At 42.2% G+C, this 144179-nt stretch overlaps 1 non-coding gene across 1 annotated transcript; it reads right to left on the bottom strand.

Annotated features, from left to right (window-relative positions):
* Positions 1 to 116527: 116527 nt before the first annotated feature.
* LOC114507160 lies at positions 116528 to 116609 on the bottom strand. The gene has a single exon (XR_003685431.1). It is a non-coding gene; the product is annotated as a small nucleolar RNA SNORA5 (small nucleolar RNA).
* Between the last annotated feature and the right edge of the window lie 27570 nt (positions 116610 to 144179).

Below are 144179 nucleotides of genomic sequence, written 5' to 3'. Positions count from 1 at the left end.
TGAGCGCAGAGGCGCAGAGTTTGTGGAAAGTCCCAGGCCATTGCCTCTGGACCAGCCTGTCCACTGAAGTGGAAATCCCACTATTAATGTCTCCTTTGCAATATTTAGTCCATGCCACAATCTGAATACTTTTCATAGGTGAGAAATTCTTAGGAACTGAGAAAGTTATTAGGCAGCACTGTGTGAGTTACAGCTTTGTATCCTTGAGCAATTGGAAAAGGAGATAGATGATAGATAGATAGATAGATATAGTCTGTACACAAACATAGCTAAAATAAGGCAGCAGAACGGGGTCATGTCCTGAATACATTTCGCTGACAGATGACTTGAGAAAGGCCCTCCCCCACCCCCATCTCCCACAGAACTCCCTTTCTCATTTAATCTCCATAATAACGAAGAAATCTTTTCACCTGTATTAATGTTAGAGAGACAGCAATTGCACAAATTGAGCACACTCGGGGACCAAGCAGGGAAACTTCAGAATTCTCGACCCGTACCTAACTCTGCGCAAGGGACTTGACCATGATGTTCGAGCACATTTCCTGGCTGCCCAGACTTCTACTCTGAACTCTCCTTAGTCCTTCCCTTCAATCTAATTCCATGTGCGTCAATTTCCAGTGCATATAGGAATTACTTATTCTGAATTTTAAAAACATTATAAACATAAAATTATGTATACTATACTTTATAGAAAGATATGAGATTTTCAAGGGCAATTTTGACCCTACGCATTTTGGGCCTTACGCCTTAGGCTTCGAACTCTCTGCCCTGGGGAAAACGCATCTCCGTCACCTGCGCAGGTGAAGCGGGGCGGGACACGGGGAGCACTGGTACGGACCCCTCAACAGACAAGTGCAAGTGTTCGCATTTTGTCTCTGATGTTGTGGGGAGGGGCTGGAAAGATTTCTGAGCAAGTAAATGACATGACAAAACATTTTTAAGAAAATTTATCTGCCTGGCTGGTGTAGGTCAGTGGATTGAGCGTGGGCTGCAAACCAAAGTGTCGCAGGTTCGATTCCCAGTCAGGGTACTTGCCTGGGTTGGAGGCCATGACCCCCAGCAACCGCACATTGATGTTTCTCTCTCTCTCTCTTTCTCCTTCCCTTCCCTCCCTAAAAATAAATAAATAAAATCTTTAAAAAAAAAAGAAAAGAAAATTTATCTGATGATCTTAAAAGGGGTATCATGGAAGGGTGAAGTCACGGGTGGAGTACAGGAAAGGGTACCAGTTTACAGATTAGTTCGATGGCCTTGACATGAGATAAAGAAGCCCTAAGCTAGGACAGTTGTAGAGACGTAAAGGAAGCAAGAGGCATGGCAAAGAAAGATCCTGATATCTGATGGAATACGAATGAAAATACCAATAATGTGAAAGTTATCAGAAGCGAAGGTTTTCTCTCCTGCAGATGTGGATTGACTCCCAGTTCCCGCCGTCCTCTAGCTGTGCGCTCACAAACATTTCCTTACCTCCTTGTGATGACTCATATCATGTGTCAGCTTGACTGGGCTCCCTGTGCGCTGCCCAGACCTCGGCCGCACATTATTCTGGGTGCGTCTGGATGACATGAATATTTGCATCTCTGGACTCAGGAAAGCAGATTAGCCTCCCGAATGTAAGTGGGCCTCAGCCAGTCAATTGAAGAACTGGAAAGAACAAAAAGGCTGAGTAAGAGTAAAATTCTCCTGCCTGGCTGCCTTGAGCTGTGATTTATTTATTTTTATATTTATTTTATTTTATTTTATTTTAGGCCTTCAGACTTGAATTGGAATATTGGTTCTTCTTGGTTCTTGACTCTGTCAGCTTCAGATCTGAACTTGCTCCATTGGCCGCCCTAGGTCTCCAGTTTGCTCACAGTAAATCTAGGGACCTCTCAGCCCCCATAACCATGACAGCCAATTCCTTACACTTCCCTGGTTCTGTTTCTCTAGAAAATGCTTACCACTACATTTCATAAGCTTTCTTTTCTTCATAGGCACAATGAATTCAATAAATTGACTCACAGTTTTAGTGTGAGGGTGAAAATGACATAATGTGAGCACGGGCTGCGAACCAAAGTGTCGCAGGTTCGATTCCCAGTCAGGGTACATGACTGGGTTGCAGGCCATGACCCCCAGCAACCACACATTGATGTTTCTCTCTCTGTCTCTTTCTCTCTCCCTTCCCTCTCTAAAAATAAATAAATAAAATCTTTAAAAAAAGAAAATGGCATAATGTATGTTTGTGTGGATTAAAACACATTAAAAATGAAAACAGAGGTTTTAAAGAATTAAGCTTAAGTGATGCAGAGTTACATTAACATACAAGTTTCTTATGTAAATAAACAACCTCTAAGAGTGTGTGAGATTTAAAGGGGGAAGGAGGAGCCACATGTGTGACAGGCATTTCCATGAACCCAGGAATGTGCCCTAAACTGAGCTTCAGGGTATTAAGGTCTTCAAAATATTTCCACAAGGACAGGAGGAATTGTGATCTTGCAGTTGCGCTAGAGAAACAGTCATAGATGGGTCCCACAGCTGCTGGACGCTGTGCCACAGCCTGCACATGACCTCAGTTCAGTGGAATGGCCAAGACGCCTTGTCTAGCTCCAAGTCCCTCCTTGTGGATGGACTTGATGTCAAAACACAAGCCCATTCCAGTCATGTATTTGTTCTCACTGGACCCTCCTCTTCTTTGTGGCAAAGCTCCAGCCTCAGAGACTCTGGGAAATCCCGCATGGGGAGAACAGAAAACTCTCACCGCTTCCCTCCCTTGGTCTTGAGGGAGACACCATGAACCGATTCCAACCCTCCATCCCTTCCCTCGGGGACTCCACCTTGCCTGTAGCCGTCTCCTCTCTGTTGTCACTCCATAATGACACTGGAGAGGTCTACCAATGTCTGCCAGACTTTAGACAAAGAAGTCTCCACTCCTCTTAGATTTTTGAAATATGTGTAGAGAATCCTCTCATCCACCTCCCCAGAGTCTGGGATGATGGTAGATTCAGGCTCCCTGCACCTGGGATACATAACCTCACCACCATCTCAACACTTTCAAAAATACATTCCATTCGTTTTCTATAAAATAATCACCATTCATATCAGCCAGGCTAGGCTGCTGCTGCAAAAACACCATTGCTGCTGCTATGGCAAAGAAGAGGAAGAGAGAGAGGAGAGGAATTCACCTTCGATCTCAAAGAGTTACATTTTTTTCAAGATCGTGTTACACGTCCACATGCCCACTGTTCTCACCACCATCTCACTCTCCTCCTCCCATGCACAGGGTCTGTATCAAGCCAATGGAGAGGAAAATCATTACTTTCATCGTTGTGTTTTCTTCCTAAAGCTGGTACACGTATGTCACAAATTTTGTGGGTAGATTCCTTTGGCACTTTGATACTCCAAACCAAGCTTTTGGAAATTCCAAAGCTTTCTTAAAACACCCAACTTGCACAAACCAGCACTCTGGACAGCTGCTTCTGCCTATAATATAAAAGTTGAACATTCCCTGGCCCCTCGCACTTTGCATTTTCTGTAACAATGTTCTGCTGAGGACAGAGGCCCTCTGTGCTACTTGACCAGAGTATGGATGAAACACCGAGAAGGAAAAGCACATGGTTTACTATCAAAATACTGCCCTGTCACAAATAAAACAGAGATGATGTTCGTCATTGGTGTCCCACCTACATCACCTTTGTTCTACTTGGGCCTCATCTTCTTTGCCCAAGGAGTACGACACACTCTCATAACCTGGCCTTGTACCAAAACCTTCTATGGAGCAAGATTCTGCTCCTCCGTTGACCCGTAAGTGCAAGTGGATGAAAAGGCTAGAGCGACTGGCCCTCCCACAGTGCTTGGCAAAAAATAAAACCCAAATCCGCTGTAATGGAATTTGAATTCCAGCCTAGGTCAGTCACTGAGGAGACATATTTTAGACCAAGGAGCCTTCCCAGAATTCTAAAAATTCCCCTGACAAGCAATTGTTTCTCCACCAGACATTCCAACAATGCATTAGAAGGAATCTTGCCTCCCTGGGCAGTTCCTTGTTTCAAATCCCTGCTTTAAGTGACATGTGGGGATGCACGTTGCATGTGATGGGCTCAGATGGGGACTGAAGTATGACTTAATACCAAAGTGAACTCCTAATCAAAATATTTGAAATTAAAGTACAATTGGGAATCGTAGAGTGTTAAACTGAAAGAAAGATGACCACCGAGACCCTGCTGAGGATCAGTTTTATGTAAAGACCCCTTCGGTGTACCACTGAAGCAGGCGGGCCTCTCCTAGCTGGGAAGGGTTTCAAAGAGCTACAAAGGATTGTTTGATAATATCACATCATGTTGATACACTGGAAAATCATCTGAAGTGAATACAGTATATGTCAAATCGGGTTGAAAGGATACAGAATACAGTGAAGATACAAAACGAACAAGCGTATGGAACGTTCGAGCGAAGTCACAGGCCCAGAGTTAATGATTCATTCAGGCTGCAATGAACATGGATCGACTGTGAATGCTGCCTTCCTCCTGCCCTTAAAGGGCAATGCCTTTGAGAAGTAGTACAAATAGAAATATTACAGGGTCCACAGACATAACAATTATTTTGAGGCTGTATACACTGTTTTCAAAACAATATCCAAGAAATTAAAAGAACACTAAGAATGGAAAACCATTCAGGATAGAGAGAAACACTTTTTTTATATGAATTGAAAACGTCTGAAGAAAGTTTAATAAGGGTTGCAAGAGTCTGCCAGTGAGAACAGTGATTGGGGACCAAGATAACGCTTTTTTTTATTTTATTTACCTATTTTTAGAGAGAGGGGAAGTCAGAGAGAAAGGGAGAGAAACATCAATGTGTGGTTTCCTCTCATGCGGCGCCACCCCGCCCCCCCACAGCCGGGACTTGGTCCACAACCCAGGCATGTGCCCTGACTGGGAATCAAACTGATGACCCTTTGGTTCACAGGCCGGTGCTCAATCCACTGAGCCACACCAGCCAGGACCCAATATAACTCTTTTAAAAATGCAAGTGACCTTCATGGAAAAAAAAAGAGATTAGGATTTAATGTGTCAGAATTTGGAAAAATATTTTCTTAAATAATGGGATTAGGTTATAAACTTAAATTTTAGATTAATGAAATTTTAAGCCAATGAATAATTTAATAACATAAGACCCCTTGAATGAGTAGAAAATATAAATAAAATTGATATTGTTATTCTAGTATAGAATAATCCTTTTGGGGATAGTTGGAACATAATAAAATATACTTTGTGTGGAAAAACACAGTTGCTAGTTAATTAGCATAAAGTTTCAGTTATGCAAGATGAATAAATACTAATGATCTGCTATACAACCTCGTTTGTGCCTATAGTTAATGATACCAGACTGTACACTAAAAAATAGAGGGTAAACCTCATTTTACATCTTCGCACCACAACAAAAAATGTTGCAATCATCATGACAATATAGAGGAATAAAACATGTAATTTTTAAACATGAATTCATTAATTCAGCTTAGCAAAATGTGGCCATTGCCAAACCACTCCCAGGGAAAGCAATAAAACATGAGAGAAATTACTTCCAAAGTTGACAAATGGTGTGTTTTGAAAATTACTGAGCACCCAACTCTAGAACGATCAGACCACTAAAACAATGTTAATGACAGAGTGTTACCTTACCTTTGTGGGTGCCTCACCATGGTCACATCGTTCATCTCGTCTTTCTCTAGGTGCCTCAAACCCTTAACTACCCACAGACTCTTTGTTCCCCTGAACTCTGACCTTGTGCTTCTTAGTATGGCACTTTGTGACCACACTGACCAATGAACTTAATCAGCACGGGTTGATTCCAGTGCACCCCACAAGCTCTGCCTGTAGTTTCGAGCATGTGCCTCACATCAAGCTGTGCGTCGACATGGCGAAAGGCTAATTATATTCCAAAGGGTGCTGCAAAGTTCTCAAAACAAAATTAATCTTAATTTTCAAAACTCATCTGTATGCTACTTCAGGCCTGCCTCGGCGAAGTGAGCCATGAAAAGGGGTGGCTGTACAAGGAACAGGTGGGAGGGCATCGGGAGCGCGTAACAACAGAGCATCACAGCTCTGCGGAGGAGCGCTTCCATCCAGGAGACATTTTAAATGGAACTTTTACAAAGACGAGCTCAGAACAGTTGGAGGTCTGTTATTTATTCATCGCTGACCTGGGTGCCATGGGGCTACCCGAACAGCCCTTTCCTTCCAGAAATACAATTCTAATTGGAAAGATAAAAATCACAAAAATTAAACGATCAAAGGTAGTGTATGTTTTAGTGTATGTTTTCGAACATCAGTACTTTAACAAGTGGGAGGAATGATCTGAATGGTGAAGACCAGCGAGAGGCCGTCCAGGTGAAGAGATCAGCATAAATCAAGTCACGTGTGCAGAGGCATGCAGACCACACAAGGTCTCCCATAGCAGGGAGTATCTGAACGGAGTGCATGCATCTTCAGAAAGCAGAGGGTGCCAGATCATGGAGGCTCATGAAAACCCCTGTTAGTTTAGGCCTAGTACAATGACAGCGTGAAACAATTGTAGGTTAGCAAATACGGGAATAACAAGATGAAAGCATCGATAAAACAGGCTAAGCCTCACAGAGGGCTTTTTTTAAAGCTCTGCATTCTCCTCTTGGTCTTGCCAGTGTCACTGTGCAAACTGGATAAACTTGTAACATTCTTAAGGCCTGGGTGTAGCCTGAGGGCCATGTAAGATTTTGGTGGGAAGAAGATATTGCTGGAACACCATCTTTAAAATTTTTTTACTTGTTGATTTTGAGATTTTTTACAACATCAATTTGTTGTTCCATTCATTTACACACTCATCAGTTGGTTCTTGTATGTGCCCAGACTGGACTCTCGTGCAACTGCGGCACATCCGGATGATGCTCTTACCAACTGAGCTACCTGGCCAGGGCCCAGAACATCATTAATCATAGAACATGTGCATTGGGATATTGTCAATACGGAGAGGCATATAAAGGACATCCAGGGAAAAGCAAATCTTCTTATGGTGTCACTCCCACCCAGGACTGCCCACTTCTGCCCTGATGCCTTGGGTCCAAATCTGCGGCTCTGCTCAGCTCAGATCTGCAGCTACAGCAATACTGTGAAGGGCTCTTCAACTTGGGGATTTAAGGAGACAGCAGGTGCCCAGCAGGTTGGGAACAACTAAACCCACACAATGAGAACTGCAAGTTGGGATGAAGTTAATTTACGTATGCTTGTATAAAATACACTAGAACTAACATGTAGTCATTTGTAACTCTTCACCGAAAAGAGGGAATACAGTATGCCTAAGGAAAGGAATTTTGTTCAGTCTTGATTACTCTTCATCCAGGTATTATCTTTAGGTTTCTCCATACTTTTCATTCCATGTGCTAGAGAAGTCACTGCGCGTGCACAAAGCCATCTCTAGACAGGATCTTGATTAACTTTATTGACAAGCAGACAGAATTTTCCTTCATAGTCACTATAAAAATGGCCGCCTCGAGTTTCTTCTTGGGAAGGGGCTTCTTTTTGGCTTTTTGTGTTTCTGCAGATCCTATTTTCGGATTGCAGTACTGCGTCTGCTAGTGAACCTGCCTCCCCGTTCTGCCCGAACGGCGGCAGTTAGGGCGTTCCTGAGCCTGCACACAGATCCCGTTGTTCCTTCCTGAAGATGCTCCATCAGACCCAGGTCTCTCTTCGCCAGCCAGACCTCCCCTTCTCCGCACATCTCCGCATTCATTGCTCGATTCACCCTGATCTGTTTCCTAACTTCCTCCTATTTTTCATGAAAAAGTAATTTCCTGATGGAAGTCCACACTTGAACAGCAATCCCCCACTAGAAGGAAACATGCCCAAAATTTTACTACATACATAATATTACAAAACATTTTCTCTGGTTGTAAGGATCAGGATTTTATTAGTCTTTAACCACTTCGCACCCAGTGTAACACAGCAAAACCGTTTTGCCCTGTCTTTTGAAGACACAAATCTGCAAAGTGCACAGAACACTTTGGAGTCACACATGCAGCCAATCACCGCTGTCCCCCTGGCAACAGACCCCTTTCTCCCACCAAACTGCCATATGGGCCAACAAGTGACCCGTAATATCTTTTTTAGGCACTGCATAAATTCTAAAAAAAAGAATGTCATTAAATCTATGCATTTTAACTGAAAAAAAATCGTCCATTTGCTTACAACTGCTTATTTATTCATTGGATGTTTATTTAACAACTACTATGTATTAAGCACTATGGCTAAAATTACCTCTAATAGACAATATATCCTAAGCTAAGGAAGGAAGAGAAACCCAGACTTATGGCCCCTGAAATCACATATCTCCCTGAACATATACTTAGAAAAAGAAAAGATGATTTAAAAAGAGTAAATGATACTTAGATGAAGCCCACTCAAAAGGGTGCACTCTAGTGAAAATGGAGGAAAAATGAAAGAATAGGAACTATACTGTTAGCTCTTAAAGTCACCCAAGGTGTACCACCACTTTAATCCTTAGAGCTAACATTCCTCCCAGTGATGGAGGACACAGTCTCACTAACTGAAACAGGTGTAAGTGACATCGAGGCAGTAGGTGCATGCATAAGAATTGAGTTGGAAGACAGGTAATGTCCTTATTCTCTGGGAAATGGAAATCTTGTAGCACATGTGAATTCCACGGGCTCCTCCACTGGACAACTCAGCCACTTAAAATTTATTATTTCACTTTAGGCATCATAAACAAGTCACTCTTGAAACCCTCGATTGTTAATTGGTCCACTTTAAAGTGAAGTTATGCTCCACCCTTCAGACTGGCTCTCTATTGAAAATGCATTAGTCTCCATTTTTAAATGTTGTGTCATATGCAATTTTATTTCCAACTCAATAATTTGGCCTGGAAAGTTTCTAGCTGATTAAAATGTCACATGCAAAAAAGATGGAATGTTTAATTAGTTAAGTGCCTTAAGTTTTCCCACATACTGGGCGGGCTTGGTGAGCGCTTGCCGTCAGAACTGGTTTCATTAAAAAGAGAAATGGAGACAGTCGGCCTCACTGAGCACATGGCTCTCCAGAGCCTATGCAAGCTTCATCCTTCCTCGGGTCTCCCAAGACTCCCTTCCTCCTGAGGGTCACTCTCAATCTGTTTGGCTTTCACTGACAATGTTTAAAGAACAACTAACACGCAAATAAGAAAACTGTGCAAGGAAGTGGGGGTGGGGTTAGAGGTAGTGAGCGTAACTCGAAATAGACACATTTTTACTCTTCTGGGTTATGTCCCCTCAATAACAAAAGTAGAAAATTGAATCAAATGATCTCTTAGATGTTTTTGGTTCATTCATTCCATGAATTCCTTTTGTGAGGTTGTTTTTTTATCTTTCTTCCTTCCTCCCTCCCTCCCTTCCTTCCTTTCTTTCTTCCTTCCTTCCTTCCTTCCAATGAAAAAAACTTCAGAGTGAGAAAATTACATCAACTGAATTTTTTTATTTCTTATAATAGCTTTTTGAGACATAGTCACATATCATACAATTCACTCACTCATCAATTGACTTTTAGCCATAGGTACTTTTTAAATCAACTATGAAAAAATTGTCCAGGCATTTGACATCGTGCTTTCAAAGAAGCTTATAATCCAGGAGGAAAAATGACAAAATAAGAAGCCATCTCTATGCCCATAAAAAAGGCAGCAAAATAGGGTGCTTTACTTAACCTAAAAGTATCCTGAATCTGTTTTTACAACTCAGAACCCTTTCCTCATAGCCAAACTCATATTTCTGCCTGATACTGAAAATTGCTATCTGGCTATTCAGAAACCCTAAACTCAATCTCTTAAAAACGTAACTCCAACGTCCTGTTAAAACTGGTTCCATTTCCTGCACCAACATCATCTCGGGTCACGGCACCTCTAGCCATCTAGTTCCCTGCAATGAAAGACTAGCAGTTACGCTTAAGGGGTGCCCCTCTTCTGACCCCCACCCTGAATCGGTCAATAACTGATTCAACCACTGTCTAAATACCCCTTCAGTCTCCATCCCCTCCCCCAAATTGTATTCATTATCTTGCATGAAGATATCTGTGTATATTTTACTCCTGTTAAATTGAAGTCCCTTAAAATCAAGGACTGTGTTTTCTTAAGTTTATGTCTTGAGCACCTTGCATAATACTTGACACATAATAGGTGCTTAATTAATTGAGTTCTGCTCTTAATAATTAAACAGTGATGAACTAATGTTTACTAACTTCCTCATAAATTGATGCTTCCTAAAATAAATTCTTTAAAGCTTCAAGGATAGAGGTTAAAATTCTAAACTAATGGGATTTTCACATTCACTCCATGTGTGACTTTCTACATTTGAATCATCTTCCCCTCACCAGCTACTCATCATTTAATTCAGTCTTCGTGACACTTTTCCTCTGTGCTTCACTTCCCATCCTTCTGAAACAAAGCTAGCCAAGGAACTAACGGACATCATCCCACATGAAAGAGTAGGTTTATACCAGCCAAAATCCCACAAAGGTGTGCTCTCCACTTGCCAGGAAAACAAGTTACATGTAAAGTTCCGAGGCTTCCTCTTCCGGCAGAATAGCAGCACCTAAAGGAGGTGACAGAATGCAGGAACACGACACATTGTGCCTGGAATGTTTCTCTGCCTAATTGGCCTGAATTTATGAGTACGTAATAACCCTCTCCATCCATTCTCAAACCCAGGCAGCATTATAAAATAGGCCGGAGTGATATGCGGGCTGCTTTGTTTTATGGAGATCTTTATGGCACCAACATGTTGTGCACGAACGCACGGGGTACGGCACAGATGTTCACATTCATTTATTCTTCTCCGGGCAGTGGCAACAATATGACTGCAGTTTGGATGGTACCATTAAGAACTATACTTGGAGTCACTTTGTTACGTTGAAGGAAATCCGGGTCTTCCCACTGCCAATTCATTGTAGAAGTCAAGAATTAAGCTGGCCCGTAGGTGGCTACTACCTCTCCCCTTCCAAGCCCTTTTTCTAAATTGTAATCGTATTTGTGTTTACATCCTGGTCTCTAGGTTCCTCTGCTGTTTTGTATTCTAAACGGCTGTTCAGCCCCAGGAACAGAACATCAGTCCCGTTCAGGACCTGCCGTTTCTTCCTTACTGCCTGGTTACTGGCATTAATGCTGTAATATTTTGGATGCCGTTACATTATGCTGGGACGATCATTCTCCTGCCGTGAGGGGCAGCAGAGCATACTTTGGGCGTAATCCTGTACTGCTTTCCTGCTTCGGTAAATCGGTAGTTTATTCCAGCGAGCACACTTGCATGTGACTTTCCTACTTTCCTATTAGGAAAATAAATGGAATACGATGCTCACCTGGTGCTTTGGAACTCTAACATGAGGTTTGTTTGGGATTCTAAAAGTCATTAAGTAAGGCAAGAAGGGAAAAATTCTGGGGAATAATGTAAGAGCCGCTGGTGACGTCTCAGCTAGGAAAGGGTTTGGTGACGCTGCTTTGTAACCCGGCGGGCTCCTCGTGGCAGATGCTGGAACTCACCAGCATTCTGTGTGAGCCAGGGAGAATCAGAGGCCCCCTGACGTGACACTTCTCACCTAGATAGATCCTTCCCAGGGGGAAGGAGTCCTAGAGGGCCCCTTTCTGCTCAGGTATCCCGTGTTTACCAACATTTTAAAATATGTCACTCTTCAGGGGACTCGGGAGTATCACAAAGTAAGATGAGTGCTACATTTTCTCTTCTAACACCCTATCGCAGTCACTCGTTGATCTAGTGATGTATTCAGCTGAAACTGCTCATCTGTTCTATTCGGTCACATTAACGGCTTTTTTAAAGTTGCTTTAAGCTGGAGTTTCTCCACCTCCCACTCCTGTGACTGGGGTGGATGTGCCCTTGCTGTGGGGGGAGAGAGCTGTCCCCGCACTGTAAGCTGTTCACAAGATCCTGGGCCTCTAAGCTCCAGAGGCCGGGAGCACCCGCCCCAAAGCCATGACACCGAATGTCCCCCTGGTGGACAAAGCCCACCCACTGGTTAGGAACCACTGCCTTAAACAGAACCAGCTCATTTTTAATGGAGCAAAGTGCTGGTGCCACGCAAATCCCACAAAGCCATTGTCATATAGTGGGGGCACAGGAGTGGGGCGAAACCAGGGGTTCAGAATCAGCCTGCTGAGAATTCACAGCTACCTCATCTGTAAAAAAGCAGACAATAAAACCTGTTTGGGCAGATATCTGAAAGGTAATATATGCAAAGTATTAGCAAACGATCTGGAGCATGTGAGGCATTTGAAAAGGAATAGCTGTTTTACTATCAGCAAATGAAATCTATTAAACAGTTAAACGTGAGTTTCAGCCACAAGATCATCTAGAGGGTCTATTTAAAAGTTTACTGTCATTGGGAAATAAAGATGGCACGGAATGATGGGCTGAGTTTATACACACCTGGTCTTCACATTCAGGTGAAGTGCAGACTAAGGCAACACCTGATGGGGTGGGGGAGGGTGGCGGAAGGCGCCACTGAGTAGCAAGCTCAGGGTTCTACTGAGATCATACCCGTGTGTGATCACTACACTGCACAAGTTAGACTCACAGCACAACAGAAGCTCCTTTATTCTTTTTCCTGGTGACCTTTCAAACCCAATCCACTGGGCTGTACTTCCCCTACCCCCGCGTGAAAACCTGAGCAAGCTCCACGCCTGGCGTGCAAACATCCTGATCATTCAACTCTGCCCTTTGCTTGGTTCCTAGAACAGTCACGGCTGAATAACACAAATTCTGGAGTAACGCTGTATCAAAACAAAACTCCAAATTCGATTTCAAACTTGTCTCAGGGCTACTCCTGCAGAAAGCAGTGGGAAGGGAGTCCGGACTCTTCCTAACTAACGTGTCTGAAATTTCTCTACAGGGATGGGGAGCAGAAGGTGAAGAGATAAGAGAATAGGAAACGTCTTTCCTCACTGGAATCACCGGACGTGCATCGGTCTGGCGGTGGCGTTAAAGCTGTCTCCCCCACGGTGACGCTGGGCTTCTCCGCAGGCCCTCATTGCTCTGACTGTCACCTGCCCTCCCCACCACGGCGGTGCAATGCCCCCCAGTCCTGCTTGCCACCATTTTCAGGCTTCTGGTTCCCTGCAGTCCTCCTCCTCCTCACAGACTTCTTTGGGGCTAGTTCCCCTCCTAGAGCCCTTTTGGAAAAGTCCCTGCAAATGACTCCAGACCCTGGCAGGCTGCTTCTCCATGGCCATCGCTGGTTCCAGGCAGCACCCCTTTGTAACCCGTGTTTGGTGGGAAGGCGGTGCGGTCCCGAACCCCAGGCTCTGCGCTGTGGCCGCACAGTCCACGGTGCCCTGTAGGTTCCCCAGGCAGGCGGCAGACCGCAGTCTACTGCCCGCTCCATGCAGAGGGTCCACAGAACTCTGTTCTCCTTGAAGCTCCTCGGGCGTGTCCTTGGGGCCGCTCTAATTAGTCTTGAGATGGGGCAGAGGCACACAGAGCTAAATTCTCCAGTCTTCAGCCACTCTGCCTCCGCAATGTGCACTGATTTATAGTCCTAAGTGGATGAGGAGACAAGGGTCACCTCCCACAGCGGGGACTCGAGCGTGTCACCTTGGAGTGTGCGGAGCACTCAGTCCTGGAACTCAGCCCAAACGGAGAGGAAATGTCCCCGCGTCCGCACGTCGCCTAACCCGAGAGGTAGAGTCAAGGTTGTTGGAAGCGGCAGGTGTGCACGAGGCTCCCAGCAGACTTCTTAGAGCTGCGCGTGGTGCGGCTGAGGTGTTCGGAGAAGGGGAAGGGGAAAGACAGCGGACCCTGTTCCAAGGCCAGCCTGCTTGCAGGAAAGGGTCCCTTGTCACCCACAGCTGAGCGTGTCCGCCAGCAGAAAAGTCACTGTGGCCGTCATAACCTATTTTTAAACCACAGAAGCATAAGCCGTGAGAATGCCAATATGTCACAGGTGCCGCTGGGCCCCTGGCAGGCAGGCTCTCAGCCCGTTTAAGGAAAGACCACCTAAGCGTTTCCTTCAGGTTTTCTACTTACAGTTAAGAAGGCTGGAGTCCCCTTCCACGGGTAGGCCAAGCAGTGGCCTCAGAGGGTCTCTAAAACTTGAGGAAAGCATTAAATCTTTTAAAGAGGACATTACAAGTTTGCTTCCAACAGAGAAGTAACACAATGAGCACTTGGCAGGTGTTGTTAAAAGGAAAGAGTACTCCGTTTGGAAATGCTGCTAGCTGAAACCCTCTCTGGAGGAAGGCTTTAAATCCAAACAAGCTAATAGAAGTTGGAGCAATGCCTTGAGAAACAAAAGGAAAAAGACAGTGAGATTTTTTTTTGTCTGGTGCTGTCAGACCTCAGCTGGAGTGGGAACGAACCAACCGTCCTTGCTATAACAGTGCAAATCCATTGTCCTGCAAGATGGTCACATCCCTGTTAGTAGGAGAAATGTTCTTTCAATAATATGGGATTACGCTCTAGAGCTTTTTGAAGAAAGTTAATATTTTTCACTGACATGGTTACTTGTCAGGGACCCTAGAAGGATAAACAACGTTTGAGGATCCAGTTGTACCCTCACTCCTGGAAGTGTTTAGAGGGCATCTCAGCACTCACTTATCTAATGAAAATCCAGGGCCGCACTTGACGTGGAAATTCGGAGGGAGCCTAGAAATTCCATCTATGCACTGACGGACACTTCCATAGAGAAGCAGCATTTGAGTGACTTGAGGAGGGCACGGGTGGAAAACGTGATTCAAGACGCTCATTCACCAGTGGAGGACGCATCTCCAAAGACCCTCTAGGAAAGCTTAAGTCTTGAAAAGCTTCACTTTCATCAAACAACAAAAAGCCCAGATTAACTGAAATTTCAGCCACCAGCTGTGTTAAATGATAAATGGCTGGCGCTGTAACAAGTTACACATCATAACATTTTTATCAACCTCTCCAAGTGTCTTCACCTCTTAAGTCCAAGCCCAGGAGCTGGTTCGCAGAAGGCTGCCTGGCTGCCGGAGGCAAAGGCCTGTCCTCCCCATCCCAGCTCCCTCGGAACCCCCCGGGGTGGGGGGGGCGGACAGGAAGTGCTCGTCTTTGTGAACAGGAATGCATTGTTCCTGGTGGCTCCTGGACCCATGACTTCCAGGGGGTGGGAAAGGGAAGGCATGAAGGTGAGAAAGACAAGAACAAGTATGATTACCCTGAAGATCAGCTAAAGCAACTTCTACAGCCCAAGAAACCTAAGCTGCCTTTGTTCAAACCCATGCACTTCTGATCACAATATGACATTTTCATAGATCCTTGATTTTGCCATAAATTACTATTCCTCCATTATATCAGTGCACTCATAGCTTCTATGGGCCATCACTCGTCACTCTGTTGGAAGGCAGCAATACCCTCTTTCCCTCTTGGAAACTGCAGACACAGGCCACACACTCTGAGAATACACACAGTCTCAGCAATGGCAGAAAAGACCACCTAGAAAGTAAAGAGGGTTGGGTGATTCCTAGGCAGTTTTGATGGTTCCATGCATTCACTTGGGCTCTGGTTAAAATTATTTGGGAATCCCAGAGAGTTCCCTTCTGTTTCCTACCGCTGGAGTCTCTAAAACTTACTCCCCAGCTCCTTCTCCCAATTCCAATTTTATCCCTCTGCTTTTATTCAAATAGCCATATGCTATAGTATAGTAGCAGCTTTTCTCAGATGAGATACTATTATTCTTTGAGGGTGACATACTCTGAGCCTGTGAGCACTGACTGCTAGCACAGCACAGATGGACAGGAGATTGCGTGCCTTCCACAGCACGCTGGGCACGTATTTTACTGGAAAGGATAAAGCACAGAGGACATGTTTGGGGCAAAGAAGTTTGGGCCTCTGGAAATCCAAAACTCTCCTAGCCCCTCACAGGATGACCGTGAGGTAATAAATCTCTATCCTCCAGTTTTGTTCCTCCAATAAAGGACATGAGACCATGTGTTTTATGTCCCTCAACTCACAATAAATTTGAAATCTTGCAAAGATAAATCTCCACCACAACCATATTCCCCTTGTCAAGCAGAAGAAAATTCTCAAAGAGAAGCCTCCGCCTCAGTTGTTAGAAGTAGATGTTTAGGACGTTCTCCTGGCATTTTCATAAATCCATGTGGAGCACAGCAACTCTTCTGTAATGCACGCCAGGTGGGGCAGAGAGTCCTGGTGCGGTGCTTCTGACAAGGGGTGCCAAACAGATGCAGTTTGTTATAGTTGTTATTTGTTTCCTTATCAAAACAGCCCGGGGCATGAGAATGGCATTTTTTCCCCTCAAATGCTCTCTATTGAAGGGTATTTTGTTGATGTACTAATCATAATATCCTGACCTCCCTTAGCTGTGTGTACTTGTGTGTGGGTTCAATAAGATCTGGTAATACTGGTCAGGGGCACTGTGGAGAATGGGGAATGGGGGGAAGGAATTAACTGGGAGTTTGAGCTTCAGTTTTATTAACTGCAACTATGAGCAAGTCATGTAATAGTTGTAGGTCTGTTTATTTATTAAAAATAATAATAGCAAAGGAATCTCTGCGTTCACTTTTATATTTCTTAAAGTATATTCAAGCTGCCTTAGAGAGAGCCAAAAATATGTTGATTTCAGTAAAATAGAAGTTTATATCTCCCTTCCAGAGATCGCCAGTCCAAGGCTAATAGGATGGTTCTGCCATCCTCAACAGATGGCTTCTACCCTGAGTCCAAGGGTCTGTATCTCAGCCAGATGAAAGGAGGGAAGGTCAAGGGCAGCGTATATCCCTTTATGACCATGGTAGGAAAGTCACTCTTTGGCTCACATCCCATTGGCCTGAACTTGATCACATGGCCATGAATAAGAAAGGAAATGCAACATCCACCAAGACGTTCAGCCAAACCTCAGGCGCTTTCATTAAAGAAAGAAAGGAGAATGTTTAATTCAGTAGAGCACTTAATTTATTGTACCAACCAGAATGCTAAGAATTCTGAAGGGTCTGAGATTTCATGCCATTTGCGAGGTAAGTGTACCTGGCGCAGTTCCACAGAGACCGGCAAAGGCATGAGACAGCTGGGCCAGGGACAAAGGTTTACTACTCCTGGCACTTCGAGGGGCGTGAGCATCCCCATGTTTGCACCAGCTACTGTGCCCTCCCAAGCCGCACAGAACACCTGCACACTTAGGCAGCTGCATTACAGAAGCCGAGCCTTCACTTTAGAGAACCCAAATCTTTTATAATGGCAGTAGCCTGCCTGCCTTTTTCTCTGAAGAGAGCCACATTCTCTATTTTCAAAAGCTACTCACCACACAAACATCTTTAAAAGGATAGTCCAGAACAAAGGACTTATCGCCTCACTCACAGGATGTACAGAAATGCAAGAGACCCATGAAGAACTGTCTCCCAACACAGGACACTATTAAGAAAGACACAGGATGCCATTACTAATTATGCTGGGACAACAAGCATGAGCCAGCACTTTTCCAGGGAAGCCAGGACATATGTTCATCTTAACATACTGGGTCCTTAGCAGTCCCTGCCATACATTCTAATTTTGCAATATCTACCATCTAAAGGAAAAATATATGGGCCACCAGTTCTTTAGGGACCAAGATGTGTGTAAAGAAACTAGTGCTCAGTGCAGACATTTGTTTGTTGTTGTTATCACAACTGGCTGTTTACATCTAATGCCTCTAGTGTTAGGATCTTAAACAGATTTCATGTGTGGTGATGAGAATGTTGCTCAGTGGGGTGTGAGGGCTCTATCGGTAGCACCAGGCAGCTGAGATGCAGGGCCACATTTCCTATTATTTTGATTTTCTGGTGTTGGATAGGTCCCTTAACATCTTTTAACCTCAATTTATGTATTCTGTATAATAAGTTGTTAACACTTTTTCTATCTCAAGCTTCACTTGAACTCAGCCACTGACCATGGTCTAGCACCCTGAGATGAATGTATAGGTCATTGCAAAGCCCCATTTGAAGTGTCTATAGTTCTATCAATGTGCCAAGCATTTCCTGCATCATCAAAAAGTGTTTCCTGCCCTGGCTGGCGTAGCTCAGTGGATTGAGCACGGGCTGCAAACCAAAGCATTGCAGGTTCAATTCCCAGTCAGGGCACATGCCTGGGTTGCAGGCCACATCCCCAGTGGGGGCCACGTGAGAGGCAACCACACATTGATGTTTCTCTCTCTCTCTTTCTCCCTCCCTTCTCCTCTCTAAAAATAAATAAATAAAATCTTTAAAAAAAGTGTTTCCTGTTTATGCCACCAAAAACAATGACATGTTTGTTCCCTTAAACCTGTTAAGTTTTGGTCCAATTTTAAAGTAAATTCAACAGAAGCTAAGGGATGTCATTACACCATTTCAGTTGGGCTCACCTAGGTCACAGCTCCCGCCTCACGTACCTGCTGCACCGGCTGGTCTAGAAAACTGCAGAGGAAGTTCCTCAAGCTGGTTTGTGTGGGCACACGAGGAGAAAGTGGTGGCACTTGGCCCAGGTATTTCCTTTCCTCATCTGAATTCTCCCCCTTTATTTGCCACTATTTTATCCATTCCCCTTCTTCTCACTGCTTCAAAAGGCAAAGAGTGAGAATCCTTTAGCCAAGTCTTCAATAAAGACCTAAGAAACACTTGACCTACTACCTCATCTTTTTATCCATGATCATCAGTTAGTTCCACTAATTCTATGGCGCTTACTTGCCTTCTACATCTTAACTATTTTTTAACATTGCTTCTGAAGTCATTTCAAAAGTCTTCATAAACTTTGGCAGTGGAAATAGAATGGGGAGGAGTCTGCCTATCATCCTCATTTCTGCCCTGCAACTTCACATTTAATTCCTCCTCATTTCATTTTTAAAAACCCTTTTTTCTTATAACTGTATTTTTGCAAATTAGCCCCATAGGATTTCAGTTCAAAAAACTTGTCTAGATCTAAGCCTCCAATGGTGGTATTTTTAAACACAGACTTCAGGCTTCCTATGTAATTTTTTTGCTGTTGTCACAAATATTCTTTTCAATATCTTCCTAATTAATGTCCCTATTTTATAAAAAATTTCCTATTTATAACTTAATTGTTCATTTAATTTTCTTTGTTTAGATTTTAAACAACAAACCATCAAACAAAGAGAAGGGCTTACAAAGAAAACCAACAATGCCCTTCGCTTTCCTCTCCATTCTGTCTTGTTGGTTCCCCAGAGGCAGACACTTTGAACTGCTTACTCTTCCTTTTCCTGGGGCTCCCCTCCAAGTGCTTAATTAGCGCATTTATACCATTGTTTCTTGGCTGTTGGCCCTCTGCTGTGACAGATGAGGATTTTGCTCACTTGCATCACTTCCCACTGCCTTAACTCTTTCTGTATACAGCTGTATCCCCACAGTGTCTCCTCTGGAGGGCGCTGCAATCACAACAACAACATTAGTCACAACTCAATTTCTTGCCCCACAAATTATTTAACAAATGCATCTTGCTTCTCCATTGTGTAAGGTGACAGTACACCAAGGTTCCCGCCCTTCTCCCTCCTTCCATCTCCCGTCTCCCAGCTCTATCTTGTGTAGTAATAGCAGGGTTGATGCTGTTTATGGTTCGTTCTACAATCTTAGGACAGTTTTCCATGAGGTGTCTATGGGCTGATTGTAAAAGATGAAAACCAATCATGATACTTCATTTACTGTGGCCACGTCAGCAATGTGCTGTGTAATAAGCTGTGATGCCCTTTCATCCTGGCTGGCATAGTTCAGTGGATTGAGCGCGGGCTGTGAACCAAAGTGTCGCAGGTTCGATTCCCAGTCAGGGTACATGCCTGGGTTGCAGGCCATGACCCCCAGCAACCACACATTGATGTTTCTCTCTCTCTCTCTTTCTCCCTCCCTTTCCTCTCTAAAAATAAATAAATAAAATCTTTATTAAAAAAAAGCTGTGATGCCCTTCCTTTTAGGGTCATGCTCCTCACTTAATCTAGAATGTACTTAGAATCCGTTCTATTGGACTCTCCTTTTTTTACACTTTCCCCATTTCATTTGGCATATTCTCAAACATTTCAGGATTCATAAACACATGAACTACCCTTTTACTTTTCCTCCCTTTCCATTTCATGGGGCTGTTTTGAAGTCTTCCTTCTCTTTTTATAAAACAGATTACTTGCTCCCTTGGCCTAAGGTACAGACTTCCCATTGTGGCAGCCTGGTTCGAATCCTCTGTTCTTTCATCCTGTGTCTGTTATCTAGATTTCCCTTTTATTTTTCTGGAGCATATCCTCAAGGAACTTTCTACGACAGAATAGGTGCATTTGAAAATGTTTTCATTCTACCATTACCTTTTATTTATTAGCTATCATCTTCGAGTGTACAGTGCTGCTGGTAAGAAGTGTAATCTCACTCCTTTGCGGGTAACTGTTATTTTAACCTCTCCATGATTCACTTTCTGGGATTGCCTTTTTATCTTCAGGGTTCTAAAATATCACAATTATCAATATGTTTCTAGGTGTGTCTTTACACATTCTTGGTGCTTAGTACCCTGAACCTTTTCAATCTGAATTTTGTGTTCTTTGTCTATTCTTGGAAATTATCTTCTGATTTCTTCTGTTCACAAAAATTGTTGAACCCCTGCCTCATTCTCTTCTTTAAATTTAAGTCTCAGTTATGCCCCTAATTATTTTTTTCTATCTGCAACTTCTCCTGTGGCCTAAAATTCACTCATATCCTAAAGACTTCTAAATGTAGCCTGATCTCCTTCCAGGCCTCCAGATCCTCTAGACTAAAGATCCAGTTGTCTATTTGACTCATGTGCTTGGATGTGTAACAGACATAAAGTTGAACAAAGCCTAGCTTGAAGTCTTGATACCACTTTTCACCCTTAATGTTTGTTCCAAATCTACTTAACTTCACAATAAAAAAAAATCTACAAGTTACCTGTAATTCCTTTTTTTCCTCTCTCACCAAACAGCAGATCCAAAAGTAAATCCCAAATGTATCCTGAATCTGACCCCTTCTCACCAGTTCCACTAATCACCAAAGTCATCTTTCCCAGTGAAGATAACAATTCTGGTTCAGGAAAATTACACCGTGAAATTTCCAGATTGTCAAAAACCAGCTAATGTGCTTCTCTCAAGCAGGGATGCATGCAGAGCTCTTAAAGAGAGCCACAAAATAGCAAAAAGAAAAAAGAAAAAATCCATGAGATACCACCACACATCCATCAGAGCGGACAAAATCCAAAGCACTGACATCAAATGCTGGTGAGTCTGCAGAGCAGACGCAAATCCCCTCGGTGTTGGTGCGAATACAAGTGGTACAGCCACTTTGGAAGACAGTTTGGTGGTTGCTTACAAAACTAAGTATAATTTTATCATAAATCCAGCAACCTCACTCCCTGGCATTTACTCAAAAGAACCGAAAATGTCTCTTCATGCAAAAACCTGCACACAGCTGTTTATAGCAGTCTGATTCACAATTGCCGAAACTTAGAAGCCAGATGTCCCTCAATAAGCAAATGAGCAAATAAACTGTGGTATATCAAGACTACGGAGTGTTATTACTCAGTGTTAAAAAGCAATGAGCAACCAAACAAGAAATAATAATAAAAGCAAAGGAAAAAGAGAGAGACACCAATCCATAAAAACACAAAGAGGAACCTGAAGGGCAAATTATTAAGTAGAGGAAGCCATTAAAAAGGACACATACCATGTGATCCCAATGATACGGCATTCTGTAAAAGGCAAAGTTATGGCACCACTAAAAGGATTAGAGCTTGCCAGGGTCTTGGGGGAGGGAGGGGTGAAGGAGTGGGGCACAGAAGCTCCACAAACATTATGATGCCACAGACATTCTTTAGGACAAGGAAGCCACTGTGTACAATGCTGTGATGGCAGATACGTGTCATTTATACACTTGTCTGAACCCACAGAGTGCACGGCACTGAGAGGGAAATCTACTGTAACCCATGGCTGTATGATAATAATGTCAATGGAGGTTCATCAATTGTAACAAATGTCCCGCTCTGGCGGGAGACGTTAATAATGGGGGAGGCTATGTGAGCTGGGGTCAGAGGGTATATGGGAAATCTCTATCCTCAATTGGCTATGAACCTAAAATTGCTCTTAAAAAATAGAGTCTATTAAAAACAAAACCATAAACAAAACAGGGAAATCCTGCTGGAAGCATTTTGAAACACACACACGAGAAGGAAAATACAGTGAAGCTCAGTTCAGCTAATAGCCACAGATATGTCAGTGTTCTGTTAAATCCCTCAGTGGATTTCAGGCTGGGTTTCTGAGACGCTAAGATAAAAATTCATGTGCAATAGATTTATTTTAAAGTATTCCCAGGACACGTGGAGAGAGTGGGACTGGAAGGGGGCGAGGATGGTGGTTTGGGGGTTAGAAGGTCAAACAAGGGCACAATATACCAAGTTCCACAAATGGTAACTTTCTCTCAAGTCCTCAGGGAAGCTGGAGACCGTATTAGCCCCTGCTCAGAGCCACCTGCGTTAGGGCAGGAAGTGGGAAACTCACACTCCTGCACCTGTCAGTCATTGGTTAAGAGCTGCTCCAGGGAGATGAAGATTCCCAGGCCCTTCCTACTGTAAGGACAAGCAGTCCTAACAGGCTCTGGCCATTGGGACAAGCCTGGACCACAGATACAGACGCTGGCTTTTGGGATTAAAGGAGCACAGAATGGTGAAGGAGTCTGAGGGAAGCAGGGCACTGGCATGGAACCCTGGAAATGAGCCCTGAGCAGCAAACTCGGCTGTAGAGTGTAAGGACCTCCGTGTCCAAACACGGCTGTCCACGCCTGCCTCTCCCCCACCTCCCTGTCTCACTGCACACCAGCCCTGCTACACTCCATCCTCCAGACTGGCCAGTTTCGCCCAGGCACCTTAGACTCGCTGATTCCCATGCAAGAGGGTAAGAATGTATTTTGAAGCATAAATATCACATCAACACAATGTTATATACAGTTAATATCCTGTGTGAAAAGTACTCATGGAAGACCTCCAGCTAAAATAAAAATAAGCCAGGACAGTGACAATACATCTGAAGGAGAGATGTGACAATCAGAAATTTAGTGTAAGCGAACTAGTAAGTGCTAAAATCCCAAATGATCTGAATAAAACCAGAAATTTAAGAATAAGGTTAGGTTGGGTGAACAAAGGAGGGAAAAGTGAAACAAAATAAAGCTAAAGGTTTTATCTCATTCTGAGAGAGTTGTGTAAAAACTGTAAAATTACCTCTAAGCCTTAAAAGCTGGTTTTTTAAAAAGAAAAAACTAAAGGCAGATAGGAACAGATGTAAAACTTCAAGACAACTAGAGACATAAAGGGAAACCAGATGTCAAAGCCTTATCAAGTTATAAAAGCAAATTTGTAATACTTGGTACATGTCTGGACTTCAAAAACCTCATACTAAATTCAAAAAGAGAGCTGTAAGAAAAACACACATTGTATGTATGATTCCACCTACGTGAAATGTCCCAGAAAGCGCGAATCCGCGGAGACACAGATCAGTGGCTGCCTGGAGCCGGAGGGGGAGCCGAGGCTGTCAGCAGAGGGTTTGAGGAATCTCTCTTAGGGGACGGAAACCTCTAAAACTGCACTGCGGTGACGGCTGTACAGTTAACCCTGTCAATTTACTAAAAACTCCTGAAATTCACTTTGTGAATTTCTTGGTATGCAAATTACCCTCCAGCCGCTTTCAAACAACACTGTCCATCAGTATAGTAATGGTGAGTGCGTGCACACACGGGTGTGTTTACATTTCCTCGAAGAACGCTGTGCCTCAGGACATGCCTGTGTTGTTCAAATATTTTTCAATAACAGGTATTTTTTGGACATTCAGAAAAATGTACAGGGATAAATATAAATATCCTCTTTGAAAGCTCATAGATTAGGGATGATATGGTCTCTCCATCCCCTCCCCGCCACACACACACAGCCTCAAAAAAAACACAAAAAATCTTGATTTCATATATTGTCTGCCAGACACGGCCGTCTGATATGTTTTGCCAAAGTAGAGTAAATAAAGAATACCAAGTCATTTGTGATGGCAGCATCACAGAACGGGATCCAGTAAAGGTAAACGCTGACACAACACTGCTCTAGGTAAGTGCTTGAAACACATTCACCTGTTTAATCCATGCAACCACCCCAATGTGGCCGTCCAACCATTCGGTCATCGGCAAAGACCGCAGAGCTGGAGGGTGCAGCTCGGGAATTCGAGTCCAGGCAGCCAAGGCCAAGGTCCAGGAGCCAGGGCTCCAAACACCGCCCCAGACTGCACGTGCCCGGGCAGCGGTCACATTCCACAAACAAATTACTCTCCGAATACACATTGGCTTCCACAAAACATGTTCTACCTTTTTATGTTGTTAGTAAGCTTTTAATTTTTATTATTATTATCTTCATATTTCCACATTGCCAATTCAAGTCAATGGAATATGCAAAATAGATACTTAAGGCTTCTTGTTGACACAAGTCTAAATAGCTAATACAGGAAACAGCACAAAAAATGATGTTTAATTATATTCAGCGGCATGGAAAATATTTGTTGGAATATATGGAATGCTTTCAGCAATGTTTCCCCCCCACAAATCCACATTGGCTGATAGTTTTGAAAACAACCTTTAAAAACAACAAAAAGGCATCAACGAACACATTGAAACTCTCCCCATTTCCTTCACGGTTTAAAACCTCGGGAAGTCTGATTCACTGGGATCACCCGGCAAAAGAACATCACACACAGCCCGACTCATTTCAATTATTTTTACAGCTGCACTGTCATGCCGTTAATCAATCAAGCTCCCAGAAACTGATCGTATATCAAATAGGCGTGCGGCGCCCTCCCAAACCTCCCCCAGACACTGGCAATGCAGCCTGTTAGCACTGAAAACGGGATATTAAAATCCATTTAGATTCTGACATCATTAGCTAAGGAAAATAAATCTGGCCACTAATGCTTAGCTATGATTTCCTTAAAATGATGCTGATCCTGCAGAAATCTCATATTTCTGCCGTTAAAGGCTACAAATGTTTATACCACAAAAAATAAAAACGAGCCTTAAAAACTCAAAGATTCCATTGGTCTTAGAATTTGACAATAATGGCCTCTTTTCTCATTAAGTGACCCATAAAGCCCAAATAAATGCAAATTCCAGTATATACTAGTGTTAAGGGCTCCCACCTGTGTACTGGGTTTTTGCTATTACCCCTCCACCATTTTTTGCCAAGCTGAGATAATAACAGTTCCCTGAAACAGCTGGCTTCACAACGCCATCAAACGGCCTCCCTTACATGTGGCCCCATTCATTAATTTTGAAATTAAGTTATATTAGCTCTTGCCATCTCAGTGTTATAGTCCTCAAATATACATGAAAAAGTTATTACCTTATTCTTCTGCAGTGTTTAAAAATTAATAATGGTGAAGGTTCAATTTTCACAGAACTAAAGTCAGTGAATTGCACAGATTTTAAGAAGTTCAGGCATCATTAGTAATTTTAAACCCCCCTTGAACTTATAACCAACACTCATATTCTGTCACTATCATATTAAAACTCTTTGCATTATAAAGCTAATTTTACCTAAAAAATTCTCATCACTAGTCAGATACCATATTGGGTAATATTTGCATGTTCAGTATTGAGATAACTGAATTCTAACTGAATTCCCGCTGAGAAACTGAACTTTGTTTAAAACATCTGCCAATCTCTGGAACACTGAGGTGAGCTTCTGTATTGTGGGTTCTGAGTTTAGTTTGTTTTTTTTTATTGCATTTCTGATTTTCATGTTGATGAGAGATCATGTCCTGTTAGCCAACGGAAGGATCATTGGCTCACATCTACAATACACGCCTACACACCTATTCACTTGAGGGAGGGGTCAAGAAAGCCAGCCTTGTGCCAAGGGGATGAGATCCCACGGGGTTTGCAGCAGCCACTTAGAAGGGAACTCACGGTTATACTGCCATGCGAACAAGGCAGTAATAAAGGCGGGCTCTGTGATTTTGATTCCCTCCTCCTGACAGGAAACATATCTGATTTTAGTTTGTGTCTAGCACAATTCCTAGCACATACTTGATAAGAAGGACAGAAGGGAAGAAAGGAGGATGAGGGGAGGGGAGGGAGGTTGGAGATAGTTTGCAAAAGTGTTTGAAAACTGGAAGTGTCATGCATATGTAAGAGCTCATTATTGCTGTTTTCATTAGCACCCAGGAAAGCGGCCGATCTCATTACGTGTCGGTTGCAGTTCCGCGATGCCCTCCTCCTCATGCTCACGTCTCTTGCTCTCTCTCAGTAGGACCGGATTTGCTGTGCCCTGTTAAGGTCTGACAACTCCTAAACCAAAGCAAATCCGTCTTCTTAGGCAAAAATAACAATTGTTGCTACCTAGGTTTGGTTGACAGGAGAATAAAAAGCTTTTTCCATTCTAACAAATGAAAGTAGTCTCCATTCTCTTTCAAATGTCTCACCTCACTCAGACTTGCAGATTCCCCCAGAGAAGAGTAAACAGGCATTGAGATAAATGTCACGACTCAAAAGCATTCTTTGTCTTTTATACAAATTTATATTACTTTTTTGATCCTCTCACAATGCCCTTTCCTAAATTTAGAAAGTACCTTAAAATTACGTTAAAAAAAAAACAGGACCTTCTGTGCAAGTCTGTCAAGATGTATAGGTTTCTCTCTAGTTATAATTGTCCAGTTTTACTTAAAAAACAATAAAACAATAACAGTGCTGAAATGTACGAAGAAGTTCAACATAAGTACTTGCAAGCAATACATATAATGTGATAAAAGGTGTGTGTGTTTGTGTGACAGAGAGGGAGGAGGAGAGAGATCTGACACTGGTTAAACCATATCAGAGATATTGGATTAATTCTAACTGTCCTGTGATGAGAGGAACAATAAAAACTGGGCTGTTCACAGGGAAAATGGGATGAATCTATGAGGGTTGTTAATGAGGACATTTGAGTGAAGTAGGTTGATTAAACCTGGATCCTAGAGAAACCTAGAGAAAAAGAGGTGTGTCTATTTTCTTTTTTTTTTAAGATTTTATTTATTTATTTTTTAGAGAGAGGGGAAGGGAAGGAGAAAGAGAGGGAGAGAAACATCAATGTGTGGTTGCTCCTCCTGTGCTCCCAACTGGGGACCTGGCCTACAACCCAGGCATGTGCCCTGACTGGGAATCGAACTGGCAACCCTTTGGTTTGCAGGCCCGCACTCAATCCAGTGAGCTATACCAGCCAGGGCTATTTTCTTTAAATATTTGAAGATCTCTCCTATGAATATGAAGGATGTATGTTTTGCATGACATTTCACCAAACTGGAACCAACAGAAAAACCTGAATACCATGTAAGATACTTAACTTCTCACATGGGGGAGAAATTCAAGAGCTTGGTTTGGGAAATGTAATTTGGGGATGCTTGATAGATATCCAAGTGGAGGTATCATTTAAATATTTGAAGTTCTGAAAAGAAGACATAAATTGAGACATAATGTTGGATGATATTTGCAATCTTGGGTTTGAATAAATTCACCTAGGAAGTCAGTTTAGTGAAGAAAAGTCCAAAAACTTAGCCCTTGGCTCTTCCAATGTTTACAAGTCTGAAAGATAAGAATCAAGAAAAAGTGACAGAGGAGTGTCTTAGTTTGAGTTTCTCCAGAAGTAGACCCTGAAGCAGTAATTTGAGTACAAGCAGTTTATTTGGGAAGTAACCCCAGGAAACACCAGTAACAGAATCAGAACACGAGATGGGAAGGAAGACAGCCAATACAAGCGTGTGTTATCAAGCAAGTTCATCATTGTTCACACCCGGAGCTTAATTCCCCTGGAGAACTCTGCAAACCAATGTAAAATGCATGCCTTACAGTCATTCCTCCAAAAAGAAAGGAAACTAGAGTATTTAGATCCCAGCTGGCATCAGTCTTCAGTGGGGAGATGCTCCAAGGAGGCATTCAACTCCTTGACAATAAGCCTCCCATGCTTGAGGGCTGATTGGTCTGCAGCAGCCAGAGGAGGCTCTCATGCAGACAGCTGGACGTGGGCTGGAGCACATGGCACTGATGAAGGACAGGCAGCCTCCATCACGGGATGGCATGCTCAGAAAGATGGGGAAGGCAGCAAAGACAGAGTGATACCCTGGAAGCCAAGTGAATTATGGGTTCATGCAAAATGGATCCCTGTATTACATTTGATATTAGGGCCAGGCTCTCTAATTGCCCTTTCAATGAGCATATTCTAATTTATTTACCAGGAGAAAAAATACAATAGCATTGGCATTGAGTCCCCAAAAGAACATTTTCCTTCTTCCACTTGTAGAATGAGTTCTGTACAAAAGGAGGAAAGTGGCTCATAAAGACGAGTTGAAAATGTGTTAATTAAAGGAATGGTGTCAACCGCATGGACATTTATGATCATTATGGCAAATAGAAAACTTAATTTTTACAGGGCATCACGGAGGGCTATTGTTTGTACAAAGGATATTAGAAGAGCGATCATCAAAAATGTTGACCACTGAGTGTAGTAAACATTTTGTAAAATTACAAGAATAGGCTTTTGGTTTCTACATCCTGTTTTAATTTCACTGGAATTTAATGACTTCCCAAATAAAATTCCCCATTTTGAAGGCCCCAAAGTCCCATAAATTATGTTCTGGTATGCATTTTACATGTTACTCTTAAAAATATTTTCTTCATTAACTGAAAAATAATTGTAAGTATTCTTTTTGATTCTGAAGCGAAAAGTAAACAGCAGGTACTCTTTTCCACTATAAAGTGAAAAGCAATTGTGGCCATTATTTTTAATTCTCAAGTTTATGAAAGAACCGGAAGAAAAAGCGAACGTATAAGAAAGGAAGTAAATGAGGTTCGTTCTTCAGCTCGCCTTCCTGTGAAAAGGTAACCTTTAGTGAGTTTCCTAACAAGGAAAAGCAGACTACGGGGAGATTTGCTGTGTAAATAGCAGCCTCTGGCATGACGAACAGCAAGCATAGCTCTGTGAAGCAACTCGTAAAAGGATATTCAGCATCTGCTCACTGCTCCTTTGAGCGTGGAGGACACTACTTCAGCACAACAGCGCACCCCCGAGAAGGCACTCATGGGAACTTGGATTTGGTCACATCGTGAAGATATGTATCCAGACAAATCACCATGCCTGATATTCTGGCGGTTTGGCAGTGCCTCCCCAGTTACTTGCCTTTAAGAACCACTTAAAGGATCAAAGAGAGAAAGAAAATGGAAAAGTAAATTAAATGTCACAAATGAAGGACTGTCACCTCAGATTTAATAAAGTCCCTGTTGAAAATGAAATAACAGGTAATCACTTACAGCGGGTGAACAGGTGTGGAAAACCTACTTCACAATTACGGAAACCCATAGGTAGCTTTCTCGGAGCTAAAAAGACTTTAACTTCACCTACAGAACTTTCTAAACAACGAATACCCTGCACAGAGCCCACCCTTAGATGCCCATCAGATCTGGCCAGTTAGAAGCTATGAGGATGGGATGTGGGTTGTTTTTACTCAAATGCAGTCTATTTGATTATTTCCTATGCTTTGTTTGCTTTTGGACCTTTCAGTGGATGTGACCAGTGTGTCCGTGGCGTACACCTAGTTACCTAGCAAAGCGGTTCCCTCCGCAGGCAAATCCCTTCTGATGATATGATGTTGTTGAACACGGAGAATAATTCAATCACGGTTGTCATGGGGATTGCTCAAGAATGCAGGGCGCACAGACTCATCCCTCACCTTGACTCTCCCACCCCTACTCGCACATACATCACTGGGATGATGACATTCAGGGCCGTATTTCACCAGCACATGTCTCTCTCCTGATGTATTGTGTTTCATATGATCGCTTCTAAAGCGACACAGAATACCTAGTGAGGGGAAACTCATAAATAATATTACAATTAAAAATAAAAGATGACTTAGAAGGTACCAAGTACATTTAGATGTGACTTTTAAATGGCAGGCGCGTGGCATTTTTCAAATCTCAGAAACATCTATTATGTGGTCCATGAGGGACCTGGGGAAATGATAATTTTTCAGACTTTCACACTTTCTCGGTCCTTTCTGAGATAAACACCCACCCCGAGAGATAAACTTCACTCCAGATTTTAGGGGTATTGAGGATAGACATGGGAACCTGCTCAACATTTATTTTTGTGAGATTGTAAATGCATCTTGGGGTATTAACCTTTTCAAAGTGCCAAAAATAGTACACTTACTGATTTTCTTTTTTATTATCTTTTCCACCCTTCTGCCTTCCTCATTTCTCTTCTGGTCAGTCTGGGCAAGGATAAATGGAAGTTGCAGACTAATTTAAGGGGGGAAAGAGGCAGTTCTCTCTCAGGCCCATCCTAAAGACCACTGTTGCAAACCCTGCTGAAGACGCCAAGCTAACATGGGAAGACCATTTAAAAAGCACCCATTACTGACATGTATTTATGTAAATAATCCAGGAACTAGCAGACCAGGAACTACTTACCTAACACCACAGCAACCAAATCAGGACCAAGGCCGCAAGTAGTTCTTTTGTTCAATTATTTAACAAATATGTTTATATGCCTGTTTATTATAAAAACACTTCATTTGTGGAGTTAAAGGTTGCAAGATATAAAAGGGTAAATGATAAAAAAGGTCAGTCTTCATCTCATCCTGAATCTCCAAGGCCATTCCTCAGACATAACTGATTTTAAGTTTCCTGTGTGTTGGTTACATCACTACTATTCAAGTTGAAAGGCCATGCCAGCCACTTATGCATTTTAACTGTTTTAGTAATAGCATTAAAAAATTAAAGAAACAGATGAAATTCGTATTAATAGTGTATCCCATTTAACCCAATATATCCAAAATTTTACATTTTAACATTTAACAAATATATTATTAATGAAGTATTTCTACAACAGCATGGATTTTATATTACTGGATGTTTCAGTGCAGACTAGCCACATTTTAGGGACTTAATGCTCAGATGCGGTTATTGGCTACTGTATTATATAGAGTAGTTGAGGGGTTTTCCCTGATTGGTTTTTATACATATGGGAATTGATTCTACACAGTTATGTAATCTACTTTTTTCAATCATTACAAAGATTTCGGTATCAGTAAATGAAGAAATAACTCAGTTTTTAAAAAGTTATTGTAGTTTATCCATTACCATTTAATCAGTCCCCTTACACCCCTCTCACGCCCCTGCAATCACCACACTGTTGCCCATGTCCATGAATCCTTTTTCCTTTCCGCTTAACCCCTCCACCCCCTCCCCTCCCCGCTCCTTAGCTGTCACCCTGCTCCCTATGAATAGAGGTGCTGGAGACGAACAGGAGGTGGGCTGGATGCAATGTGGACTCAGTAAGTATCTCACTATTCTCCATGCCTTATACCCTCCCTACCCTCCAGCCATAGTCAGCTACTCAGTATTTCCCGACAGAGCATGCTGGGTCCCCCATACCGTCATGACCGAGTGTTCCAGTGCCACTTCCTACCACAGGCGAAACAGTGACCATCATTCTTTGTGCTCCCACTATATCTCACGGGTATTTTTATTTGAGCACCCACTCCAGATGGATAAGCAGGTATGCATATGTGTTTTTCCCTCCTCCTTGCCTGTAGGTTCCTTAAAGCTGGGTCTGTGTTTCTTACGTTTTATTATAACCTCCCACTCTGGCAATCTGCCTAGCATATACCAAGAACAACGATTTATGTTTTTCTTACAATATTAATCTGCTTTTATTTTCTCTCTAATAAAATAAAACCTTTAAAAGAACCCCATGGAATTCTTGCTCTAAGTATGCTAAGTCATGCAGACATAGAGAACATTCTCATACTTCCTGCTATGTATTTATTTCCCCTGAAGGGGGAGCTGGAGGTACCATGTTTCAAAGGGCTCCCTGGCGGTATCAATCTCCGATGCAGTGGACGGTGCTGGATGGTGAGATTCTGCCTGGCTCTCTCCTGAGCCAGACGCTCCTTTCCCACAAGCAGACACTCGAACAATTAAAACATCAGTGGAACAGTGGCCAGAGACAGAGAACACAGGACATGAGTGGTCAGGGTGGGTTGGGGGATACTGCCAATTCAGGAGAGGGGAGATGTGAAGGAGGCAATGGCGGTGGCCGGGAGGCAGAGGAGGCTACAGGGATGAGCTGCAGAGTGAGACCAATCCATGGAGCAAACGAGGCCCTAGAGTAACAGACCACAGACCAGGGGCTCTGCACAGCTGATAAGAAGGGGCTGATCACCACGCCCACCCCACAGTCTCTCAGAGGGAGCCGTTGCCCAGGGAGAGAAATGGCATGAATGGCTTCCCTGCTTAAAGCAAGCGGGGGACGGTCTGTGTCCGGAGAATTAGTATGCATTTGACTTCTGTGTGCTCGCTAACAAGAACTGCGTGAAACACACTGTGAGTGACTCGCGGGTTTGTGTCTAGGATAACTAAATGAATGGTGGTATACCAACAAAATTTTTTTTAAAAAGAGGTCTTAGAGGTAAGATATACTTTGTTTGGCATTATACTGAGTTGAGGTGCTTCTGTATCAGGCACATAGAAAAATGTAGTGAACTACTAGATGTACAATCCTCAAGCTGGTGGAAGATGTCTATGCTGGAGATAAATATGTCATGGTATAGGTACGAAACCACACGAATGTTTAAGTTACCTAAGGACAAAAGCAGATGGGAATATACTAGTAGGTTGATGATAGAACCCTGAAGAATACCAACACTTAAAGAATGAGCAGTGGAATCAGAAGCAACATATAAGCCAGAGAAATAACAGGAATACATGAACAAGAAGAACCACTTAGTACAAAGTCACGGGGAATAAAGATTAATACAGATGTCATGGTTGGCAAGTGTGAGAAAGATGTATCTATTGCATTGGCAAACAAGGGGGACATGGATGGTCTAGAGAGAATCATTTCAGCACAGTGGTAAAGGCCGACACTGGGTGGTAGTAAATGGATGAACGTTAAGAGAAGAGAGTAAGTACAGAGCACTCTTTCAAGGACTTCACAAAAGATTAAATGGGGCAATTTTTAGTAGAGTGGTGGGCAATTAATGGGGACTATTGGAACTCAATGACTTCAAATTACATAGAGGTATAAAGCACAATGTCAGGTCCTTTCCTGGGAATGTATAATATTTGTGTACAAGGTGGGACACACACACACACACACACACACACACACACAGAGGAAAAAAAACCTGGAATTATCTTCTAGAGGGCAGGCCTCTTGTAGTGCAGGCTTTCCCTGCTAGCTGAGTGTTCTAGGAACCCATCTATATCAGTGTACCAGCTGGTGTTATTGTGAGAGGCTGCATTCAGCTTCAGTGATTTTTTTTTTCTGAAGACTCTTTCAACGCATTGGCCCATTTCTTGATGGGTGATTTACAAGCACACCTGCCCACACCACACTGAGTGTTCAGCAGCTTTTGACCAAAAGCAGCATGACCACCATGTCCCACCCTCCCTATTCACCTGATCTGTCCCCAAGTGACTTTATTTTGTTCCCCTAGATTTAAAAAAGTCCTTGAAAGGAAAATCTTTTGCCTATGTGGAAGAGGTGAAAAAAAACCCAGCAGAAGCACTAAAAAGCATCGAAATCAATAAGTTCAGAAACTGTTTTGAGCAGTGGGAACATTTTGATAGGTGTCTTGCAACAGATACATGTAAATACATATATGAGAAAGATGTAGCAAACTACTAGAAATTATATTATTAGTATGTAACACAAATAATACATATCTATACAAATACATAGCTATAAATACACCTCAAAGTACTCTTTGAAGGTGACTGAAGTTTAAACATGTAAGAACAAATACACAATTTTTAATAAATAGGTTTCAGTTTTGAGGTGTCCCCCTTGTAGATGGGAAGGGAAGACACTCGCTGATCCCCTGCTCTCCTCTCACTGCCTCTGTGTGGGCGTGCCCAGGGTTCCTGGGAGGAGAAGGGGCTCACCGCGGACCTAGACTCAGAGGAACACCTGGCCTGGGAACCAGAATGCACGGGCCCTAACTGCCCCACAGCAGTGGTTCGCCTTAGAACCTCACTTAGGTTCTATGCCCTGTATAAAAAGAGATGTCATATAAATATTTACTTTGAAACCAGTGCATTCATTATTGAAACCCTTGATTTGCAACCAGCCTGATATAGCACCTTCAAGCATGTTTGTATGAAATGAGAGCTTATTTCAACTGTTACACCTATTTGCCTAAAATCCTTGACAATTATACAATTTTATTGTTTTTTATTTTAATTGTTGTTGTTGTTACTATCTGTATTACTACTGAACTCTGACATTTCAGAGATCCCTCCCATTTTTTCCCTAAGGACAGAGGACGTCACAAAGTTGCCAGCTGTCTTCCTGACTGTGACTCTGGCCCAGGGAACCTCCCCTAACTTCCCCCTCCACTCTATTCAAGAACCCTGGGCACAGAAACCCAGGCTGGCCAGTTATTTGCAGAGTTCGCATCTTCAGATTGGCAAAATACCTCTCAGAACAGGTGGTTACCACCTTTCCCATGGCGCCCAGCCAATCATATTGAAGTAGGTGACTGAGCAGGTACAAGGAGGTCATGACCTCCTGACAGAGAGATCAGTCTTCCAGTGTCCACAGTCTCCATATCCTCAAAATTGCTTTTCCTTTGGGGAATAAGACAAGGACACAGAAGTTCTTTCCCTTTTCTGTCTGGTTTGTGGTGATACTTTGCTCCCGTTTCGAAGACGATGGCTGCTCCTATTTCACTGCCACCTTCAGAACAGGTGTCGGGAGACAACTCTGTGATGATTTGCTGGGGTTCTCCAGCATTCTGTTTATTTTCCGTTCTGTGTATTCGGCCATTCAGTGGCCACAATCTGCAGGGATGCCTTTACCCTCATCCCTGAGCACTGATTGCAGACTGACTTATTCTGGTCATCAGGAAATTAGCGTTCATCTGCCTAAATTTCCTTCCAGGTAACAATTCTGGTGGGCCTGCAACTATATGGCTTATGATTTAATTGGGATTAAACCAGTGAGAGAAACCAGGTCTGCAATAACTCAAAGGCTATTTCAGGCTTAACTTAACCCTCTTATTCAAATTACTGAGCTCATCAACCACCTCCAAACTGAACCCTAGACCATTTCCAAAGAAGGAGCTAATTAGACCACAATGCTGCTATGCCTCTTATTATAATATGTTTAATTAGTATGTAGGATTTTCTCCAATTAAATTGTCATTATTATAAGGTTGGGAACACTATTGCCAAGACAACCTGTATGGAAATATACATAATCCAACCTTTATTTAAATTCTAATTTAGCTCAAATTCAACTGTGTTCTTGGCTCCCATCAGTAAAAAGTCAAAAGAGTATTAATTTCTCTCTTCTCTGGCTATCCAAAAATGTATTAGTTTTGTTCCCCTGACTTTGTTGACCTCAATATTCCTGCTCACCAACTTTCATACCATTGCTTTTTCCTAAACCACACATTTCCCTCGCACATTCTCATTCTGATCAACACTGCCCACCAAGAAAACAGGAGCATCGATGAAGGAGGAAAGGGAATCCATCGTCTGTTCCACCCACTGTGACTTTAATTCTAACGACTTGTATTCAAGGCGTAACTCAAGTTCTGCTTCCTCCATGAACTCCTTTGCAAGCCTCCCAGATTTTTTCCTCCTTTGCATTTCTAACCTTCTCACTCTGTGAATAATCTCCCTGGACACTTGCCTGTGTTCTTCGTATTGTTAGTTTATTACTTCACACACGTTAACTTGCTCCACAACTAAACATGAATTCCTTTGGCAACTACTTACTAAGAAATAACTGTGTCCTAGACACTGAACTAAAGGTAAAGCTACAAAAGTAAATGAGAAAGAGAAAAACTAGTCTTCAAGAGGTTTACAGTGCAGTTTAAGCAGCACTGATTTTCATACTGCTTTGTCTTCCCAAAGTTCAAATGTTAAATTATAAAAGTAACAACAACATCACTAGGATAAAAATGACGTAGAGACCAGTGAAGTGGCAAGAGACTCAGATAAAACTGTCAGTCCTGCATTATTAACTTTCCCAAAGAATTCAAAGTAATAACTCTGAAGTCTCCTTCTTAAGCCTCGGTGTGCTGCCCAACTTCACTTATCTCTGCAAAACTACCCTAACAGAGAAATATCTTGGTTCTTCCCTGGAGGAACTCCAAAAAAGAAATATCCTCCATCCTCCTTCCACCTCTTGCACATGGTTTCAGGAATTATTTCCAGCCTGCCCCCTGATGTCACTGAGGCAGTTAAATGATGATCCTAGAAAAATTGATCAATTCCAGCTTCTTCGTGAAGGTCTGATCCAACGAAGAATTAAGGAAATGTCCCACTGTGGCCTAGGAAAGATATCATAAAACATTGCTAGGTTTAAGCAAAGGCAGCTGACTGGGCTCTATAATTACTATTTTATTTGTGCATAATAAAGCAATTAAAGTTATGGGAATAATTTGGTTATTTAAAAACTCAAAAGTATGTTTGCATGCAAGCAGATTTTAACCCATTGTTCCAAGTATCATGAAGCAAGAGTAACTGTTTTGTAAATTGTCATAATCCTTTTGGGATCACTTCTGACATCCATAGTGACCCCATCAACAGGAGACAGAGATTCAGATGATAACTTTCCTCTTCTTCCTTATTGCCCAACCACAGAGATGATCTGAATGGAAAAAGCTCTGCCTGATTCTGGATCATCAATGATTCATGAGTAACACCCTGAGCCGCTCTCACTGGGAAACATTTAATGTCACAAGTGTCACCGCCTCATTCATTCTGCTCAGGGTAGTATCAATTCGATCCTTGCTTCTCAATTAAAAAGAAAGTATTTTCTCCAAATAGCGGGAAGGATAAAATTGCTCCAGCACAGACACGACCTGCCAAGAATTGCTATATAGAACGGAGAACAACGCACCCCACACAATGGCACAGGTCAATCCCCCGGATTCTGCTATTCGTAGATAGCCCGACGGAATGTGCGCTACCGAAATATCACCGTGCATTCAATATTCAGGGAACCAAAGGCGGCAAACTCGCGCTATAGTGCCGCTCAGAACACCATGTTCACTGAGACCTCTTCTGTCTAGGTCTGCTGCATATGCACTCCACCTGTGTGGTGTGGGACAATGGTGAGTGAGGAAGATACTCTTGACCCGTGGGACCTCCTGGCACAAATAGTCCCGGTCATCGCTGTCCCATGGAGGAGGGTAGAAAATCTAGACTTTTTACATTGTGTTCACTAGGACTGGCTCTGGTAGAAATTACCCTTGTAATTCCATTTTGGCCTCATTTTATTTAGCCACTTTGGAAGTCCTGCTTCTGTTTGTCACATGACGCCATCCTCTGTTCTTCCGCTTCCCAAAATCTGCTCTCTGACCTTTTGCTTTCTGGGAGAGCAACACTTAGGAATGTCTCTGCATGTCCCTTCCCAGGCATACACTTATGTCGGTAGCTGAGAGGGAGTTTCACCTGGCGGCCAGCAAGCAGGTAAAAGGGTCTGGCACAAGGAGTGCTAAATCAGGGCTCTCCTGAGAAAATTATGAAACCACACCACGTGCAAAGTGGCAAAATTCCCTTGTAAAATGACTGTGACGTTCTAGGAATATTATAGCTCTGATTGATCCCAGTTTCTTCCGCATGGTTGGTTCTCATTAAATGTCACCTCGCTTTGACACCCGAAGATTTCACTATTTCTTAATGATTGAGGCTGTTAGGGAATCAGGAATCGGTATCGACTAAAAGAGAGAGAAAGCCTGCCAAATAGTTCTACACAGAAAGACAGTTGAGCCTGAGCTATGTCTGCTTAAAGGTCAAATTAGGCATATCCATGCTGCTTCTGATTCACAAGACAAGCACACCCAACCCCCTGCCTCCCCGTGTGTAAAGATTGCACCATGACAAGCAGAGTGTCACTTATTGGGCTCCTTTCAGACAAATCCACTCAAATTTACCTAATTACAGGATGTGCTCTGCCCAGCAGCACCCAGCAGAGAGCGGCATCAGTAATTGGTCAAAATGTGTCAGAGACAGTCCTCCAAGTAAAAAGCCCGGGTCTGCAAATGTCATTTCACACAACAGTGGGCTTGTTGCTAAAACTGCTTCCTAGGGTACCAAGGGAAGGGGAAGCCAAAGGGGAGCAAAGGAAATAATTCACGCTGCATAAGACACAGGGCCCTTCGTCCACTCGGGGAGCATTTATGGGCTCTAGAAGGAGGTTACTGATGTCCAGATGGGGGTTGCCACTCCTGTCATCAGCACAAACATGCAGAGGTGCAGGAAGAGAGTGATGGCGATAGAAAGACCGCTAAACTGAATCCCAAAAAGCTGTCTGCATTTGCCTCTGAGACTCTCCCTTCTCACTCCAGGCAATGGTATGTGTTGCTCAGGAATGATAAGAAGCCCAGACAAGGCATGGTTTGATAGGGAGCAGGACCTGGGTGCAAGCACTTCAGAGCCAGCATGAAGAGTAAGATGGCAGAGACGGAAGGTTGAGGGGCGGCACTCGGGGACTATAAAACAGAAACAGACAGGTGACAAGGAAATGATGTGCTTTGATCCCCCGTGTTCTTTTGCACTCTCTGCTGGTACCGTCTGGGGCCAAGAAACAGGAACAGATGGGTCTTCCTCACTTCCAGTGATTTATGGACATCAAAGTGGTACGGCACATTTTGCCTCAGGAACCATGGTATCTCTAGAGGCCTTTTCATGCCATCGAGTCTGATGACAACCTTTCAGGTATGTAATGAGGTCCTCTATTAGCAAGACATCCATGTGTTAGGTGAGAGGGAAATGCCAGTGAAGCAGACAGGCATGGGACCACCACCCTCAGTTGGAAGTTCAATCCAGCGACTCAGGGGGGAGGGGGGAGGGGGGAGGGGAGAGTGACGGTAGAAAATAAGCAAATTACCAGCCCTTTAGAGTCAAGCCTACCACGCTGGTGCTACAGCCAAAAGCACTCAATGCTCTCCAGCCAGGCATGGCTCGCTCCTACCCACTCCTGTAGGTCGGTCGGTGATGCCGTCTTCAAACGGAAAGGGCCTCACTGCCGGTGTCGCTGGCTCACAGCTCCGAGAGGCCATCCGACCTGCAGGAGCACTCAGACTGGAGGACTTGCGTTTCTGTTTATTTTCCCATCCAAGTCCTTGCACCAACCCTGCGGATGCCTCCAGGAGACTGAGTCACGAACACTCTGGTCAGCGGGACTTGACATTAACTAGGCTGATGACGCCAGAGCGGGAATCAGCTGCATGATGAGTGAGGACGGCTTCTCTGAACTGGAAGGGACGGGGATCTTTCTGCCTTCTCTCCAGACCTCTCAAAGTCAGTAGGCTCAGAGGATAAAATTAGTATCTTGCAAAGATACTGGTCATCTTTTTCGCTAGTATAAACATGTAATCAGCCCTGGCTGGCGTAGCTCAGTGGATTGAGCGCGGGCTGCGAACCAAAGCATCGCACGTTGGATTCCCAGCCAGGGCACATGCCTGGGTTGCAGGCCATGGCGCCCCCAGCAACTGCACATTGATGTTTCTCTCTCTCTCTCTCTCTTTCTCCCTCCCTTCCCTCTCTAAAAATAAATAGATAAATCTTTAAAAAATAAATAAAATAAACATGTAATGACCCACTTTACACCAATGATCTCCAATAGCACACTCTAACTGAACCAAACTGTATTTGAAAATTAGACTTTGTGTCTGATTAAAGTTATTCTAGCAGCTCAAAACATATCCACATGCATTACCATTATTTACATTAATTTATCATTTATATTCTTAGTCTGACAATTACAAATTCCTTATAGATTTATTAAGCATCTGCTTGGTGTTCACGCTTAGAAACAAAGATTTAAAACATAATATTTGACCGAAAGGATTTTAGCATTTATTTATAGACAGCAAGTCAATATGTAAGAAATAATGTATAAATAACAAGTATTGTAGTGTATGGAACAATATTAATTCACAAATAGTAACATTGAGTTAGAGGCCATCTGACAGTAAGATAGTAATTTATAATACTTCATACACTTCTAATTGTATGATAGAACAAAATTAAGAAGTGGACTATCAAGTAGGCTAATATTTCATCAATAAAAGAGAAGCCTTCCCTAAGGGAGATAAAATAACTGGAAAAGTTTGGATTATACACGTATGGCCTGATACAAAACTACCTAGAAGCAGAAACCAGGTCTAATAACCGCCCCACCAGATCCATTCCAAAGGTATGAGACCACGGGCAACCATTTTTTGTGGGATCCCTACCTAAATAACCAATTCGATTTAGAAGTGTATTAATTGGTGAGCCTTCCTGATGTATGACAACACACTAAGACTTAGAATAGTGGGTGCATATTTCTCTTTAGAGTCCCATCGATGAACGGAAATAACCTCTGCAGTGTCCCGACACTGTCTCTTCTTCGGGTCCAGGAACGATTGTTCCTTTGTGGCTTTTGTCAGCTGTGTCATTCTTGGATAATGTCTATCTCTTACCTCAATAAAGAGGTAAAATGGTGTTATTTCTCAAAATTCCATGGCTCTTTAGTACCTATTTGTATGGAAACAATATCGATCTTGCCTACGTAGCTCCACAATAACTTTTATTTAATGCAGGCTATACCATCACTCATGGCACTGTATTATTTATAAACACTGGCACGTACAACTCTCCGCACATTATTGCCGTGCTGCTTGATGATGGGCATGAATGCAATTCTTATCCAGAATATGTAGGAAACGTGAATGATTCATTGTCTAGTTATATTGAACTTACAGTTCTAAAGTTTATAGTGTGAATGTAACACAAGACAACCATGTCTCCCCGTGAGCTCTTTATGCCATAGAACGTGATCTCCCTCAAGTTAACTGCACCGCTGCCTTCCCAATATCACCACTGGCCCCATGAATGGGGAGAAGAGCGGTCCCCTCCACATAGGCATGTCCATTTCTTGTCCACCACCACAGCATAAGACAAGCCATGGAAGCTCACTGTCACCACATTCACTGAGGCAACTATGAGAGGACGTTTATCCAAGAGGCCTGTTGGTATTGGGGAGCAACGGTCTGGAAAGCCCTCGGTGGAGACAGATACAGCCACCCCCGGAGGACTGCCTGTTGTTAGCATAGAACCAGCAGAGAGGGCGGGGTAACTTCCCTGAGTGCCAGGGCTGGGGACCCCAGGATAAAGGGGGGAGGCTGCCACTCCCACCACCCTCAGGTACGTGGACTGACAGGAGCCCATGCGTGGGCATGTGGCCACACACACATACACACACAGCTCAAACCCAAGAGTGGTCAGCGGACCCATAGCCCTAAACTCATCTGCGTCCAGTGTTGGTGGGAATCATTCAAAATCAGCACATGGGCACCAGTCCAGTACTCCAGTCTCACAAGATTCCATGAGAGAAATTTTTACAGGCTAGCAGGAGCAACCATCTTGCTGTCAAACCTTCCTCTTGGGCCTGACGCTTATCCACAGAGCCCTTTCCACGTTTTACACATCTGGTGACTTCTGGCTTCATATGTTTTAGGCTTTCTCTGTTTTCCACTATCCACACATTTCTACTTGTATCATGATATGACCTCTGTTCCTCCACTTTTTTGTCATGACACGGGTTGAACTGGCGTAGTGGGCGAAGGTTGGCAGGAGTACAGGGGTCCTCCCACTTGCCATGGAGAATATGTTCGAAGACCACAGTGGATGCCTAAAACCATGGGTAGTACCGAATTGGATACATAACAAATTGCATGTTCTTACACATACATATATACCTATGAAAGAGTTTAATTTGTAAGTTAGTCACAGTAACATAATTAACAACTATTTCATCACACTACTCAGAATAGCATGGAATTTGAAATTTGTGAACTGTTTATTTCTGGAATTTTCCATTTGATATTTTCAGACCACCGTTGACCAGAGGTAACTGAGAAGGCAGACAGCAAAACCACAAATAAGGGGAGTGGGGTACTGCTGCATCACTAGAAATCGTTCTTTTGCTGGGACATCAATGATTTAACTAGATACATGGATTTCTGGGCAAACTATATTAATCTATCCCAGTAAATTCAAACTGACTGTATTACCAGCACAACTTCCTCTTAGCCTGGTCTCAAATACCTGTGGCCACCCAGAGCCACCTGACATGAGGGTAATTATAATGAAGAGGATGTTGGACAGGAAAAAGATTGATCTTAACACATTGAAGCTAAAATGGCTTACTTTTGCAAACTTGAAAAAAGCCATATAGCCACATGTCCACATTGCTAGGTGTCTTCCTTGGGTGTTGGAATAGTCCCACGAAAGTAAGGGTCTCTAAAGGTAAGCTTCATTAGCTTCATGGTAAACCACGTTGCTTTAGAGGCGAGCACCTTTCTAGAAAGACAGTGGTGTTAAACAATAGTGTCCAGATCTGCAAGTTGTATGGGTGAAGGGATTTGAAATGGATACACTTCCAACATTTATGACCACTCTTTTTGATGACGTGCTTATTAACTCTAACTCGTCTGGTTGAACTTCTGTGAGAAGGTGGGCAGACATCGGGAGTGGTTTGCCAGAGATCCTTCTCCTCTCAGCAGAAGCCTGACTTTAATGGGGCGTATCCTTTGGATTACTTCCTTTGGTGCTGAGAGTAGACAATAAGCCACAGATTTCTCTTGTAGAGCCCCTGTATTCCCCAGCATATACAATAAATTGCTTTCCTCATGAAGTCAGCAATGGGTCTCTGAAATTGGGGAAACCTGCTTCTACGTATTCTCCCTCTCCATTCAAAGCAGAATTATAAGATTTTACAGACAGACCTGCCTGATTGGGTTTCTGGAATTGCCCTCATGATTATGTATGTTATCGCTTTTTCTTATACTAGTTGTTCTCATCTGCTCATGTTTCTGCATTCTTGATAAGAGTTTCTCAAACACCAAATTTGCTAGGATGGTTTTAAAAGAGTTAAATCCATCATTAAATCCAACATGAGGACTAGCTTCTATGTTCTATGATTTGACTGCCAAAACCATTCAGAAGGAGAAGGAAAATGGAAAGAATCATCATTGTCAGTGGAGCCATAGGTGGAGCAAACCCAGGACTCCAAATTAAAGTAAGTGCCACCAAAAGCAGCTGCTGAGACTCTGCCAGGCAGCGAGCCTCAGAGGGAGCAGCACAGAGAAGCTCCGAACACAGGCAGGGCAGGGCATCTAGCTGCCTTCGGCCGCAGGAATCGTGAGCAAATGTGTGACCACAGACGGAAGAAGATGGGACATCCCAGGGAGCACCAGCATGAGCATACCTTTGAAAGTGAAGGGATCACCGGAATGTCTTATCTTTGTTGAGCAGGGGCCAGTGAAAGTGACCAGTGGAATAAGCCGGCAGTAAAAACCCTCCTGAACAAAGTTAGGTTTGGAGATACAAGAAGACATACCTTATAGACACATGGAATGTAAAAGGAATAGTCTATCGTGGTAGCAACAGAAAAGAGATCCTATCATGTAAATACTACAAAGGCTATCTTCTCTGTCTCCTCCCTCTACTATGACCATAGAAATGCCCTAAAAAATACTTGTCCAAGAAAATCAATTCATTTGGATGTCGGTAACAAAAACCGCACACATGTAGAATCCACACAGAAAGAAAAATATGTGTAAACAAGCATCGAAACTTTCCTACTGGTTTCACAGGGAATTCACAGGAAACAATATTCTCATAAAATGGAAGGAACTGCAATACAATATTCTACTATAATTTTTTTAATTTAATGAAGCAATTATAGCTACAAAAAAGATCACAATGGGACGTGATGGCTGGATAACAGGAGGAAATGAAATAGGAATAAACAGACATCAGGAAAAAATAGAAGAGAAAAGGAAAATCATTACAGATTTAAAGAAAATGAACAAGGGAGAAGGAACACTGTGGAAAGTCCATTAAGAGACATACAAGAAGGAAATTTGAAAATTAACAAAATTAAACAAAAATGTAATTTAAATGACTAAAAAGAAAATAATATGTAGTAGACAAAAATGCTTCTCTTTGTGAAGGAGGGAAGGAGAGTAGGAGAGAGGGTGGGAGGAAGGAAGGGGGGGGGCTGGATATCACAAAGACAACGCATGCACAGGACGCCTTGGGGGGCACGCGGGGAGCCCATGCCAGTGAATGCCCTGGAGACAAGGACCGGCGGTCTGAAGAGTAGGCATAGGAGGAAGAATTCCTTTCTACTGTGCATCCTTTCCTAGTTTTTGATATTTTAACCAAAAAAGACATAAGTAGCATGTGTTTATTTTAGAAGAAAAAGAAAATATGGATAAATTCACAAAATCACCAATAATCCTGGCAATTATTACTTTCCATTTTTGCTCGCATAAATTTTCCCTTGTTTTGAAACAATCATGAACAGGCTGTGAATATTTTATACCTACAACATTTCACAAGGTAATTTCACTTTCAGTAATTTATGGTAAGAAAATAATTAGGGATGTGTCTAAAGATTAGTTTACAGGATGTCCACGGCTATACTTTTTATAACAATAAAAAGCCGATAACAACCCATATGGCAGAACTACGGTGTAAGTTTTAATGACTTACATCCCAACAAGTGTGTAGCCCAGTGTTGCTAAAAATAATGTTGCAACAGACTACTGAATTGCCCTGGAAATATGTTCACATGCCTCTGTTTAATATAAAAGCAGGTTACGAACAACAATGTGATTCAAAAACACTTTTGTAAATTTCAAAAACATTTATTGAGTCTCTATTATTTGTTAGGCATTCTCCCAGGTGCTAGGGACACAATGGTCAATCAATTATTTTGCCCCTCCTGGGAATTCATTTTTGTCAACGAAAGAGAAAAGTAAACAGGCAAAACTATATAGTGTAAGACTTGTCAATTGGGGGTAGCAGAGACGTCAAGAAGGGAAACAAAGCTAACCAAAAATAGTAAGTATGTTTATGTATTATTAACAGGGAGTTAGGGGCTGGGGGATAGAGAGAAACCCTCAAAGATGTCACCCATTGCTGCCTAAGAAAACACTCCAAGATTCTGTGGCTTAAAGCTACAGTGATTTATTACTCTGTGGATTGGCAATCACACACATGACTGGGGTGATCAGTCCTTCCTCGTGGAATATCCAAAACAACCTCACTGATGTATCTGGCAAATAAGGCTGGCTATTGGCTGGGATCCCTCAGTTCTCACATGTCCTCTCATCCTCCATTAGAACAGGCTTGTAGCATGGGGTCTCAGTATCCCAAGAGGTGGCAAAGCCTCCAACTCTTATGCTCTGGAGCTCACATAACACCATTTCTGCCACATTCAACTGGTCAAAGCAAGCCATCAGACCAGCCAAGATTCAAGGGGCTGGAAATATGCACGCTACCCCTTGATGGAATGAATAGTAGCATTACAATGCTTCTCTTCTAGGGACTCAGGATTGGCACACTAGTGCTATAATAACCTCCTTTGGGGGTGTCAATGATGAGAAATTAAAGGTAGTTGGAAAGAGTTTCAGGCAGAGAGACCAGCCATCAAAGATGCCGAAGGTGAGAAAGAGCACAACGTACCCAAGAAACATTCGGTTCGATGGTAATTGAGCCTAAAACTGAAGACAGAAGGGGAAATCAGGAAAAAAAGGTTTTCAACATTTTTTTAATAAAGGAGGTTATTTTGAAAATGAGACAAGCAGATAGGAATACAATTCGATCTGCTTAAAACAAATATTACTTTAAATGGCAAAAGAAGAGCTGGTTGTCAGTGAGAATCAGAAGGAAAACCCTGAAATTCAGAAGGACTCTGGGGAGAGGGATGGGCCATGGCAGCCAAGAACCTGGCCACTGGGTCGCCCACACTCCCAGACAATCAAGATCAGGATGTGAATCCAAGGAAAAGGTCTTTGGATTTATCCACCAGACGGCCACCTCAATAACCTGAGCTATTTCTGACCTTTTATACGTCAAGAGTAAACACCTCTGAGTGGTAGCATAATAGATATTTTTACCTTCTAATTCTACTTTCGTATTTTTTCTGCCTTTGATCAATCACACATATTATGGCCACCTGTGTATAACTTCTTTACAAAAACAAAGTCAGAAATGTATAATTATACATGTTTCATCATAAAGATTCTATAAAAGTTTTATATCATTACCCTAAGAATCCTGAAATACCAATTCAAAAGAACCTATGCACCCCAGTGTTCATAGCAGTGCTATTTACAATAGCCAAGTGCTGGAAATAGCCCAAGTGCCCATCGGTGAATGAGTGGATCAAAAAACTGTGGTACATTTACTCAGTGGGATACTACAGAGCAGAAAGAAGGAGCTCCTACCCTTCACAACAGCATGGATGAAACTGGAGAGCATTATGCTAAGTGAAGTAAGCCAGGCAGTGAAAGACAAATACCATATGATCTCACCTATAAGTGGAACCTAATCAACAAAACAAACAAGTGAGCAAAATAGAACCAGAGACCTAAAGAACAAACTGACAGTGACCAGAGGGCGGGGGGAGGGGGATAACAGTGGAAAAAAGGGGAAGGGTCATCAAAGTACATGTATAAAGGACCCGTGGACAAGGACAAAGTGGGGGAAGATCAAATGCAGGGGCCCGTGGGCAGGGCAGGGCAGGGGAGAGTAATAGGGGGAAAATGGAGGTGACTGCAACTGAACAACAACGAAAAGTTTTATATCATTATATCATGGTAATGTGATTAGTGCTTAGTTTCAGTGTCTAGAAGTAGACTGACTCTATCCAAGCACATGCCAAACTTCCAGAAAAGTTCAGCCAGCTTATACTCTTACAAGCAGTATATAAACACCCATTTTTCCCATTTTTCTCTATACTGAAGCCTTGAAAATAAGTCTTGGTTAACTTGATAGGCTAAAAATATGGAATTACCAAGAACCAGATTCCTGCACTATCTTGCTCTGAGCTGGATGCACGTCTCTTGTCAAAGCAGACGTGGCTGGGGAGTCGAGACGGTTGGTGGGAACATTAGAAGTTCACATGACCTCTGCCCGCTTATTTCATTTTCAGGGAAGGGGGTGTCGGCAGCCATGCAAATCAACTGATATCCTGCATACTCTCTGCTCCTCATAGGTGCTGCAAATGTTTTTCTTCATTTTAATTTTCTTTATATTCCACTATTTTTGCCAGTAGAAAGTTTGCAGTTTTGATGTGATCATGCCAATAAATGTTTTCTTTACCGATGAAAATGCATTATGTTCACACATTTAGCTAGTTAGACCCTTATACTTGTTGAAAACTCCATCCATTCCCAACTACTGTGAAATGACAGTTTTTTCACACACAAATATTTGTTTATATCGCTGCTCCATTTGGCAGTAACAATTGCTTCGACACAGAAGGAAAATATGACCACAGCCCATATAAGTTCGTGGTTCCAGCATTCAAAGACATGGATCTTTAAACTACAGAATCGGTCGTCAAGGAGGATGCTTCCGTAGGAATCTAGTACATAGAACTGAGCAAAGAAACACGAGGCTCTGTCTCTCAACTGAAATTCTTGGGATCGGGAGCAGATAGCGGTGTTTCAATTGCTATTCTTTCTTTTCCTGAGCACATATTGCTGAATGCACATAACTTATATACCTGTCTGATAAGACTCCTCTATATCAGTTATCTTTCATCTAGTCTTATTGTTCTTGCTAAAACTTTATGAGTAATAATAAAGAATAGCCCCTCTAGTGGACACCTCTATAATATCAAGAGACAATTTTGATGTAAATGAAATTATTTAAAAATTGAACTGTGGGGGGTGGGGGGAGAGAGAGAAACAGAGAGAGAGAGAGACGAAGAGAGAGAGGTGGTTTATTTAGAAGGCCAGACTGGATTTGGATCTTAATGTGTCACCTGTATGATCTTTGGAACATCATTTAAACACTCTAGTTATAGCCTTCATCATTCTCTCCACCTGGGGCGCCCTTCTCGCAGGCCTCCCAACGCACCCACACTCATCACAGAAGACCTAACCCAGGAGTCCTCTCCTGCGGGGAGTCAGCCTGGCCCCAGCCACACAGCAGGAACTCCTCTTCTGTGCTGCGCTCACCTGCAAGGGCCAGGGACCTCAGCTCATTGTTCTGTGTCCCCAAGAGCCCAGCATACTACAGTACTCTTTAATGGTCATGTATTCATTCATTCATTAAATAAGGGAATTACTCTTCATACCTTTTAAAATCCCTTACTGTTCTCAAATTCCAAAGAACAATGCAATAGAGATGATTTAGGTTTTATAACCAGAAATAGCCAAAGCTTAATGGGTTATTTCTTCCTTTAAAAACTCTTGATAACTTCCTCAGTTTCTCACATAGTCTTCTTCTGTTTAGGGATATTCCATGATCACATGACCTGAGAGAAAGGGAGAGCACTCGCTGATCCAAACACAAGTGTTCTATTTCAAATCCCACTGTTTCCCAGCTTTATGATACTGGATAAATCACTTGACTTGGCCTGACCCTCAGTGTCTGTGTCTCTGGCTGATCCCGTGACATCTGGCCCAGCCACATGTCCAACGGCACAGTGCACAGCACCTCTTTCTGCTGGCCTTGCCCAGCTCCCCCAGTGTTCCCCCAAGCACAATGCTTGGGCAGGTCATTCCCGAATGTCCTTCCACATCCTTCCAGTGCCTAGTCCAGCCCAGAGGGAAACTCCATACTCTTGGCCTGCCCAGTTCTGGAAGCTCAGACCTCTCTCTCGGAGCATCTCCTTATCCTGGCAGTGGGGCAAATCCCGTCAGACCTTCACCGTGATATGTACTTGAAGGTGGAAGTTGGACACTGATCCTTATTCCCCAACTCTTTCCCCAAATGCCAGGAGGTGCCTCTCACACCCTCTTAAGAACTCCCTCACACCCTGTTCTGGCTCACAGTGGTACCAGGCCCCTCACTTATCAGCAGCTCAGCACATTCAGCCCAGAAGGCAGCAGGACACATGGAGATGTTTCTCCCACATGCATGCACATGCACGCACATGCACGCACACCAGCACCCTCACACTCACATTGTGGGGGTCGTTCTCTTAAGGGCTCTTCTCCTTTTGGGGCAGAGGAAGGAGAAACACGGCAGTCTGTAATTTCTTTTCAAAGAAATCTTTACTCTTTCTCTCTCAGTGAATTCTTATATTTCCCTGTGTGTCCCAGAGATGTGTAAAGTTTGGGGCCACCTCTTACATGCAGCCCCTCTTTATAGAAGTGGGAAATTTGTTACCTATTTCTAAGTTTGAAGCCCTCAGTCCCCAGGGCCCTAAAATTATAGGAATAGTTCATTTAACATCTTCTTCCATAGGCATCAAGAATTTCAATCTTATAAAGCATGAAGGAGACATGGAGAAAAAAATGAGAAAGCAATTTCTCCCCCCAGTTTATTCGAGATAGAATGGAGCTATAACCATGCATAAATTTAAGGTGTACAACACAATGATTTGGTATATGTATATGCTGAAAAGTGATTGCCACATAAGTCTAGTTAACACCCATCACCTCACAGAGTTGAGATCTATTTTCTCAGCAACTTTCAAACGTACAATATGGTATTATTAACTATAGCAGAACATTTTTTTTACTCTCCTGTGCCCCTTTAAAAGTGTTCCACCAGATCTTGGTCTTCCCTTATACCCGCATAAAAATTCAAGCAGTCCCATGATTTTTCTTTTCTTCCTTCGAAATAAAAGCCCCTCAAGTCTGTGATTAATTGATCTATGAGGGGGAAGTAATCAGAGCTCTTTCTCCTCGCTGCCCTTTCCCAGCTCAGATGGACTGCACTGGGTGGTTGGAGGGTGGCAGTTGGCTGATTTTCTCTTTTTCCTTGTGTTTTTATCTTGCTTTTCTTTCTCACTCAGTTTCTGGCCCCTTCAGGTCATAAGAGACAGAAAAATGGCAGTAAATTTCTTACTTGCAAAATAGTGTCTGGAGCCAGTGAAGTGCTCTCTCACTGGGACTGATGTCGAACCCTGACTTCTTCTCATGGGCAGAGTTATCAGCTAAGACACAGGGACACCCAGATGAACTTGAACTTCAGAAACACATTTATCATTTATTTGAAATCAAATTTAAGTGGGCATTGTGGGACTGGGTTTTCTTGTGTATAATCCGCTAAATCTCTAGTGGCAAGGCCCTCTAGGGGCTCCTCCGAGGCACTCCCCTCACCTCCCTTCCCCGGGATTCTCTTACCCAGCATGCCCTCTGCGAGAGTGGTTGCATCTGTATTCTAGTTAGTCTCGTCCTCTTTCTGAAGACCTTCTGATTCTGTTTTGCTGTGGTCTGCTGCTCACCCCAATGGAAGTCCTTCTTAGGTAGGATCTTTGCTGGTTCTTTATATTTAGGCCTTATCTCGCCCAGCAAACCCTTGTTTTGGACAGTGGGTGCTCCTTCTACAGCCATAGTAGCCAACCCTTTGACCTAAGACCCAGAGGGGCACAAATAAAGTTCTCCAAGCAGTCTCCTGGACAATCTATTTTCCTGGCCTTTCTGTCTGCCTCATACTCTGAGACAGTCCCTTGAACACACACACAAATAGCACAGCCAATACATGGACACAATATATCTTTAGCCCTGTCAGAAGAATAGAAATGATAAACTAGTCCATTAAAAACACATATATACACTCATAAATAATAAAAACTGAATTCTTGTTTGCAAAGCTACATTTCACTTCAGCTGGTTAGCAGAACCACAGAATGGAAGAATTGACAAGCCAGGTTTTTATTCCAATTTATTTAATGAGCTAAAAAAAAATCTCCAAATGCAAATTACCAGCAAGATGTCTGATTAAACTGGACCAGTGACAGCACTTCTCTGGCATGCGGATCACCCCTTCCTGCTTAGATGCATTTTCTTGGCAGGAGCCTGGGGAGAGGTTGGGATGTTGACAAGATAGAATCAGTGCACTTTTAGATGTCTGCATAGCTGCTCTGTGGGTGCACACTTTGTAACTGCGGAGAAGTGAGGCTGTGAGATATGGTACCTTTAATTCCAGCCTTGGCGCTTCATAAAAGGCAACTCCAGTCAAAGAACTGGAAACTATATTCACAAAACTGAAATCTAATCAGAAAGAGAAAATGCAAAGCATTATCTCTGCTTCAAGCCTATATAGGGTGCAATTTTTTTCCATTTTAACAACAATGTCCAGAGAGATTTTAAAATAATAGAAGTGCTTATAGAGATCTTTGTACTTATTGCCAAGAGACTGTAACTTCATTCTATCGGGCCATTGCATAGCATTTTTAAGCACACAGTTTGGCCTATCTAATCCCATGGTATAATGCCATCAATAAGAGTGCCTCCTCATCCTCAGTTTTCCATCCTGGTGCCCACATCTGCAGCACCACATTTAACGATAGCCCCCACCCTGCATCCCTTCAGAGTACCCAAGGCTCAGGAACCCATGAACTACTAGCCTGCCCCACTAAGCCTCCCCAACCCAATCAAAACCTACACCCTCAATGTTTCATCGCAGAAAGGCACTACTACAAGAATCCCCAGCTATTCTAATATGCTAAACTCAATGAAGGTGAATGACCAAATCACATTGTATTTCACTCTCACTAAGTACTTTTTGTCCAAGGTAGCTCTTTAATTTCCATAACTCCTTTCAGGCCTTTTATACTTTCAAATTTGAGGCAGAAGATTCACTGTTATCTCTTAGTTAAGTCACCATTCCTAATTATTGCCTCCGGTCACACTCATGGCCAAGTGTTTCTAGAGCCACATCTTGGGGATCACACCCCTGGAGTGGTGTCTGTACACCTTTGTCCATTTGGCAATTTTAAAGAAAACCTGGTTTAGTGTTGTTACAGCGGCACGTTAAAATTGTCAAGAGTTGCCAGAGTATACTGTTAATTGAAAGAGACAGCGTCAAACTGAAGGTGGTTAGAAGTGCTCCACCATAATGAGCTAAAGAAGAGGGTTTTATAGAGAATGCACAGGAGCAAAGCAAGGAAATTCTTTAATTGGCATGCCCTAAGCAGTTGCCTTGAAATAGTCTAGTTGGCTCTTGGTGACTAGTTGTTGGTTAGCTTCATCTTCCCAGACACGAGTCCATTGACTCTGGCTCAGCCTCTGGTTTGCTCCTGTAGGCTGCCAAGACGCCAGCCTAATGGCCTCCTTGATTAATTACATTAACTGTTTCACTGAACACTTTTTTCTTTTCATAAACAATTAGTTGTACTTAAGTGAATCATGCACTTTTAAAAAAAAGTAAACATGAATCCAGTCCTTCAGAACGAAGCTAGATGGTAGGCGTAAGTACAGTAGGGGGTTGGAGGGAGGAGCTCGTTCTCACCGCTGCTACAAGCGCATCCTCAATGTTGTCAGGTGTTGGTCCCTGAAAGGGACATTCCAGACTGTCTGATTTTGGTGCAGCGCAGACTCTGCCCTCAGAAACTATTTTGTTCTCCTTTCATCAGAAACTTTATCAGAGACAGCCGTCTCTGCTGAACAGATGGGAGAGAGAGTAACTGATATGAAGGCATATGGTTTCAAGAACAGACAGGAGTAGGCATTCCAAATATTAGTACAGTTTCTTTCAGGTTTTCGTGAAAGTGACACACAAATGTCAATAGGCAAAAATAACAGATAACGTTTCCGATCGTCTCAAAACCTACTTGACTATAATCAAAATTATAAATCAGTTGGCTTGCATTCCCAAAGGAAGCTGTGCCACCTATGTTGCTAACTTGGTGATAGGGTGAAAAAAAATTGGGTTGGGCCAAATAAAAACCAAATTTTTCACTCATTTATTTAACAAATATATATTGAGCACTGAATATATGCCAAATGCTGCTGGATTTGTGGAATAAATCGATAAACAAGTCCCAGTCCTTGCTGTGAGGGAGCTAATGGTCTAATGAGAGGAGATACACAAACTGGGAATTTTGGGGTTGGCCAAAAATTTCGTTTGGTTTTATGCATAAGATGGCTCTAGCAGTGCTTAGTTGTCTTTAACTTCATTTGAAATAATTTTGTTAGATTGTACTGTGACGGCTGTCATATCAGCGTGCATTTAAAAAAACATCAAAATCAGTGAATTTTTGTACATCCATTTTAATATTAATGATGGAAGAATGTAGGCGACATTTTCAATGTATTATGCTTTATTTCAAGACAGGTGAAAACAAAACTGAAACACAGAAGATTTGTGCAGTGTATGGAGAAGGCACTGTGACTGATTGAATGTGTCAAAAGTGGTTTGTGAAGTTTCTTGGTGCTATTGACATTTTGACCAAGTAATTCTTTCTTGTGGGGCTGTCTTATGCATTGAAAGATGTTTAGCAGCCCCCTGACCTCTACCCACTAGGAGCCAATAGTGGGAGAGAGCCAACATACTCAAAATACCCAAATCAATAAAGTTGTTGGTGAAAATTAAAAACGTGTCTTTTATTTTATGGAAAAACTGCACATACCATGTGGCCAGCCCAGTACAACACAGTGTGGAAAGCAAAGATAAAGAAGAGCAGGTGCCATGGAAACCGATAGAAGGAGTGCCCATCCCAATCTGAGGTGGGCCATCCAGGAAGACTATTGGTAAGTGGTGTTGAAGCTGAAATCTGAATTAGCATGTAGCAATGAGCCAGACAAAGAGTAAGTGGGGGGCGGGGGTAGTAGAGAACCCTTCATACAAGTCAAAAACATGAAGAAAGGAGACAGGCACAGTGATATGGGTTTTAAAATAGACTGTCAGGACAAAACCTTGGATAAAAAAGAATGGAATAAACTCTATTATTGGTGCTGGTTAACCCAAAATGTATTCATCAGAACTGAGCATCACCCCAGGTCCCAGTCTAAATTAAAAGGAATGAATGGGGACAGATCACCTCTGAACTACATACTACCTTCCATACATCTATTTGAGGTAGAAGAATATCAGCTGAGACACTTAAAATACAATATACAAACACATACATGCTGTATAACAGACTATATATAGACTAGAAAATATATACACATACAAGGGTAGACCCAAAAACAATTAATTTATTAAAAATTGTGTATTTATTCTTACATGTTTAAACCTCAGTCGTCTTCAAAATACTCTCCATTCGATGCAATACACCTATCGAGATGTTTTTTCCATGGCTCAAATAAGTTTTTGAATTTGTTCATTTTGATGACTTTTAATGCTTCTGCCATTTCTTGTTTTGCCTCTTCCACATCAACAAAATGTTTCCCTTTGAGGACTTCTTTTCTTCCAGGGAAACAAAAAACGTTGCTTGGGGCAAGATCGGGTGAATAGGGAGGGTGGGGCACCCGGGGTCATGACATTTTTGCTCAAAAACTGCTCAACACTTGAACACTCAGTGCTCGCTGGTGTGGGCAGGTGCGCTCGTAAATCACCCACCGTGAAATGGGCAAAAGCATTGAAAGAGTCTTCAAAAAATTCACTGACACTGAACACAGCCTCTCACTACAATGCCAGCTGTACCTTGATACAGATGGGTTCTTAGAACATTAACCTAGTGGGGAAGCCTGTACTATAAGGGACCTGCCTTCCTGTAGGTAATTTTGGGGTTTTTTGGTCCCCCCTTATACATATCAATACTACACTATTTATACATGCATATGAGGTCTGTCCAGGAAGTCTCCAGCCATGGAATATGAAATAGAGACATTTACTGAAGAAGATACAAGATATAAGAATCATTGTACATATGACAATGACACCTCAGTCCCCTTCAAAGTAGGCACCCTGGGACCTCACACAGTTCTCTCAACTACAGCACCATGTTCCTTCTACTCTGGTAGCAGCAGCCAGAGAACAAATTTTGCCACAACATGTTTCATGCCAAGATCATGCATAAAAATCTCGAACACACTAGATTTTGGAATCCCCAGATCAGCTTCTAGTTCTCACACTGTCAGTCACCAGTCTTTGTTGATTGCAGCCCCTATATGTTCAACATTCTCAGGTGTTCTGCCTGTTGCAGGCTTTCCAGAATGTGGGTCACTTTCAACAAATTCTCAACCATCTTTGAAGCATTTGTGCCACACTTGTATCTGCACTGCCCTCACTGCATTGGTCCCCGAAAGCCTTCTGGATCATCTGAATAGTTTCCATGAAGGAATGTTCAAGCTTAACACAAAACTGGATGCAGATTTGTTGCCCTACTCGCTCATTTGGAATGCAATGGCCACACAGTACACATGCTCATCAACAGCATCTACTTCCCTCGGTCCAGTGAAGTCACACATGTGCATTCCAGTCCACTCTCATTGGCTGCCAGGTTACATCAATGTCACACAAACTCTTCTCCTTATATTAACAACGGCTGGATTTTTTCCAGACAGACCTTGTATATAAACATATAGAAATGTGAAATACATAGTATATACATGCATTTTGCATCTAAATTACATAGCCAAAATGTTTTATACCTTAAAGTGCTTTTTTAATCCTGCCAAACAATGAAAATTGTTGCTTTCTAAAGAAAACACCCCTGAGAGCAATTGTGTACACACCAGCAGTCAAGCCATTAATTAGGCTGAGTGATTTTGGGACCACTTTTTCAAAGATATTGAATGAAAGATGAAGACTGCATAAAGGTAGAAAACATGTAGCTCTAGCAAGCCTAAGCAAACACCCCGGAGCCCATATGTATGCATTTAAAAGTTTCAGGCGTCTTGCAGACTCGTAGCTGATGTTCTAGGGCCGGCTGGCTCCATAACAAAGGGCTGCCCCAGGTGTATTGTTCCTTGGAAGTCTCCTGTTTTCATCTCGAGGGGATTGTGAGGTGCAGGTGGTTTGGGTAAAGTACCTACAATCAAAATCCTGTTCTAAACATCTGTAGCTAAACAATCATTCTTTTTTTTTTTTTAAAGTGAGCATTCAAGGGAAAGCCAACAGCTGAGAATATGGCTGAAAATGGGTTTCATCTAATATGCTTATATTGATTAAGTGTTTCTTTCCATAAAGCATTTCGGAGTTACTGAAGATGGTATGAGGATAGAGAAGGAATGTAATGACACCGAAATTAGGCACCCCAGAAGCAAGATAAAACGTGGCGTGCTGCCCCGGAAGGCTGTCCAACACTTCCACACTTGGCTGCCTTAAAGGCACAGCGGTGTGTCCTGTTTCCTCCCACTCTGTTTCCTCCCTCGGACTGGGGAGGCAATGAAAGGACAAGAGTAATAAACATATATGTGAAATGCACACACACTTATAAGTGGGCTGGAGGAAAGAGGAAAGGGACAAAGTCTATTCATGAATCTGGGTTTGAAGAGACCTACTAACAAGTCAGAGGTGAATAAATTAGTAAATTGTTTCACTAGGTACTAAATACTTTTCAAACAGATCATAAGCACAACAGAGCACAAGGAGGGAGCAGAGTCGGGGACTAACAACGGAGTCAACAAGCGGGGTAGATTTCATACTGTCTGCAATTATTCACGTCTCCTCTCTGTAGGAACATGGGCACTGTGGATTTCCCCTTAACTTTCTTCTGACTTCAGTAAAAGGAGAAGACCACACTAAATGAAGCTAGATAGAAAACAAGTTGGAAGTCAAGACCGTTTTAGAAAAATAATGAAAATTGCAGAGCTGCAAATGTCTTTTTTACAAGAAGAAAAACAGAGGGAAAAAATGTGTCACTTAATATCCTAAATTCTGAAGCAAATGACCCAGAACAAAGGAGTTTAGGAGCTTTAAGACATCTCTGTTCTAGATGGAGAATGGTTATAGATAATGTATTGGCAACCAGAGGCCTCAGACAATAGCGAAGTGTTTACTTAGAGATTACATTTATCACACAGAGCATTAACAACACAATTCCTCCGTTCCATAACAGATAGACCTGGATCCCTTTTTTTTTTTTTCTGGTAAGCCTGGACATAGCCTTAGAAGTCCCTCTTCTGCTACCACTCCAGCAGAGCTAGTACTAAAGATGAAACTTGCCATCCCTTACTCTAAAATCTAAAGAGGAGATTTTAATTTATGCCTGGTTGCTGCATTGCTTTAATCTTGCTTCAAAGAGAATAACTTTTGGAGCTATTGATGAAAATAATCAAATATGGATGATGAATACTTAACACATTTACTATTTTAATGGGGAGTTCTAAAAAGTATTATAATAATTAGATCAAGATGTCCTTTTTTAAATAAACTTTATTTTTAGAGCAGTTTTTGGATTCCAGCAAAATCGAACATAAAGTACAGGGAGTTCCCTCACCACCCACTCATACAGTCTAGGGACATCCTGCACCACAGTGACACATTTGTTAAAAACAATGAATATGTAATGACGCATCATCACTCAAAGTCCATGGTTTACATTAGAGTTCACTCTTCGTGTTGTACATTCTGTGGGTTTTAAGCACTGTATAAAAAGATGTATCTACCCTAATAGCATCATCCAGAATAGTTTCTCTACCCTAAACACCTCTGTGCTCAACCTGTTCATTCTTCCTCTCCCCCATCTGCTGTCAACCACTAATTTTTTAATGTCTCCGTAGTTTGCCTTTTCCACAATGTCATATATATGGAGTCATATACTATGCAGTCCATTCAGGCTGGCTTCTTTCACTTAATAATATACATTTAAGTCTCTTCCATGTCTTGATAGCTCATGTCTATTTGGTGCTGAATCACATTCCATTATCTGAATGTGCCACAGTTTACTTATCCATTCACATACTGAAGAACATTTTGGTTGGTTAGAGGTTTTAGGAATTGTTAATAAAACCTCCACAAGTATCCATGTGCAGGTTTTTCTGTGACCATAAATTTTCCACTCATGTGAGAAAATATCATGGAGCAAGACTGCTGGATTATATGGTATGAGTATGTTTAGTTCATTAAGAAACTGCAAACTGTCTTCCCAAGTGGCTATGACATTCCACCTGGCAGAAATTAGCCAATTTCCAAAACTCAACTGTCTTAAAATTCTAAACGTGTTTTAATAACAACAAATTTCACAGTAAATGTTTTTAAATTTTGTAGATCTTTCTCTTCTCTGTAATACTTTTTCTTGAAGTGCCCCTTTCCTTATAGTCCTGACACCCACACTGGCAGAACTGATGTATAATTTACTACACCAGAGACAAACACCCGGATACTATTGGACCTTACAAGTATTGGCCCCTGCATGACTGGTGAGATCCCAATTACAGATTCAATGAGGTCTTTTCTAATCTCTTCTAGGTCTAGACCCACAATGGTGGTTAAGAACACAACCATTGGAGTTAGAGGGCTTGTATTCAAATCCCAGTTTTACCACTTACCAGCAATTTGGGAAAGTTCTTTAGTTTCATTATGCCTCAGCTAAATGGGAATGATAATATTACATGTTTGTGAAATCAAATGAGTTAACATATATAAAGCTACAGAATAATGCCTGCCACAGAGTATTATATAGTGTAAACTCTGATGAGATCTTTCTAATAAACCATACCCATGTTCATAGCAGCATTATTTACAATAGCCAAGTACTGGAAACAGCCTAAGTACCCATCCGGAATGAGTGGATCAAAAAACTGTGGTACATTCACACAATGGAGTACTACGAAGCAGAAAGAAAGAAGGAGCTCCTACCCTTCACGACAGCATGGATGGAACTGGACAGCTTTATGCTAAGTACAATAAGCCAGGTGGTAAAATACAAATACCATATGATCTCACTTATAAGTGGAACCTAATCAACCAAACAAACAAATGAGCAAACCAGAACCAGAGACTTGGAAATAAAGAACAAACTGACAGTGACCAGAGGGGAGGGGGAGGAGGATAATGGGGAAAGAAGGCAAAGGGGCAAACAAAGGAACATGAATAGAGGACCCGTGCGCATGGATAGTGGGGGCGATTGACTGCGGGAGTGGGGCAGGGGAAGGGCAGGGGAGAGCAATAGGGAAAACTATAACTGAATATAACTGAACAACAATTAAAAAACAAAACACCACACCAGAAACATGGGATTCCGGCAGACTGGAATGGAGCTGGGGTAATACCTGAGCTATTGGTCCTTCAGCCCTTGGGGTGGCCAGCAGGGACCCAGGACAAGCACCTCTGGCCAAGAGAAACCAGGTATGCCATTAAATTAATGTGAAATGTCTATGTGTGTCAAAATGTGAAAGAGGTTTGAGAAACACTACATCTTTCTGTTTCCCATTAGGATAGTGTACATTATTATAGACCATAATATCGTTTCTATTCTATTTCATTTTACTGTAAAGAAAATATCCCGGGAAATAGCCTCTGACTTTTTCATTCCAACACACCATTACAGAGAGCCTGTGCTGATTACCCAACCAGGGCTTTAAAAAGCGGAATAATTTCACACTGCACCGTTCATGTTTCTTCCTTAGGGTCTGGGGTTTTTTTGTGTGGGAATGGCACTGAAATTAATCATGCATCATTTTAGCCAGACTCTGGGGCATTTATATTTATTCCAGAAAATTCTTCTGTCTGCCTCCTAAATGGCACATACCCAGTAAGTGCTGCTGTAAGTCCATTGGACAACACGTACACTGGCCTCTTCAAAAACCAGGCGACTCACACTTCAGATGCCCCGGGTTTCAGCTGACTTCTGAGGGCCTAGTTGAGGTTCCAGGGCCTGGCTAAGCGGCCTGGCCTGGGGGGTACTCTCCATACTCTCCATACTCTCCCCTCGGAATAGCCATGACCGCACACCCCAAGGCAGCACGAATGCACTATGCTGTTTTCACGTTTCTTAGCGACTTTCCTGAATATTAATATTCTAGGCACATAAGGGGAGCATTACCAGGGTGAAATTATTTGAGTAATTTACTCCTCATTTCTCTTTGAAACAAATTTTAGGCTTTTCTCAAATTGGGGGTTGTTTTCATCACATATGTAAACATGACACATATGTGTGTATATACAGTATCATTGGTAGCTTGAGTCCTATACATTATGTTTTTGCAGATAGCTTTCTAGTTTATAAGCAACTATAGCAGATAGCAATGGGATATTTTCTACTTGTAAGTAGCTTGAAACTGTGAAAAATACCACGATGTTTAATCATTGTTAATGTGGTTTTGAAAAAGGAAAGGGAAGGAGACATTCCACTTAGAGGAAAAAATGGAGACCAATAAGTGATTTCTAAATTTTATTGCTGCTATTGTTACCCAGAGGAAGAATATACGGAAAAGTTCCAGAGTTACTTGGTAAACACACACAAAAAAAGTTTCTGAAGATTTTTTTTGAGAGAAAGTATTACATAAGGTCGGTGTAATCATTTAAAGCTGGCTCAACCTTACTTCGCTGTAACACTTTGAGCCCTGCTTTGGCACCATTCTGGGTGTCTTTTGAGATCTCAATTTCCTCACCTGTAAAGTTAGGATATGCATTAAATGGGACTCAGGCCCCTACCTGTCAACCCAGAATTCTGTATCTAGTGAAAATACGCTTCAGGAATTAAAGGGAACATTTTGCAATGGTAGATATATTTCATAACATGATTGTAGTATGGTTACCCACAGCTGGGTCCACTTATCAAAGTTCCTTGAATGGTACACCTAAAAACTGCAGATTTTATTTTATGCAAATTATATATTAATGCTAATCCAAATCAAAAATCAAAAACCAAAAGAGGCTAAAAGTTAGCATAAGGGTTATAGCTGGTGATGAACAGAGGCTTCTGACGTCTGGTTATATTATTGACATAGGTGTTTGTTTTATGACAATTTGTTAATATGCACATTTATGGTTTATTCATTTTAACAACTCAAAAAGAAAAAGTGGCACTGAAAATAAAATCTGGCTTTCCACTTGTTAAGAGATGTCCAAAATCCTCCAAATATCCTTACAACAAATTAACTTTGGTGTATCTTTTGAATATATATTATATCATAATACAATTTTTAAATTGTAAAAGATCTGGGGAAATCATGATCAATATATTTAATTTATCCCAGAAGTGAATCAATAAGTTTTGAAAATTACTACCTAGTATGATCAAAGGAGCTTGGGGAATAAAACTCTCCAAGTCTTACAATGATAGTCAGATTCCTAATAAGCAAAGGTTTTCTAAGTTTTAATAAACTAGTACACATTTCTTTCAAATTCTTGGCACATGCTCAATTGAGAATGGAATGGATGGAGGAGATGACAAAAGCTTCATTGACTCATTTTCAGGACATTAGTGACTGAGCCCTAGAATTACCCACGAGATCTGTTTCCTAGGAAACCCATTTCACCCAGAGCTCAAGCGGAGATTCCTTTGGGGACAAAGGGTTGCTTGCTCTTAATACTTTTCTGAAGAGGCTAAAACTTAACTGCAGATATGAGTTCTTCCATGTGGCAACTTTAGTTACATGTCACTTGTTTGGCAAATAAACAAATCTTTTTAACAACTTCTTACAGTGTTTAGAACTAGAGTCAGCCATATGGAAGCAGATGACAGCTGTCTAGGACTGCACGGCCCTACCTTAGACTTCTCCCAAATGTCTCTCTCCCACTTCTTGATGGATCTACGAAGTTAACATTTAGTGCTCCATTCCCCTGGCTTTAGTTCAACATCAGTCTTTTTTACTGCACTCTAGCTGTAGCTCTAAATATCAGGCCCAGCCTTGCTCTAGACTTCTCTGTCATTTCTCCTACAAAAACTGGGCTGACTCTGGTCTCCACCTTGCTCCCTTTCCATTCCCAGTGACCACAGTGATGCTCAAGAGGCAGGTGTCACTTGCTCACTTTGACCCCTTTACTATGAGATTCAGCACCAAGCCACCTGTCCTGCGCTCTTAGTCCCAATGTGACCTTTTGCCCAGTACATATTGCTGGGTGTCTGCCTCAAGGGCTTTTTCAACAGTCCAGCCAGTACTCCAGATTCTTTGCAAACACCTTGACATCAGATGAAGGACCAGGCTTTAGTGTGATTCTGTGCAGTACATTTCTGTGCAAGGCAGTCCTTACACCTAGACATCCCGGGTTCCTGCCCTTGGCTTTCCTCTTTGAACTATAAGTCTTCTCCACCTGCAGCATCGGCATCTTCTGGGTGCCGGGTATAAATGCATGCTGAATCACCATGTCTGCATCAACAGCTCAGCCTGGGAATCTTGTTTGAATAAGCTCCAGGTCATGTGCATGCACGTTCAAGTTTGGAAAGCATTGCTTTAGGGGGCAACTGTTCTGGCTCCACTGTGACCATGCCCCTCCCCATAAAATGCCAAGTCCATGGGGACAGGAGAAGCACCCCCCTGGAGCCTGTGTCCCCCTTCTAGGTCAAGCTCCCAGTACCCACTCCCTGGGACAGAGGAAATTCATGTCCAGAGAGGTCCACTGCCAGGGCCTGCATAGACTTACTCTCCAGTCCACACTTCTGAGGCTGTCACGGCCACTAGCGAGATGATCACGGGGCAGCTCTTTGAGAAGGTGAGAGTGAAAGAACTTGGGAGCCGAGCTGCACTGCCACACAAAAACGCAGGAGTCAGCTATACTGCAGGATGGGGCTGAAGGGGCCGAGAGAAGTGAAGAAGTTTCCATCTGTACGGTTCCCTGGGGCCACCAGTGAAGACCTGCCTCATTTCTGTGTTTTGCCCGCTAGGAGAAGGCTATTTGTGCTTCCCTCTGCTTCCTCACACCTTCCATCCCACTCCCCAGGGAGCTTTCATTGTACATTGAAAGGCCAATATCCTAAGGTTTTAGTTATTTGGACCTCTCCTGCTTGCCTGAGGCCAGTAGTGTTTAAGAAGCAGCCAGATGCTGCATCAGTCATGGGGAGCTCTCTCTCCAGCCCATCTCTGCACAGCCGGCTTTCTCTCCTTTTTCTGGGGCCCCCTTGTTTGTACCAGCTTACTGTGTGTGTGCATGTGTGTGCACACACACCAGCCAGGCTGGATGTGACCTGCACCCTCTGTCTACTGTAGCACCATCCTCCTGTTCACTACCAGTGGTCAAATGGTAGGAGGACAGTCCTTGCACAGTTCTAGGGAGGGTCACCCCCACCCCCATGCTTTTGCTGTCTGTCCTCCTCACAGACAGGCAAAATGGCCAGGAGGCATTTGGGAGCTCAGCCCTCATCTACCTGAGCCCAGGAGCCAGCCGGCTCTCTCCTATTTTATCACAAAGTAGTTAAGAGCATGGAATTGGAGCCAGACTGCCTGAGTTCAAAGCCAGCTCCACCATTAACAAGCTGTGTAACCATGGGCAACTCTCCTAAACGTTCTCTGCCTAAATCTCCCTCGTCTGTAGAACAAGGATAATGTAGTACTTAAATTATATGATTGCTGTGAATCAAAATATGAACACATAATAATGAGTTAATAAATGTAAATCACGTTAAACTGTGCCAATATGCGTGAAATGCTATTTAGACATTAGCTATCAATATTATAAGATGCACAATTCAGGCTTGGTCTTTGGGATGAAAATAGAGCAGACCTTCTGGCCTAATAGGATTCCAAGCTGCTTAGGGCTTTCTGAGCACTGGAAAAAATAAGGGATTATCCAGCTCATCCAGATTAACTCACTGGATATGCGGGTTTGAAGTCAAAGCACCATTCACTCCTGTCCCAGGCCCCACCTTTGGTTCTCAGGGTATATGAGTAAACAGGGCAGGGGCCCTGCCCTCAGAGCTTACATTCTTGCTCATACCCATGTGTGTCTGTTTGCTTTGCCTTTGTTCACTGCCTGGGAAGAGAGGTCAAAAGCGGGATTCCATTAGCTGAGGTTTCTGCCTCAAATACCTTCTAATACCATCTGCTAACAATACCCCAAGAATCGCAGTATGATTTTGTTTTCCACCTCTTCAGATCCTTTCCACCTTGTTCTTGGTTCTTATACTGACTTCTTACTAAACTGGAGCCTCTTTTCACCGTACCTTTTAGGTATTTGTCTTTGAACTACACTGGATGAAGTTAGGATTTGGACTTTGAATCGTGGTCCCACCAGGATTTAATTGCCATGTGGATTTATTAGTTTCCTGTTGCTGCTATAGCAAATTACCACGCATTAGTGGCTGAAAACAACATGCTTTTACTAACTTTAATATTTTACTGATATTTTGGAGATCAGAAGTCCAAAATGGGTCTCAATGAACTACAGTCAAGGTGTGAGTAGGCCGATTCCTTCTGGGTGCGCTAGGGGAAGACCCAGCATCAGACCACCTTCAACTCTCTCTGTTACTCTGATCTCCCCTTGGCCTCCCTCTTGCTCCTTAAAGGGCCTTCGACTACTTTGTGTCCACCCAGACAACTCAAGATAACCTCTCTATTTTTAAAGTCCATTGATTAGCAACCTGAATCCCATCTGCAACCTGAATTCTCCTTTGCTATGTCATCTAACATAGTCACAGGATTCAAGGACTAGGGCATGGACCACTTTGAGAGGTCATTATTTTGTCTTACACAGGGACCTGGAGCTAGCTTTCTAATCCCACTGAGACTTGCTCTCTTCATCTATAGAATAGGGCTTATAATACACTAATATGAAAGATAGTAGGCATAACCATTTTTAAGTCCTAGCTAGTCAGTTATTTGACACACCGAGCACACTTCCTTCGGCACCTACAGGTAACATCGCCTGTCCTCTCCCCACTCAGATGTGATGTGCTTTCCAAAGACACTGGTGAGAACCAGGGATGGGCCCTCATAACATTAGAGGATCCTTTGAGGACAGAATTAGAGATAAAAGACTAAGTGGTACCCATTAGGTTTTAACAGTCATTTATACAAATGACTGCTTAATACAAATTAAGTTTCATGAAGTCATTTCGTGAGAATGATTATCACAGAGATGAAGGAAATGGAAAATGAAGACCTTAAAACCCTCCCTTTTTCACAATTGCAAAAGGAAGGTCCTAGTGATAATTTTTTTCGTGAGGGGGTTGGTGTGGGGGGAGAGGTGGGCAAATCCCATAAGCACAGAATGATCTTTTTTGTCAGGTTTGAAGTTATTTAATTGCTTAATTATTCACAATGCCCCAATAATGAATAGAATCACTGTGGTCATAAGTGCAGAGTGCATCTTATTTCATATTGGATTCTGGTTTTATAAGAAAAAGAACAGTGCTTATTTTGATTCACCTAACCTTTGTAGAACAACTAAAAAGTAGACACAATGAAATTGACAAAATGGAAAGTTATTTTCTCCTGAAAACTCACATTTCTGACATTCTGATGATTGGATGCAAAAAGAATAACGTTTGGTGGCAGAAGTAAAATCTTTTGCTTCATTGCAGATGGCTCCTGTCATGACATGGAATGAGAGGTGCTCTCCAACTGGACTGAGATGAATATTTGTCCTTTGTTTTGAGCATTTTCTTGAATATTCCATAATTTTTCTAGCATCTTAACCACTTGCTATGTTGGGAAAATTCTCTACCCACTGAGTCTTGGTAAAAAGCAAAACCCTTCTCTCCCTGCCAAAGCTGAAGCAGCAAAATACCACTCTCCCAGACTCCTTTGCAGTTAGGTCATGGCCATAGAAGCTAGGCTCCAACCAATCAGAGTACTTGTTACACCATTAATTAGAAAAAAATGACCATGCAAAATCTTTTCTGAGCCCCAAGAAAATGATCTTGAGAGACGTGTGCTTTGAAAGCACCCGAACATGTATCAGTGTATTATGCAAAAAGGGAAAAATTTCCTGCTATAGTTGATGAATTTTCCTTTGAAAGATAAAACAGAAGATGTCAGCATATTAAGTGATCACAGAAAGAAAAGTTGATTTAACAATAGTATGTATTATAATTAAATATGCTTTATAACTACTCAGTCTACATGTCTTGGGGGTAACTTCATGCATTTCCATCCCTTAGACTTCATGGAGTATGATGGGCCAATCAATGCCACTGAGGAAATGAATGAAGAAAGAAAAACAAAAGGAGATACGACATGACACAGCAGGCAGCTGACCCACTGAGGGACAGTGTGGCCTCCAGAAATCAAACGTTCTCTGTGGAAACTGGCCTGGAGACAGAGCATCAGTCCCCAAATAATTGTGAGTTCTGTTGCAGCTGATTCCAAATTTCACACACTTAAAATATCAGTAAAAGACATTAAAATTATCTAATTATCATTAAATTTCCTTATTTTACACCTAGGAAACCGAAGCCAACAGAGGGCAAGTTCAAAGTTAAGTTACAGAGTAAGTTTCAGAAGGCCAAATTCCCCCATAAGATGTTCCTGGAGTAAAAACCATCTTGAGTTCATTTAGCCCTCAATTCTTTTGATGTGCCATTTAATTTCTTAAATTTTTCTTTGCTTGTATCTCATATGTGAAATTCAACCACCAGCCATATTGGTGATTTGCCACATTGGGTTCCTCGGCATACATGGTGTAGTCACATTGCATAAGTAAAGGACTACAGATTTTCTAACATAAGAAACCCATAGTGAGAAGTAAATTCTATTTATTTGCTTTTTTTTAAGATTTTATTTTTATTTATTTTTTAGAGAGGGAAGGGAGGGAGAGAGAGAGAGAGAGAGAGAGAGAGAGACATCAATGTGCAGTTGCTGCAGGCCGTGGCCTGCAACCCAGGCATGTGCCCTGACTGGGAATCGAACCTGCGATGCTTTAGTTCACAGAATGCGCTCGATCCACTGAGCTACACCAGCCAGAGCTTTTTGCTTTTTGATTCATAGCCAGCTTTGGAATGAATTACAGTGAAACAGGAAAATAATATAGCCTAATATAATCCTGCTTCATAATAAGATTAAGCCATAACAGAAAGGAGGACTCCATCTATATGAGGAAAAAGGTGGTGGAGATGGTTCTGATTGGTCACTGTATCTTCTGGCTCAAAGCAACTGTTGTTGAGTGTTTATGTCAAAGGATAAGAGCCTTTCTCCTATATCTGGTTTGATCTAGCAAGACAGATCTAAATGCACAGAGCACTTATCTGGACAATGATGGTCACTTATTGCCTTTATTGATGTTATTATCAAAAACAACTGTTAGCTGAGTCTCAGTTATGTCCACACTACAGATAAGAATCTGAGCTGCAGAGAGTTAACTTGCCCAGGACTGGTGAAGAATAAGGATTTAAACTCACTTTCTCTGACTCTAACCATAATGTCCAGGCTCCTCCCACTACACCTAGCTACCTGCTTCTCCTGAGACTACAATACATTAAGAAGAAGCCCCTGAAAATGACATGAGGGTCAACAGGTTATGTCCAGGTACAATTTGGTGTACCCAGGATATGTCTGTCTATCTGTCTTTCTCTCTCTCCCCACTACATTTTCCAGTTTGGAACACTGAATTGGATCAGACCAGAAAAGAACACACTGAGCTAGAAAGTAAAGTGTGATGTCTGTGATCTCAAGGTTTGGGGCCCCTGTGAGCACTCATTTGCAAAATAACTTGTAACAAAGAGAGTGTTGGTGATTCTGGGCTGAAACTTGGTGAGATTGCTGAGTGGAGGCAGACACGGCTGTGGACTTTTCCAGTCCCTTGGTACTGCTGCCAACCCGTACAACAAATTGCCCATCACAGTCAGCCAGTCAGATGCTGATATCGTTGTGATGGCTCTATCTTGAACACCCTATAAACTTGTCTCCACATCAGGGATTACCATGCTACAGTCATGTGCCTTATTCAAGGGCATCCAAGCAAGTTATCCTGTTAAGATTTTCCAAATTCTTTCTCAGATGCCCTCCCTGGGTCTCCTTGGCCAGATCATGTTCAGACATCAGTGTGGCTTGATTTCTAAGCATATGAGTGTGGACTAAAAGCAGCAAGTTTGAATTCATTCATCTCAAAAGATTATCCAGGCTTATCCTGATGCTTGGCTGTCACAGATGTTACTACTCACCCGCATGCCTTCTGCACTCAACTTTCTGCATGTATGTGATGCAGGCTTCCAAGAACCTGAAGGCTTTCCTGAATTGTGCAAGGCAGACCAGAAGTTCCAGGGAATTAACATCCCTGGGACTAGCCCTCAATCCATGATTGATGGACATTAGTGGAGTAGCGCAGGTAATGCCTGCTAGCCATGCAGGATTGTTAACAGTGCCTCCCTTCATTATCAGCAGTTCATGGGTGGCTTTGAAAAACCGGTTTCAAGTAGAGGCGGTAGAGGCGGAATCTAGATCTTAGCCTGAGTATGAGGTGAAAACACTGGGTCAGTTTGTGTAGACAAGTGACTTGAGGAGTCTGAGTATGAAAGGAATAGAAAAGTGAGGTGGCTGGAGGATGCTCTGGTGACGAGAAAGGGACCGGTGGTGTGTTTCTGGTACGTGAAGATGAGAACAGTCCTGTAGTGAGCCCACGACTGATGATGGAAAGAAAGGAGAAAACTGAAGAACCACAGCCCTTGAGGGGAAAGGGGGATTACATCTAGGGAGGTAATTGCCATTAGAACTCTTTTGCTTGATATAAGAGGTACAGGAGAACCATGATTTTTAGTCATAAGCAGTGTATAACAATTTCTACTTTATTTTTAAAATCTCTTTTGAGAGCTCTCAACACTAGTCGGTCATTGAACGCTCAGGACAATCATGTTCGGTGACATACTGCAATGACCCCTGAGACTCACGATCACCTGACGACAGAAACACAGGCCCGCGTTCTCAAAACCGTGACCGTAGACTGCTGTTGTCTCAGGAACTGTTAGAATGCTCAGAGGCAAGTTTCCTGATCAAATAATTTGGGAAATACTATATGATCTACCTGAACTCATAGTCACAAGGCTCTCCAGTACGGACCATAATTGAATTCTGTTTAACCAAGGATTCCCTCAGAATGAGATGTGAGCCCTGGCTGGCGTAGCTCAGTGGATTGAGCGTGGGCTGGGAACCAGAGTGTCCCAGGTTCGATTCCCAGTCAGGGCACATGCCTGGGTTGCAGGCCATAACCCCCAGCAACCGCACATTGATGTTTCTCTCTCTCTCTCTCTCTCTCTCTCTCTCTCTCTCTCTCTCTCTCTCTCTCCTCCTCCTCCTCTTCCCTCCCTAAAAATAAATAAAATCTTTAAAAAAAAAAAAGAATGAGATGTGAGAATTTATCCCCAAACGTATTGCCTTATAAGTACCCACACAAACTCATCTGTCAATGTTCTTAGCATTCACGTAGCTTCAGAATACCCGAACCAACTTGGTGTCTGGAAGAACAAAGGGTTACTACTGTCAAAGCTTACACGCTTCCTTTAGAGATCATTATTTCTAATTTATCCTAAAATTAATTCCTAAGAATTCATTCTTTCTCACAGAAAAAACACTCTGATTACTCTACCTTCCTTCTAAACTTTAAACTGATTAACACCACTGACAAAATAACACAGGCAATGCTACAGTGGCTCAACTTTTAATAAGTTTTTAATGCAAATATATATTGTCTAAGGTTTTAGAAAGTCTGAATGTATTTTAGCTGTATGTTCTCTTTTATCCACATGCATATTTATTCCCTTGTAGATCTCCAGAAGATCAAAAAACAGTCTCATTTGAGGGGGGAAATTTTCAGCGCTGAAGACAGCGCCTGAGGCGGTTCCTCCATGGAGCTGCAAATGAAGGTGGAATCAAATTAAACAGAAAGTTCCTTCCCATGGCACCTTCCCAACAATTCTGGACACTCTTTTGCAGCTTGAACCAGAAATGTGTTTGAACATGGGGAAAAAAATTGGTAGGAGTAAAAAAAAAAAAAAAAAGAGCAAACAGTAAGAGTAAAGTGATGCTTAGTATGAAATAAAAACAGAGTGATTGTATTATGTAAATATGAGAAGTCTCATGCCTCATCTTCAAAAATGTTTTCAAAGGAACTTAATTTTCAGATCATCGAATTCCTGTTATAGACAACTTCCATCCACACTGTAAATAAGACCTGAGTTTTAATATTAGTGTGAAGTTAGCCCCAAGTTTTATACTACAAGAGAAAATAGTCATAAAATATTTCAAGCAACTGAACCCCAACCTTAAGTGTTAGCAGAACAATCATTGTTTCTAGGTAGCTGGCACTATTATAGAACATTACGTGACTTCCAACTCATGAGTCCTTTGTGGAACCAAAATGTCCCATGGCAAACATACTGAACGATAAACTAAAACAGTATCAATACCCCCGAGTAAAATTCACCTTTGGGCAAGAAGTATTAGGGCAGAATTCAAGTATCAGAGTCCCTTTAACTAGTTATTTAAATGTAGTCTGGAGGATTTGCAGTTCACTTCCCTTAACGTCTATGAAAAGTCAAAATGTCATTTAAATTAAGAGCCAAGTCTAATTACCTATAATGCTTGCGCAATACCTTTGACTGAGGGTGTCCAAGGACATGAAATTGAACAATTCACATGCCGTGTTTATTAAATTGCTTGAGATTGATGTTAACATAACAGAGTAAGACTGTCTATTCCCACAAGACAATCTGAGAGGTCAAAAGAACATCACAAGTTTTCACAATTAGCACCGATCACCGTGTGTGCACACAGTCCACACTCATTCGGACAATCATTTAAGGTTTTAGGTCAAAATGAGACAGTAGAAGTCAATTGTATTGGTTCACACCTGTCATTAATAACTGTGAAATGACTGCCCATGAACATGACACAGGATACAAAACATTAAACAAAATCTATGTTTTTGAAATGTGACCAATGACTTCTAGCCCCAGGTGGCATAAGTCCTGCACACAGTAGGTACTCAACATGTATTGATTTGAATGTTAAAAAACAAAAGCAAATAATTCGAGATGATGCAAAATTTTCTACTAAAATACTTGGTGTACACAGTGGTTCTCAAAGGGGGGTCCCCTGGACAGCAGCCCCCACCTCATTTCAAGCTGAATGCAAATCTCTGGGTGGGGCCCAGCAACAATTTGCTCTAATAAGCCCTGCAGGTGGTTCTGACACACACTGAAGTCTGAGCCCTGCTGGTGTGAACTCCAGATGCTAACACACCCTAGCACACTATGGCTTAGCCAGGCACCTAGGTCATGCCTATGATGTCATTGTCCTCTGGTGCTTTCCGCTTTGGAGAACTGAGTACAAAGCATTGGAATAACAGCTGGGGAAAAAGGGTGTAGGCCTCTGCTACTATTATTGCCTTTTTCCTCTATCTATAAGCATCCTCACCTTTCTCCCATATCAAAAACATTCTAACTTTTCACTTGTGGCTCAGATGAAAGTGGGAAGACAGCAGGATAAATAGTCAGCTCCGGATTAGTTGCTGACAGGAGAATGACTTAAAAGCGCTATCATCGAAGCAAATGCGGCTTCCATATTTCAGCCTAAAGAGAGATTCATTTTCAGCTCAGACTTTGGTCTAACACCAGGAACAAGTTCCAGAAACTATGTTTGTGACCAAAGCACAGGAAGTACCACACCCAGGAGCAGAAAGCAAACACGGACAGAACATGAGGCTTACACAAACAGAACAGGAAACCGTGCCTGGGGAGGGAAGGCTGCTGTCAGAACTCGTTATGGTATACACCGTGCTACTGGGCTGCCCAAGCCCGGGGCTCCCTCCCTTGCAAACGCGAGGAATCATGCCCACCCCGTCACCACCTCGCCATGAGATTCCAAAATTTAAGATGGAATTCATCAGACTTGAGTGTGTAGGTCGGCCAGTTCCACACTAGTTTGTGAGCCGGTAGAGAAAGAAAGGGACGAATGTGAGCCAGGCTTCATCCCAAAACAGAACGGATCAGAGTCCCCCAGCTTCCTGTACTTCACCACCCCGTCCTGGCTAACGCCTCCTGGCTCACCCCATACCCGTGTCTCCCCTGCACCCCAGCCATCTTTGTTTTCCCCAGACTCCACCTGAGGACTAATGGCTTTAAGCTCCTTTTTCTTAATTTATGTTGCTAGTGTCTCTATTCAAGCAGCTCTCTTATCTCCCTCTTCCCAACTGGCCCCTCTGTTCCCTGACAACAAAGCCAGCCGTTGCCCCAGAACTTCCCTGTTTTCTATTATACCTGTTAAAGCAGAGAACTTGGGAGTTAGACAAGTTGAGGTTTGTGCAAGAATTTAATATGGAATGGCATGAATAAGTTAAATCACAAAAGGATTGAGTTCATACCTCACTCCTTAGCCCGGAACCAGGCACCCACAAAGCACGCAAAGAGATGGACTTCTCGTACAATTTACCAAAACCTGACTGTCTGTTAGAACTGTTTGTGCAGGAGTCTGATTCCTCCACTAGGCTGAACATGTGAGAATAGGAACTTCATCTTATTTGTCCTTGTATCCTTAACAGGACCTTGCACGAAGCTCTATTTAAATACTTAGTTTGCTAAATGGAATAGCAGGTGACACCAAAAGCAAAATGGATTAGCTGAATAAACATGTGTTAATCTATTTCTTCAGGTGGAAAATTCCACTCCAAATGGCTGAGCAGCAACACACAGCAACAGAGCAAAGTGAACACTGTACTACCCTGTGCTTGTTAACATTCTCCAGGGTTAACTGAAACCACCTGGTTATTTTTTCCTCCCTCCCCAGCATTCTGTTGCATATCGCATAGACCTCGTCTTTGTGATACACGTCTTATAGCTGCCTTTGCTTCCCATCTGAAAATGAGACAACTCTTACTGGCCACTTCACAGCATGTAGTGAGCCTTGAAAATGTTCCATATGCACACCCTGCGCCATGTTCATTTCCTGCTCATCAGTGGAAAGAGTAAACGGTCCCCTTTAAATTTGTTCACACTCCTGCAGGTAACTTGACTACCAATCACTGTCCTGGAAAGCCGTTCCCTGAAAGAGTTAAGGTGCCTCCTTTTCAACACAGTTATGGAGGAGCAGATGGCACATTTGCTGAATGAGAAGACGTCGCTCTCACTTGGGTCTAAATATCCTCCCTCCACCTGGCGTCCCAGACAGCTGTGGCAGCCCCATCTGCCCACCTTGAATTCATCAGGTGAATGTTCCATCTCCTTAATTGAGGTTAAGCTAACCCGAGTAATCAAAGACAGGTATAGAATGTTCCCTGTCCTAATCATGCCTCTGATTATGTGATACCAACAACTATTCCTGCACTCGTACGCTGCGTTTTAGTACATGAAAAGCTTAGCACAGTGAACGAAGAGATGGGTAAAGATGACAGACGGCCACTTTTCAAGGACTGCTGGACTGACTGCAGATGTCATTCTTCCCCTTTCAAGGAAACTCCAAGGGGTTTTCCCAAGGGAAAGCTCCCAGTCCCCCTCAAGAACTGTGACAGGTAACATCCCCCAAACCCTGCCTAGGAAGTCTCACACCGCCCTCCCCTGCAAGTCTTGGGGGAGTTATGACCTGCCTTGTCCAGGGAGAGATCTCAGAGATCCTACTGCCATAGGATCTGGATTTCCAGATGCTGGATTTGCTGATGCTGGGTTTCCAGATCCTTCCATTGGCCCTACATTCATTTACCAAATGGTCCAGTGATCTGGGCATCGGTCATGTAATGGAGTATAAGGTTGACAAGGTCCCCAGTCTCATGGTGCTTCCATTTCAGTGGAGAGACAGATAATTAATAGGTACACAAACACACAAATTTGGCAGTTCAGTCACTGATAAGAATTCTGAAGAACACAGATTAATGTGGTGCCAGCAACAAGCTGGCAGAGGTTGGGGTTACAGAGAAAAGCGAGGTCTGGTAGGCAGCTAGATAATAGACTCACTAGGAAAAATTAGGACCATCCTATTCCCAGGGTATCAAACTCATTTTCACCAGGGGCTACATCAGCCTTGCAGTTGCTTTCAAAGGACCAAATGTAATTTTAGGTCTGTATCAATGCAACTACTCCTTAACTAGGGGCAAGGAGCTCGGGGCTGCCGCTGGGTAGAAACAAGGTGCCAGGCCGGATAAAACAAGGTGGAGGGCGGGATTCGGCTGGCAGGCCTTGTGTTTGCCACCTGTACTATAAGACATGTAAAGGAAATAAGAGGTATAAATAGTTTTAAAAGAAAATTTTCTTTATAGATGACATAATTTTCTATTTAGAGAATCTATATTGAGTCTCTTTCTTGCACCTGACATACAAATAAGTGATATATGATTGAACACTTAAAATTTTATAATATGATAATTTTATAATAAACCATTTCAAGAGAAAACCATAGCTTTTGTTAAAATGTTAAAAGTGCATTTTTTGACACAGCAAATTCCTATTCCTAGGAATATGACAGAAATACTTGACCACTGGAGCAATCATATACATGCGGATACGTTCATTGAAGCATTGTTTATAGGAGGGAAAGATTGAAAATACTAAAGTAGAATGTTTAAATTAATTATGGTTCTATTCAGGGGTCAGCAAACTTTTTATATATAAGGCCCAATGGTCACTATTTTAGGTTTTGTGAGCCATATGTTGTGTGTTGTAACTACTCAGTTCTGCTGTTGTACCACAAAAGCAGCTATAGACAACATGTAAGCAGACATGCTGCGTCTCAATCAGACTCTATCTACAAAAACAGGTGGAAGGTAGTATTCGCCCCACAGCAGTAGTGTGGCAACTCATCGTCTAGACAGCAGACAGCTAGACCAACGACATGAAGAAGGAGGAAGTTCTGAAATGTATAGTATGATTTGATGTATTAAAAAATAAACAAATAGAAAAAGTTGGGGACCGACAGAATAACCAGTTAATGGTTAGTTAAGTGCAATGAGCTCAGGGGTCTGATAAGTGTCTGGTAAGACACTTTCACTCTTCACTGCGTGCAATTCTATATTGCCTGTTTTTTAAAAAATCATGAACAACCATTACATTTGGAAATAAATAAATGATGGGGGTAAAAAGTAAAGGATATATTCCTAAATGTATACCCCCCAAAATTAAGAACACATATCCATAAAAAACCTCATATACAAATTCTCATAACAGCATTATTTATTTAACAGAAATGTCCAGAATAAGCAAATTCTGGAGACAGAAAGTGGATTCTATTAGTGGTTTCCAGGAACTAGGGGAGGAGAGGACAGGGAGGAACTGCGCATGGGGATGAGGTTTCTCTTTGAGGTGATAAAAGTGTTATAACACTTGATGGGGGGATGGTTGCACAACCTTGTAAATGTACTAAAAACCACTGAATTGTACTTTTTAAAATAGTGAAGTTTGTGGTCTATAAATTATATGTCATGAAAGCTATTATTTAAAAAACTGAAGATGTTATATCTAATTTATGTTTCTAATTTTGGTCTAGACCAATCACTCCACAAAATATATTTTAATCAATAAATTAATTAGGTGTTCATAATTGTCCTATAATATTAATACAAGGAATACCAAAATCATCAGACCTATTACCTATCATAAGATAGATATATAAAATCAAGTACATGGCCATAGAAATCAAATTTTCCAACTTCTAATTTATACCTATGGAAAATAAGAGTCTGGTCTCAAACCAACAGATAGTTGTTAGCAACTTCTAATTAAAGACAAAAGTCAAAATGGGAAGAAACGTTCATTGCAGCCCCTATGTGAACCATAGTCTCTTTTTCCTGGGTCTTAGTAAGTGCTGTTTTCTGGCCCTGAAACTCTGTCCCATGAACTCTTACTCACACTTGGGGTCTTGGATTATATACTACATTTCTCTAGGAGCCTCCCTTGGCCTTCAGAACAGGTTAGGGTCACGCTCCAGGTTCCCCAAGGAACGGTTCTCGTCCCTTGACAGCAATTGAGTCAACATTGTTTATGGAGCCCTCCTGGTTTACCTTCCAACTGGACTCAAATTTCCTCAAGGCAGATGTCTCAGGAGTCCCTAACACTGCCTGCCCCCAGGTTCAATGGTGAAGGACGCATAGGAACCAACACTACGGAGAAAATGAATGATAAAAGGAAAACAAGAGTAGATATGACCTGCTGCTGCTGGCAGCCCATCTGCTGATAATGTGACTTCCAGACCTCAGCTCCTTTGTCACAGCCTCAGGGAAGCCTTCCAAAACTTGCCCAATCAAGTCGAATCCCCAGCGGTTGGCTCTCATAGCACTCAGTCCTTCTCCTTTTGTGCTCCCCCAGCCCCAAATTCCTATTTCACATTGTTGGCATGGCCAAGTAGTCAACATCTCTTTCCTCTATGAGATTATGAACCCCTGCACAGGTACCAGGTCTAACTGGACTCCCAGTGTCTAGCACAGTGCCAGGCACACAGTAGGTGCCAAACGTGGTATCTCACAAGAGACAGAACCTGAACCTTAAGAAGGTTCTTAGTGTTGAGCACGTGGAGTCAAAGAGGGCAGATATGTGTGACCATCAGGAGGTATACAAGTCTGGTATACAAGAAAGTATACAAACTTTCTTGTGAGTATGGTTTTGTGTGTGTGTGTGTGACTACGAGAAAGAACTAGCTTTCAGCAGATTCAAAAAGGAGAGAAAGTTAATAGATACTTGAGGGAGACTCTGAGATTTTATTTTTTGTTTATTTTATCGCCCTTTACAACTAAGCTATTCACACAACCCTTCTTTCATCAGTAACATGGCATGATATTTATGGAGGCCCCGAAGGACTACGCTTAGTGGCAACATTAAGCAAATTCAGAAACACTACAAGTTGCTATGAATTTGAATGAGAATACAACTTAAATCTGTTGCCCTGCATTTTTTTTTTCCTTTAAAGAGCAGAGCCTTGGCCACCATCAGGTGAGGATGGAATTGCTGAGAGAGGCTGACAGGCTTAGACTCACTGCTGAGATCCTGTTGTCCGGCGCGAATTCATGACTGCTGGAAGTTAATGCAAGGTGACAGATCGGTGCTTGGAGTGGATTATTTTTTTCTCACACAAACAAGTCTCTAATTAAAGCATTTTATGTTTATAGAGTTGTCACATCCAATAATTTAAAATTATCCTCATTTAAAACAGCATTTAAGAAGCTCTAATTAGACTGTTAATATTATGAATTTTCAAGCACTCATGTTCTCTTCCCTTGATTAAAATAAAGAGAAAAAACTTCCCCCCACCTCAGCCAGCCAGCGTCTGATTCTGGAGGTGGCAGTCAATGTAAGCAGAGCACACGGTATAGACATTCTGCAAGTGTGTCTTGCAGGTATCCTGCACCCCTTACCCAATTTCTCATTCAAGTCAGGGAAAATTACTACTTTCCTCACGTAGCTCTGCTCATGTCATAACATCTGAGGGGAGTTTAGCTTTAAGAGATACACAAATGTCAGTAGCTCCTCAAGTGTTACTGATTTTAAAATCCTGTAGCTCTTGGGGAAAAAAAGCAGGCGGGAGGGGGAGTACACACAACATTAAAAAAGATCAAGATGCATTTGTTTCAAAATTATGTTTTAAAATGAAAGTTGGAGCCCTGGCTGGTGTGGCTCAGTTTGGTTTGTTGGTTCGATTCCCAGTCCAGGGTACATGCCTGGGTCCCCAGTAAGGGGCATGCGAGAGGCAACCACACATTGATGTGTCTCTCTTTCTCTTTCTCTCTCCCTTTCCCTCTCTAAAAAGAAATAAATGAAATCTTTTCTTAAAAAGTATTTAAAATGAAATAGATTGGAATAGATTTGATGTCTGTGTATATTGAGTGGAAGGTAGTGTGTATGTATATATATATATATTTGGTTACATTACACAAAACAAATGCAGATAGTTAGCAGTCAAATTTCCATCATTTTGACTGCAAAAGTTGTGCCAGTTAAAGATGCCTGAAGCTCCCCAAGCTCAGAATAATTCTGCTAGTACTTTTTCTTCAATTATTCCAAAGCACTAAATGTGCAAACAAATCTCTTAGATTACCACAGGGCTGGGAAAACAAGAGCTGGAAGCGTCTGTGAAAAACCATGACAAAGCATGGTATTGTCACCTTCCAGATGAAGCTGTGTTACTGCAGGAAAGATTTTTTGGATGCAAAGTGAGGGGGAAACATTCTCATTCCCTATAACTCAGCACTTTGATTCTTCAGAATGGACCCAAGAGAAACTCTCAAGCTCGGACAACTGGAGCTATGGACAAGGTGCTTCATAGCATCTTTGACCATGGGGAGACCCCAGAAACAGTCCAAATGCTCATCAATCAAACTGGATAAACGAAGGGAGAGTATTCGTACAATAACATATTACGGTACATGATATTCCAATGAACAAATTACAGGTTGACCCAAAAATACGGGTGGATCTTGGTGTTGTATGCTTAAGTGAAAAAAGCAGGACCCAACATATTGTCACATAATATCCATTTCATTAACTTAAAAATAACTAAAATGAATGCAAGTAAACTGAATTTCAAAAAAGAAATTATGGACATGGAATTTGGGTAAGTGTTGGGAGAGACAGAAATTTGAGATAAGAAGAGACATCATTGATTGTTGATTATTTTCAAGGTCTTGGCTTTTGTTTGGAGTGATGGATTTGTAGGCCCTTATTATATTGTTAAAAATAACTAACTAAAGAAAGCGGGCCATGCAGGAACCACTTATGAATGTGTGTCTTGAACTAAAGAACCAGCTCAGGGGGGGAGAAAAAACCAAAAAGTATACTACATGAACTTTCTGATACTGAGGCTGTTGAAGAGCTGGGGAAAGACTGGGGAGATTCTATGAAGTTGCTGCTGGTTTTCTTTCAGGAGAAAGCAAGTTGATTCACTAGAGTGAAAACAGGGAAACCACAAAATTCAGACCTGGGAAAAGAACAACGACACAGGTTAAAAACATAAGATTTCCTTTTGTCCAGGAGAAGAGTAGAGAATGAAAAGTAGCGCCTACGTATTCTATTCTTTAGGACCAATTCAAACTCTCACTTCTTTTATGCTGGCTCATGATTCTCTCTTATTATAAATAATTTTAAACATATACAAAAGTAGAACAGCATACATCAGAGAAATGCAAAATAAAACCACAATGAGCTATCACCTCACACCCGTCAGAATGGCTGTTATCGATAAATCAACAAACAAGTGCTGGCGAGGATGTGGAGAAAAGGGAACCCTGGTGCACTGGCGGTGGGACTGCAGGCTGGGGCAGCCACTGTGGGAAACAGTGTGCAGGTGCCTTAAACAATTAAAAACAGAACTACCACATGACCTAGCAATTCCACTTCTGGGCTTATATGTGAAGAAATGCAAACACTAATGCAAAAAAAATCTATGTTCCCCTGTGTTCACTGCAGCGTTGTTTACAATATCCAAGATACAGAAGTAGCCCAAATGCCTATCTGTGGACGAGTGGATAAAGAAGACATGGTATAATGCAGTTCTGAAGGGTCTGCTTTGATGTGTACAGGTGCTATAAAGTGAAAACAAGTGAGTACATCACTGGAAGTGGAAGGCTGATAGAAGGGCAAGGAGAGAGAGTCACTTGTTCTTTTTCATTGTATTTATTGGGGTGATACTAGTTAATAAGATTATACAGGTTTCAGGTGTACAGTTCTATAACTCATCATCTGTGTATTGTATTGTGTGTTCACCACCCCAAGTCAAGTCTCCTTCATCACCATGTACCCTCTATTCCCCCTTCTACCTCCCCCACCCCTTTCCCTCTGGCCATCACCGTACCGTTGTCTGTGTCTATGAGTGGAGGTTCGCTTTTTCTTAATATCAACATTCGACAGGGTGGTGATTGCTGAGGGGAGGGGAGTCTAAGGGGACCAAATGGTAATGGGAAACATATAATAAAGATTATATATATATATTTTAAAATCTATGAATATGTAATTTCCTTAGGAAGTAGCAAAATGATCATGATTTAGGAGGAAAACTTGGTAAACACAGCTTTAATAATGCTGTGTACCTCACAAGAGTCCCCACATCACTCAACTTGGTATGTTGTTTCATTTCAAACATCAGAAAAGCAAGTCATTGGGTGGAAATGTCCACCCTCAAGATACTTTAGAACACTAATAACCAACGTGGGAATAAAGACTCTGGCATTTCATGTCTCTGGCACAGCCACGGCCACTGGAGTCCAACATAGGAGATTCTCAGTAAATCTCTGTGGAAATTGGCCATTCATGGGCCCTAATCATCACTGTGATTCCACTGCATAGAAGCAGCATGCGTATGATATGTTTCTATTTCCCAACCTGACCATATATAAAAGTTCTCATAAGATCTCATTCAGTTCATAAGGATGCAAATGAATGCATACGTAAGGGAGATTCATTCTCAATTTAGATTCTGTATGCATTGGACAGGTTAGATCTTTATTGCCTTTGACTCTTGCTCTTAGATGAAAAGTTAAATTAACGACCACATTTGCTATATATTTTGAAACCCACATTTCAAATTTTCAGATGTGCATGGGTTATATGGAGGCTCCACTCTCCCAATAGAGCATTCAGTCTGAAGCTGCTGTTTAAAGATTACAGGTTTAAAGTCAGCCCCATCAATAAACTTAGGGGTACTAAAAAGCCTCTGAATTTTTCATAAGTGGAAACAATAGTGGATTTGGGGATTCAGCATTCACTAAACATTTTAACAGAGAGGTGGTATGTCTTATATTAGGGTGAGAAATACAGTGTGAGCAGTTTTTCCCTCATCGTTATCTTCACTAGGATTCCCTAACATTTCTGTAATAGGTGCTGTTTTTAATTTCCTCAGGGTCTTATGATTATGCAGTAATCGTGACTTGGTAACTATGTGGCTGGAGAAGAAATAGAGGCATTAAAATCTCTAAATAAATATGAATGCAAGGCATTAGTCTTTGAACAAAGCAGGGAGAGGAAAGACACTGTCAAATTTCCTGCCATCCCCTCTTGGCCACTGATAGACTGACCAAAGCAAATGGCTTGAAATTGTACTAAATGAAACTTTGATGTCCGTTGACTTACTCTCACTGGCTGAAGATTTCTGGAGCTAACTTGTTATGTTACTTATTGGGGCAGTAGCTTGGCCATTGGGCAGGCTGGAATATCATCCAGCCTCTTCTCGCTCTCTTCAATGAGAGTTAATAGCAAATAGGAAATACAATGCAAACTCTTCACCACCCAGACAGTACTCTTTCAACCACTTCTCCCATCTTTAAAAATGACTTTGCCCTCACAGTGGTCCCACCCTACCTATTGCAAATGCTTAGCACATTCCCACAGAGATGTCTAACTCCAGATATATGATGGACGCTGTCCCAAAGATGTGTGCCAATAAATGGCTCTATTTAGGCCAACATTAAGATCACCATTCATATACACTCCACTCTTAATTTTTTCACATTAATAAAAGAATCAAGGGGATGAATAGTCCAAAATAAAGGATAATACAAAAGTAATTTATATTTGGCTTTGATATTTATGATGTGATTTTGAAGTGAGCAAATTAACTCTAAATTATGACTCAGCTTTCCAAACATGAGTTTATATTCTCAGCTTGATTGTGTTGAAAGTCAAATAGTGGTGTGCTGGAAGTCAGAAGAAATATGACCTGGAATTTATAATTTTCTGTAAATGACTCATTCACATGTTATCAAAAGTTCATTTGTTCTCCGTTTGGAGAAGGCCTGCACCATCCCAACAGTCTTAGGGTAATGGGGTAATGTAAACTGCATACATATAGCATCAGAAACAGTATCAGACATAATGTATTTCAAAACAAAAGTATTACTAAAAATAGTCATTTCACCAGGAAGACACAACATTCCTAAATTTATATCTAATAGTATAACTCCAAATGTGCAAAGCAAGAAAAGTTCTCAGAACTAAAAAGTAGAAACAGACAAACCTGCACCACAGTTGGAGAATTTAACACCCTTTGCTCAGTAACAGGAAGACAACAAATCATTACGTGTATTCAAGACTTCAACAACCTATAAAACAACTCGACCTAATTGACCATTATGGAAGACTACATGCAGCAGTAACAGAATACACATTTCTTTAGGGTTTCTATGAAATGTTTCCCCAAGTTTGAATTCTAAATCCCATCCTAACCTGTAACCTTAAGAAAGTCACTTTGCTTTCATAAGCTATGATTTTCTCTATTATGACATGAAAAGACTAATACTTGTTATATGTAATTGCTGGGATTGACTGAGAAATATAAACTAAAGTACAATGTAAATAGAAGAGGGGCCACACTGAAGTTAGTTACCCACACAACAAAGAATCAAGAATGTCCAGATAAGAACAGCTTAGAGGCTGCAGCTGGTTGACAGAATGCACTAGGGAGCCTGTTTCAGTTCTGACATCTCCATAGCATCGCACTGTTTAACTTAGAGTGTAAGCTTCTTGGGAGTGGCTGGGAAATGGAACTATTGATGAAAATAATGGGCCTTTTACAAATGCTCCTTTCTCTACCTCCATTTGCATTTATGAAACAATCAGATAATAGTTAAGATTACTTATTTTCAACATTTCACATCTACTAAGCTACTGTCGTTTGTTGAATCGAGCACACAAAATCAAATAGCTTTTATACCACAGGTTCTTGCATTTTAACATCTATAAAAAACAACATGGTCAGGGTCTACACCAGTCCACTCAAGAAATTCTTTCCTGAGATTTTTTCTTCACTTTAATCTTTTTTTAAAAGATTTTATTTATTTATTTTTAGAGAGAGAAGGGAGGGAGAAAGAGAGAGAGAGAGAAACATCAATGTGTGGTTGCTGGGGGTCATGGCCTACAACCCAGGCATGTACCCTGACTGGGAATCAAACCTGCAACACTCTGGTTCGCAGCCCGTGCTCAATCCACTGAGCTACGCCAGCCAGGGCTGCACTTTAATCTTTAATAAGCAAATAATTACTATCAAAAAGTATATCTGTATTTCTAACCAATTTGGTACAGGGTATTTTGTAATGATGGAATGGGATAATAATATGAAACAGAATGGTGGGCTCTAGCATACTCAACTCAAAATGCAAGGGATTGTTATTTATTCAGCCAAGAGTTCTTGAGAATCTATTTTACCAGTCCCTCTATGACACACACACACACAAATGCTTTGTGGAAATGGGATACGCAAAGTAGAAAATGTGCAGAAATGACCAAGCAAAATTAAGGTTACGGGGTTATGACTTCCAGAAGCCCTGAAAGTGGACATCGCAGATAAATTACAAAAAATGGCTCAGATCATTCGATTTGACCTCAAAATGAAAACTGTAAAAACTGTTTGGGTAAATGGATCCGCCAAACTCGATAAAGGTAAAGATATAGTCGAGGAGACGCTGAAACAGAATAACTGGAAGGGTAGCAGTTGAGGAAACAGAAACAGGCTAAAATGATGGCTCAGGGTTTATTTAGAGTGTCTGCCACCCAAGAGGCCCGGAGCAGCGGTGGAATTATAACAAGTCCTCAGGAAATACGTGTGTATTTATATTGCAATCAAAACTTTGTCAGAGTCAATTTGCTCTCCCTAGGCAATCGACGTTCCCGCAAAGTTAGGCGAGTTTTATTACTCTCCGTGATGTAAAGTTATATTGCTGCCAAAGATGTAATGTTAAAGTAAATTCCACTTTGATCACTTACAAAACATATGATGGGCATGAGAGAGGCTGTGAGATTATTTAACACATATTTAGGAGAACTCTGGCGGTTTTTCTAAGCTTCTGCAAGTCTCAGCCAAACTATATCTAATCTCAGTCCTTGCCCAAAGAACCGTATTTATGTAGTAGTTTTTTAAAAAAGAAAATGTAAAGAAATTGCTGCATCTGACTTACATGTACAAACATAATGATAATACTAAATATTTGTATAATGCTTTATCATTTATAAATTGTTTTGTACTGTAATTTCCTATATTTCATCATGCTTTTATACACTAATTTTATACAACAACAGTACACCACAGCATACCTCATTAGCCCAAAATACATATAAAATAAATGAGACTGAATGATTAAATGAGGCCATTCTTCTCAAAATTTTATGACTAAAACATCCCTAAATATCAGAGGAAGATGAACCCTCAGCACCTGAATATAAAACACAAAGTATTCTAGCAAGGTAAAAATTACTCTTTAAGTCTCCTATTTTATCTTTATATTTCTTTTCCAACTTCTTTTTTTTAAGATTTTTATTTATTTATTTTTAGAGAGGGAAGGGAGGGAGAAAGAGAGAAAGAGAGAAACATCAATGTGCGGTTGCTGAGGGTCATGGCCTGCAACCCAGGCATGTATCCTGACTGGGAATCGAACCTGCAACACTTTGGTTCACAGCCCACGCTCAATCCACTGAGCTACGCCAGCCAGGACCTTTTCCAACTTCTTGATCTGAGGAGGATATAGTAGGTAGAAGTAGGCCCAGGGCAGAAACTAAGCAAAATTAGATAAAAGCAGTTCATCCCTCCCACTATAAAATATCCGATTGTTAAAGACATTGGATACCTACTGAAGCAAAGAGGAATAAACAAATTTAATACGACCAAGGATAGAGTCTTTCTTAGATGACCTAATATTGATACTGATGGCTATTTTCTACCTTGGGGATACTTCCTGAGGTTAAGTATTGATTGCAAATTGAGATTGCTATAGGACAGAGTCTTTTAGGAAGAAAGAAAGAAGTGGAATTTTTATGACATCACATGGACTGGCATTTGAAGTGAAATCTAGAGGATCCCAGAGACCACATTCCATTTTTTTCCAATGAGAAATTTGCTGAGTCTGGGATATCATGAGAGGCAGGGGGGCTGGGATGGAAGAGCAAAGTAAAGTCACCCACAATATTTGGTGCTTAAGAGAAAACTATTTACTAGAAGAAGAAACCTACAAGAAACATTCAACAGGTATTCTTCTTCATACATCTGGGACAAAAAAAGAAGGAAGGAAGGAAGGAAAGAAGGAAGGAAGGAAAGGAGGGAGGAAGGAAGGAAGGAAAGGAAAGGAAAGGAAAGGAAAGGAAAGGAAGGGAAGGGAAGGGAAGGGAAGGGAAGGGAAGGGAAGGGAAGGGAAGGGAAGGGAAGGAAAGGAAGAAAGAAAGAAGAGAGAGAGGGAGGACAGGCCCAAACAGTATAACTAAAGCTTCCAAACAGCCTTAACACAGACTGCATTAGACTGAACTTATTCACCACTACTCTCTATGGAAAAAAATGAAATCAACTTGAGCATTTATTTTTCTTTTATATTCAATGTCCTGCACATAATTTAAAAAAAACTCACAAGAGGTAAGAAATGTGACTGATAGTCGAGACAAAAGATAAACTTAGGAAGCAGACCCCGAAGTGGGAGATATATATGTGTGTATATACAGCAAAGTTCTAAGAGAAATATATTTTTAAATATTAGAAATAAGTTAAAGAAAACAGAAAAAATGAACAAAATTAATGAAAAGATAGTTGCATGAGATAACTGGAAGCAATGAAAAATGATCAACTATGTATTCTAGAACTGAGAAATACAGTACATAATATTTTAAAATGTTCACAGTGGCTTAGACAAAGGAGAAAACAGAATTAGTGAACTCAAAGACAAGTCAATAAACAATGTTCAAACTGAAGCACAAACAGAAAAAATAGAACAGAGAGTAAGAGATACATAAAACCTAGTCAAATGACCTGATGTAGGTAATTGAAGAGAAGGAGAGGAGGAAGAAAATGAGCCTGAAGTAATATTTAAAGAGATAATAGCTGAAAAACTTCCAGCTGGTGAAACTGGTGAAAAATATAAACCAACAGATTTTATATGTGCCAGGAACCCTAAGTGGAATAAATATAAAGAAAACTACACATAGACACAGTGTGGTATAATTAAAAATAACCAAAGATAAATTTCAAAGCACTCAGAGAAAAAAAATCAAAGTAATATACTCAAATAACAAAATAATTTTGCAACTGATTTTTCAACAGAAATGTGGAAACAAGAAGACAATGGAACAGTACCTGGAAGATGCTAAGAGAAAAATCTCCACCAACTTAGAATTCTATCCCCTTCAAAAATGGAGATGAAATAGACATTTCCAGACAAATAAAAAAGTCAGAGAGGTCACAGTCAGCAGACAGACTCGACAATAAGTAGACAAAGAAATTCTTCAAAACTGAAATAAAATGAGCCCAGATAGAAGTACAATAACACAGAAAGTCATCAAGAACAGCAGAGAGGATGAATGTGTGGCAAACATAAAGAATAGGGCTCCTCAAATCAGCACTATACATTATGCCTCATGATTTTTTTAACAAAGGTAAGCAAAATACATGACAACAGTAGCACAAAGAATAGAAAAGGGTAACTATTTGTATTGTTACAAGGTCCTTGAATTTGGGGGAGGAGTGTAAAATACTAATACGGGAAATGATTGTTAGTCAATGTACTTTAATTTCTAAATTAAATTGGAGTCTGCCAATCATGGGCCATGGGCCACATCCGTCTGGTGACTTATTTTTTTCTTGGCATAGGGCCATGCCTGTTTATTTGTCTTCTCTATGGCGACTTTCACATCACAGCTGCAGGGGTGAGCCTTTCCACACAGCCCACATGGTAATCAAAGCTGAAAATATTTAGTGAACAAGGGGGAGCCAAAAACCCCAGAATTTACATATACATAATTGTGTGTTTATTCTTACATGTTTAACTTCAGTCACCTTCAAAGCGCACTCCATTTGATGCAACACACCTATCGCGACGTTTTTTCCACAGCCCAAAAACAGTGTTTGAGCTCATCAGTGTTGATGCCTTTTAGTGCTTCTGCTGTTCTTGTTTCCCCTCTTCCACATCGGCAAAACATTTCCCTTTGAGGACTTTTTCATCCAGGGAAACAGACAAACAAAAAGAAGTCACTTGGGGCAAGATCAGGGGAATAGGGAGCGTGGGGCATGGGGGCCATGCCATTTTTGGTCAGAAACACTCACTGTGGTGTGGGCAGTTGTGTTCATAAATCAGCCATCATGAAATGAGCAAATGTGCTGAAAAAGTCTTCAAAAAAAATTCAGTGAAGTTGAATGCAGCCTCTCACAACAACGCCAGCTGGTGCTGATACAGACGGGCTCCTGGAACACTCACCTAGTGGGGGCAGCCTGGACTACAGGAGGCCTGCCCTCCAGAAGATAATTCTGGTTTTTTTGGGAGGGGTACCCCTCATATGGCCATTCCATAAAAAGTTTGCATTCTCCAATGTAAGTAACAATTAAAAAAAGAAAACAAGTAAAATCTCCTAGATAAGATAAAATAAAACAAAACTACTAGATTAAGATTTTTAAATGGCAGGAAAGAAAAAGCTAAGATGGAATTAAAAATAAAACAAATGATAAAATTTTGACTTATACTTAAACAATAACACTTTAAGCTATACTTCAGGCTAATATGAAGTATAGCCTAAAGTATTTAGGCAATACTACTAAAGTATTCAGGCAATAATAATACTACTAAAGTTTTTAGGCAATAACACTTTAGGCTGTACTTTAGGCTAATAATACTAAAGGTTAATACTTTAATTAAAAGACAAAACTTTTCAGCAGGAATTTAAATATAATAACAGGACAGAAGACATGCTTGAATATCAGAAAACAGAATGAAAGGGTAAATATTACTGTGCAGGCAGGAACCAAAAGAAAGCTAGTATCTGATATTGGTATCAAACACAATAAACTTCAAGGCAAAAATATTAATGTAAAGTCATTTTAACAGGAAAATATAACCATTCTATTAAACGATTTCATAACATGACCACAAAATATATAAAGCAAAAAGGTCTTTAAAGTTCCTAGAGAAACTCTATACTTCTACAAAAGAAACCTAAAGGAAAAACAGACAGATATTCAGTCATAGCTGGAGAGTGTAACACACCTTGATAGTAACCAGGAGAAAAAAACATACCATAAAATTAGTGAGGCTATTGAAATCTTGAACGACCTATAAAGAAACTTGACCTCTTTGACAATTATGCAAGACTATCCAACAGCTACAGAATAACATTTCCTTAGAGTTCTTACAGAACAGTTATAATCAATATGACCATCCACAAAGCAAGTGTCAACACACTTCAAAGAATTGCAATCATACAGGTCTGTTCTTGGATCACTAGTAATATGTAGCAGAAATCTAAGTAGAAAGAAAACAACATACTTCTAAATAATCTGTGCCTCTAAGAGAACTGAGCCTCTCTGTGGTCCTCCAGGTCTCCAGGGTCATACCCCACTTCATCCGAATCCTTCCCATCCCTGACCTTGAGCTGTACTTAGATCCATCTCCTTCCTGCCCTCCAACCTCATTTGCTCGTTCAGGTGTCTGTAACTTTATGCACACAAGTCCTTTCCCTGAGGCCCTCCTTTCATCCCCTCTTCCTACTCAGTACCAGCCCACTTCTGTGACAGACTTCACGTCACGGCGTCTCCCTGAAGTGTCCATCCGTGAGCACTCCGACCTCACAAGTTAATGAGGACAACCAATGAGGTAGCATTCTGCAGTCGGTGCCTTCCTACCTATCTTCTCACCTTTGCATCCCGGTCTTCCTTCATTGATTTGTCTGTTACTTTTTGATGCATTTTAAAGCACGCTGCAGGCGTTCATGTGCTGAGTCTGCTTTACTCTTTTCCCAGTTCTCACCCTTCCCACGTAACAAACAGCGGCCCCAGATCAAATACCAAGGAACTAATGAGTGAGCTTTATAAGCAGAGGTCTATTGCGGAACACCTACTGGGTACCATGGGCTCCTCATACAAACAGATGAGCCTGACAGCCAGAACACCCGATCCGGCTCCGACATTCCCCGACACTGAAGCGTCCTCAGTGCCCTGCACCTCAAAGCAGTGCAGACACGGAGCTCTCTGTTCCTGGCGTCATTTGTTCTTTCGCGATCGCGTGTGCAAAGTGCAGCCCTCAGCTTCAGACGCTCAAACCCAATGCATCAAACACAATGAGTCTGACACGTCATTGAATGAAACCCAGGAAAAATGTTGTGGGCTCCACGAGTTGGCCTCCATGCAAGTCGTGGCTTAGATTTTTATTACTCTGTTGCTATAGACGTGTTAACAGATTGTTGAACATTGTGTTTCCGATAAAAGTTGCGTTTGTGCCTTCCCTATTGTTTTCTGGATTCGCTGATGGAATATCTTCTTTAATGATGCCATCGCCCATTAAAAGAAAATAGGTTGTGAAAAATAATAAGAACCACTTAAATGTTTGAACATATAACATTAAGTAAAGACTCGTATAACATTAGCAGCACCATTATACACACCCCATTTTTACCCTCCCCCTAACCCTGTTATGTACACAAAGTGAGTGTACTTATTACCATCATCATTTTTCAGGTGAGAAAATGGAATCTCAGAGAGAACAGCCTCATAGGTAATGATAGATCTGGAGTTCAAATCCCAGGCTGCTGGCTCCAAATCTCATAGTTTTTCCCTCTGCATGTGATGTGAGAATATAATAAAATAGTGTTCGGTGCAACAAATAATTCAGTATTACATGAAATATACAGCTTTGATATATATCAAAATGTTAAGTATACATTGTATTTAATATTCATTTTAAATGTGTGTGAATGTATACATATGTATATATACACACATATATACACATATATGTGAATGAGGTCTGCTCAGAAAAAGCCTAACCATTGTCAAGATAAGGAGAACGACTTTCACATCAGGGTAACCTGGCAGCCAAGGAGAGTGGACTGGAATGCACATACCCGGATAATGACGACTTCACCGTACTAGTCAGTGGGGGCAGTAGACACTGTTGAGTGAGCATGTGCACTGAGTGGCCATCACATTCAAATGACTAAGCAAGTAGAGCAATGCATCTGCATCAGATTTTGCATTAAGCTTGAACATTCCTCCATGGAATCTATTCAGGTGATTCAGAAGGCCACAGCTATGGGCAACTGGTGATTGTGGTATGTCTCTACGATGGAATATTATTTGTCCATAAGGTTTATTCACATTGTAGCATGAATTAATGTTTAACAAAAAAATCACTAACTCATGCTACAACATGAATAAACCTTAAAAACAATGTGCTAATTGAAAAAAACAGCCACAAAAGCTCACATATTATATGATTCTAGTTACATGAGCTTTTCAGAAGAGGCAAATCTATAGATACAGCTTGGAAAGTTGGTGGAGAATGGGGAGCAATAACTAATGGACTTGGGTTTCTTTTTGAGATGAGGACAATGTTCTAAAATTAATTGTGGTAATGTTTGCACAACTCTGGGTCCAATATCTGTAATGAATGTTCATATGTGTAAATATTTATTGATGCCGTGTGAATGTCAGAGACTAAAACTATAAATCGGATTTCAATTGACTGCCCCCAAATACATCAAAACCACTGGACAATTTACTTTCTTCTACAGTCCCTTTACCTAAATAGGTGCTGCCTTAGAATTCTTTGCCTTGAACTAGCAAGAGATTTGTTTGGACCTTTAGATGTTGTCTTTAAAAAGATTTGTTTTGGGAGAGGTCATTTGGTCTACAGTTCCACTTGAGAAGTTTTATGGCTAAAGCTAATTAATTTCTTTAGTATAATTATATTGGCTCTTTACCATTTAATCTCTCTCTCTAATAGGTAAGTACACTGGAAGTTACTCAAATTCTCCAAAGAAGTAGGGCAGTTACTGTGCCTTGGTGGGAAAAAGAAGATACCAGGAGAAAGAAAAGAGTCCAGCAATAATAAGGAATAAAATAATGTATGATCAAGAACATGGAGTCTGACTATTGAAAACATTTAGATGAATTATTTTAGATCATAAAATTTCTTAGCAACTTCTACTTAGAAGTATCAGAAAAAATTGGTCTACAATTATAAGTAATTATCTTTCAAGTCTTACAGGATGTCAAAATGGTGCATGGTTTCTATCAGCCAAAATAAGAGTGATATTTTTAAAAATAAATATGTAAAGGAACACTTGTAAATTATGAGACAATTTCAGAAAGAACTACATACTTCTTTTTCCCCCTAAGTTGATCTATCAAATCATTCTTAAATACTTACCCTGATGAAAATCTTAAAGACCATGATGCAGATACGAGTCTCAAATACAGGATATAGTGAAAGGCAATAGAAATTATATACTCTAAGGTGCAGTATAAAAATTAATATCCTGTGTCAAAGTTAACAATTTATAAATGCACTGGAAAAAACTGCATAAAATTCTCTCTAAAAAGAAGATTCAGAGACTTCTGGTTCTACCAAGATGCGGGGGCTCCATTCCTCTCAGGTGCTCCCTCTCAGTGGAGGCTAATCAATAAAAACCAGCAAGCAAAACAGAACCAGAGATATGGAAACAAAGAACAAATGGACAGTGACCAGGAGAGAGTGGGAGGAGGGGTAATGGGAGAAAGGAGGGGAAGGGTCTAGTCAAGGAACAGGTACAAAGGACCCGTTGACAAAGACAATGGTGGGCAGGAGGACTGAGTGTGGAAGGTGGGGGGTGGGTAGGACAGGGGAGAGTAATGGGGGGGGGGGGGAATGGGGACAACTGTAATTAAACAATTAAAAAAAATTTATCTTCTTTTTCTTAGATAAGTCCCTTTAACACTTCATATAATAAGGGCTTGGTGAGGATGAACTCCTTTAACTTGACCTTATCTGAGAAGCACTTTATCTGCCCTTCCATTCTAAATGGTTACATTTCTGACAACCTTCCATTCTAAATGAAAGCTTTGCTGGATAGAGCAATCTGAGATGTAGGTCCTTGTCTTTCATGACTTGGAATACTTTTTTCCAGCCTCTTCTTGCCTATAAGGTCTCTTTTGAGAAATCAGCTGACAGTCTGATGGGAACTCCTTTGTAGGTAACTGTCTCCTTTTCTCTTGCTGCTTCTAGGATTCTCTCCTTCATTTTAATCTTGGGTAATGTAATTATGATGTGCCTTGGTGTGTTCCTCCTTGAGTGCAACTTCTTTGGGACTCTCTGAGCTTCCTGGACTTCCTGGAAGTCTGTTTCCTTTGCCAGGTTGGGGAAGTTCTCCTTTGTTCAGATAACTTTTCCACGTGTTGCTCTTCCTCTTCCCCTTCTGGTACCCCTATAATTCAGATGTTGGAATGTTTAAAGATGTCCTGGAAGTTCCTAAGCTTTGAGAAGATAAAAAGCATGTATAGTAAAATGACAGCAAACTCACAATTATTAACAACCACACCTAAAACAAAAACAAACTAAGCAAACAGCTAGAACAGAAGCAGAACCACAAAACTAGAGATCACATAGAGGGTTAGCAACAGGGGAGTGGGAGGAGGAGAGAAGCAGAAAAGGTATGGAGAATAAGTAGCATAGATGGTAGGTAGAAAATAGACAGAGAAGGGTAAGAATAGTATGGGAAATGTAGAAGCTAAAGAACTTATGACACATGGACATGAACTAGATGGGGGGAATGTGGGTAGGAGAGGGTGTACAGGGTGGAGGGGAATGAAGGGGGAAAATGGGACAACTGTAATAGCATTATCAACAAAATATATTTTAAAAATTTAAACCCTGTAAATAACCCAACAAGCATAGGGAGACCCTGTAAGGTAGAAAGAAGAAGGTGAACAGTCTACAATTCAGGACAGTGAGTTTCCTGGGTTTCCTTATGGGGCCCCACATATCCTGGACAGGACAACACAGCTGAAGCAGAGCCGCACAAATGACTTTCAAAACACACACCCACACACGCATTCCCGCCTCCCCCACAGGTGCAGGAGAGGCACTCCAATCTCCCAGTCCCCAGCGGGGTGCTCTTGCAACGACCAAGCAGAAAGCTTGTCTTCCATTCCCCACCCGGCAAAACTGGGCGGTGCTTCTCGCCCCTGCAAGGGCAGCGTCGGTGGGGCTGAGCAGGAAGCTCATCTTCCATTCTCTGCCCTAGAGAGACAGCGAGGCTCTGATACCCCCCGACCACAGCTGAACCTCCTCCACCTCTGCCAGATGCACCACCCTAATGAATCGCCAGGAACTGACGCTGAAAGAAAAAAAAGCCCATCGCAACAGATTACCACCTGTGTGATTCCAGCATGACCCCATCCTAACTACTTACACCTGCAAGGACCTCCTTCCCCAGTACGGCCACATTCTGAGTGCTGGAGGTTCGGCAGGGCGTTAGGACTTCCGTATAATCTGGGGGAAGAGATACAATCAACCCGAAATAGCGGGTATTACTTTTCTAACTTTTTTAAAAGAGGGGGAAATGAGGCCTCTACAAAGAAAACATGGGGGGATTGCAACAGAGAAGCATGAATGTTCTAGACTTGGCTCTGCCAGTCGCCAGATACACATGGACAAGTTGTCTCTCATTGCTCAGGTGAATTTTCATCTGCAGGATGAAGGGGAGACCTAGCTGCTCTCCGAAGCCTGTGAACAGCTCTAAGCAGTCTGCGTCTTCATATAGATTGATCAGTTTTTCTGGCCCCAGGGAATCCTCATCTTTGCTGCAGGCAAACCGCATGGGTTGTAAAGCAATAAATACATCTCCTCGTCATCATTGCATCCTGTGCTTAGGACAGCCCAGGTCTTAGATTTTATTTTATTTATTTTATTTTAATTTAATTTAATTTATTTCACAGTGAGTCAAACCACTTGTCTCTACCCAGTGAAAGGTCCTGTGTCCTAGGTGGTTCAACTGCAACCGGCCTGGGAAAAATTTTGCTGTAATTCCACCTATTTGGTTGCCCCCTAACTTCCCCAACTCCACATAACACCCTGCTTTTTATGTCCTCAGACCTTGGGGTACCTGCTTAGCACCTGGGATTCTCTAGCAAAGGATTTTCTGTCCTCCTCCCAGGAGGTCTTCTTCCTCCTTGTAGAACTGGCCTACTTTATAATGCAGATTTTCGAGAAAAGCTATGACCCCTATATCAAAGTGACCTTGGAGGACAGTGAACACCTTTCCAGAGGGCACCTGTTGGACCAGATTAATCTAGAAGAGCAAAATCAACCATGGCCTTTCTCCTGCTCACCTGGCTTGGCCACTCCTTTCTCACGAAATGCCACATGTCACATTTCACTGTGCCCTCTTCGTTCCGGTCCCATAAAGTGGCTCAGAGGCCATTTAAACTGATAGGCCAATGTCTCCCTTTGGGGCTGTGAATGTCACTCCTGCTGGTTTCTGTTAACGTCAGTGTGTAACAGGTGCCAGCAATGTTTTCTTTACCCAACGACTCAAGCCCTTGCAGGCCTTTGGATGAAGAGGGTCGTTTCAAACAGGACAAAGGAACAGTCTTCAGATGAAACACAAACTTTTTCTCACTGTTCGTTCTCATGGTGCTTCTCACAACAGCTCTGACGTGCAGGTGACGCAAGGTCTAGTTTACAGCGGAGGAACAGGGTTACATATACCGCAGTTTTCCCGGACTGCCACTGAAATAGTGTCAGCTACTGGCATACCTTGTTAATTGCCCTTTACTTTGTTGCACTTCACAGGGGTTACGTATTTCACAAATAGAAGGCAAGAACCCTCCACCAGCATAAAAAATGACTGCTTGCTCTATTGCAAAACTCACTTTACTACCATGGTCTGGAATGGCATCTGTAGTAGCTCCAAGGAATGTCTGGATGTTTGTGAGGCTTTGCTTTTAGTATCATACTTTAAATCAGGGAATAGCAAGTGGATGTTATAGTTTGAAAGGTGTGCTAAAATGCATAGGCGGGTATATCATCGACATGAGTGTAACTGTAATATGTTTTGCACATCTAACAATGTTACATGTTTATGGTGTGTGTTTCAAGGACGGCTTTTATTTGGTTCTGTTATTTTTACTTCCAGGCACGTGAATTGAGTGGGAATTCAAAATGCAGAGTTAAATTTTCTCTTAATTCCAGGAGTTAGGGCATTTTTGATTCCTAGTGATCAATTTGTAACTTGCATTTTGTGGGTCATTAACTCCAAATGGGTGAAGTATTAGAGCCAAGACAGATACCTGGGGTGGATTTGGTAACTGTTAAAAGATCCTCACTGCAGGAGGGTGAAGATAAAGCTGCCTCCTTAGTGTTATGGTTGATTTATCTAGTGGAATAGCTACACTGGAGTGAAGATCTCGGTCTTGCTTGTCAGCTCTTTCCCTTATTACTCCAAGGATTCAGGCCCTGACATTGGATTTGATAATTTGGTTATTGTACACTTGTGTCTCACATGAGAGGTTTAGCTGGATAAACAATCTCTTTATGGCTGCAATGCAGAATTAGACGAAGTTTATGTGTTTCTTCTGTTTATGCTCTCTCTGTACAAAGCGATAATATCTGTAGAGTCTTCAGCTGGTATTTGAATGGTAATGGGGCATGCACTCCCACTGTTCTTCCTGAGGACGTGCATGCCATCCAAACTACGTGTAAACATATGCCGTAAAGAAACTGCTGTTTTAGAGCTATGGGGGAAGTCCACTGTGGCTTAATGCTCGTCATTCCCCTGACTTCTATGTTTTCTGATCTTTCATATTTTCCTCTCGCTGTATGTCACTTGACTCTACTGAATGTCCTACCTGGTACCATTTAGGAAAAGGAATCAGACTTGTATGGGAAGATAAGTCCACTCAGTTCCTTACGAGTTGTCTTTTCTAGGCACATGCACACATTGCCCCGAATTACCCAACTTCAGTAAGACTATGAGCTCATCAAGGAAAGGGCTCCTGACAACCATCTTTGCATTCTTCATTGTGCTTGTGGTGGGGTTCAGTGAGGACTTGTGGAATGAATGAATCTCTTCCAATAAGTGATTCTTTTCAAGGCACACTTAGTTATTTTAGAAACAATAGCCTTCAACGTTTCCTTCAAAAGGTTTTTTTTTTGATGCAAACTTTGATGATTCTTTAGATTGGCCACAAGACAGTCTGAAATTATCAGCATCAGCAAGAAGGGACCCGGGTTGACTTTTGTTTTCTCTGAATTGAATTCTGCCCCATACATTAGCATCTATTAGCATCCATTCACATCATTAGCATGATGTTAACCAACAAACCAATGCCCAGTCTGAGAGCCGATCCTACACTGAACATTTCAGCTCAGGGACGCCTTCCAGTAAAACCTCAACTGCCTCTCGAGAGTGGCACATTTTTTAGTTTCCTTCTTGGTGCCATTTTCTTCCAGAAAGATTTCTAGTTCTATTAAAGATTAATAACACAGAGCGAAAAGTACTTCAGTCTAACAAAACAGTATGCAAAGAACACAGGAATCTTTCAGCATGATTGATTTATAAGTGACAAGGACCCGAGAGAAGTTACTCTGATTGCCCAGTGGAAAAAGAGTTTATTGACAAGCAGGAATGAAAGCGGGAGCGTGTCTCTCAGAAAAGGTAAGCTCCAGAGAGCAGCCGTTCTGTCTGCTGCACTCATTGCTTTATTCCTGTGACTTAGAACAGAGAACACAGAGCCTCTTAATAAGAGTTTGCTGAATAGTTGGGTGAATGAATAATAATAATGTGATAGAATTTTAATATCCAAGTTACATATCAATCGAAGAAAGATATTTTGGACTAATCTTTAGAAAATTGCCGTAAGTTTCCTTACTGTCCTGGTTTGGAAGGAAGCCTACACTTTTATACTGGAATGCAGAAGACAATGATAATATAAGACAGATCCCTTTAAAAAGCTGTTTCATCTTTTGATTCAATCTTTCCTCTTGAAATTAAACTTTTTATTTTGAGGTAATTGTAGATTCACATGCAGTTGTAAGGAATAACATGGAGAGATACCATGTACCCTTTACCCAGTTTTTTCCAATGGTAACTTCTTGCAAGAAAGACAGCATCATAACGAAGACATTTACATTGATACAGGGAAGACACAGAGCATTTCCATCACCACAAGGATCCCTCCTGTTGCTCTTTCATGGCCAGAGCTGCTTTCTACTCCCTTGGGTCCCCTCCCCAGTTAAGGTAGGCCCCTTAATTAACCAGTATGACCAGTGCCCTTATAAAAAAACTGGACACAGAGACAGACACGCATAGAAAGAGCGTGAAGAGATGCAGGGAGTCAGCCATCTACAAGCTAAGGAAACAGACCTGGAACAACCCTTCCCTTGCTTCCCTCAGACGGAACCAACCCTGCCAAAACCTTGGTTTCGGATCTTCCCACCTGCAGAACCACAAGAGAATAAACTTCAATTGTTGAAGCCACCCAGGTTGTGGTACTTCATTACAGCAGCCCCAGCGAATTCATACACCTGCAACACGCATACAGACAGAAACAGTGAACACGCCCCCTCCAGTCTCTGCGATCCCATACCTTTCAGGAAATGATGTCAGCATGGGGGGTAACTTGTCCTGCCCTTTTTCATCTTCATGCATTCATCCACACAGAGCTTTTATTTCTTTTAACAAGATTATATGATACAGCACTCGACAGCATACCTTTTTATTTCAACTAGCAACATATCACAAATGCCCTTCCAGATCTAGATGGATAGTTCTCACTCATTCTCCTTAATGCCTGCATACTGTTCAACCCTTTGTATCAGTGTCCTGTTGGTTACCAATTAGGTGATTTCAGGTTACAGACCATTACAAATGATGCTGCGGTGATCATCCTTGGCATGTCTACTTAGGTGTTTTCCATTTTAAAGCACCAATTTCTTCAGGTTGAAATTTCTCAAGGAGTATGAGGGGGGACCCAAAAACACCAGAATTATCTTCTGGAGGAGACGTCCCTTGTAGTACGGGCTTCCCCTGCTAGGTGAGTGTTCTAGGAACCCATCTCTATCAGTGTGCCAGCTGGTGTTGTTGTGAGAGGTTGTGTTCAGCTTCAGTGATTTTTTTTGGGGGGGGGGACTCTTTCAACATATTTGCCCATTTCATGATAGGTGATCTATGACCACACCTGTTCACACATGGTGAGTGTTCAGCAGTCTTTGACCAAAAATGCCAGAACCCCTATGCCCCACCCCACCCCCATTCACCCCATCTGGCTCCAAGTGACTTTTGTTGTTATTGTTTCCCAGTGGAAAAAGTCCCCAAAGGGAAACATTTGCCAACATGGAAGAGATGAAAGACAAAAGCAGAAGCCCTAAACGGCATCAAAATCAACGAGTTCAAAAACTGTTCTAAGCAGTGGGAAAAAAATGTTTCTATGGGTGTATTGCATCAATTGGAGAGTAGTTAGAAGGTAACTGAAGTTTAAACATATAAGAATAAATACACAATTTTTATAAATCAATTCCATTTGGTGGGGGGCCCGCATGTATGCATTCTTTCATGTTTTTTTGCCCAACTCCCCACAAAATTCTCAGCTAGCCACGGCATGTACATCTCAGTGTGGGGAACAAAAAGCTACTTGGCGAGTAGCTATGGTCACAAAGCTGCTAGAACCTTGGATGGAGGTCTTTGTTACATTCTGGCAGATCGGGGCACGTATAAACCGCTCCACCCTCAACCACGCACATGTTGAGACCCTTCAGGAGTTCCCGTTTTCCAACTTTCAATGGAGTGTGTCCCGTAGAAAGCAGTGGAATTACCGGGGATCATTCTATCATTTCTTCTTGCATTTTTAAGGTAACTCCAAAGTGTCAGTGCAAAAATCCAAACCTAGGCCACCCCCTGGTAGCTGGGATTCTTTCAACTAGAGAGTAATTCCGGATTCTAGCAAAAAGCATGGCGAAGCCTCTGCTGCCCTGCCCCCACTCGCAGTTAAGGAGGTGAAGCTTTCAAACCTCGTGAAGGGATGGGCGTGGCCAGGCATTTCAACCAATAGGAACTGCGAGGGGGGACTTGGGCGGGGACAGCTCTCAGGAAGTGGACTGCAACCTGTGGGAACCACAGGCTTGCACTGAGATTCCAAGGCCATGCTAAGAGGCTACGTTTCATCTGCTCAAGTCCTGGCTCTTGGGAGAGAAGACCATGTATAGGGACGGGCCTCCTATTGCTGAACAAGTCTGCCATGACTTGCTATGCAGATCTTCAGGAAAATCCGTGACAAAAGCTGAGACTGGAAAATGCACCAGGCCTGCACACGCTTCTGCCTTGTCGCTACAAGCCGAGACGGGCACCTCCGGAAGCACAGCTTATCCCTGACGGGCCACTCGTGCGTTCTTCAAGAAAATGAGAATGTAGGATGAGAATCAGCCATAAATTATTCACTTGGGGGCTCTTTTCATTTCATTTCAGAATATTCTCCTGGTCATTTCTTAGGTGAATGTCTCCCTGGTCTCATCATTTCCAAATGCAGACCATTTTCAGGAAAGGAGGCAGGGCTCAAGCGGGGATCCAGAGGGCTTCCCTGAAGAGGAGTCTCAGCGGCCCTCCTTTGCTGCCCCCTTTCGAGATCAGTAATGCCTTCAGCTCAATTAAGGCTATAAAGGTTTCACTTAGACACATCTGAAAAATAAAGCCATCGTCATAATAAAATTTGTAAGAACCGTATTTTTTCTTTCACTACTGCCAAACCTCAAACACATCAAGATTTCCCACTATGAAAAGGCTGCATGGTTTATATGCTATATTTATGTCTCGTTGTAAACTCGTCATTGGTTTATAGACCCTGGGTCCTCAAGGAAGCATCACAAATCCTTATAATACTCCCAGATATTAAATGGGGTGTTAGGATCTCTGATTTATCTGCCAGCCTAACTCACATGTAAACAGACAGCTACTTCACATTCAAAACCCAGAAAAGGTAATAATAATTCATGCTAAGCCTCTAGCCTTCAAGTCCATTGCAATTATATTACTGACAACGGGGAATGTAATGATGGTGATGAAAATGTTTTTAGTTCTTGCCTCATTTTGTTGACTTTCCATTCCACAAGAATAAAACAACAACAGAGATCATAAAAGGGCAATATTGGAAGCCTTTCAAAGGCAAGTGTGGGTTTTCTAGTGAACGTAGTAAACTTTAAATGAAGGAGTGAAATCAGCCAACATGAAGTGACTATGACGTCCAATAAATCAGGGACTAGATAATGGTCATCTCATGAGTGCAGATCAAAGGCTCATCATCCCAAAGACACTTCTTCTTCCAAGTTCTCACCTTTCCAAGAAGTACAAACATAAAAAAAATTCCGTATGACTTTGTTACAATTTTTTTAACTGCTACATAAGATTGTTCTGGTGGGAATTTGTACAGAAAAAAATTAATTGTTCAGTTATCTTTTGAGAGAATCTGACTCCACAAGTGTTATTCCAAACCCTTTAGAAGATGTCAGCACCCAGCTGCTCTCCTGTTAATGATCTTTTAGCCAAAATATTGCCAACTACAAAATTACAGAACACAAGAAACGCCTTCCTCCTCCAACATTTTCAAAATACTAAAATGCTTAAGCAGATATCAAATATATGGTGACAGAAGAAAATTTGGCTTTGGGTGATGGGCACGCAATATATAATACACAGCTGATATATCATAGAATTGTACACTTGAAGCCTACATTGTTATAAACCAATGTCACCCCAATAAATTTTTTTAAACGTGGCCAGCCTGATTCAGCGGCTAATAAGATTTGAGGTCTATTTACCACAAGAAAAATACACTTACTAGCAGATCGTAGCTTTTAAAATGCATTAAGATAAGGAAGTTATTATAAAGCAAAGAGCATTGGTACCCCTTCAACAGTGAGTACAGGTTCTAGGAGAGAACAGAGCTGCCCTGTGAGCGGTAGAGCACAGGAGAATCGAGATGAAATGGCGCACTATTAGAAAGACAGACATTGGGGGAATGTAAGTGAAATGACAATCCCTAGCACAGAAGGAAGGTTTGGAACATATTCATTGTTTTGGTTCAATGAACTCTTTTCTGTTGGAAAAACAACATTATTTTTAAGATTGTGGACAGAGTTCTGCACAAGTGTCTACAATCGGGTGCCACCATCTACCCTTGAGATCAGAAAATCTATAGTCATTGAACTGATTATGAAAGAAATTCAAGGGACAAACACATGAGAAAAGCTACCAGGGGCAGTCCCTTTCTTCACATTTTATCTGGCACAGTGATCAGCAAATTTTCTCTATAAAAGGCTAAAAAGTAAGCCTTTCAGGCTTTGCAGCATCTGTTGCAAATATTCAGCCACGGGGTGTGAAAGCAGCCACGGCCAATGTGGCAACAAATGGGTGGGACTGTTTTTCAACAAACCTTACTTGCAAAACAGCCCCCAAGAAGAATAATTACAACCACTGATTGATTTCTAGATGTGAAATTCACATTATACATGTGGAAAGCCAAGAAGAATATTTAATCCCCCTTCAATGCAATTTAGTAGAGCTTTTCTGTGTGCCTATGTTGTGCAAAGTGCAATGCTAACTACACTTAAGTATCATCCAAATCAACCAGCCTTTTCTTCTTTTACAAAAACTCAGTGGTCTTGAATTTTCAAAGCAGAAAGAAATTTCAAACAATACTTTGTATATTGAGTCCCACATCAATACTTCGTATCTCAAGGCCCTGTTCAATTTTTGGACATGATCAGTTCTCATGTTCAAGAAGGAGACAATGTTAACCACTAAAAACAAACCACATATTCTTAGCTAAATTTATACCTGCATGTGAGATCTAAAAAAACTAAAATGATACTTTTAAAAATCAAGTTAACGTAATATACTTTGAAAAAGTATGATTTGGTTTAATGTTTACTCTTGGTTGGATCTGAAGAGTATTTTTAAATTACTCTAGAGGTGGTAATGCAAGGAAATAATCTGTTGCAGTTTTATTCATTAACAGAATCTTAAGAAAGCTATTAAATTTGCAAGTAAAAGACATAAAAATCACAAAATGACAAATATGGTTAAAATTACAGAATACTAAATATAATATTTTTACTTTTTCTGAATAATCATTTTGAAAAGTATATGTAACATTCTTTATACAGTAGGTCAGGGATAACCTTTTAACATTTTTAAATTATGAAGTCAGCTACCAAGAAGTTACTCCAGGGGCCCTGAGCAGTATGGCTCAATTAGTTGGGTGTCGTTCTGCAAAGCCAAGGGTCACTGGTTTGATTCCCAATCAGGGCACATGTCTGGGTTGTGGGTTAGGTCCCTGGTCAGGGCAGGTGTTAGAGACAACCAATCGATGTTTTTCTCCCTCTCTTTCTCCCTCCTGTCTCCTCTCTCTAAAAATAATAGAATCTATTTTTAAAAAAGACATTATTCCAGGAAATTTTAATTAATTAAAGACATATTCAAAGAAGGTTACTATAGGTTCCTCTCTCTATTTGTAGAATTTCCAAGGCCTTTGAATCCTCTCAATTTGCAGAACTATATTTCGTGACATCCTGTGGAAAGATAACTGAACAGGAATAGAGTTCAGTGGATTTGAAACTGCCTGCACACGAGAAGCCAGAGAGTATTGATTAGTCGGTCCATTTCAAACTAGAGAGCAGTTGTTAATTTCATGTTAAGAGAATCTGTCCCTGCATCTGTTCTCCTCAAATATTAAGACGGACATGGATGAGGACATGGACGATCTGCTTATCAAATGCTCAGATGACAGAGTTGAGGCGGACAGCAGCTCTGCTGGTTGATCACATAAAGAGCCAGTGAGGTTCGATGGGAGAGAATGATGGATTGGATTTACATGGAAGTAAATACAATAGATGTGTAAGCGGGGCGCATGCCTTTATGAAAATTCATGAGCATAGAAGAGAGACGGTGAGACGAAACTATATATATGCTCTCATACATTGCAACTTCAATATAAAAGCAGGTGGGCAGAACGGATATGAACTAATGTTTACTGACTGCCTTAAAGTCCTACCCATGGGCATCAAGGAGACATAGGCATTATTATTATTCACATTTTACAGAGGTACAGAGACACAAAAGAATATCCTCTATGTCCTATATGGTACAAGAAGTAGATCTAGGGTTTGAGCCTATAGCAGTCTTGTAGCAAAGTCCTGCCCTTTTCAATCCATCACTGTGGAAACAGTGCCATAAACACACAGTGATAACCAATGCAATCGTGCATTAGATTCACAGAAGTACAAGGTCAGGACAAAACAGGTCATTGGTAGTCCTCTTCCAGTGTGCACCGGTGAGCTCATTGACGGAAGTCTCAGGCAAAGAGTAATACACACCCCCAGCCTTCACCAAGATTAAAACAAAAGTGGCATATTCACACAGTGAAATACTACCCAGCATTGATAAGGAACTGTTGCAACACGAAACAACGTAGGTGAATCTCAGAAGGCGTTATGCTGAGTAAAGGAATCCAAACTGCAGTAAAGGAAAAGAGCACACACTAACGGCGTTCGAGTGAAGGTCCATGGCGATAGAAATCAGAAGAGCGGTCGTCTCTGGGAGGGCCGCCTGGAGAGGAGCCTGAGGGAATGTTCTGGGATGGGGGAACTACTTTACGGCCTGACGGGAACAGTGTTTACAGAGATGTGCATACCATTGTCCAAACTCATCGAACTGTGTGCTTTAAGATCGGTGCATTTAAAAACACACCAGTGCATTTTACAGTATGGAATTCATACCTCCATTCAAAGCAAAAACCGTGCATACAAGCTACAGACTGAAAAAGCAAAGGGGCAGTGAAAGATCAGGAAATCACAACCTATTTAAAACACACAATCCAGGCAATATTATTTGTAAACATTTATTTGAGGAACAACAAGTTCAGATAAAGGGAGATAGAATGAACCATTTATGTTTGTTTTAAATGGTACCATTCCACAATAAACAAAAATAGTCATAAGTGCTTTTTAGGGAATACAATTAGGACTAAGGAGAAATTTTACCTCAATATAAAAAAGAATTTTTTATAACTGAAACAAAGGTGGAATTATTGGCCTGTGAAGTAGTTAAATTCCCCAGTGCGCCAGGTTCCCAGAAAAGCTGGATAGTCTCCGGTCAGACTGTAGAGGGCGCTCCACACCTGAGTCCTACCCAGTTCTTCGTTTCCATGCACCTGCATTCTGTCGCTCACATTTACCTGCGGGGATAAAGCTCCATCCTAGACAGCATCTACACTCCCAACCTACTCCCAACCCCCAGCATACAAGCACCCATGTTCACAAATCTTGTGTCCATGGTTAACAGAAGCAACACCCCCACCCAGCTTGTCCACTCCAACCCTACTGCATGCTCTAATCTCAGATCCTTCAGAATGGTGCTAAAATTTCTTTACACTTTCAGGTCAGAAGAATTCCACAATTTTGTTGAATCAAAACAATATCCATTTATTCAGCACCGTTTATTATTGAGAGCCTTGTATACATCCAGCATGCTCTGGACACTAAAGAAAAAAAGACAACAGTCCCCATCTTGATGGAGCTCCCTTACATGTTTTTTACTAAACATCGAGAAACATGTGGCTTAGGATAAGAACATCTCCCTCCACCCCAAGTGTATAACTTTGATGGACACAGAGCGGGTGGCAAATAAAGACCCATGAACATAGTTTCATGCGAGAACATTACATAGAACACTGTAGAAGTCTCCAGAGAACACAGAGCTTGCCCAACACTTGGCCATGGTATTTTGCTCCTCGGCCCAGCAAAAATCTGTCACATGTCTGAGGGTTGAAGAAACATGCATTTTCACCATTGTTCCTACACCCGAATTATCATTCACCTGAACCAACGCACTGTGGCTCCGTGGGGGTGCTTCTGCAATTACGGTTAGGCTGATGCTCTGCTCCAGAGGGACTCAGTGAGCCTCAGTGGAGCTGAACAAAATTGGCTTCAGTAGAATAAAGGGAGTGATGTTACTGAGCTACGTCCAGTACATCACAGTCGATTAGCTGACATTAATTTTATAATTTCAGGCATGGGGATAAAATGATTCACAATGGATATTTTAAATTAGGTGAAAAGCCCAGGAAGCAAAAGCTAAATGCAACAAATCCTGCTAGAATAAAACCACGGAACGCAGTCTCTGAGGCAGTGGCTTTGGGGGAGTTGCCATTAAGCTTGCTGAATGAACCAAGACAAAATGTTTGAAGCATGCGCCACCTCAAAAAGTTAAATTGATTAGAGCCACTGTGTAAGTCCTGCCCAACCACTAGCCCTAAACTTCTCGAACTAAACTCACACAGGAAAATTAGGTATCTGTTACACATGGAGCAGAGGTGGGGCATTCCGAAGGGAATTATATACCAATTAAGCACATGTGAGGGTGGGAATCACCAATGCTGCTAGTAGCTGTCTGTCTTCCCCTTCCTCCATATGTAATAACTCTTTGCTAGCCTCTGGTCCCCGCCGCCCCCCCTTCATCTGCACACTTTCTTCTGTGCAGTCTGCAGCTAACTGCCTGCCACCCGGAGCCACAGAAAACCAGAAGAATGGACTTCCTCAAAAGCACAGAATCATCAGGGAGAGTGGGTGGGCGGGCGTGCCTCTGGGGCTGTGTGCATGCCAACCAACACACTCATACACATGGGAGAGGATGAAAAAGGAGGAAGAGTAAAACAGCGTAGGAAAGTCTGGCTCCACAAGCGGCCCCAGTAACAGGCTGTGTTCACAAACAGGAGCCCTCTGGGAAAAGCAACAATGGCCACCAGCAGAAAGAAAGAAAAGGATCGTCCAGGAGCCACTGCTGCAGAAAGAGCTTGGGAATCGATCAGGAAATCCTTATCTCCTTAATATTTGAGAAACCTCACACTAGGGTAGCTTACGGCAACCTAGCCAGATGTTGAAACCTCACAATAGCAAGGTGACAAAACTGAAAGTAAGAGCAGATAAAACTTTATTCACCTTGGTGACTTTTCCTGAGTCACCTGTGTTACCTAAATCACCTCTGTAATGCCAAATTAACCCAAGACAGTGAAATGGCTGAAGGGAGCTGCCCTCTAGCCTCACGGGCTTCCCCTGGGCAGACGTCATTCTGGTAAAACGGCAGCAACAGTGACTGACCGGCTCCAATCCTAACACTGGAGGTTTCAATGGGGAAAACCTATAAATAGAAAGTGGAGAATAAATGGTACATATGTGGAAGAGGAAGAGGCACGATAGAAACTATGAACACAGTTCAGTACTTAAAATAAATACTAGAGAGGGAAGAAACAGTGAATAGGGCAAAAAAAGCAAACAATTAGAACATTTAACTAAGTCATTTTCCTAGAGAAGAGCAAAAATAGCATCGACTCTCCCACTCAACAGTGACCTTTCAAACTCTGAGACATAGAGGAGTTTAACACAACCTGACACATAGCTGGAGGTTATGTGGAGGGCACTCTGCTAAGTGCCAGGAGGGTGTACAAAGAAGTTTTCCCCACAAATAGGCCTTCGACGGTTTTGCGGCATGGCGGGGGATTTAGCCACGCAGACAGACCTGCACCTCAAGAGAAGCATGCTGATCCTAAAAGATGAACTGCGAACCAGCTCTCTGAAACGTGGAGGCGTTCTCCGGGAAGACAAGCGAGGGGAAGTGGAAATAGCATTACACTACCTAATGTCTGAATTTTCTAGTTAGAAAATTCAGGCTAAAAGAAGGAATGAATAAAAGAGAAATTGTGCATTTATAGTTTAAATCAATCAGAAATGTAAAGTGGTAGTTACAACTACCTAATCTTAGTCCTAACCTTATGCTAACTAGATGGGAACTTTTTTTAGAATAATGTGAATTGATGGATTTCTTTTTCTATCAACAATGTGATCATATGTTGGTTCGGTGCATTCCAAGGCCACTGCATTCAACTCCAAGAACATGCACTATACCCATATGCCTAGAATGCAATACGCAAACAATCACAAGGCTACCACCCGCCCACATGATGACTTTGCGCATTAAGAAAAAAAATGAGTCCATGACCCGTGACTTTATGTCCACCTGTAGAAAAATTATAGCCAGTTGATTTTGTTAGAACATCTGCCTGTTTTAATTATGTGCCGATAATATCTAGGATGCACAGGGCTTCTCTTTAGCAGGGGGCAGGGCAGGGGGCCATTGTGCACAGTGAAAACGGCACAACGTGTGTGGGAGACATCACAGCTGTCATCACAAGCCACAGCCACGTGCGTGGGAGACATCAGAACTGAGCCATTAGAATCCTCCGTGGTCAGCTGAAGTCCCAGGCCAAGAGTGCAGCCATGATAGTATCCAGCGTTTTCAGTTTGGGTTTTAGGGAATTTTTTTAATCAGACTCTTTAACACCCAAGCAATAAATGTTGCACAGGACAGTGGATTCCCCAATAGTTCAATATAAACTGGACTAGAGGAAATCAAAAGGGATGTCACTAAGGAGGCTGTACCACTCCAACAGCTGAGTGATGAAGCTGGCTTCGAAGGAGGAGTGAAGTCGATGGACTTCAGAACATCAGTCTTGCCTGAAGGCTTTTTAAAATTTTTACCATTGTTCAATTTGTTGTCCCCATTTCCCCCATTGCTCTCCCCTGCCCTACCCACCCCCTCTCTCACCTTCAATCCCCCCATTGTCTTGTCCATGGGTCCTGTACATACTTCTTCCTTGACTTGGCCCTTCCCCTTCTTTCCCCTGCCTTAGACATTTTCAAAGTGCACTTTGAATGCACTTATTCCCATGCATCTGCAATATTTCCCTTAGCAGTCGAGACAGATGTTGGAGGCCTTAGAGCTAAGCAGAGCTACAGAAGAACAGATACTTCAAGCTTTGTATGTATCACTGATTATAGTGTGGCTGCTTGCTTATAAACTGACTTCATAAATACAAGTGAAAAGATAAGTGTAAGAAAAAGATGAACTGAAAGAAACTAAGGTTTGTGTAAAGTGAAAGCACAGTTAAGTAAAATTATAATATGCAATCCATTTGCTTTTTAGAATTCCATTTAATCTTTGTGATTGAAATGTTTATTGAGTGAATGAATAAATGAATGAGACTATGACAATCCGAATCAATCATCACTAGGAAACTGACTTGTTCTTTTGCAGTTATCATAATCAGCTGCCACAGGTTGCTACAGAGTGGGCTTAATGAACCAGAGCAGCCAGCGATATGAGTAAATGTGCAGCAACACACCTCAGCCCTGCAATCCACTAATTAGGGGAGAATGTGATCACTTTGGCCATGTCACAGTAATACCATGAGATGGGAAAGAAAGGATGAGTTCCGATAAAAGAAAAAAATTGATACAAATGTATTTTTAAGACTATGAAGTACTATGTAAAATTTAGTACAGAAAACGTAGCTAAAACCCACAAGAACCTTGTCTCTCTTGCATACGTGTAGGGAACCCACGGCTTGTAAGCAGGCCTGAGAAGCATCAGACACCAGGAGGCTTCTGCCTGGAATACGGCTCTTATTCCTAGAGTCACACAGTGATTCAGTCCCATATCATGTTGCGAGCAACAGATCAACAAAAAAGGGGAAGAAAGGCAAAGGACAAACACCAGCAAACTTTCCAGAAATGTCTTCAACACCATCACGAAGCCAAGCCACCACGCTACGTGATTGACCCCATCAGTTGCACGGCCACACCGAGCTGCAAGACACGCTCAGACCTTCATTCTGTCCGTGCGTCTGGTAAAAACGCAGAGCCTCTAGCAACACAAAGAAAGGAAAGGTTGTATGTTGAGGGACGATTGGCATTCCTGCCACAGGAAGTTGCAATCAACATGATCATTTAGCTAGAAGGCTTGTGAAAGCTTCTGAGAAGGGCTTTAATGGTTGCACGAAAGGCCCCTGCCAAGAGGAAAAGCAGAGAGTGAAATCCGGCCAGCCATCTGCTGGACAGTATGTTGTCCTGTCCAAGGGCTGCGTCCCAGCAACAGGGGCACTGCCCAGGACAAAGACTCAAAAAAGACTGCAAGCCATGTGCTCACCGTCTTGTATCTGTCAAAAGATAGTGCCTTTTCCTAATTTATCCACCCCGACTCATCTTTTCCTGATTCACAAAAAAGCATTGTCCTGATAAACAACTTCATAAACAACAAAAAAGTAATTTTTTTCCTCAGTACTGTTTGTTGTGTGTAAAACTTGGTGGAAAAAAAGCGTTTCTGTACACACTATCCATGCATACACAGGAACAAAGCATTGAGAGTAGTTCCAAAGTTGTATATCCCTGCTTTCACTCACTGAGAATTACGGAGTGAGGAGGCGGAAGCCAGTGAGTGGAGACACGGATTCCAGGGCCAGATGCCCCGGGTCTGCACTCCAGCCCTCTCTCTTCCTAGATGCCTGCCTTGGGCAAGGTCATTCAGTTCTAGGCGGCTCAATTTCCTCAGCTGTAAATGAAATAATGATGTGCACCACGAATACTCAGAGAGACTAAATACACCTGTGTCAAGAGTTTAGAGCACTATGTTCAATACACGCTAGATTTGTTTAGAAACACAATTCAATACCATCAAAACCTGAATAGGCAGAATCGTCAAATGGGTGGCATTGTGAAGAGCACCAATGGAAGGGACAGGGAGCAAAAGGCACAAATTCTGCCTTCCAAAGCGGCCTGCACGAGGACATCTGACAAAGGGAAAAGTTCCAGACTGCCCTTTGACTCATTTCAGTTGATCACAGACATTTAAGGCCATTACCTTGAAAAACCAGAGCTTTTCAGCATCAAATTCCTTTGAATTTCATGTCAGTTCCAGCTAAAAAAACTAGAAAACAATAAATCCCACGTGATCACGTTCCATTCTTTTCTAAAGACAAAGAAACTTCAAAAAACACAAATTGATAGTTCTCATGAAAATAATGTATGCAAAATCTTACACCCGATATTGCACTTTGAGCCCCATTCTAGATGAAATACCTACAAAGAGGTACGACTACTTTATGGACAATATATTAGTTACAGTATTTGCATACTATGAAGAATTTTAAATATTAACGTGAACTGAATAGGATAATAAATGCCAATGTTCCCATCCCTAGGCTATTATCAACTTATGGCCAATCTCTAGTCCCACCTACTTTCTCTCTCCACCAATAAATATTTTAGAGCAGATCTCAGACATCATATCACTTTTGACATTATTTTAACAAGTTTATTAAAATATAATTGGCATACAATCGATTGCATGTTTAAAATGTACAATTTGTTAGGTTTTAACACAGGTATACCCCGCTGTAACCATCACCACACTCAAGATAATGAACATATCCAGCTCCTGCAAAAGTATTCTTCTGTGTCATGTTAATTTCTTCCCTTCAACCAGGCTACTACTGGCCTATTTTCCATCACTTTAGAGTAATCTGCATATTTAGAGTTTTATATCAGTGGAGTCCTATGATATGTACACTTTTTTCCTACATTACATCACTCAGCACAGTTATATTGAGATTCACCCACGTTGCTGGGTGTATCAATTCTTTATTCCTTTTTACCTCAGAGTGGTGCTTCATCCTGGATATACCACAATTTGTTTATCTGCTCACCTGTTGATGGGCCCTTGGGTTGTTCCCAGTTTGGGGACACTACAAATTAAGGTATTCTAAAGAGCCACCTACAAGTCTCTGTAGAGACCATGTTTTCACAACTCTTCAGGGAAAATCTAGGAACGGACTGTCTGGCTCATATGGTAGGCACGTGCTGACTTTTTCAAAAAATCCCAAAACTCTTTCCCAAACTGGTAGTATCATTTTACAACTCTACCAGCCATGCATAAAAGTTCCAGTTGCTCTGCCTCCTTAAAAACACATGGTATTGTCCGCGTTTTTAAATTTTAAATGTTTTAATGGGTGTTGGGTGGTAACTCAATGTGGTTCTACCTCCCACTTTCCTGAGGACGTACAACAAGGAGCGCGTCTTCTTGTGCTTTGTTGCCGCCGCCATGGGGCTCCTTGGGTAGCAAATATCTGTCCCAACCTTGTACGCACTTTTCACATTAGGTAGCTTTTCTTAAGTTCTGGGAGTTCCTTATCTATTCGGGATACAATTCCTTTATCAGACACATAATTTGTAAATGCTTTCTTCCAGTTTATGAATTGGTTTTTCATTCTCTTAAAGGTTTCTTTCAAACAGCAAAAGTTCTTGATTTCGATGAAACCTACTTTACCAGCTGTTTCTCTTATGGATTCTACTTCTGGTGTCATATCTAAGAAATATTTCCCTAACTTTGAGGTCACAAAGATTTTTTTCTCCTATCGTTTCTTCTAAACATCTTGTAATTTTAGGTTTTACTTTTTAGACTTTGAGGCATTGAGAGTTAACTTTTGAATATGACATGTGTCTAATTTTTGAATATCCAATTATTGACCTTTCCTCCACTGAACTGCTTTGGCGTTATTGCTTAAGATAAGTTACATTATTTTATAAACATATTTACTTTTTTTTCTTTTCCAAGAAAATGTAAGAATCATGTGGGCAAAAACCATGTATCTCCTGCCTCTCAAACAGTAGGCACTCAAATACGTGTTAAGTGAATGAATCTATATTATCCAGTAGGGGAGTGGGAGTGGGAATGAATGGAGGTGTGCAAAGTGTGTGTGGGGGGGTGGTGAGGGAGAATGGGGACCTCTGAGTAGTGTCAACAATAAAGTATATATAAATAAAAAATGAAGACCAACCAAAAGGAGGACAAGCAGAGGCTACTGGGTTTTATTTGTGTGTGTGTTTTCCAGAGCTTGCCATGGCGTGAGAGTCAGGCACATCACAGGTGCATAGCAGAGACTCACAGGCAGGCAGAGGAGGGGAGTAAAAGGGGCTGGAGAGTGTTAGCACATTGAAGCTGGGGGTGGGCCAACCAGGGAGTGGGGCATCTGACTCGACTGGGTAGAGGTGCATATTTGGTTTTTGCTAAATGGGAAGCTGGGAGAGAAATTAGAGAAACCGTCAGTTATCAATCAAGTGCTGGCTGTTCGAAGCCGAATGAGCATTGTGCACTTTTCTGTTCAGTCTCTTACTATAAAGGGAAATGTATATGCTTGTAAATGCACAGCAAAAAAAAAAAAACTGGATGAATAAGCTGTACCTGGAGGTAAGACGTAAAGAGGAGCTCACTTTTATTCCAGGTATAGATCCCATATTTTGCAATAAGCTTGTATGACTTTGAATTTAGAAAGATAAAATCAAACAGCACAACCAAATAGAGGCAATACTGGCAAGTGACACTGCCTCCTCCAATGTTCGTGAGATTCATTTGACAAAACTGTGTGCATACTTGCTGGTTCTCCCGTTGTTTTTTGTTTGTTTTTCTTTCTTTTTTTGTTCTTCTGAAACCAAGTGAAGCATTGTAAAAACGGGCTAAATCCTCCCTTGGAACTTTCAGCGTATGTATTCTGGCTGAACTTCTGGTGATCTCTCATTTTCCACTGAACCCTGAAAAATGAAACTTTTCATTTGACATTTATTCAATGAATGCGAATTGAGTGACTAATATGTTCCAGGCATTTCCTTCCCTAAAAAGTGAGGGAAATGTCATGATTGCAGGAATGCACAGAACTCAAATTGGATTTGACTTGTAAGCTCTGCTTTCCTAGAGACATATCGCCATCTAGTGGAGCTTTGGAACATTTTCAGAGATGACAATTAGGTACGTTGCATTTTCACAACCACAGCTGCTCTCAATTGACTGCCAAATGCCGGAGACCAAAATACTCCATTTTCCAAGAATTTTGGCTGTGGGAGTCTTTCCTGTATTCATTTATTCTTGTTTTTAGCAAGGGAAAATAATCTCTGTGGATTATTTACCAATATACTGTGTGAACAAGACGTTTGTTTTTAAGGTCACTGCCAAAGAACTGGCTGTACCTGTGCACAGCCTTGCACGGGGCTCAGTGTATCAGGTTGTCCTCGTGTGCACCTCTTTCAGGTACAGGGGCCCCCCAAGTCCCTGGCACACGGAAGGTGAGCAATGTCTTGAAAGAATGCCACAGCCTCATGGCAGAGCACCAATCAAGAATTCACTTAATTCATTCACAATGCATTCATACCCAGTAGTAAAGGATACAGCACTTGGAAAGATATATAAGCTCTCACTTAGAAATCTGCATTCAGAGAAATGGTACCGATGATAAATTCCGCCCCAGTTCAGAGGCGTGGGGAATCACTGCCTGCTGAGTTGATTAAGAAAGGCCTCACGCTTCACATGTGCTTCAGAACAGACCCTAAAACCACTTGGACCGAGGCACCGCTGTTACTGACACAGTTATCCCATTTATAAAATCACCGTCATTACATAAATGTCCCTTATGTACCACCAAAGAACACCATGCCTCAAGGTGTACCTTAGCTAGGTATTGTGAGAATATAGTTAGTTTTACCATAAAGCACATCACAAAAATAAAGCCCTCACACTGATATGAAATCCAAATTCTTCAGTGACATAAAGCAGGCGTTCAGTCCACGGTCAGGGGTGAATGGAGTGTGGCCCGCCCACTACTGACTCCCACTCGGGGGTGAGTGGAAGTCACCACGCTCGCATGGGTTCAGCTCATGCCAGGCAGGATGTCAGGAGCCAGGCATCTTCTGCTTCCACGCGTGCCCTTCGGTGCATGCTCTACCCTTTGCTAGTCTGCGTGGACATTTAAAATACATATACTAACATATGTTCACATATACACATGTATAGTACACATATATAATGTTGCATGTATAACAAGTACAAATAACACATAGCATGCACATGCACATATACAACACATAACATACATACAAGGGGGATCCCCCAGAACAAAATTTATTTATAAAGAATTGTGTATTTATCCTTACATGTTTAAACTTTGATCACCTTCAAAGTACTCTCCATTTGATGTTTTTTCCTACTGCTCAAACCAGTTTGAACTCATCAATTTTGATGCCTTTTAGTGCTTCTGCCATTTTTTGTTTCACATCTTCCACATTGGCAAAACGTTTCCCTTTGAGCATTTCTTTCAACGGGGAAAACAAAAAACAGTCACTCCGGGAGAGATCAGGTGAATAGGGAGTGTAGGGCATGGGGGTGATGCCATTTTTGGTCAAAAAGTACTGAATGCTCAGTGTGATTTACACTTGTAAATCAGCCATCATGAAATGGGCACACATGTTGAAAGAGAATCTTCAAAAAAATTCACAGAAGCTGAATACAGCCTCTCACAACACCACCAGCTGGCACATTGATACAGATGGGCTCCTAGAACACTCACCTAGCAGGGGAAGCCTGTACACAAGGGGCCTGCCCTGAAAAAGATAATTCTGGTGTTTTGGGCCCCCCCACAACATATAACATACACATATAATATATATACATGCAATATATGAGTGCATTGCATGTAATACATATACACATTATATACATGTACACATATACGCATGTGTGCATGTTCGTAAATAATATACATGTAGTGTGCATACATATATATAACATATAACCACTACTATGATAAGAACCTTTATGTAGTTACTTTGTATCATCCTCACATACCCTGTGAAGAAGGAATCTTTTCTCCCATTTTACAGATGAACACATGAAGGCTCAGAAGCTGAATCACTTAAGGTCAAGGAGCTAGGAAGTCTCAGTCTGGATTTGAACCCATGTCTCTTAACCCCGAGCCCATTGCTCTCTGCACAAACCAAAGCTGCCTTGGAGGCTGCTTGATTTTCACAGCAAGATTTCCCAACAACCACCCATTCTGCCATTAGTAAGTGTGGACTGACTAGTTCTGTGTCTTGGAGAAGCCACTACAACCCACTGTGCTTCTGTCTACTCAGCTGTGAAAAAGGTGAGAAAACTAGACCTGTCTGGTCTACTTCCCAAGTGGCTTTAAGAGCAAGATCAGATGCAGAGACTTACGAGCATGGCCTCCAGGGGCAGCTGCCTGGGCGTAAAGCTCACACACACAACTTATTTATTATCTGCCAACCCTAGATGGGGGGGCGTTAATCTCTAAACATCCATTTCTTCATGGGAATAGTAAAGGTTCCACCTTCTCAGATTGCTCTGAGGATTAAATAAGATCCTGATGCGAAGGCCTCAGCAGGTAGTGGGACGTCACACTCACAAATGTTAGCTAAAGCTGCTATTAACAAATGCATCTGCAAGTGCCTGCAAAAGAATAAGACTCTTTGCGAGTGTGAGGTTATTACGATTACTTATTCTAAGCCGAGATCATAGGTCCTGCCTAAGTTTTAACTTTTTCTTTCATTTCTCTGCTACTAACTTCGTTCTAAAAATGTCGTGTGTTTCTAAGTGCAATAGACTCGAGTAGATGGACCGCCGGAAGAAGTCAGTACCTATCAGAATTCCTGCAGAAACAGACACCGATGCTGAAAATATTCCATCTTAATGAAGGCTTCCTACAAAGGTGTAGGCAGGGCTCAGAGGACACCCAGTGTTGGCAAAGCACCAGGACTGGTATCCCCCTTAGTCTAAACACAGGGTTAGATAGGAGTGTCACCAGGCCTGAAGAACACTGAGGCCACCCGCCACCCGCACAGCCCCTGGGGATAACCTGAGCCCACAGCCAATAAACACCAGCCTCTCATCTCCTTCCATGCCTCCCATTGGCCAAACCCAAATGAGACTGGCGGCCTGGAAGCCCAGGGTTGCCATCCAGAGAGGGTAAGCCCCTCCGAGCCAGCGCAGGACCTGGTCCTAAATGAGAAGTACACATCAAATGCATTCAGTCAAGTCTGTAGTGACCTCCTACAGCACAGGGGCCAGTCGGAACCCTCCTGGATGAAGCCAGACAGCCCGCTTCCAACTCCTGGCCCTACCGCTTCCTCGCTGGGTACCCCTGACATTCCCTATCTTCTCTGTGCTATAGTCTCCGCACCCCTAAAATTGGGGTAGCGTAATCCTTACCCTCTAGCGCCACTGTAGTAATTAAGAGAGTGACTATTTAAAGCATTCAGAGCAGGGCAGGGCACTCAGCGCTGTATAAATAGATACTATTACTGTATGATCACCCCTTGTTCTAGAGAGGGGATGACCGGTATTTCTGGAGGCTTACAGCACACATAAGTGAATCCCCTGGGTAAGAGAAAAGCGCATGACGGTAATTTCCGCTTGCCACATACATGCGCAAACACAGTGACCCCTATTGTACCGTAGAGGGGGGTGGCCTCGACCACAGCCCTGAGGTCGGTTCATCACCAAAACCCAGGCTGGGGTGAGTACTGGCACGTCAGGCTCGTCTTGCCTGTTGACGCAACTGAGCAGAAAAGGGTCCGTGTGCTCAAAGGTCGCACCTCTAGATGGGCCCCCTCGGGAAGTTCGCCAAAGACACGCACCTATATATCAATGCACAACTCGGTCCATTTTTCCTTTCGCAGCAGCGAGCCCGGCATTTCCTAAGTGGGCTTCAACTGGCTGTTTTCCTTTTCTTCAGACCACCGTTGTTTCATCCCAGCCATGCAGATGGTGTCACAGTCCCTCTTGGCTGGGCCAGATGGACCGTGGAGCAAGCGGTGAGCAACAGCCGTGCAGCGCAGTCCCCAGAGGTCAGCCCGGCGTTGTCATGAGATGCCACCCAGAGACCAGACAGGGAGGGCTGAGCAGTGCTGCAGTCCACGGGACAGCCTGAGTCCAAGAATCTAAGCACATGGTGGGGGGGCAGGGAGGGGGGCACAGGGGTGGGGGGAGATTATTTGAATCCAGAGCAGGCCATTTTCTTCTTTTTTTTCCAAGTGGAGAGATAAGACAGAAGAACAATTAGAGAAGAAAGGAGCGTGGATGAACTCCTTAGAGAGGATCTTGAGAGAGGATCAAAGCAGCAGGAACACCAGGTGGACTTCAAAAGCAGCGAATTTAAATCACACTGAGCTTCTCGGAACATAAAAGCGCCCGTTCTGTTTCCTCAGACACAGTTATTTGCCTCAGATCCATAAACTGGCCTCGTGTCTTCCAAAGACATTCCCCCAGCCTCCTGCACAGTGGCAAAGCACACAGAGCCACAGCCCGGCTCTTCCCACCCAGGCCACTCCCGTGTCACCAAGAAATGATCGTTTTAGTTCAACCTCACTTTATAAGCTTGAACCTGGATGGGTTTCCTGGGTTTTATGTGTTTTGTTTGCCCCCGTCACCAAAGAGCTGTTGTTGCCCGGGGCACAGCCACAGATGTCCGGGGCTGGTCCGCACGAAGATTTGGCCTATGGATATCTCTCACTCACAGAGCTCTGCGAGCGTCAGGGGTTTTACAGTTACCCCACTGACTTCTCACTAATGCCCTGTGAAGTGAATGGGACTGGTTTTCTTTTTTTTCCTCTTTTTCTTTTTTTTTTCACTTGGTGTCTGTGACCAAACTTACCCCTGAGGCCCAACGGGGGAACAGGGCCCATGAGTCACAGTGCTTCTGTGGCAGCCTGCGGAGCCGGGGCCTGATTTTAATTTTTTTTTTCATCTTACCCACAAGAAAGCAAAGGCTTGCTTTAAGCATTAGTGAAAGTCTTAGAAAGTCCTAGAAAAACCATGATGGCTGTTTCCAGCACATGAAATGCAGAGAGAAAATGTGTAGAGAATTTAAGCCAAACACAATGGAGGGGGAGGGAGTCCCCCTGCTGTTCGAGAAGGGTGAAATCGGGTACAAGCATGTACACGGAATTGAAATGGAGTCGCTGGGTGAGACGGCCACTTCAGCGGAGTGCCCGTCAGCTCGGACCGCCACGGATTCCCTTCTCCCCGAGGGCCCCATGAACATTCGCTGAGGGAATGGGGAGCGGCCCGGACAAAGGAGTTTTCCACTCCAGGAGCTGACTGGAAAAGAACAAGAATTCAAGCAGGGTCAGTGCACGGATGAAAACCTCAAAATTCTCCAGGGAGATGTCCAAAAAAAGGCCCAAGGGTTAAGTGAGTCATGGGTTCCCTCTCCCTGAGATCGTTTCCCAGCCTTTGTCACCGAGAGAGGGAGGAGGACCAGGAGGGGGGAGATGGTTTTGGGGGGTGTGGAGGGGGTGCACTGCAGCACTCAACCTCCCACCGAAGAAGGTGAGTGAGCTTTTCACTGCCCCCCGATACCTTCTTACAAGATTACGGGGTTTGGGGGTGGGTAGGGGTTCTTCTAAACACCTCACCACTGAGTTAGGGCTGGCGGTTATTTGGAAGCTGGTGAGTCACTACGCAGCTAGAGTGAGGAGGAAGGCTCGGGAAAGACATGGCCGAGCTCGGAGAGGGAGGGCAGGGGACACCTTCGGTCTCACCGTCGTTTGTAACGAGGTGTGTGCCTGGCTGTGGGTGAAGTAGTCACTACTGAAGCGGCTCAAGCTGTCTGGCCAACATTCCCTAAGAAGACCACCTACTGGAAGCTCTAGCTAAATCACTGGTGGGCCTTCTCCCAACATAACAATGTGGGGCCCTTGTCAGAAAGATGGAAACTCTCCCCTTTCCATGGGCCCAGTTCATGGTAGAGGGGTGAGTCCCAAGGCGTTGCTTCCCTGCCAGGATGAAGGTACTTGGTATTTGGACTGGGGGAGGTCGAGAGGCCCCACTGGATATACTGGAGCCCCGCCAGCTCAGGGCAGAGACAGATGCCTCCTTGTTCTGCCCCAAGATGCGCACCAACCCAAGCCTCCCACGCCTGGGCTCCACGCAGGCCCCTCCCCACCACACACGCAGTCAGGGGCGGAGGGGCGGCCGGGGCGTGAGTGGTCAAAGGTCACCCTAGGGAGGTGAGGGAAGTCCACTCAGGGGCCAAGACTCCAAGCACATGCCCCATTCATCCGACTTCACTTCCAAAACACAAACTCAAAGATAAAATCATTGAGAATGTCAAGATGGTGCCCTCCGAGCATAAAACTCCACGAGGAGGGCACTTCTGAGCACAGCCCGGCATGATGGCACTGGTCACAATCCGGGCAGCAGGCCCTTCCTGCTGGGCCAGCGGAACCCAGCAGCACCGGGTGGCAGGGTGGGTGCCCAGAGCAGGGACGGAGACTGGGAGCGAGGAAGGAAGGAAGGAAGAGGGTACCCTCCAGTCGGACCTCCCACACCAGGTGGCTTCTCAGGGGAAGGTAGCCTTGAGGACCCTCAAGAAGCGAAGGCTGTCCCCCTGGAAGGACCAGCATGTGGACGCTCACCCAGGGAGATGACAGTCGGGCGGATAAGGGAGATGCAGCCACAAGTGCCCTGTGGAGGGAGGGACCTTGCCGCCTTCCCTACGAAATCGTCCACATAGTGGGGCAGCAATTGCACGTGCCGTGTTGAGGACAGTCAGTTCTCCACCAGCACATATCTGAGAAGATGGTGCTTCTCCTTCCAACCCCTCAGCACCCAGACACCAGTGGGAAAACTACGGGGAAGGGGCGTGGTGAGACGGCGGACCACATCCAGCCCAGAAACCCAGTCTCTGCGAGATGTGGGGGGAAGTGGGGGGAGGGGGAGCCCTAAATGAACATATGATGGAAAAAGAACAGGAAAAGTCTTCAGAGCCGAAATGAGATGATTTTAATTTCCAAAAATGACTAAAAATTAGGGAATCAGCCCAAAGTGTCGTTAAGAATGTCAGCTTCCCAGCAGGAAAGAGCAGCTCAATTGACACAAGCTGAACCTGGAAAGATAAAGTCATGGTATCTGACAGGTCGAAACTGCTCACTCAAAATGATGAAGCACGACCTCAGTGATTGCTCCAAGAAATGGACCAGAGATTTGCCCTTGCTTCTGAGAGTTTTAAAAAGCACTTCCCCTGACTACAAATCACAGTTCCTCTCCTTGAGACTCCAGGCCATGCACCCCATCGTGTGACTTCCCAGCCAGAAATAGTTGACCTGTGTCTTCTAGAATATAAATGCTTAGGCAATTTGCAAATGACTTCTTGCTACCGATTTTTGCAGCAACTTTAGAAGTTTCCTAATTATTTGGTTAAATTAGTTCCAAGACAAGCTGTGCCCTCATTCGGCGTGTAATTTAATTAGCTGTTCTCATAGTCGGCTCAGTGAGAAGTGTAAGATTTCAGATAAACTAACTTTCAGGTAGATTGGTTTCTGCAGGATGATGTCTGAATTACATCAAGGTTACACCTTGGCAAAAGCACACTATGTTGACTGCTTGACCGATCAGTGAAATAAACTGTGAATCTGCTTAATATAGTGAACATACCGGTTATCAGGCTCAATTGACTGGTTAAAGAGTGGTTGTCACGTCATTAAACAGAGTGGAAGGCCGTGCCTTGGACTTTTTTGGTTTGGGGAATACACATCCTTGAGCCTGGCCTAAAATTCATTTGGTCCCTGTCAAAACCATTTTTCTCCTGGAAGTCAGCCTTTTGGAAGCATGTAACCAGAGGTGGACAATCTAATTTAAAAGAAGGTCAAATTCCACCCAACTTCCTATTTTGGTAAATAAAACTTTGAGACCATCACACCCATTTATTATGTAGCATTTGCAGCTGCTTTCACACTGCAGTGCCAGAGTTCAGAAGTTGCAACGGAAGTGGTCTGACCGGCAAAGCCTCAAATGTGTACTGATCCTTTACAGAAAAAGCTGGCAGCAGCCCAACTGGGTAGTTACCTCTGAAACTCTCCTGTTCTTTCCTCAAACTCCAATTCTTGATGTCTGACCCTTTGCCATGACCAAGAGAAGGATCACCGTAAAGTGATGATGCAGTAGTCGTTGCTTTATTGTTGCGCTAGAACTGCCCATAACTTTGTGACACGGTGACTGCTAGCTGGGATTTGGGGGAAGTCGCTGGCATTCTCCGAGCCCCGGTTCCCAAATAAAGAGTTCAAGCTAGACACCATCTAAGGTTCCTTCTAGCTTTGATGTGGTTAACATCCTATACTCCCACAAAGAGGATTTTTTCTTTAAATAAAATGTATCTTAACCACTGATGGTCCCAGGACTATGGAAAGCCCACCTTTTTGGCACAGACATTAAGCTGGCTGCATATACGGTATGCATCCCACTCACTGTCCTTCCTAACAGAGTCCTGGCGGGCGTTGGTCCTTCCTTCCACCGGCCCTGTGCTCAAGGAGAACCGACCCCTCGGCCCTCCAGGGAGTAGACCCTGACTTTCTAAGTCGGTGATGGCAACACCTGGCCCTTTGCCTGTTACCAATTTAAGATGTATCACAAATTCCAGCCAGTGAGATGTACGAGGAAGTCGGCTGTGGTAGAGGAAGGAAGGAAGCACTTCAAGAAAAATGTCTTAACTTAAATGAAGAAACGAGCATCTGTCTTCTTTTTCTAGCGATTATCATGACTGAATATATCGTTCAAACTCCCGCTGCCACCTCGTCAACAGCCTGAGGATGACACCAGCCCAGGAGAAGGGCCGAGAGGGAGGCTGGCTCTGAAGTACCTCTGGGGCCAGTCCTACCTCTGGATACCTTTTATGAGAAGGAAACAAATTTCTCTTACTGTTTAGACCAATTTTGTTTATTCTCATTAACTACTGCCAAAATCCACCTCATGGTCTGGTGGGATGTGGTGCTGAGCTACGTGCAGGTCTGGGGGGTTCGGGGCAGCTGGGGTGTAGGGAGATTACCTCCAAAACTAACAGTAGCCGGACAGGAAGGCTCTGTTTTCCCTGCAATAACTTTTCTCCCATCACGACATGACCACGGCTACCTAGTGCATGCTAATTTGAAAACATCACTCAAAAATAATTTGGGAATATTCTTGGAAGACAACAGAAACAAAAATATCTTTAAACAAAAAAATTCTTCTGGTCGGTAGCTCTTTTAACATGGAAAACATGTATGATGTAATAATCTCTAAGTCTTGAATAAATAGCAAAGCTTACATTTTAACGTTTAAGTCCAATGCAAAAAAAACAAACAAAACACTCAATCCAAAACTAAGACCAAGCAAAAGAGAAAGAGGAGCTTTGTTAACATACAGCAAAGAAATAACAGAGTCCAGAAGGTCAAACTCAAAAGCTAAACATCTTAGGGCCAAAGAACCCCAGTGTCTGGGAGGGATCAGGAGCAGATCCCTGAGCGATCCCTTATTCGGCCGTGATGGACTGTCCCACTTCTCCTGCATAGACATCTCCCGTGGAAGGAGCTCACTCCTCCCCAAGGCTAAACGCACCACAGTGAACCATAACTTGGACTGCTCTCTCTTCCGAAATGTCCTAATGAGTCTCGGATAAAGTCTTCCCCACCCGCTCCATTTTCCAAGAGCAAATCACGATCATTTTAATTACAGCTGGGCAGAGGAGCAGCTGGGAAAGACACTGCCCCACCACACGTGCACCTAACCACTCCACTGGGTAAGCCCAATCCACAGGACACAGTCATAAAGCAATGACTGTTTGTTTTTACCTTTCTCTGCCCCTTAAAACATGCTCCAGGGGACTACTTACTGCCCTGGGTGAAAATGGCAGTTCACTCCATGAGTTCTCTGGTTTCTCTTAGGTCATTAAAAAAGTTCAGCTATCACTTTAAGTGGCAAAGGCAGTTTCAGCTTGGTAATTGGAATATGGGGTACCATATCATAATCAAAATGTGGTCCTGGTAATAAATTAACCCTTCCTACCTCCTTAACCTACGTCTGCTGCAGTGGAAAGGGGGCAGGCAATGGGGGGTGGCCAGCTGGTGCTTTCTTTTCCAGCCTAGGCTCCCACTCCTGCCTACAACGTCCTCCAGAGTTTAAGTGAGGAGAGGGAGGGGGAGAAAGGACCAGGAAAGTTCCGACATGACTAACGCTGTCATGAGCTGGTAGCAACACTATCCAAGACCAGCTGGTGTGTACACGTGTTAGGTCTCCGGGTGGCCTCCTTAGATATAAGGGGTGGGGCGGGGGGAACGTCTCCTTCATGGAGAACAAAGAGGAAGCACATCTTCTACTTCCCCATAGGTTTCACTTGGACTGCTCTCCCCATGCGGTTTAATCAGCAGCACCCTACTGACATCCCTCCCCCCAGAGTCATCCCCAAATATCCAGCTCCTGCCCATGTATTACACCTTCTCTGTGAGTGAGGTCGTTAAGGGTCACGATTCCTTTGCCTCACACCCATTAGGCCGCTAGAAAAATACCAAGAAAACAGCAAGTGTCGGTGAGGATGTGGAGAAATTGGAGCCCTATGCACTGTTGGTAGGAGTGCAATGTGGTGACGCCATTGTGGAGAACAGTGTGGTGCTCCACCAGAGAATTAAAGACAGAACTGCCATCTGATCTGGCAATTCTGATTCTTGGTATCTACCCAAAATGATCAATGCAAGCCCCCAGACCTAGTTACACGCCCATGCTCATAGCAGCGTCGTTCACAGCAGCCGAAAGGCAGAAGCAGCACAGGGTCCATCAGCAGACGAGTGGACAGACAAACTGCGGTGCATGTACACAACGCAATATTATTCAGCTTGAAAAGGAGGGACATTCTGCTGTGTGCCTCAATAGAAATGAATCTTAAGGACAGCATGTAAAATTAAATAAGCCAAAAACCAAACAAAATGCTGTCTGATTCCACTTGTGTGAGTCACCTGGAATGGACAATTTCATAGAGACAGAAAGGAGACCTGTTGTTGCCAGGTGCCAGAGGGAGGGAACGCTGGGGGGTCAGTGGTTAGTGGGCGCTGGGTTTCCGTGGGGAAGGTGAGAAAGTTCCGGAGATGGGCCGTGGCGGTGGTTGCACAGCCATGTGATGGACTTCATGCCACTGAATTATATACTACAAATGGTTAAGAAGGTAAATTTTCTGTGTGTTTCACCACAATTACAATTGAAAAAATAAAAACAGTCATGATTCCTTCTACTACCACCTGTTTTCAAATATAATTTCTATTTTAGCCCCAGGCAAAACCTCCACGTTAACACCCTTACCGTGTATTCCTCAGCTACAACAAGGTGTATTCCGATTGCATCAATATTAAAAAAGTGAAAAATTGATTTGTCTTAGAATCAGCAAGATGCGGTATCTGGAATTTTCAGGCACGTCGCCCACAACTCTAGGAGCATTGCCCAACCTCGATGGCCAGTTTACTCCCAAGCCTGCCTCGTCATCATCCCAGCAGGGTATGACGTTTTTCCTTGAACGCCTTTTCCCAGCTCTGGCTCCCACCAGGCTGATTTAGAAAATTAACTTGTCTCTCCAGAGCCACTTCTGAATTAAAATTAATGTGTCAAGCCTCTTGGACCCACACCCCATCACTCATACACACAAACGAGCGGACTTCACGGTATAGAAAATATTTTTTCACACTTGGAATTTAAAACAGCATTATCTCAACATTTCCAATTATAGAAAACTTACCACAGGACAAAAGAATAATTGGATGTTTATCCTGAAACAATATTTGGGGCTGATTTAAAATCGCCAAGTCTCATTATTCCACCCTTGTCCTAAAATATAATAGAAGGTGCCAATATAACACAAAAAGTCCTTGAGAGGAAAATGGTAAATCACTCACATTAGGACAAGGAACGATTTACAGGTGTAATGGAAAAACATAAATTTAGCAAGTGCAAGATTAAAACGGTATGTATGAAGTCCACTTAACATTAAACTCGGAGCTCAACTATGGGCAAATACGTTGAAGCTATTGACTCTTTAGAGGTTCAGGAGTAATGAGTTAGCAAAGGCAGGTAAAATACCAGTTTTACATACACCCACAGCAAGAAAACTCTAATCAATATACATTACCAAACTGTGCACGGCCCACCGTCCCTCACCCGGGGACAGCGTGATGAGAAATCAGGAACCTGGACCCTGATGCAGTTAAGGAGGCCGCACTCATTCTGGTGAAATTCCCTGGGTTCAGATTTCAGCTCTGCTCCTTATGAGCTCCGAAACCTTCAATGAGATTCTTAACCCTTTCATCTGTTCATCTGTAAAATGGAAATAAAAATAGCACCTAATTCATAGGAAGATGGGAAAATTCAAGAAAATGATATAGCTGAAATACTAAGCACATTGCCAAGCATTTAGGAACTTCTCAAATAATGTTATTTTTTGTGTAATAGGGGAAAGTATAAATTTGTCTTCAATAGCGGAAGTTTGGGAGAAATCTAGACATGATTTGTCTCGGTGTTTTTACTCCAAGTTTACTTGTTCTTGCTTACAAATGCCACCAGGGTAATTTCAAATTAATTAAGAGGTAGCTGGTTAATTAATAGCAGTGGTTCTCAAACTTGAAAGTTTGTCACAATCCCCTGGAGAGGGTCGTAAAATGAAAACTGCTGGGCCCCAGTCCCAGGGTTCTTGGTTCAGCAGGTCTGCGGTGCGCCTGAGGTGCTGCATTTCTTACAAGTTCCCCGGCTGTTCTGGGACCCGCACCTGGAGGGCCCTGGGTCTCTCCTCTCCTGCCCCCACCATCACCATTGCCTTTCCAGAGCTTCGCTCCCAACACCCCTTTGACCCCAAGATCGAACCCTGGGTGCCTCACTCTAACACTTGCTATCACTCTCTCTGATGGCTTGCTGATAATAGGTGCCCAAACAGAGCTACCCAAAAAGGATCAGCCACTTTCAGACTCCACCATATCTGGGTCCTGAGCCCAGGAAAGCTAGACCCCCAGGTCCATTAGAAATGGTCCCACTGATTCCTAGTTCTGTTGTGTGGGTTCCTTCAGAGATTTAGAGCCCTCACGTGCCTGGGAAGCAAGGGACCAGAGCCCTATCTAACTTCCACCCGCCTGGGTCTCCGGGACCATCTTCCGCCTCCAGGGTCTGCTGTATCTAGGGACTTGCAGCGAGTTATCCAGTAGACCTCATTTATGGAGGGCAAGGAGGCTGAGGAAAGAGGCAGAGTGCTCCAGATTGGGAGGCGGCAGTTTTCATAAGCAAGGGACTTTACCAGGCTTGTCTTGGGCGGCAACAAGATGGGTAGATCTCTGCACCCAGCTGCCATCACAGTGGGGGCTGGTCTCCCTAGAAAGAACACAACCTCCTCATGACTCGCCACCAGGGGCAACAAACTAAACCCTCGACTCGTGACAGCCTGTAATAGCTATCTGACAAAGAAAGAAAACAACAAAAGTTCTAGAAAACAAAAATGAAACTAAGGTTTGCTAAGCAAGTACTCTGTGCAAGGCCTTTATCTATGCTCTCATTTAGGTGGTTTATAGTGAACTTCTTAAAGCTTTGTTGGAAGTAACGGGGACCCAGGGGACTGAGGAGCCCTGAGAAGTGATGGCTACAGTTCACATGAGACCACTGGCGGTAATAATAATAATGATAATAATAACCACAATAATGCAAACTCCAGCTGGCAAGCTCAGACATGAGAGCTGATCCTCCTGATCAGGGGATTTAGAGTGAGAGGAGAGCTCCTGGGAGCCCCGGAGGGGCCCATTACATGGCTGAGAGTAATTTCAGCTAAAGTGTTAATGACTGAAAATGGCATAAGGAACCGTGTGCTTGGAGGAGGGGTCTCGGGAGGCCGAGACACATCCTGGTACGGGGGGCGGCCATTCCTCTCCATTCCCAGCAGCTGCAACAAGTGCTCAGGAATCTCCTACAGCATTTTCTTCTGACCATTCCAAGCCCACATTTTTCTGATGCCTCCACTGTATAAAATATCCAGTTAACTGGCATATCTGGTTCCTTTCCATTTAGACAAATCTGCTTGTTAGCTGTCCATTCAATACATGTATTTTTTTTACTTTGTTTTGCATTATCTGTTATGCTGATATCTCCCATCTCTGAATTACTCTAAGTTCCTATAGCTGATATCCAAAAATTCAACTCTAACTTAATCTTTAGCTTCTTTCCTTCTCAAGAGGGCTTTTGAGGGTAGGGACCACATGTGGTGTTTTTCTTAAGTATTTCCCACAGCACCCAGCACAGTGCAGGACCTGTGGTCCACAGGTACTCATATGTATTGGGTTCCCCAAAAACTCTGTAACATTTTTTTCCATAAAACAAAAGGCACATTCTTCATTTTCACCAATACTTTTATTGATTTGGATATATTGAGTATGTCAGCTACCTCCCACTATCAGCTTCTAGTGGGTGGAGGCCAGAGGTGCTGCTAAACATCTTCCAATGCATAAGACAGCCCCACAGCAAAGGATTATTTGGCCAAAATGTCAACAGTAACAAGAAACTTCACAAGCCACTTTTTTTTGACTCATTCAAGCAGTCACAGCACCTTCTCCATATACTGCACAAATCTTATTTTGTGTTTCAGTTGCATTTTTACCTTTTTGAAATAATGAAGCATAACATCCTGGAAATAGTTCATATTTTCTTCCATCTTCAATAATAAAATGGCTGCACAAAAATTCACCAGTTTTGATAAGTTTTTTTTAAATGCATGCTGGTATGACAGCTGTCATGATACAACCTAAAAAATTGTTTTTGAATGAAGTTAAAGACAACTGATTACTACTAGGGCCATCATAGAAATAAAACATAATGGACTTTTTGGCTGACCCAATATGTGCTGATGGGGCTAATGAATAAAGGAGGGGAAGGATACCCTAACAGGCGTGATCAACCTTTTGGCTCCCTGGGCCACACTGGAAGAAGAAGAGTTGTCTTGGGCCACACATTAAATACGTTGTGACAAGTAATCACAAAAAACCCTCAATATTTTAAATAAATTTACAATTTTGTGTTGGGCCTCACTCCCGGCCATGCTGAGCGGCATGGGCCCCTGGGCCGCAGACCGGACACCCCTGCAAAATGTTTTTCTGAGGAGACCCAATGTAGACTTACAACATGGGATATAACACCATTTCCCATGGTCTTAATCCATGGAATTAAACTCGGCACTGTCTCAGGCAATTTAGATTTACGGTCTAGCTTAACTCTGAGAATTGCTTTTGTTTAGTGTTTTATTTCTTGTCAGTACTCCCAGAAATTATTAACATTTTAAAAAGCTGGGAAAATGCAGGGAGACCAAACACTATCCTCGGAGGATAAAGTCCTGTCGTGGTCTCTTCTCAGACCAGGATAGACGAGTTCTAACATTTTTTTTCATTTCTATTCTGTGGAGCTGACTGTCAGGTGATAATATTCATTCCCTGTATCGCTGAGGACTAATGGCCTATTGAACTGAACACCAGCTTGTTACAACATGTTAACCAAGTGCACGTGCTGAACTTTTGTAGTTTCTTTCTGTCATTTTCCCCCCTTACATTAGAGCATTTTAATGGAAAGCCAGCTTCAAGCTTCACCACCGGCCAGACTCGGTGTAACATGCGGCAGGAAGTTTGCCAGTCAAGTTGGAAGCTCATCTCTCTCCAGGGAATCTCCCAGACCCTGACACTACAGGGAGGAGCCCCGTTGTGGGGTGTCCCAGAACACACACCCTCTGGGATCGCCCTCCCCACAAACACACCAGTCCCTACATTAAAGGGGGGAAAAGAGCCATGTCATTGTTTTCCTTTGCACACAATCTATACTGGAAAGGCAAGCTGGAAGAAAGAACGCTGATGTTGCTAGTCATACACAAAATGACAATTAACCCAAATTTATAATATTAATAGTAATGAAAGCTAACATCTGTCGCATACTCAACGCACACCAAGTTCCTTGCTAGATGCTCTATATAAAAGTGAGATTTTAAAGGAGCTATGCTTGTTGTTGTTGTTGTTCTGTTTTGTCTCACTGGGGGCGAGGGGGACTTACTTGATTTTTATGTTATAACTGCACCCACTATGTTCTGCGGGATTCCTCCGTACCCATGGGGTGGTAAAGAGCCTTAGCAGGATCTCAGACTTACCCCTTCACTTTCTTAACAGCAATCAGTTCCGTGCTGGTTTTCAAAGACTGGATCCACTTTAAAACGGAAGCTCTCTGCTCTGCAGGCTGGATAGGAGGTCCCAGCTGCTGGGCAGGGGGTGGTCCTGGTCTGCTCTCACCCACTTGCCCCCTCCCCCTGCCCCGTGCTTTGTGCTCAGTGTTGGGTGGGGAGGAGGAAAAAAAGGGGACATAGGTCTCCCCCTTGATGGCCCCAAAGTGTGGTGGTGTGCCCTCCTACTGTCCATACTTCTCTGGGGTGTTCTCTGCGTGGGAGGGGCCCAAAGCCTCCACTACCTGAAAGGTATCCTCTTGTCTTTCCTGCCCCTCCCCCACACACACACTCCCACAAAGCAGACAGCAGGAGGGCCAGGGTAAAGCTGCTGGCTAAGCTCTACAAAGAAGGGCTGGTCCCAGGGCTAATTTCTTAATGGCTTTTGTTCTCTGCTCACACCTTTGCTACATTTCCAGGGGGGAAATAAACAAAGAAAGCCAGTAGACATCCTATCACACAAACATTATTCCACTTAAAACTCACTTGAACCATTTCTCTGAAGGAAATATCATTAACCCTATTTTATAGATTTGGAAATTGCTGATTTAAAATAAAATAGAAGTGCTCTGACCAACATGAGTATGACCAGTTGTGAGCTGATCATCAGAGCTGGTTTTCTGCTGAAATAGCCTAGTAGCAAGGAATACACCTCGATCTTAGTTTCTTAATATCATTCTCTAAAAACACGAAACTACTTCTTGGAAAAAAATGGCTGCTTCCAGGGCTGGGACAGTGAAAATATATAAAATGAGCCTAGAAAATCTTGCAGTGAGAAATCCAAAAAGTGCTCAAATAAAAATCAAAAGGATGGGGCTGTGTCAAAGTGACACTGGGCAAACCTGGAAGCTCTCCCACCAGACGAAGCTGGAACAATATACATCATACAGTATTAGGTTGCAATCCAAAGTATGAAATAAGTGCATGAGTCCACACTGATACAATGATTTGAGAAATAAGTAAATGAGGGAAAAGGGGAAACTTTTCTCTACAGAGGAATTCCAATAAAATGAGTAGATACCCAGGCTTGAGTGGGGCTGGACTTAGTGATTCACTTTCACAGAACAGAGCATGGAAAGGGAAAAATAGCAACTTTACAGGGGAGAAACCTGACCAATGTCACCTTAACTAATTAATTAGCGAAGGTTATTATTCCTGGTGATTTCAAGTGAGTATCATGTGCTCCCAGATACACTAGAAGACAGGATGTCAGATTAAATGAGGGGTATTTTTAACAATCATTAACATTTGTAAACATACACCAAACAGAAAGAACAGTATAATGAATATCAATGTACCCATTACTTGACTTCAATAATTATTGATACTTTGCCAGCTTTGCTATCAATATATACTTTTCTTGAAATATTTTAAAGTAAATGTCAGCCATGTGCTTGCCACCCATACTTCTGGAGCATACCAAAACAATAAGGACATTTCCTTTACATTGCAATGTCTTTATCACTACCAACAAAGTTAACTATAATGCCATATCATCTACTACTCATTCCATATTCAAATGTGTTCAGCTGGAAAGTGTAATCTTTTCTTAGCAACTCAAGAAAAATTAAATTTGGCTTTTATAAAAATTAGACCTTTGTTTTCACACGCATATTGGTGTGAAGGGGTCCCAAACTGATGGTGATGTCATGGATGGAAAGGGACAAGTAGCCTTAGTCAAAAGATGTCATTGAGAATAAAAAAAAAAAACAAGTAAAACAACTGCCCCTCCCAGTGTGGAGGGGCCTCCTTCAGGGCGCTGAGGGCCTGGGGAGAGCACAAGGCACGGGAAGGGGGAATTCGCTCTGCCTGCCGACTTGAGCGGGGACATTGGTCTTCTCCAGAACTGGAACCGGGATTTACATCATTTGCATCTTGGTTCCTGGGTCTTCGGACTCAGACGGAGGAGGCTTACGCCATTGCCTCCCTGCTTCTGAGGCCCTCAGTTTGGACCAGGACCACGACACCAGCTTTCCTGGACCTCCAGCTTGCAGACAGCATAGTACGGGACTTCTCCATAATCCCCTGAGCCAGTCCTTCATAATAAATCTCTTTGTATGTGTCTAGATAAAACATACAGGATTCCAGTCCTCTGGAGAACACTAACACAATTCCCAACAAAAGGGAACTAGTTCAATAAACTGTGATACAACTCTACAAAGAAAACTGTGCCCCAAGAGTACGGACTTCTTCCTACAGACCACAGGGAGCCACATAAGGGTTTTGGATAGGGGAGTATTATAATGAGTTTACATATTTTTCCATTTCTCTCACTGAAAGAATAATTAGCTGAAATAGGTGATACATGAAGGGAGACAGGAAGACAAATTAGAGGAAAGAGGTATTGCAATATTTTAAGAGGGAAAATTTATTTCATGCTCCCAATTATTTGTCTCCAAGTACAGCGAGTTCTACTAGCTAAAACCAGCCATGGACTTTCTCTATCCCTTACTCCTCCCCAAATTCACCAAAAGGTGAATTTGAAATGAGAGAGCATGCACGTATATCCAGGTCCTTCATTCCCTCATCTCAGGGACCAAACTATGTAGAACAGACACATAATCTCAATTCTAGGCCATGGTGAGTTTTACAGGTGAAACCTCTGTCTCCTGTGGGAGGAGAAGCAAGTGTGAGGGTAAAGTCCCCAACATCTGGTACACTGCCTAGGAACAGATCCAAGTAAAATCAAAGAGAATACTTGAGTCTTTTCAACAAATGGTGATGAGACAATTGAATGGCCAGATGCAAAACATTGAATTAGGACCTCTACTACACACCACATACAAAAGTTAAATTGAAATGTATCATGGACTTAAATGTCCAAGCTAAAATGTTAAAATTCTTAGAAGAAAACATTGGAGAAATCATCGTGTCTATGGGTTAAGCAATGGTTTCTTATACATAACACCAAAAGCACAAGTGAAAAAAGATGAACTATGTAAAAGTAAAAGCTTTTGTGCTTTGAAGTATATCATCAAGAAAGTGATAAGGCCCCCTCCAGAGTGGAAGAAAATATTTTCACAGATCTGATAAGGGACTTGTATCCAGAATACATAAATAACTTCTCTAGTAACAAACTACAAAAATGATCCTTGAAAGTCCAGCATGGTGACGGAAGGAGACTTGACTTTGGGTGGTGGGCACACGATGCAATATACAAATGATGAATCATAGAATTGCACACTTGAAACCTATATAATTTTATTAACCAATGTCACCCAATAAATTATTTTTTAAATTCATTTTAAAAAATAACTCTTAAAACCAAAAAGCAAAAAACAGTAACCCAATTTAATAATGAGCAAGGATTTAGATAGACATTGCTCAAAAAAAGAAAGGTATACAAATGGCTAATAAGTTCAAGGAAAGATGTTTGACATCATTAGTCACTAGGAAAATGCAAGTCAAAACCACAAAGATTTATTACTTCACACCCAGTAGAATGGGTATAAAAAAAGACATACATAACAAATGTTGGTAAGGACCTGAAAAACTGGAACCCTCATACACTTCTGATAGGAATGTAGAAGGGTATGGTCATTTCGGAAAAGGTATTTTTTCAAAAAGTTGAAGACAGAGTTCCCACTTAACCCAGCAATTGCACTCACAGGTATATATACACTGGAGAAATGAAATCATACATCCACGTAAAAATGCTCATGACAGACTATACTAAGTATAAAAAGTATAAACTATCCAAAAGTCTATCACTTCATGTATGGATAAATAAAATGTATATCTATACAATTGAATAGTGTTCGGCCATGAAAAGGAACAAGGTAGGCTTTACTACAAAAAGGTGACCCCCTGAAAACATTATGCAAAGTAAAAGAAGTCCCCATATGCAAAGTTTAAAGAGCCCCCATATGCATGACTGCACTTAGACGAAATGTCTGGAGTAAACATATCCAGAGAGACAGAAAGCTGTTTCCAGGGGCTGGGAAGGAGAGAATGGGGGATATAGAGATCTACAAGAATGATGAAAATGTTCTGGAAATAGTGGCAACCCCTTGTGAATGTACTAAAAATTGCTGCATTGTATACTTTAAAAGAGAGAATTTTAGATATGTGAATTATATCTCAATAAAGCTCTTACAAAAAAGAAAATGTGTTTTAAAGAATCCAAGGGAAAAAAGGAACACTTAGCAAGGCTTCTAGTGGCTCATAGAATTCCGGGGGGGGGGGGGGGGGGGGAGGGGTGTTTGTTTTTTTTAAGATTTTATTTATTTTTAGAGAGGGACTTGGAGAAAGAGAGAGAGAAAAACCTCAATGTGAGGTTGCTGGGGGCCGTGGCCTGTAACCCAGGCATGTGCCCTGACTGGGAATCGAACCAGCAATGCTTTGGTTTGCAGCCCGTGCTCAATTCACTGAGCTACACCAGCCAGGGCATAGGCTTCTGTTTTGAGGTCACCTACATTAGGCCACGTGGGTATTTGCCATTCTGCAAGTGGCTGTTGAAAAGAACGCACAGGTTGGGTAATTAAAGGGCCTCGCAGACTCTGCAGAGCAGACCCACACAAGGCTTCACTGAGGCAAAGAACATGGAGAAGAAAGCACAGGCAAGTGTCAAGGGCTGTGAGGTTTCTGGGCACAGCTCCCCAGGATCCTTCTCATCCACTTTTCTTATCTCCAGGTTAGGGACTGGCACCGGCTAATCGGTGAGGACTCTTTGGAAGATCGTGGTCCAGGTTCCCGGGGAGTTCTTCCTGCCCCACTAGTCACACAGCCCAGCCAGGCTGTGGAGCCAGTTAAACCAGATGCAAGCTATCCATCTACACGTCTCTAACCAGGCAATCCCTGGCTCATTACAGGGTTAACCCTGGTGCGTTACAAATTACTAAGTAGCCCTGTCCTTACCCTAGACAAGAGTCAGTACAGGTTACCACTGCTACCCCAAAGCAGAGCATTCCTATGAAACTCTTGCACACCAAAATGGCATAAATTGAAGGAGTCATTACCAGTAGTCATTATGGGGAAATTCTGGAGCATTACCAGACCCAAAAATAACCTACAAAATCATACCAAATATATTTAATTACATCCAGTGTTACACTCGGCATAACACCCTTACAAGCTCTCTTAGACTTTTCTGATACCGTAGGATACAGTACCATCTTGCTGATGGGCGAACAGAATAAATCGACAAGAAGCACAAATGCTCACAGACACCGTTCAAAGGCAGGGTGGCTGCAAGCTGGGATGCTGAGTGCAGATCCAGGGAAGGAGCTGGGCGGGGCCCTCTCGCTGCTCAGGGTGCCCGCTCCCCACATCACCGCTGCTGCAAAATACTGCACACTGTTTTCCCCTTTCATTTTTGTTTCATAAAAGTGAAAATTCTCTTCAAATTTCAGTGAGTGAAAACAGTTTCTAATGTAGGTCATTTGTAACAAGCAAAGTGGCGGCATAAGGTGAACTTTCGAAAAGCAGGGGATTCTCGTGCCAGACTTCAGGCGTCTCTAGGGCCAGCAGGGTGCAAATGCTGCTGTCAGAACTCTCAGTCCTGAGCAGCCTTGGGCGGCTATGGCCGGCGTCCTGAACAGGAAGGAAGCTTCAAGTGTAGACACCAAGATATGTTTAATTTTGCAGGCGATGGTGCAGAGAATGGCTGCTGCTATACAAGGCTACTTGGAAAGGCACAATGTCAAGTCCGGTCACAGCTGGAGGCCACAGTGGCTTTCCATGGAATGATGAGAGGAGAGCTTAGCCGGGCATTGCAGGTCATGAGCTGCAATGGGATTAGATCCTTCCAGATGCAGATGGGCAGAGCAACCTTTGTGTTTTCAAAACAAAAGGCAGCAGAGTTCTCTCTGTACGACAGCAGTGGTTGTCACCCGGGGATGACTTTGCCTGACAAGGGGCCTCTGGCAGTGTCTGGGGACTGTGTGTTGTCACAATGAGAGTGGGAGAGTATATGCGTATGTAAAAAGTGGAGGGCAGGGATGCTGCTGAAGACGCCACAATGCACAGGACAGCCCCCCACCGCAAAGCATTACCCAGGCCAGAACATCAACCGCCCCACGCTGAGAAAGCCTGCATTGCAGAGAACTGAGGCGGTCCTGCGCTGAGTTATTAGTGCCAGCCCAGAGCAAGTAGTACTAGTTCACCTACACAAACCCCTTATTCTGTGGAATAATTTGTAAATTCATGTCTGTCCACAAAGTCAGGTCCTTTTGCCACCCCATGATCTCTAGTCTGGCCTGACTTAATTACTCCTGAAAGGAAACTTCCCTTGAGACAGGTTTCTACGGGCATAAGAAATTCCTTTGGGTAAAGCTAAAGATGCCTCATCACTAATTAGAATCTACATACAATTTAGTACTGGAATGGTGGACATGGGAAATGAAACTTTGAATGTGATGAATTCAAAAAGAAGACAGAAAGGACTCTCAAATATATCGGGAGACGGTGACAGCCACCATGGCAAATTTCTTTCTTTTGCAAGAAGGCAGCTATGCCCCCAACACCATGCCTAGGATGGGCCATATGTCTAAGGGGGCTTTTCCCATAACATGGTAAGGCCAGAAGTACTAGGTTCATCCCAACAGAGTATTTTAAAAATTGGCATCTACTGATCAGCATTCTAATGAAGCTAAAACTAAGATTTGCCTGTGTCACTGTGGCAACAATACAACCTGGGTTCTAGGAACATAATTTTGCCTGAGATAACTGGTCTAGAGGTTTAGAATTGATTTGTTTTCTACATTTGGGCCTGATGTGTGCCCAATATTGCATCATATGCTTTATATCAGTGTGTCACAGAATACAGTGGGATCTCTTTACCTCAAAATCACACAGGGCATCGTTTAAAAAGCAATGTTTAAAGATTACTGAATTCCAGTGATGGATGGTAGTGATGACTGAACCACCATGTGAATGTACTTCATTGAACTGTACACTTAAAAATGATTGAAAGGCTAATTTTATATTCTGTATATTTTACAATGCAAAATAAAAAATTATGAAAGTGAGCTATTAGACCCAAAGGATGAATGAATGAATTAGAATCTGACAGAACAGCACCTGGGACTCTGCATAGTCATCGTTCTTCCCAGGTATTTCTCAGGCAACCTGGTTTGGGACATACTGTGCTAGACTGCCAATACATACAAATGGTTTTCTCGTGTGACTGATTAAGGGGCACTTTACCTTTAGATTATACACAAGGCTGACTCACAAAGTCAAATGTCTCAGCAGGCTAACACCCAAAACCAAACATCTATCCCTACTCTCTAAAAATATTAAAGCTTTATTATAACTCCTTTTTAAAACAAAATCCTTTATAGAAAGAGCCTCCTATACTTATCCCTTACTTCACTTCTGAAGAGTTTATAAGGAATCATAAAAAAGTACAAAACCTATCAAATAAAAATGCAACATAAATTGTCAGCAGCATGACCACAGACCCCCAGCATGCCCCTGTATGATTTTGGTCAAGTTCATCAATCTTCAGACATTCACAGGAGTTGTTCTCGATAGGAACAAAGCCATTCCAAAGCCTGCTGCCTACTCAGATCACTGTGGTGAGTGCCACGTGAGCAGCGGTTTGTTGAAATGAATGACCATCAGCTGAGGTTTGCTGAATTGACTGGTTCGAGGTTGTCTGAATGCACCTGGTGGAGACTACCATAGCAAACCTAGCATCTGTTTTTAAAAGATTGGCAATCCTGAAATGGGACTGAGGCCTTACTATTCTTCATCAAGAATACAGTCAAGATTCCACAAGCTTAAACTTCCACTAGGCTTAACTTCTTCTGTCTGCTGATGAGACCAATCTATCTGTCAATGTGGGGCTAGAAAAAGTGGCCTCAGGCCCTACATGAAGGTGGCTGGTAGCCCGGGGCTCCAAATCAAAAGTTCTCAAAGGTAACATAGGAAAATATTCTGCAACTTGGAAGCAGGTTACCACTGAGAGTGAGGCTGTTGGCAGAGTGGAAAATACATTGTTCTGGGAAGCAAAATGATGAGACTATTCAAAACATACGAATGAACAGTTACCTGACACCCATGAAAGTCAGTGTAGGAGCTGAAGGCAAACTGCAGAGAGGTGAGTCCAGGGAAGTGAATCGAGGTATCATTCACAGACACAAGGAAGTGTGCAGAGGGTGATAACGTGGGTATAAAAATAATAAGCTTGTTTAGAAACAGAAAGTAAAAGGACAGTTGCCAGGGGTTAGGGGAAGAAGAAAAAGAGAAGCTATGGTTTGATGCAGGTAGAATTTCAGTTCTGCAAGATGAAAAATGTCTAGAGATCTGTTGAGTATACTGCACTACAGTACAGTAAAAGTGTACAGTACAGTATACTTAAAGATGGTTAAGAGGGGTCGATTTTATGCTATGTGTTTTACAGCACAATAAAGATAATAAGCTTGTATAGATTGACTTTGGGACAAGAGGTGGCCTTTCTCCATTCAATATATTGATCTTCATTCATAATACAGCTCTAAGAAAAATAAACAATTTTATATCACTGTGATGTTACAGGAGTAAACACTTAGAAAAATAAGTTCACCCTCATCATTTGCAAATACGCTGAGTATCCACAGAGGCATGGCTACATATTTAGTGATATCAGCCACAGAACACTTGACAGATGACAATCCTTCTTGGTAAACACTTCAAAGATCATAATTTTAAAAATAATTTTTTACCATTGGTCTGGATAAAATTATAACTCACCCTGGGCAAGTGGTTTAAGTCGGCCTGAAATGAGGAGCCACTCCACACTAATGAGCCCTCTCAAGAATCTCGTTCCCACTTGAAGCAGATGTCTTGATTGAAGAATATTCAGGGAACTGTTTCAAATATGTTTAGTCACTCAACACAAAAAAAATATTTGTGAAATAAGAATACACAAGAGTGAGAACCCATGCTTCCATGCTACTGCGCTACTTCTAGAACCATGCACATACAGAACCGTGCTGCTTACAGAGCGGCGCCACTAAGGAACCAGGCTTCCAGGCTACTCATAACCCACTATTTGCCAAAGTTAACCCCTTCGCTTCAAAAACCTCCATATGTCAATAAAATATCGGGAAGATAAGATAATAATGGCAGAAGATACAATTATTTTACTTTTCTGATATTTTATTTTTCTGGAGTTTGCAGCCTGAGGTCCAAAAGGTAGGGTGTTATTACAACCATCAGTCAATGGTTATAGACACTAGAAAATTCTTGATAGAGTTGGATGGCAGAAGGAATGATCAAGAATGGTCGCTGGAGGCTTTTAGGGAAGCTTAGATAGAGCATCTGTGGAAAGCAATGTTGTGGAGCCCTGCCTAGAAGCCCACGTGAAAGGCGTGGTGTTTCAGGACATCGTCCTTCTACTTCTTTCTATTACATTTCTACAAAATGAGACAGAACTGTTGACTTTTAGAGCTGGAGAGGACTTTAGAGATCATGAGTCCAGCCCTCCCACTATATGCTAAGGAGACTGGGGCCCACACCAGGGAATTAACTTGCCCAAAGTACTTGGCCCAATGATGCCACATCTCTTGATTCTCATTAGCTCCACGTTCTCAGTATCAACTCCCCCGAGCCAAAGCAAGTATATGACTTTGGAATGATGCTAAGACACCAAGATTCCGAGAAAAATCCTTACCGTAAGGAAAGAGTTCAGAACATATAGGGAGCACACCAGGTCTCACAGGGCCCACCTGTCACACACCGGGAACTAGGCCTCCTAAGGAAGCTTTTGTCCAGTGCATTTAGGACCAAGCATTGCCTTAAATCTTTCAGGCATAATGAGTAACAGCATCTAAACACACATGTAGTACAATATAGTGTGTCCTGCTCTAATTATAGCCTAACAAATGTCCCCACATTCTCATTTTTATTCATGAATTTTATGGGTGAGAGATCATTATACGAACACCAAAAGTCTACACACACACAGAGAGAGAGCTGAAAACCATAAAAAACCTTTTAGCCCATTAAGTTTATTCCAGGAATATAATTTAAGAAATTCATAAATAGAAACTACTAAGCTATAAATTTCTAGCAATGGCTATAAAATTTACCTACAAGTGTATCTCAAAAGCAGTTTGAAGGAAAAGTGAATTATATTAAACAATTACTTAATGGTTGTTTTCAATTTTTTCAACCATTCAACTGTTTGTGTGTTTGATTTTTACATAGATTGTATTTTAGACACAATTTAAGGTCAATAAAACACCAATCTATCTACTAACAGTATTTATAAAAAGGCAGAGACATTTTAGCTTTTTTAACATGCGTTACTTTTTAGCTTATTTTTATTGCTTTGAGAATATTTTTAACCAATCTGTTGACAATGTGAGTCAATGTGATTTTTCCCAGTGTCTTTTTTCTCCTTGCCTTAGCTCTCCATTTAAACAGCTAAACTATTCTGTGCTCATTGCTCCTGGGCAGGAACTTAAAGGCAAAAGCCACAGGAAGAAAAGAGCCCCTTATTGGTTTTTTAATGTTGAAAGTCTATGGACTAGGAGAACAACAGCAACAACAAATAAAACCCCCCCAGCAGGAGTTAAACATTTTGTAGAAAATATGAATAAATCTCCTCACCCATTCCCCTACTCCCTACCACTACCAATCCTAACCCAGAGCCCAGACCGGAGGCAGATGAGAGAGGTCGGTGGAGCCCAGGAAAACGAGACTGGAAAACTGAAGCAGAATCGGTGTCACAGGGCTTCAGTGGAGCGAGGACCATCCATCCCCGGGCCCCCATCTCCACCATTGCTCTGCACATTGTCCTTCCACTGGGCATCCCGCCAGGGCTCCCTGCACCTGCAGCCGAAGGAACAACACCTGTCTGCACTCTAAGGTTTTGCTTGGTGCCCATCTGGCTTGCCCTGCATGGGTAACTCTTGCACAAATCAAGTGCACTTGTGAGCAGAGAAGTGAGCAGAGCCCTGGATACTTCGTGAGGTGTGGAAGGGAAAGTCCTTCTTCTACCTGAAGTGGGAGGAGCTGAATGGAACCAGTTGAATATATGATACTTAAGATGTTAAGGGTTTTACCATGGTCTAAGGTAGACAATCTTAGGTATCTTAGGATTTTTTTAAGTCTTGCTCTTTCTAATATGAATTACCAAGTAGAAAAAGGGTTTGGAAGAAAATTCTTTGCAGGTGATTCTCAATAACTTCTCAAGACAGTTATTTTATTGATATTCTGTAACTAAAAAGAAGCCCTGGCTGGTGTAGCTCAGTGGATTGAGCACAGGACTGTAAACCAAAGGGTTGCTTGTTCAATTCCCAGTCAGAGCACGTGCTTGGGTTGCAGGCCAGGTCCCCAGTAGGAGGTGTGCAAGAGGCAACTTCACACTGATGCTTCTCTCCCTCTCTTTCTCCCTCCATTCCCCTCTCTCTAAAAATCAATAAAATATTTTTTAAAACCACAAAAAAGAAATAATAGAAGGCAATAGTGTGGCATTTTTAAAGTACTGAGAGAAAAGAAAATTGTCAACAAAAACTCTAAATCCAAGGAAAATATCCTTCGAAGTTGAAAGTTAAATAAAGGTATTTTCAGATCAATTGAAAGCAAAGCGAATGAATGTAGAGCAGATGTACTGTGTAAAGAATGCTAAACAAAGTTCTTGAAGCCAGAGCAAAATAATGGCGTATGAAAATTCTAATATTCAGGATGAAAAAAGTAAATAGGACTGAAAATCATAGTAATCGTTTTGGCTAAACACATTATCTTAACTTTCTGAAAGACAAAGGACTTTTTAAAGCAAAAATAGTGGCATTATAAGGTGAGGTTTATAACATAGAAACACATAAAATATATGAGAACAATAGCACAAAGTTCTGGAAAGGATAAGCTGAAATATACCATCATAAACTTCTTACATAAGCGGTATAACCTCTATTCAAGGTAAACCAAGGACACACATTATAACCCCTAGAGTAATAATCACTAAAACACAACCCATGTGGGCTTAGCAAAAGAGCCAATTGAGTGATTCGAATGAAAGACTAAAAAAGCACTCAGCCCAAAACGAGAAACAAAGAATATATGGGCCAACAGAAAACGAAAGAAATTCAAATATGTCGGTCATTTCAGGCACACCGCAAAGATATTGTGGGTTCAGTTGCAGATCATGGTAATAAAGCAAATCTGCCACCAGAGCAATTCATATGAAGATTTTGGTTTCACAGTGCATATGCAAGTTAATGTTTACACTATACTACAGTCTACTATGTTTTTAAAAGGACATACCTTAATTTAAAAATACTTTATTGCTAAAAAATGCTAAACATCATCTGAGTGTGGAAAAATGGTGCCAATGACTTGTTCAACAGCAGGCTGCAAAAAACTCCAATTTGTGGAAAACACAACATCTGCAAAGTGCAATAAAGGAAAGCACAATCAAACGAGGTGTGCCTGTAGGTTAAAAATAAATGCACTAAACCCTCCAGTTGAAAGGCGGATAATATGAGACTGCATTTTTTAAGGAACACAGCTATAGGCTGTTGACAAAATGTGCATTTTAAATGTAAAGGTATAGACCAGGCTGAAAGTAAAATCATGGAAAACACATCATGTAAACACTAAGCATAAGAAATCTACTGTGGGGTCACCAAGATGAAACAAAGTAGACTTTACGCAAGGAGTGCTAACAGATAACGAGGGCCATTTCGTTATCATAAGAGAGTCAATTCATCAAGAAAGACATCAATCCTAAATGCATATGCATCAAATAACAGTTTCGAAAGACACTAAGCAAAATGTAATAAGACTGAAGCAAGAAATATACAAATTCCGTTCACATGGTTGATTACTTAATTAGCCTAACTAAAAGCTTAAAAGCTTAACTATGCTTGCACTTACTAAGGTCTGCCAGCTTCTACAAGGTTCTGATACCAAAGTTTCCATAGCTCTTTATTATGCAAGTAAAATACTATAACATTTAAAATAGAGGAAGGATGTGAAAACGGAACTAAGGATATAGTCTGCTTATTGCTGTAAAAGTCTCTGTTGCTCTCATACAGATACAGCCTCTGAGAACTTTATCATGAAAAAATTGGATTTAATAAACCATCCCCGGGCTACTACTTAGAACGAAACCTATATTATTTTTCATCAATCCCTAAATATAAAGCATCACAACTATTTGAATCCCAGTGTCTACATAAAACATCTTTTTTTATTTTATTTATTTATTTTTAGAGAGAGGGGAAGGGAAGGAGAAAGAGAGGGAGAGAAACATCAATGTGTGGTTGCCTCTGGTACACCCCATACTGAGGACCTGGCCCGCAACCCGGGCGTGTGCCCTGACCAGGAATCAAACCAGTGACCCTATGGTTCACAGGCTGGCACTCAATCCACTGAGCCACACCAGCCAGGGCCATAAAACATCTTTTAAATCAGCCTTGATTTCCTCCTTCCCAGAATCTAACACACAATCAACGCTGTTTTATACTAGCATATTATATCTTCTTTTTAATTTGAAATAATGTATCTTTCAACCTCATTTATTTTATATGATTTGTTCAGAACATCAGTATCATTAAACTAATTATCAGAGGCAAATGGCTTATCATAAAATTAATGTTCCCAGACCCCCCAAGTTAGTTGTTACTTAAATTTAGCAATTCTTTTTTTCATGTATAATAACTTTTAGATGTATGAGTGAAGATGATTAAAAGTAAGTAAAGAATGAAGGTATAAAATCAATTCATATGGTCTACTTTTCAGTATCGTTAAGTATTTCTTTGTCGCTCCAACGCAGAAGGACCGCTCTGCAGACAGCACTGTGACAGATGGCAACAAGTCCAGCCTGAGGCAAAACTGTATACAAACTCATCTTTCTAACTTCTTTCCCCATTTTTGGCACTCCTCCTCATACAATTCCCCTGCCCCTCAAAACCCCAAATCTTCCGCAAACATTTTTGTGCAATGATACCACGTGCCGCTCCGAGGAGAAGAAGTCTGCAATGGTCTGTAGGCCGAGTCGCGGGAGCACCCGAGTGTCGACTGGCCATGAAGGGATCTAGGGAATGGCTACACCCAACGCTCAAAACCCCACCGTTACAAAGACTTTTGTGCCCCGCTCATTCTAAACACATTCATGGGGAGATGAATGCCAGTTCCCCAGCTACGTGCCAGCTATCTGCCTGCGACCATCTTAAGATGGTCACATCTAATTTAATTCACCAGTATTTGATGGGTACTGACTTAGAGACGCAAGAACCTAGAATATATTTTCTAAGGAATTTATAGAATGTCTATGTCCTTCCTTGAAGTTCCCAGGATATAGATATTCTATAAATTTCTGCCCTGACCCAGTGGCTCAGTTGCCAGGCATCATCCCACAAACCAAAAGCTAGCCTGTTTGGTTCCCAGTCAGGGAGCGTGCCTAGGTCGCAGGCGAGGTCCTCTGGCTGGCACGTACAAGGGACAGTAGCCAACTGAGGTTTCTCTCCCTCCCTTTCCCTCTCTCCAAAAATAAGTAAATACAATCTTTAAAAAAAAAAGAAATTCTATTCATTTCTTAGAAAACATATTCCAGGTTCTTGTGCTTCCAACTCAACATCAGTCCTCGGTAAAGTTAAACAGTGATTTGAGCTCATCAAAGGATTCAACAGAACAATGCAATTTCCTTAAAACTCAACATTGACATGACTCTCGGAATATTTCAAGAAAAGGATTTTTAAGCTCAAATTATCCTGAAAATTATTTTAAAGATGTGTTTTGGTTTCAAAAAAAAAAAAAAGAAACAGAAGTTCATCCTAGTGTCTGGGTGGAATCTATCCTTTTATGATGTTTTCTTCTCTCTTTAGAAAAATAAGAAAATGCTATTTTCTAACATTTAACTAGAAGAATCGCTTTGTATATGAGATCAGATTTCTAAGGCAATAGCCAGTTAATTCATTTTCCTTTTATTTATAACAGCTAAAGTATTCCATTTAGGCTGGCTTCTTCCTGGCCTAAAAGTAATTTTTCCCCCAGGTTCCTTTATCCAAAAATAGCCATGCCATCTACCACAGCCTGCTTCCTAGGTACAAGAGGAAAAAAAAAAAAAAAAAAAAACAGCCACACAGAAGTGCCTAAAATTGCCTGTCCACAGTTGCAGTCTTCAACTTAAGAAATTCCTACTGAAAGGCAAAAATGTTTGGGGGAAGATAATTTTTTGAATTAGTGATTTCAAAATTTGCCATGCCTCCTATTTACCTGGGCAATTTGCTAAGATACAAATTTCCAAGTTCCGTTCCCCAAATATCCTGATGGAGTAATAATGCCGACAATCTGGACGTTTAACAAGGCTCCCAAATAACTCCAGTGTAGGTCGTCTCGGACTGCATTTTGAACGACAAACCATATGGATTCGATCCTGACAGTTTTGATGGGGGAAAAAAGTAGAGTGAGCACTGAGCCTCCCTGTTCCTCCAGAGAAGAGAGAAACGGAGCCGTTAAGACTGGAAAACAACTCAGAATTCACAGTCTGCAATAACAAATAAGACCAATTTTGCCTGCTTCCTACGCATGCCCACTGCTGGCTGCACCTACAAATGGAGACCACGTCACTCTTCTGAGAGGCTGACCTTTACCACTCTGACACTGTCTCTGACCACGCCCTTCATTTGAAATGTGAAAGCTGGGTGCTTGCGGGTAGGTGGAGGTGGTATTCCAGTATAAGGGGGATAAACTGTAATGGAAAAAAAATACAATAAAAGTAAACTATTAAAAACAAAAGAAAGAAAGAAAACTGGGACACGTTCAATATTAAACCATCTGGTATCCAATATAAAGTTCAGAAATAAAGCCCTAGCATTTATCATGATCTGGCTCCTTAGAGTTTGGCTCCTTAAAATATACATTCGAGAACTCTACCAAGGCCCCTTTTTATGAAGAAAAATATGGATAAACACAGGGACCACAGCTGTGGCTAAGACAGTTTGCAAGTAAGATTTGTTGATGAGGAGGCGGAATCTGCCTAAGTTATTGTCCCCCCAATGCAACACTATTTATAGCACTGCATGCTCGCTGCAACTAATAACCTAAAAAGCATCCTGTGCAAAGCCTTATGTTAATGTAAAGTTATTGATGGAAGGAAAAGTGCAAATGAGTTCAGAAATTCAGCTTTAGACAATAGCCCCAAAAGCACCTGGAACGCAAATATTTTGTCACTGCTGTAGGTGGCTTTAGAAATATATGTGTGTTGTACATAGAGAGATACCATATATCCCCTGCAGGTAATTATGAATGATTGCCAAAGTAAAGCATAAATTCAGGAGAAGCTTCGGCTGGTAGGAAGCAAGGATTATAAATCTGAACTTCCTGACACCT

This window comes from Phyllostomus discolor, chromosome 9 (assembly GCF_004126475.2).
Source record: "Phyllostomus discolor isolate MPI-MPIP mPhyDis1 chromosome 9, mPhyDis1.pri.v3, whole genome shotgun sequence".
Taxonomy (NCBI): domain Eukaryota; kingdom Metazoa; phylum Chordata; class Mammalia; order Chiroptera; family Phyllostomidae; genus Phyllostomus; species Phyllostomus discolor.
Note: the sequence above shows the minus strand (reverse complement) of the source record. Positions and strands in the feature narration are given on the sequence as shown.